This window comes from Pseudophryne corroboree, chromosome 6 (assembly GCF_028390025.1).
Source record: "Pseudophryne corroboree isolate aPseCor3 chromosome 6, aPseCor3.hap2, whole genome shotgun sequence".
Taxonomy (NCBI): Eukaryota; Metazoa; Chordata; class Amphibia; order Anura; family Myobatrachidae; genus Pseudophryne; species Pseudophryne corroboree.
In genome coordinates, this window is record NC_086449.1 from 780,368,622 (window position 1) to 780,512,800 (window position 144,179).

At 47.4% G+C, this 144,179-nt stretch overlaps 1 protein-coding gene across 4 annotated transcripts; it reads right to left on the reverse strand.

Annotated features, from left to right (window-relative positions):
- Nucleotides 1–1,420: 1,420 nt before the first annotated feature.
- C6H5orf24 (chromosome 6 C5orf24 homolog) lies at nucleotides 1,421–76,289 on the reverse strand. 4 transcript variants are annotated; one of them, XM_063928739.1, is made up of 4 exons: nucleotides 75,961–76,289; nucleotides 15,089–15,325; nucleotides 4,698–5,124; nucleotides 1,421–2,089 (listed from the first exon to the last, which is right to left on the reverse strand). In XM_063928739.1, the coding sequence occupies exons 2-4, from the start codon at nucleotides 15,185–15,187 to the stop codon at nucleotides 2,049–2,051; spliced, it is 567 nt and encodes a 188-aa protein (XP_063784809.1). In that variant the 5' UTR covers nucleotides 15,188–15,325; nucleotides 75,961–76,289; the 3' UTR covers nucleotides 1,421–2,048. The 4 variants fall into 4 exon arrangements, with proteins under 4 accessions (XP_063784809.1, XP_063784807.1, XP_063784808.1 ...); XM_063928737.1 differs by having other exon boundaries at nucleotides 4,550–5,124; XM_063928738.1 differs by lacking the exon at nucleotides 1,421–2,089 and having other exon boundaries at nucleotides 4,549–5,124; nucleotides 15,155–15,325.
- Between the last annotated feature and the right edge of the window lie 67,890 nt (nucleotides 76,290–144,179).

Here is a 144,179-nt window from a genome sequence, read left to right on the forward strand (position 1 = left end):
GTCGACATGATGATTTTTTTTTTTTTTTTGGTGTCGTTTTCTTCGTAGAGTGACCGGGATCCCAAATTAGTGCACCGCGTCCCCTCGCATGGCTCGCTTCACTCGCCATGCTTCGGGCATGGTGCCTTCGCTCCGCTACCGCTTCGCTCGGCACACTTTACCGTTCCAATCGTAGTCCACGTGGATCGTTAAGTATGAAAAAATTTAAAAAAAGAAAAAAAATGTGAAACACTCATGTCGACCTTTAGACCTGTCGACCTAGCACATGTCGACCTAGAAACCCTGTCTACCTTCCATCCATGTCGACCTAGTGACTGTCGACCTAAACATTGTCGATCTCTAGACCGGATCCCATTTTCTCTACACAGTGCTGACCTTGAACATGACCCAGGATCAAAATATTAAATATTTTCTAGACATTTAGAATTTGTAAAGACTATTTTGACGTATCCTGTAGCATTCCCAAGATTTAACTGTATAAACTACTATGGGGACATACATAAAGTACACTATACTGAGTACAGGCATTGAGAACACGCTCTTAACATTCTGTACAAAAGTTGCCTCCAGGTGGTCTATTTACTAAAGTGCCGGTTTTTAGAAGTGGGGATGTTGCCCATGGCAACCAGATTCTAGCTTTTATCTCCTAGAAGGTGCTAGATAAATGATAAATAGAATCTATTTGCTATGGGCAATATCCCCACTTGTAAAAACCTGCACTTTAGTGAATATACCCCCCTACAGTTGTGTTTCAACATTGCTCTGAGTGAAATCGGTATGTTTTACTGGCGGCCGGGATGCCCATATCCAGACAGCGGCATCCCACCCACCAGAATGGCAGCAACGGGACGAGCGCAAAGAGTCCCCTTGTGGGCTCGGTGGCACCCACAGGATCTATTCCCACTCAATGGGTGTCGTGGACACCCACGAGGGGGAATAGCCCTGCTGCAACGGGATTCTGGCGTCTGTATCCTGACCGCCGGCAAATTGATTGCATGACCTCTGAGCATAGTATAATGGAAGAGAGGGCCAGGGAGAATCCCGTATTGGAAATCCACAATTTTGTTTGGGTGACGAGATAGTGAAACCTTTGCTTTCTGATGGCTCAATGTACACAAAATTGTTTCATGCACAAAATTATAATATTGTATAAAACAACCTTCAGGCTAGGTGTATATGTTACAAAAATGCATTTCATGTTTAGACTTGGGTCCCATCTTCAAGATAACTCAGTAGGAAATGCAAATATTCCAAAATATGGAAAAATCCTAAACCCAAACTACTTTGAGTCCCAAGCATTTTGGACATGGGAGGTTCAACCTTTAGCAGGGTTTATACACAGATGATGTTATTGTTTCATCCACCTTTATTCACTTGATCTTCTTCGTTGCACATTGTGAACAAAACAATTGAGAAAATATAATTTTTCAGTTTTTTTTTCCCTTTATTGAGGACATCATAACTTAAGACCACATGTAAAATTGGAATGAAAAAGCGGAACGGTTATACGCCCAAATCTTGCAAATTTGGCCTTGCCTCATACATGAGTAAAATGTAAAGTTTTTTTTTGTTGTTTTTTTAAATATTTAATTGTAAAATACGACATTGCAATAAAATTATATTCACAGAAGTCACACGTTCATCATTCCAAATATGCGCTCCTTTGCCTCCCCACCCCCCCTGTTGTAACAGATTTCATTGTGAGTTAACATCAGGTCAAAAGCACTTGGCAGGTGTCATTTTACAAAACACAATCGGAGGTGCTATATTACAAAAGAAAACAACATGGAACCACAATTAAAATAGTAAAATAAACTGCAGACTTCTTTTTAGTGGAGGGAATACTCTGAAGGCAATGTAATATTGCAATGCTTTGACGCCAATCAGCTGCCAGAAGGTGACACAACATAGAAGACATCCAGATGAGGGAAATGACGGGATAGCATGACGGCATTGTGAGGTGGGTAATTACATTTCCTTGTGACGTGATTAAACAGTCCATAATGTACACATGTGCACCTCTTACTTTAAGTCCTCATCATTTTGTCCTATGCATCACCGGAACACATGAAGGCTTGCTGCTTTTTTCCTAATAAGAAAAGCACGAAACAGGATATCCGTTCTTAATCCAGAATGGTTTCCTTTTCATAAAAAAAAAACACCAAGTGACTGTCAACTCAACGCTAGAAGTCACAGTAACCCAATTAGGTAGGACCTTTTCTGAAAGAGGGCTTGGGACATATCCCAGCAAAATTGCAGAGTAGAAGGCTCACCTAGAACACACCCTGCATCCCTGAGAATCATGCCAAGCCTACACTGCATATTCTTCTGCACAACCCAAGGGGAAAATGTGCGATTTTGGTGCCAGTGAGGAGCCAGCGCTCCGGCCGTTTCTTATGGCCAACAGTCTAAATGGATTAACCCCACCAAAGTGAGGCACAGATTTCTTGGCATACAGCAGAAGTCAGCAACGCACACAATCGTCCAGACTCTTTTGCCGAAAGAGCAGGTTATGAATATGGTACAGCATGAACCGAAGAGCCATAAAGTCTAACACTGGTGACAAGTGGGCGTTTTACAACGCAACCCCTTTTCCAGGCAAGATAGAAGCTCTCACCATGACGAACAGCAGTTAATGAGAAACCGTTCTAGGACTAATGTCAGTGAGTTACACACTAGTTCTTTTAACCAAGGGCTTGACATAGAGGTGGACGCAGTGGCGATGTTTGCGCGGTGGAGCGATTGTTTTGTAATGCGCATGCATGCGATTGGTTAGAGAAAGCAGTGAGGATTTGGTCACAGAGTGAGTGTTTGGGGAAGTAAGGGGCCTACAAAAACGCAGACATCGCAACAATTTTCCAAGAGTGTCTGAATCTGCTAAAAATTGTACGCAGTTGTAAGAGCAACCATAGGTGCGTCTTTGTACGCAAGTCAAATCCCTACAGCAGCGTCAGTTTCGCCAAGTGCATAATCGCAGCAGAGACTGCATTCGAATCCATCTTTAAAGTTAGGCCCCACGTCCATTGGTTATAATGCCACTATACTGACCATCACTTTTCCCTCACCGTCTAGAAAACCCAAGCGGCTTATTTCCTCTCCTACGGAATCCTTTTGATCCCAGCATAGTACCATCCACACTGAAACGCATCATGGAACTTTCCTGGCATCAAAAGGGAAATGTGATACCAGCCACCGTGCGTCTAGGAGGGCTGACAAACATGGGAAACGATTACCCTGCATCCCAGACTACAGGAGCAGTGCTCAACACGCAGTAAATGCAGCTTAAACCGCGCCGGTGGAAAAGACGCTGGCACTCTATTCAAATATTCCTAGCGCCTGTCTCTGTATTCTATGCAGGCGTTCAGATCCGCGTACAATGAAAAAATCTCACGTAGAGCAGGCGTATAAGCCCATATCGTTGGATTACTGGCTGGGATTAAATACAAATATTTTGGGAGGGTCCCTGCTGGATTCCAGGAAAATGCGTAAACACATGTTGTGAAACGTTAAAAGAAGATGATCACTCTGGACCGATTATTTACACATCTCCCTTGCTGCTATAATGACAGTACAGTCCCCTCAGAAGGAAACATGAATCCCAACGCACCAAAGGTCAAGGCTTCGTTCCATTACATCCGAGCTCAATTAAACAGTTTCACACGCACAGTTTTTACTCTGGATTAAACACACACACTTGTAAAACTGTATTTTTAAATTCATGTATATATATATATTACATACTTGTATTTTGATATATTTACACTACCCATGATGCCGCTGAGAAAAGTTTTGGAACATAGGACAGAATTGGGTCTACTTATATGTACCCGTCTGTACGGTTGCTGCACTCTACAATGTGGCCGCACAGTTACGAAGACGCTTTCCTTTTTAATATTTGGTATTCTTTCAGGTTTGTTTGTTCTTGTATTATTTTAATGGGGGCTTTATTATTTCATAAGGTAAAAATGTCACAAAATATATGCTGCTACGAAGAGACTCCCCATTCTAAACTAACACTACATGCAAAGTTCTTTTCTAAAAAAACAAAAAAAAAAAAACAAAACACAGAATATAAAATATAAAACAAAACAAAAAAAAACTTTCCCCACAAGATAAGTTATACAATCCAGCACAAGGACATGTAATAAAAAATAAAATGAAAACAATTGTGTATACATCGCCATCTGGGCACACACCAACAAGGATATGCCAATGTGCTCACAAGCCTTCAGGGACTGTGTGACTGAAGCATGGACAGAATATCCCGCCTACGTAAATGTAAAGAAGACCATGTGATAATACAAACTATATATTTGTACACGGGGAGTTCAAAAAGTCCCTTCACCATACTTGACAAAAGTACTTTCAATTAAGTAAATTAGTACGTAAAAATGTATCTGTGTAAAATTTATCATGTAATTAAAGTGTTTAAAAACAAATTATGTGGTCATATTAGTTAGCACCCATTCTCTGCGGGGAAACTTGCTCAGCACACAGTCACTGCGGAGGAACTTCTTGAACTCCCCGTATAGTTATTACGCATACGTACATAAATTGTAACTTCTACTCAACGGGATGTTTAATGTTGGTATCCACAACAGAATGGAGTCCTCTGTTAAGTGCTGTGGGGTAAGGGAAAGCTGCATTGTTACTTGTGTAACCTAGATTTGCAAGCCGTGACAGAGCTTTTATGCTACCTGGAGGTCTCCCTGGGCTGACTTTGTATCCGGCAGCTTTGGTTGTGCCCAATGGTCTCCCAGGACTTGTCTTAAAGCCGGCAGCTTTGGTGGTCCCCAGAGGTCTGCCAGTGCTGGTTCTGTAACCTGCCAATTTGGTGGTCCCAGATGGCCTGCCGCGTTTGCCGGATCGGCCTAGCGTCTTCTTTTTCTTTAAATCACTTTTTGTGTCTGCGTCCCTGCCGGCTGTGGTCTGCAAGTGTGCCTCGTTTATGGTGTCTTGTGTCTGGCAGGAGATGGTCTTGTGGCTGACAGTATGGCTGTATTTGCTCTGGGTGGCATACAAGCCGAACGGCTCCACACTTCTCATGCTTTCTTGGCCGAGACAGGAAGATTTGCCGCCTGCACAGAAAGCCACGTTGCTGTTGGCAACCGGACGCATCATTTTCTAAAAAAAAAAAGGAAGAAAGCAAACAGTCCTTGAGACACATCAGTGATATCATCCCATGCAACATGCGACTGTCATTCTTTTTATTTTACATCTAGAAAGAAACATTTTTGACCATTAGGAAAAAAATTTATACGAATAGATCTGTTACTTCCTGTTTTTGGTACTTACAGAAGTCAAAATTATGCTAAGGTGACGTCACGGCACACAACACTGCACAGATGCACTGCATAAAGTGTAATCAACACAATAATCATCTAATAAAGAATCGGACACAATGCGGCCGCAATTCCAGATGCATGCAGCAATCGCAAGTCCTATGCAACTATACATCCGTGTTCGGGGTAGTCTGAGGCTTTTGCTAGCCCACCGCCCCAAGCCATGAGAGTAACCACTATTGCAAGTAACGTCACTTACCCCCAACCCCATACTAGCAGGAGATGCGTCTGAAAAGGTCATGTACTCAGCATAGAATACAGTTACACGCCCATGAGCCGCTCTTCTTATGTGTGAATGTGCCGTCACGCATCGCAGAGAAAAGACTGAGGTGAGTACGAGTCAGAATCGCTAGTAAAATACTATAAGATGCGTATGCGGCCCATGACACAAGCGCAGTTTGCTACATATTGCAAGATGGGGCTGTATTCGGACATCCACGGGGCCCTGTGCCTTCAATAAACCTCCATCAGGACAGTCTTACTCTGGCAGAGATACACCGAGCCCCAAAACACCCCGTAAATCACATTATTAGTGTCCTTTAAATAATAATAAAAAACACCATTAATGTTTCATTAACCTCATGTCAGCTCCAATTGTTTCACCATTGCCTTAACCAAACTAGTGTTCACACTTTTACCGTGTGTCCATTGCACAGGAATAAGTCCAGCATAATTAGGAGGGCCAGAATAAAGTCTGTACGTATGTACATATGTCTCTTTTCTGTGAAGATGCATTTTGTCATAATAGGACATCAGTTTAGATGGCAGTGACACCTAAGCTACTTTTCAAACATGTGAACATGCTGTAACACTAGGGGGCACTGTTGGGAAAGCTTGCTGTGGATAGCACAGTGAAACCCTGCTTGCTGATCACTAGAATTTTCACGTGGTATAGAAGCGTGGCACAAGCCACACATACTGTACCCAGCATTCAATATATAGAACAGCTTCTATATTGATACACCAAGGCGTGCGGATATCGGGGCACCCAAAAGTGGTAGATCAATTACATTGACATATCATATATGTAACATACACGCAGTACAATATGTGCCAACTGTAGGCTCCATAGAACGTGTGTGCATACAACATATATGGAACATAACATGAAAAAAGCCATAATAATTGCATTGCCGTGTTCTACTTGTAGTGCAATCCAACTGATGACAATTACATTTTTCAAAAACTAGGCTATAGCTCCTGCTGTTCATAACTTCAATCATGAGAATAGACGTTCTCTGTATAAAAATGACCCTCTAGGCTTTCCCTAGCGGTGGATGTGCAGCACTTAGCACAGCATGCGGTGTAACAGGTCAGTAGCATGCCGCACGTGAAGCACTATCCCATGCATAATAGCATATACTGCAAGTACGGATGTGTCCTCATACATCTTTGCTGCAGACACGCCAAACAGCCCCTCTTGGCACGCCAGGCCGTGTGAGAATCTTCTGGTGTCGGGTATATTTTTTTGCTATTTCTTACCAAAATTGTGCCTTGGTCGCAACGCAATGAAACTAGGACGCACAATGAGACTGTGTTGAGTAATCTGACACTTGTATATCTATGTGGGACTGAATCTGTACACAAAGTGCTATAAAGTAGCAGCTGCAAGTTTTTTCCAATACAAGGTCTGTTCGGCTCGGCATACAGACTCAGTCACACACAATGGCCCTCATTCAGAGTTAATCGCTTGCTACTTTTAGCAGCCGTGCAAACGCATAGTCGCCGCCCACGGGGGAGTGAATTTTCGCTTTGCAGGAGTGCGAACGCCTTTGCAGCAGAGCGGCTGCAAACACATTTTGTGCAAAACAAGACCAGCCCTGTAGCTACTTATCCTGTGCGAAGATTGCTGCGACGAATGACACGGTAATGACGTCAGATACCCGCCCGGCCACGCCTGCGTTTTTCCGTACGCTCCCAGAAAACGGTCAGTTGACACCCAGAAACGCCCACTTCCTGTCAATCTCCTTGCGTTCGCCAGTGCGACTTAAAAAGTCGCTAGAACCTGTGCAAAACCACAATGCTCTTTGTACCCGCACACCGTGCGTGCGCACTGCGGTGCATACGCAGATTTGCCATTTTTTTTAAATGACCGCTACGCAGCGAACAATGGCAGCTAGCGATCAACTCGGAATGAGGGCCTATATACAAAGGTCATATATCAGATTAGTCAGCACAGGCTCTTTGTACGTCCCAGTCCGCACTAGCAGAGCTGCACGGAACCTGGAGGCTCACTCACACTGCAGTTGAGGCTAGATGTGGGTGCATCTGTATGTTTCAAAAGGTCATAAAAAATAAGATTTTACTCACCGGTAAATCTATTTCTCGTAGTCCGTAGTGGATGCTGGGAACTCCGTAAGGACCATGGGGAATCGACGGGCTCCGCAGGAGACTGGGCACTCTAAAAGAAAGATTAGGTACTATCTGGTGTGCACTGGCTCCTCCCTCTATGCCCCTCCTCCAGACCTCAGTTAGGATACTGTGCCCGGAAGAGCTGACACAATAAGGAAGGATTTTGAATCCCGGGTAAGACTCATACCAGCCACACCGTATAACTCGTGATACTATACCCAGTTAACAGTATGAAATATAACTGAGCCTCTCAACAGATGGCTCAACAATAACCCTTTAGTTAGGCAATAACTATATACAAGTATTGCAGACAATCCGCACTTGGGATGGGCGCCCAGCATCCACTACGGACTACGAGAAATAGATTTACCGGTGAGTAAAATCTTATTTTCTCTGACGTCCTAGTGGATGCTGGGAACTCCGTAAGGACCATGGGGATTATACCAAAGCTCCCAAACGGGCGGGAGAGTGCGGATGACTCTGCAGCACCGAATGAGAGAACTCAAGGTCCTCCTCAGCCAGGGTATCAAATTTGTAGAATTTAGCAAACGTGTTTGCCCCTGACCAAGTTGCAGCTCGGCAAAGTTGTACAGCCGAGACCCCTCGGGCAGCCGCCCAAGATGAGCCCACTTTCCTCGTGGAATGGGCTGTTACTGATTTAGGATGCGGCAATCCAGCCGCAGAATGCTCCAGCTGAATTGTGCTACAAATTCAGCGAGCAATAGTCTGCTTAGAAGCAGGAGCACCTATTTTGTTGGGTGCCTACAGGATAAAAAACGAGTCAGTTTTCCTGACTCCAGCCGTCCTGGAAATATAAATTTTTAAGGCCCTGACTACGTCCAGTAACTTGGAATTTTCCAAGTCCCTAGTAGCCGCAGGCACTACAATAGGTTGGTTCAAGTGAAAAGCTGATACCACCTTAGGGAGAAACTGGGGACGAGTCCTCAATTCTGCCCTATCCATATGGAAGATCAGATAAGGGCTTTTACATGACAAAGCCGCCAATTCTGACACACGCCTGGCCGAAGCCAAGGCCAATAACATGACCACTTTCCACGTGAGATATTTCAAATCCACAGTTTTAAGTGGCTCAAACCAATGTGAATTTAAGAAACTCAACACCACGTTGAGATCCCAAGGTGCCACAGAAGGCACAAAAAAGGGGCTGAATATGTAGCACTCCCTTTACAAATGTCTGAACTCCAGGCAGTGAAGCCAGTTCTTTCTGGAAGAAAATCGACAGAGCCGAAATCTGGACCTTAATGGAACCCAAATTTAGGCCCATAGTCACTCCTGACTGTAGGAAGTGCAGAAAACGACCCAGCTGAAATTCCTCTGTTGGGGCCTTCCTGGCCTCACACCACGCAACATATTTTCGCCAAATACGGTGATAATGGTTTGCGGTTACTTCTTTCCTGGCTTTTATCAGCGTAGGAATGACTTCCTCCGGAATGCCCTTTTGCTTTAGGATCCGGAATTCAACCGCCATGCCGTCCAACGCAGCCGCGGTAAGTCTTGGAACAGACAGGGCCCCTGCTGTAGCAGATCCTGTCTGAGCGGTAGAGGCCATGGGTCCTCTGATATTATTTCTTGAAGTTCTGGGTACCAAGCTCTTCTTGACCCATCCGGAACCACGAGTATCGTTCTTACTCCTCGTTTTCTTATTATTCTCAGTACCTTTGGTATGAGAGGCAGAGGAGGGAATACATAAACCGACTGGTACACCCACGGTGTCACTAGAGCGTCCACAGCTATTGCCTGAGGATCCCTTGACCTGGCGCAATATCTAGTTTTTTGTTTAGGCGGGACGCCATCATGTCCACCTGTGGCCTTTCCCAACGGTTTACCAACAGTTGGAAGACTTCTGGATGAAGTCCCCACTCTCCCGGGTGTCGGTCGTGTCTGCTGAGGAAGTCTGCTTCCCAGTTGTCCACTCCCGGAATGAACACTGCTGACAGTGCTAAGACGTGATTTTCCGCCCATCGGAGAATCCTTGTGGCTTCTGCCATCGCCATCCTGCTTCTTGTGCCGCCCTGTCGGTTTACATGGGCGACTGCCGTGATGTTGTCTGATTGGATCAGTACCGGCTGGTTTTGAAGCAGAGGCCTTGCCAGACTTAGGGCATTGTAAATGGCCCTCAGTTCCAGAATATTTATGTGTAGGGACGACTCCTGACTTGACCAAAGTCCTTGGAAATTTCTTCCCTGTGTGACTGCCCCCCAGCCTCGAAGGCTGGCATCCGTGGTTACCAGGACCCAGTCCTGTATGCCGAATCTGCGGCCCTCTTGAAGATGAGCACTCTGCAGCCACCACAGTAGAGATACCCTGGTCCTTGGAGACAGGGTTATCAGCCGATGAATCTGAAGATGCGATTTCGACCACTTGTCCAGGAGGCCCCACTGAAAAGTTCTTGCATTGAACCTGCCGAATGGAATTTTGCTTCGTAAGAAGCTACCATTTTTTTCCAGGACTCGTGTGCAGTGATGCACCGATACCTGTTTTGGTTTCAGGAGGTCTCTGACTAGAGATGACAGCTCCTTGGCTTTCTCCTGCGGGAGAAGCACTTTTTTTTTTTTTTTTTTTTCTGTTCTGTGTCCAGAACCATCCCCAGGAACAGCAGGCGTGTGGTAGGAACCAGCTGTGACTTTGGAATGTATAGAATCCATCCGTGCTGTTGTAGCACTTCCCGAGATAGTGCTACTCCAACCAACAACTGCTCCATGGACCTCGCCTTTATAAGGAGATCGTCCAAGTACGGGATAATTAAAAACTCCCTTTTTTCGAAGGAGTATCATCATTTCTGCCATTACCTTGGTAAAGACCCTCGGTGCCGTGGACAGTCCAAACGGCAGTGTTTGGAATTGGTAATGGCAATCCTGTACCACAAATCTGAGGTACTCCTGGTGAGGATGGTAAATGGGGACATGTAGGTAAGCATCCTTGATGTCCAGGGATACCATGTAATCCCCCTCCTCCAGGCTTGCAATAACCGCCCTGAGCGATTCCATCTTGAACTTGAATTTTTTTATGTATGTGTTCAAGGACTTCAAATTTAAAATGGGTCTCACCGAACCGTCCGGTTTCGGTACCACAAACAGTGTGGAATAGTAACCCCGTCCTTGTTGAAGTAGGGGCACCTTGACTATCACCTGCTGGGAATACAGCTTGTGAATTGCCTCTAGCACAGCCTCCCTGCCTGAGGGAGTTGTCGGCAAGGCAGATTTGAGGAAACGGCGGGGGGGAGACGCCTCGAATTCCAGCCTGTACCCCTGAGATACTACTTGAAGGATCCAGGGATCCACCTGTGAGCGAGCCCACTGATCGCTGACATTTTTGAGGCGGCCCCCCACCGTACCTGGCTACGCCTGTGGAGCCCCCGCGTCATGCGGTGGACTCAGAGGAAGCGGGGGAAGAATTTTGATTCTGGGAACTGGCTGACTGGTGCAGCTTTTTCCCTCTTCCCTCGTCTCTGTGCAGAAAGGAAGCGCCTTTGACCCGCTTGCTTTTCTGAAGCCGAAAGGACTGTACCTGATAATACAGTGCTTCCTTAGGCTGTGAGGAAACCTGAGGTAAAAAATTTTCTTCCCAGCTGTTGCTGTGGATACGAGGTCCCAGAGACCATCCCCAAACAATTCCTCACCCTTATAAGGCTCTATGTGCCTTTTAAAGTCAGCATCACCTGTCCAGTGTCGGGTCTCTAATACCCTCCTGACAGAATGGACATTGCATTAATTCTGGATGCCAGTCGGCAAAATATCCCTCTGTGCATCCCTCATATATAAGACGACGTCTTATGTTCGCAAAATAGTATCCCTGTTTGACAGGGTTACAGACCACGCTGCAGCAGCACTATCTGCAGGTCTCAGTCTAGTACCTGAGTGTATAAATACAGACTTCAGGATAGCCTCCTGCTTTTTATCAGCAGGTACCTTCAAAGTGGCCGTATCCTAAGACGGCAATGCCACCTTTTTTGACAAACGTGTGAGCGCCTTATCCACCCTAGGGGATATCTCCCAGCGTAACTTATCCTCTGGCGGGAAAAGGTACGCCATCAGTAACTTTTTAGAAATTACCAGTTTCTTATCGGGGGAACCCACGCTTTTTCACACTTCATTCACTCATTTGATGGGGGAACAAAACACTGCCTGCTTTTTCTCCCCAAACATAAAACCCCTTTTTTAGTGGTACTTGGGTTAATGTCAGAAATGTGTAACACATTTTTTATTGCCGGGATCATGTAACGGATGTTCCTAGTGGATTGTGTATATGTCTCAACCTTGTCGACACTGGAGTCAGACTCCGTGTCGACATCTGTGTCTGCCATCTGAGGGAGCGGGCGTTTTTGAGCCCCTGATGGCCTTTGAGACGCCTGGGCAGGCGCGGGCTGAGAAGCCGGCTGTCCCATAGCTGTTACGTCATCCAGCCTTTTATGTAAGGAGTTGAAACTGTCGGTTAATACCTTCCACCTATCCATCCACTCTGGTGTCGGCCCCACAGGGGGCGACATCCCATTTATCGGCATCTGCTCCGCCTCCACATAAGCCTCCTCATCAAACATGTCGACACAGCCGTACCGACACACCGCACACACACAGGGAATGCTCTGACTGAGGACAGGACCCCACACAGCCCTTTGGGGAGACAGAGAGAGAGTATGCCAGCACACACCAGAGCGCTATATAATGTAGGGATAAACACTATCACTGAGTGAATTTTCCCCAATAGCTGCTTGTATAAACAATATTGCGCCTAAATTTAGTGCCCCCCCTCTCTTTTTAACCCTTTGAGCCTGAAAACTACAGGGGAGAGCCTGGGGAGCTGTCTTCCAGCTACACTGTGAAGAGAAAATGGCGCCAGTGTGCCGAGGGAGATAGCTCCGCCCCTTTTTCGCTGACTTTTCTCCCGCTTTTTTATGGATTCTGGCAGGGGTAATTATCACATATATAGCCTCTGGGGCTATATATTGTGATTATTTTGCCAGCCAAGGTGTTTTTATTGCTGCTCAGGGCGCCCCCCCCCCAGCGCCCTGCACCCTCAGTGACCGGAGTGTGAAGTGTGTATGAGGAGCAATGGCGCACAGCTGCAGTGCTGTGCGCTACCTTGGTGAAGACTGAAGTCTTCTGCCGCCGATTTTCAGGACCATCTTCATGCTTCTGGCTCTGTAAGGGGGACGGCGGCGCGGCTCCGGGAACGAACACCAAGGACGGGTCCTGCGGTCGATCCCTCTGGAGCTAATGGTGTCCAGTAGCCTAAGAAGCCCAAGCTAGCTGCAAGCAGGTAGGTTCGCTTCTTCTCCCCTTAGTCCCTCGTTGCAGTGAGCCTGTTGCCAGCAGGTCTCACTGTAAAATAAAAAACCTAACATATACTTTCTTTCTAGGAGTTCAGGAGAGCCCCTAGTGTGCATCCAGCTCGGCCGGGCACAGAAATCTAACTGAGGTCTGGAGGAGGGGCATAGAGGGAGGAGCCAGTGCACACCAGATAGTACCTAATCTTTCTTTTAGAGTGCCCAGTCTCCTGCGGAGCCCGTCTATTCCCCATGGTCCTTACGGAGTTCCCAGCATCCACTAGGACGTCAGAGAAATATGAGCCAGATTCAGAGTTGGGCGCAAATCCGATTTTGGGGGGCAATTGAGAAATTATCGTCTGACTGCAAATTTCATGCACAGCACATTTGCCGCAATGGTATTGTGATGGCGGTCGCAGAGAAGCTTTAATTGTAAGGTGAGTGACCGTCAGGGACTGTCTGGGGGCTGTTACAGGGAGTAGTAGCAAAACCGACGGTGTTTTGACCAATTTCGGAGCGTCTCAGCCTGCAACTGCGATCCCGTATGTAGGTGCAAAGGCTCCAGCGTCTCACTTCCTGCGCCCATGCTCTGCTATCATCCGTGTACTCAGAAAAATCATCTGATCCGCAACTGACCGACGCTGCATCTTTGTACGCAGTCGCTGGGGCTCACAGAGCCTTATTCTTTGCACATTTTTTCACAGCCACTGCAGCAACTGGAGTAGTACACATCTCTAAATCAGAGCCTCGATCTTTCCCAGATAGGAAAAATTCCCAGAGTGGGGCAGGACAGAGCAGCAGGCAAAGAGGGGGCGGGGAGATACAGACCAGGGGACAGAGCATTAGAGAGAGGGACAGGACAGAGTGGGGGGGGGGGATGCAGATCAGGGGACAGAGCAGTAGAGAGGGGGACAGGACAGAGCGGGGGGCAAAGCAGCAGGCAGAGGGGGGCGGTGATACAGATCAGGGGACAGAGCATTAGAGAGAGAGAGAGAGAGAGAGAGAGAGAGAGAGAGAGGGGGACAGGACAGAGCAGGGGGCGAAGCAGCAGGCAGAGGGGGGCGGTGATACAGATCAGGGGACAGAGCATTAGAGGGACAGGACAGAGCGGGGGGCAGAGCATTAGAGAGAGGGTCAGGGCAGTGCAGCAGGCAGAGGGGAAAGGGGAGGGGGGGAGATACAGATCAGGGTGACAGCATTAGAGAGGGACAGGACAGCGGACATGGGGGGGGGGTATACAGATCAGGGGACAGAGTATTGGAGAGGGTCAGGACAGAGTGGGGGGCAGAGCAGCAGGCGGAGCAAGGGGGGGGGGGGGGGGAGATAGAGATCAGGGGACAGAGCATATGAGAGAGAGAGAGAGGGGACAGGACAGAGCAGCAGGCAGAGAGGGGGGGTGGGGAGATACAGACCAGGGGACAGAGCATGAGAGAGGGGGACAGGACAGAGCAGCAGGCAGAGAGGGGGGGTGGGGAGATACAGACCAGGGGACAGAGTATTAGAGCGGGGGACAGGGCAGAGCGGCGGGCAGAGCAGCAGGCAGAAAGGTGGGCCGGGGAGATGGACCAGAGTGGGGGAGATAAAGTGGGGGTCTGGGCAAATCGGTGGCCACATGCTGAGGTGACCCAGCATATATCGTGTCCTTTTGCTGGTTATCTATAGATTATATGTGGGGGTGTTTTTTTACTATTTATTTTTGCTCACGGAATGACCACGTCAGTGACATCTACTTCTGTATGAGCATTACTTTATACTCATTTCTGATTGGGGGTGGGGAATAGGATGGGCATAGCTGTTTAAGCACAACCTTATTCCTGCCCACCCCATAAGGACAAGAGGCAAATACCATTACCCTTGGGCAAACAGTGTTTGATGGAGTGCGCCGCCCTCAAATCCAACAGAACGTAATGGAACCACCTTGTGTTCAGACACAGCAAGACATTCGGTCAGCCACTCTATCAGTAAGAGGTTCAACTATTATAATCTCATAAGCAGATGATCTCATTCCGTAGAATATCTTTGATGGAACTTTTGAATCAGTGTTAGTGCAGGACAAAGGTTAGATCTTGAATTACAACAGAAAGCTTGTAGTCTAACATTGGTAACCTGCCTTGATATTTTGCGCATCCAGAACAAACGGATCGGAAAGACCGGTGTGGGTAAATAATTCACGTACATGCATTCCGGGTATGTCCTGACGTCTGAACATGGCAGTGTTGGTGGGACTATACGCAGAGGATATTCACACTATTGCACTCAGCTAAATCTTCTAACCAGGCGCCGTCTTCAGATGGCCACATAAAATGCATAAGGGCCTTTTTTGGTGACTAACTGGAAGTTCTTCAACCTGGAAAAAAAAATACAAAAAATTTTATACATGTTCATTGTTTTGTATGGCAAAAATTTTTGGCGTGGATTTATTAACTTCCATCATGGCTGAAATGACAGTAAAAATGTCCCGTCTTTCACAACCTAACTGCAAAACCGTACTCCTCGCTATGACTGTAGGTGACAATGCTCGACTCGAAGACCAGACATGCGTATAGGTTGTTCCCTACATGCAATATTAAAGTTCTATTCTGTCTTGCTAAATGTTTCTTGGATATAAATTCCAGGGATTCAGGGAACACCGACGCGTTTCACCATAATTCATTTATAGGCTTAAAATACCAAGAGTGCACAGGAAGTATACACAGAGCGACTTACCCAAAATGCATATCCTAATATCAATATGTAGGGGGGAAGACATATCAAACCTTCTATAGAGGACACGTGGAGGTGTTGCACACAGCAACCAATCGGATTCCAGATGTCATTTTGTAGACTCTACTAGAAAATAATAGCTAAACACTGGTTAGCCAACCTGCTCTTTAGAAGGTTTCATAAATCTATAGCTATGTTCTAATGACCAGGTAGTAAATTCAGTAGCATGAAGAGTTGTGGGGTGGACCCTGGTGTAAGCGCTATCGCTGGATCCAGCTCTCTACCAGGCAAGAAACTCTCTAGATCCCTCTCCTAGCAGCATTTCATCTCAAAAGAGGCACAGGATATTTGTATTATGGACATCTCCTCTTATGAAATTCTATTACATTTCTTAATTTAGGGGGTTATTCAGGTCGCATCACAATGATTGCCGTGCTCAGCACCAGTGCGCACACTCAGGTCCCGCCTGCATGTACACAAACCAGCCGATGCATTTGCATGGCATTGGCTGCGAACGCGATTGACAGGTAGAGGCGTTCGCAGGACAAGTGGGGGGCGGATCGGTGCGGGGGGAACGGGGGCGGGGCGGCAGCATTTTTCCGGGTAGCTGCATGATGTCACACACAGCCGCTCTGATGGAAAAAATGGCGGTGGGCCGCCGTCATATGCAGCCTAGTTGCAGTGTCAGGTGGTTGTGCACAATTGTTTGAATTGCAGCGCAATCGGAATGCGACTGCAGCCGCGGGGCAGGAGTTAGCATGCTGGAGGCCTTGCCCTGCGTTGGGCGGCCCCAAGATACTACAGAAGGGATTTAACATTATGCTTTTTAGCAGAATCTGCAATCGGTGCTAAACAAGGTCCTTCATCCTTTATATTGAATGCGGTTTTCTCATTTCTAATCTGTGCTCTTTTACGTGTACCCAGTGTGACATTTTATATCAGAATACACAGTGACGCAAATAATCCCGTCCCCGTATATAAAATACAGCGCTGCTGCTGAAGTAGAAAAAATAAATAAATGAATGAATAAAGAAATAAATACAAGGAAGTTTAAATAGGGCTGTAAACAGCCCACTCCTTAAAAAAGTGCCTGTGCTGAAGACACCAAGGAAAAACTGGCTTCCCACGGGCAGGCGGGGTATAGGGAAGGAGGAGCCTCTGCTGCACTCTGCATAAGTTTTACTCCTTGGTACCCGCAGTGCTCCTACACCATATACCCCCACAGTCCCAGTGTCCCCCTAGGCTGACAGAAAAATACAGACACTCTACTCCTGAACTTAAAAAATAAGAATTTACTTACCGATAATTCTATTTCTCATAGTCCGTAGTGGATGCTGGGACTTCCGTAAGGACCATGGGGAATAGCGGCTCCGCAGGAGACTGGGCACAAAAAGTAAAAGCTTTAGACTAGCTGGTGTGCACTGGCTCCTCCCCCTATGACCCTCCTCCAAGCCTCAGTTAGGATACTGTGCCCGGACGAGCGTACATAATAAAAAAGGATTTTGAATCCCGGGTAAGACTCATACCAGCAACACCAATCACACTGTACAACCTGTGATCTGAACCCAGTTAACAGTATGATAAACGTAGGAGCCTCTGAAAAGATGGCTCACAACAATAAACAACCCGATTTTTTGTAACAATAACTATATACAAGTATTGCAGACAATCCGCACTTGGGATGGGCGCCCAGCATCCACTACGGACTATGAGAAATAGAATTATCGGTAAGTAAATTCTTATTTTCTCTGACGTCCTAGTGGATGCTGGGATTTCCGTAAGGACCATGGGGATTATACCAAAGCTCCCAAACGGGCGGGAGAGTGCGGATGACTCTGCAGCACCGAATGAGAGAACTCCAGGTCCTCCTCAGCCAGGGTATCGAATTTGTAAAATTTTGCAAACGTGTTTGCCCCTGACCAAGTAGCTGCTCGGCAAAGTTGTAAAGCCGAGACCCCTCGGGCAGCCGCCCAAGATGAGCCCACTTTTCTTGTGGAATGGGCTTTAACAGATTTTGGCTGTGGCAGTCCTGCCACAGAATGTGCAAGCTGAATTGTACTACAAATCCAACGAGCAATCGTCTGCTTAGAAGCAGGAGCACCCAGCTTGTTGGGTGCATACAGGATAAACAGCGAGTCAGATTTTCTGACTCCAGCCGTCCTGGAAACATATATTTTCAGGGCCCTGACTACGTCCAACAACTTGGAGTCCTCCAAGTCCCTAGTAGCCGCAGGCACCACAATAGGTTGGTTCATGTGAAACGCTGAAACCACCTTAGGGAGAAATTGAGGACGAGTCCTCAATTCTGCCCTGTCTGAATGAAAAATTAGGTAAGGGCTTTTATATGACAAAGCCGCCATTTCTGAGACACGCCTGGCTGACGCCAGAGCTAACAGCATGACCACCTTCCATGTGAGATATTTTAATTCCACAGTGGTGAGTGGTTCAAACCAATGTGATTTTAGGAACCCTAAAACTACATTGAGATCCCAAGGTGCCACTGGTGGCACAAAAGGAGGTTGTATATGCAGTACCCCCTTGACAAACGTCTGAACTTCAGGCAATGAAGCCAGTTCTTTCTGGAAGAAGATCGACAGGGCCGAAATTTGAACCTTAATGGATCCTAATTTTAGGCCCATAGACAGTCCTGCTTGCAGGAAATGCAGGAAACGACCCAGTTGAAATTCCTCTGTGGGGGCCTTCTTAGCCTCACACCAGGAAACATTTTCGCCAAATGCGGTGATAATGTTTCGCAGTTACATCCTTCCTGGCTTTGATCAGGGTAGGGATGACTTCATCCGGAATGCCTTTTTCCATCAGGATCCGGCGTTCAACCGCCATGCCGTCAAACGCAGCCGCGGTAAGTCTTGGAACAGGCAAGGTCCCTGCTGCAGCAGGTCCTTTCTTAGAGGTAGAGGCCACGGGTCCTCCGTGAGCATCTCTTGCAGTTCCGGGTACCAAGTTCTTCTTGGCCAATCCGGAGCCACGAGTATAGTCTTCACTCCTCTCCTTCTTATGATTCTCAGTACTTTTGGAATGAGAGGCAGAGGAGGGAACACATACACCGACTGGTACACCCACGGTGTTACCAGAGCGTCCACCGCTATTGCCTGAGGGTCCCTTGACCTAACGCAATATCTGTCCAGTTTTTTGTTGAGACGGGACGCCATCATGTCCACCTTTGGTTTTTCCCAACGGTTTACAATCACTTGAAAGACTTCTGGGTGAAGTCCCCACTCCCCCGGGTGGAGGTCGTGTCTGCTGAGGAAGTCTGCTTCCCAGTTGTCCACTCCCGGAATGAACACTGCTGACAGTGCCACCACATGATTTTCCGCCCAGCGAAGAATCCTTGCAGCTTCTGCCATTGCCCTCCTGCTTCTTGTGCCGCCCTGTCTGTTGACGTGGGCGACTGCCGTGATGTTGTCCGATTGGATCAATACCGACTGACCCTGAAGCAGAGGCCTTGCTTGACTTAGGGCATTGTAAATGGCCCTTAGTTCCAGGATATTTATGTGAAGAGACGTTTCCATGCTTGACCACAAGCCCTGGAAATTTCTTCCCTGTGTGACTGCTCCCCAGCCTCTCAGGCTGGCATCGGTGGTCACCAGCATCCAATCCTGAATGCCGAATCTGCGGCCCTCTAGAAGATGAGCACTCTGTAACCACCACAGGAGAGACACCCTTGGCCTTGGAGATAGTGTTATCCGCTGATGCATCTGAAGATGCGATCCGGACCATTTGTCCAGCAGATCCCACTGAAAAGTTCTTGCATGGAATCTTCCGAATGGAATCGCTTCGTAAGAAGCCACCATTTTTCCCAGGACTCTCGTGCATTGATGCACTGACACTTGGCCTGGTTTTAGGAGTTTCCTGACTAGCTCGGATAACTCCCTGGCCTTCTCCTCCGGGAGAAACACCTTTTTCTGGACTGTGTCCAGAATCATCCCTAGGAACAGTAGACGTGTTGTTGGAATCAGCTGTGATTTTGGGATATTTAGGATCCACCCGTGCTGACGTAGCACTACCTGAGATAGTGCTACTCCGACCTCTAACTGTTCCCTGGACCTTGCCCTTATCAGGAGATCGTCCAAGTAAGGGATAATTAAGACGCCTTTTCTTCGAAGAAGAATCATCATTTCGGCCATTACCTTGGTAAAGACCCGTGGTGCCGTGGACAATCCAAACGGCAGCGTCTGAAACTGATAATGACAGTTTTGTACCACAAACCTGAGGTACCCTTGGTGAGAAGGGTAGATTGGGACATGGAGATAAGCATCTTTGATGTCCAGAGACACCATATAGTCCCCTTCTTCCAGGTTCGCTATCACTGCTCTGAGTGACTCCATCTTGAATTTGAACCTTTTTATGTAAGTGTTCAAGGTTTTTAGATTTAAAATTGGTCTCACCGAGCCGTCCGGCTTCGGTACCACAAACAGCGTGGAATAATACCCCTTTCTCTGTTGTAGGAGGGGTACCTTGATTATCACCTGCTGGGAATACAGCTTGTGAATAGCTTCCACTACCGCCTCCCTGTCGGAGGGAGACGTTGGTAGAGCAGACTTCAGGAACCGGCGAGGGGGAGACGTCTCGAATTCCAATTTGTACCCCTGTGATACTACCTGCAGGATCCAGGGGTCCACTTGCGAGTGAGCCCACTGCGCGCTGAAATTCTTGAGACGGCCCCCCACCGTGCCTGAGTCCGCTTGTAAGGCCCCAGCGTCATGCTGAAGACTTGGCAGAAGCGGGGGAGGGCTTCTGCTCCTGGGAAGAGGCTGCCTGGTGCAGTCTTTTTCCCCTTCCTCTGCCCCGGGGCAGAAATGAGTGGCCTTTTGCCCGCTTGCCCTTATGGGAACGAAAGGACTGAGTTTGAAAAGACGGTGTCTTTTTCTGCTGAGAGGTGACCTGGGGTAAAAAGGTGGATTTTCCAGCCGTTGCTGTGGCCACCAGGTCCGATAGACCGACCCCAAATAACTCCTCCCCTTTATACGGCAATACTTCCATATGTCGTTTGGAATCCGCATCACCTGACCACTGTCGCGTCCATAACGCTCTTCTGGCAGAAATGGACATCGCGCTCACTCTAGATGCCAGGGTGCAAATATCCCTCTGTGCATCTCGCATATATAGTAATGCATCCTTTAAATGCTCTATAGTTAATAATATATTGTCCCTATCCAGGGTATCAATATTTTCAGTCAGGGAATCCGACCAAGCCACTCCAGCACTGCACATCCAGGCTGAGGCGATTGCTGGTCGCAGTATAACACCAGTATGTGTGTATATACCTTTTAGGATATTTTCCAGCCTTCTATCAGCTGGTTCCTTAAGGGCGGCCGTATCGGGAGACGGTAACGCCACTTGTTTTGATAAGCGTGTGAGCGCCTTATCTACCCTAGGGGGTGTTTCCCAACGCGCCCTAACCTCTGGCGGGAAAGGGTATAGTGCCAATAATTTATTAGAAATCAGCAGTTTTTTATCGGGGGAAAACCACGCTTTATCACACACCTCATTTAATTCATCTGATTCAGGAAAAAATAAGAATTTACTTACCGATAATTCTATTTCTCGGAGTCCGTAGTGGATGCTGGGGTTCCTGAAAGGACCATGGGGAATAGCGGCTCCGCAGGAGACAGGGCACAAAAAGTAAAGCTTTAGGATCAGGTGGTGTGCACTGGCTCCTCCCCCTATGACCCTCCTCCAAGCCTCAGTTAGGATACTGTGCCCGGACGAGCGTACACAATAAGGAAGGATTTTGAATCCCGGGTAAGACTCATACCAGCCACACCAATCACACTGTACAACCTGTGATCTGAACCCAGTTAACAGTATGATAACAGCGGAGCCTCTGAAAAGATGGCTCACAACAATAATAACCCGATTTTTGTAACTATGTACAAGTATTGCAGATAATCCGCACTTGGGATGGGCGCCCAGCATCCACTACGGACTCCGAGAAATAGAATTATCGGTAAGTAAATTCTTATTTTCTCTATCGTCCTAGTGGATGCTGGGGTTCCTGAAAGGACCATGGGGATTATACCAAAGCTCCCAAACGGGCGGGAGAGTGCGGATGACTCTGCAGCACCGAATGAGAGAACTCCAGGTCCTCCTCAGCCAGGGTATCAAATTTGTAGAATTTAGCAAACGTGTTTGCCCCTGACCAAGTAGCTGCTCGGCAAAGTTGTAAAGCCGAGACCCCTCGGGCAGCCGCCCAAGATGAGCCCACTTTCCTTGTGGAATGGGCTTTTACTGATTTTGGCTGTGGCAATCCTGCCACAGAATGTGCAAGCTGAATTGTACTACAAATCCAACGAGCAATCGTCTGCTTAGAAGCAGGAGCACCCAGCTTGTTGGGTGCATACAGGATAAACAGCGAGTCAGATTTTCTGACTCCAGCCGTCCTGGAAACATATATTTTCAAGGCCCTGACAACGTCAAGCAACTTAGAGTCCTCTAAGTCCCTGGTAGCCGCAGGTACCACAATAGGTTGGTTCATGTGAAATGCAGAAACCACCTTAGGTAGAAATTGAGGACGAGTCCTCAATTCCGCCCTGTCAGAATGAAAAATTAAGTAAGGGCTTTTATATGATAAAGCCGCCAATTCTGACACACGCCTGGCTGAAGCCAAAGCTAACAGCATCGACACCTTCCATGTGAGATATTTTAAGTCCACAGTGGAAAGTGGTTCAAACCAATGTGACTTTAGAAAACTCAACACCACATTGAGATCCCAAGGTGCCACTGGAGGCACAAAAGGAGGCTGTATGTGCAGGACCCCTTTTACAAATGTCTGAACTTCAGGTACTGAAGCCAGTTCTTTCTGGAAGAAAATCGACAGGGCCGAAATTTGAACCTTAATGGACCCTAATTTTAGGCCCATAGACAGTCCTGTTTGCAGGAAATGAAGGAAACGACCCAGTTGAAATTCCTCTGTAGGGGCCTTCTTGGCCTCACACCACGCAACATATTTACGCCAAATGCGGTGATAATGTTTTGCGGTTACGTCCTTCCTGGCTTTGACCAGAGTAGGGATGACTTCTTCTGGAATGCCTTTTTCCCTCAGGATCCGGCGTTCAACCGCCATGCCGTCAAACGCAGCCGCGGTAAGTCTTGGAACAGACAAGGCTCCTGCAGTAGCAGGTCGTTTCTTAGAGGTAGAGGCCACGGTTCGTCCGTGAGCATCTCTTGAAGTTCCGGGTACCAAGTCCGTCTTGGTCAATCCGGAACCACGAGTATAGTTCTTACTCCTCTCCTTCTTATGATTCTCAGTACTTTTGGTATGAGAGGCAGAGGAGGGAACACATACACTGACTGGTACACCCACGGCGTTACCAGAGCGTCCACTGCTATTGCCTGAGGGTCCCTTGACCTGGCGCAATATCTGTCCAGTTTTTTGTTGAGGCGGGACGCCATCATGTCCACCTTTGGTTTTTCCCAACGGTTTTCAATCAGGTGGAAGACTTCTGGGTGAAGTCCCCACTCTCCCGGGTGAAGGTCGTGTCTGCTGAGGAAGTCTGCTTCCCAGTTGTCCACTCCCGGAATGAATACTGCTGACAGTGCTATCACATGATTTTCCGCCCAGCGAAGAATCCTTGCAGCTTCTGCCATTGCCCTCCTGCTTCTCGTGCCGCCCTGTCTGTTTACGTGGGCGACTGACGTGATGTTATCCGATTGGATCAACACCGCCTGACCCTGAAGCAGAGGTTTTGCTTGACTTAGGGCATTGTAAATGGCCCTTAGTTCCAGAATGTTTATATGAAGAGACGTTTCCAGGCTTGACCACAGGCCCTGGAAATTCCTTCCCTGTGTGACTGCTCCCCAGCCTCTCAGGCTGGCATCCGTGGTTACCAGGATCCAATCCTGAATGCCAAATCTGCGGCCCTCTAGTAGATGAGCACTCTGCAGCCACCACAGGAGAGACACCCTTGTCCTTGGCGACAGGGTTATCCGCTGATGCATCTGCAGATGCGATCCGGACCATTTGTCCAGTAGATCCCACTGAAATGTTCTTGCATGGAATCTTCCGAATGGAATCGCTTCGTAAGAAGCCACCATTTTCCCCAGGACCCTCGTGCACTGATGCACTGAGACCTGTCCTGGTTTTAGGAGGTTCCTGACTAGCTCGGATAACTCCCTGGCCTTCTCCTCCGGGAGAAACACCTTCTTCTGGACTGTGTCCAGAATCATTCCTAGGAACAGTAGACGTGTCGTTGGAATCAGCTGCGATTTTGGAATATTTAGAATCCACCCGTGCTGACGTAACACTACCTGAGATAGTGCTACTCCGACTTCTAACTGTTCCCTGGATCTTGCCCTTATCAGGAGATCGTCCAAGTAAGGGATAATTAAAATGTCTTTTCTTCTTAGAAGAATCATCATTTCGGCCATTACCTTGGTAAAGACCCGAGGTGCCGTGGACAATCCAAACGGCAGCGTCTGAAACTGATAATGACAGTTTTGTACTACAAACCTGAGGTACCCTTGGTGAGAAGGGTATATCGGGACGTGGAGATAAGCATCCTTGATGTCCAGAGACACCATATAGTCCCCTTCTTCCAGGTTTGCTATCACTGCTCTGAGTGACTCCATCTTGAATTTGAACCTTTTTATGTAAGTGTTCAAGGATTTCAGATTTAAAATTGGTCTCACCGAGCCGTCCGGCTTCGGTACCACAAACAGCGTGGAATAATACCCCTTTCCTTGTTGCAGGAGGGGTAACTTGATTATCACCTGCTGGGAATACAGCTTGTGAATGGCTGCCAAAACTGCCTCCCTGTCAGAGGGAGACTTTGGTAAAGCAGACTTCAGGAAACGACGAAGGGGAAACGCCTCGAATTCCAGTTTGTACCCCTGCGATACTACCTGTAGAATCCAGGGATCCACTTGCGAGTGAGCCCACTGCGCGTTGAAATTCTTGAGACGGGCCCCCACCATATCTGAGTCTGCTTGTAAAGCCCCAGCGTCATGCTGAAGACTTGGCAGAAGCAGGGGAGGGCTTCTGCTCCTGTGAAGCGGCTGCATGGTGCAGTCTTTTTCCTCTTCCTCTGCCCCGGGGCAGAAAAGAGTGGCCTTTTGCTCACTTGTACTTATGGGAACGAAAGGACTGAGTTTGAAAAGACGGTGTCTTTTTCTGCTGATGTGGAGTGACCTGGGGTAAAAAGGTGGATTTTCCAGCCGTTGCCGTGGCCACCAGGTCCGATAGACCAGCCCCAAATAACTCCACCCCTTTATACGGCAATACTTCCATGTGCCGTTTGGAATCCGCATCCCCTGACCACTGTCGCGTCCATAACGCTCTTCTGGCAGAGATGGACATAGCACTTATTCTTGATGCCAGGGTGCAAATATCCCTCTGTGCATCACGCATATATAGTAGTGCATCCTTTAAATGTTCTATAGTTAACAAAATATTGTCCCTATCCAGGGTATCAATATTCTCGGTCAGGGAATCCGACCATGCGACTCCAGCACTGCACATCCAGGCTGAGGCGATTGCTGGTCGCAGTATAACACCAGTATGTGTGTATATACTTTTTAGGATATTTTCCAGCCTTCTATCAGCTGGTTCTTTGAGGGTAGCCGTATCAGGAGACGGTAACGCTACTTGTTTTGATAAACGTGTGAGCGCCTTATCTACCCTAGGGGGTGTTTCCCAACGCGCCCTAACCTCTGGCGGGAAAGGATATAATGCTAATAATTTTTTAGAAATTAGCTGTTTTTTATCGGGGGAAACCCACGCTTTTTCACACACCTCATTTATTTCCTCTGACTCAGGAAAAAATATTGGTAGTTTTTTCTCTCCCCACATAATACCCTTCTTTGTGGTACTTGTAGTGTCAGAAAGGTTCAATGCCTCTTTCATTGCCGTGATCATGTAACGTGTGGCCCTACTGGACATTACGTTTGTCTCGTCACCGTCGACACTAGACTCAGTATCTGTGTCAGGGTCTGTGTCGACCCACTGAGGTAACGGGCGTTTTAGCGCCCCTGACGGTGTCTGAGACGCCTGGACAGGCACTAATTGATTTGCCGGCTGTCTCATGTCGTCAACAGTTTTCTGCAAATTGCTGACATTATCACTTAATTGTTTAAATACAATCATCCAGTCAGGTGTCGACTCCCTAGGGGGTGACATCACCAACACAGGCAACTGCTCCGCCTCCACATAATTTTCCTCCTCATACATGTCGACACACGCGTACCGACACACAGTACACACACCGGGAATGCTCTGATAGAGGACAGGACCCCACTTAGCCCTTTGGAGAGACAGAGGGAGAGTCTGCAGGCACACACCCAGCGCTATATATATATATACAGGGATAACCTTATATAAGTGTTATTCCCTTATAGCTGCTGTTATTATCGTTATTTGCTGCCAAAAATGCCCCCCCTTCTCTTTTTTACCCTGATTCTGAAGCAGGACTGCAGGGGAGAGTCAGGGAGCCGTCCTTCCAGCGGAGCTGTGAGGGAAAATGGCGCTTGTGTGCTGAGGAGATAGGCTCCGCCCCTTCACGACGTCCTTATCTCCCGCTTTTCTGTGTAAAATGGCAGGGGATTAAAATACATCCATATAGCCCAGGAGCTATATGTGATGTATTCTGTTTTGCCACCTAAGGTATTCCGTTATATTGCGTCTCAGGGCGCTCCCCCCCCAGCGCCCTGCACCCTCAGTGACCGGAGTGTGAAGTGTGCTGAGAGCAATGGCGCACAGCTGCGGTGCTGTGCGCTACCTTAGTCTGAAGACAGGATGTCTTCTGCCGCCGATTTCACCGGACCTCTTCGTCTCTTCTGGCTCTGTAAGGGGGACGGCGGCGCGGCTCCGGTGACCCATCCAGGCTGAACCTGTGATCGTCCCTCTGGAGCTAGTGTCCAGTAGCCTAAGAAACCCGATCCACTCTGCACTCAGGTGAGTCCGTTTCTTCTCCCCTTAGTCCCACGATGCAGTGAGCCTGTTGCCAGCAGGACTCACTGAAAATAAAAAAACCTAACTAAACTTTTATTCTAAGCAGCTCAGGAGAGCCACCTAGATTGCACCCTTCTCGGCCGGGCACAAAAATCTAACTGAGGCTTGGAGGAGGGTCATAGGGGGAGGAGCCAGTGCACACCACCTGATCCTAAAGCTTTACTTTTTGTGCCCTGTCTCCTGCGGAGCCGCTATTCCCCATGGTCCTTTCAGGAACCCCAGCATCCACTAGGACGATAGAGAAACTACTGGTAGTTTTTTCACACCCCACATAATACCCTTTTTTGTGGTACTTGTAGTGTCAGAAATATTCAATGCCTCCTTCATTGCCGTGATCATGTAACGTGTGGCCCTACTGGACATTACGTTTGTCTCCTCACCGTCGACACTGGATTCAGTATCCGTGTCTGGGTCTGTGTCGACCATCTGAGGTAACGGGCGTTTTAGCGCCCCCGACGGTGTCTGAGACGCCTGAACAGGCACTAATTGATTTGCCGGCTGTCTCATGTCGTCAACAGTTTTTTGCAAAGTGCTGACACTGTCACGTGATTCTTTAAATACGACCATCCAGTCAGGTGTCGACTCCCTAGGGGGTGACATCACTAACACAGGCAATTGCTCTGCTTCCACATCATTTTCCTCCTCATACATGTCGACACAATCGTACCGACACCCAGCACACACACAGGGAATGCTCTGAAAGAGGACAGGACCCCACGAGCCCTTTGGGGAGACAGAGGGAGAGTTTGCCAGCACACACCAGAGCGCTATATATATACAGGGATAACCTTATGTAAGTGTTACTCCCTTTATAGCTGCTGTTTTATATTAGCTGCCAATAGTGCCCCCCCTCTCTTGTTTTACCCTGATTCTGTAGCAGGACTGCAGGGGAGTCTGGGAGCCTTCCTTCCAGCGGAACTGTGAGGGAAAATGGCGCTTGTGTGCTGAGGAGATAGGCTCCGCCCCCTTCACGGCGGCCTTTTCTCCCGCTTTTTTTAGGAAAACTGGCAGGGGTGAAATGCATCCATATAGCCCAGGAGCTATATGTGATGTATTTCTTTAGCCATATAAGGTTTAAACATGTTTTATTGCGTCTCAGGGCGCTCCCCCCCAGCGCCCTGCACCCTCAGTGACCGGAGTGTGAAGTGTGCTGAGAGCAATGGCGCACAGCTGCAGTGCTGTGCGCTACCTTATCTGAAGACGGGAACGTCTTCTGCCGCCGATTTCTCCGGACCTCTTCGCTCTTCTGGCTCTGTAAGGGGGCCGGCGGCGCGGCTCCGGGACCCATCCAGGCTGAACCTGTGATCGTCCCTCTGGAGCTAATGTCCAGTAGCCAAGAAGCCCAATCCACTCTGCACGCAGGTGAGTTCGCTTCTTCTCCCCTTAGTCCCACGATGCAGTGAGCCTGTTGCCAGCAGGACTCACTGAAAATAAAAAACCTATTTAAACTTTTACTTCTAAGCAGCTCAGGAGAGCCACCTAGCATGCACCCTTCTCGTTCGGGCACAAAAATCTAACTGAGGCTTGGAGGAGGGTCATAGGGGGAGGAGCCAGTGCACACCAGCTAGTCTAAAGCTTTTACTTTTTGTGCCCAGTCTCCTGCGGAGCCGCTATTCCCCATGGTCCTTACGGAAGTCCCAGCATCCACTAGGACGTCAGAGAAAAAATAATTTATTGTATTTAAAGTGGATATTGGGAATCTGTAATCAACTATGGGTATATAGGGCTTTAGAATGTATTGGTGCCCACTTCCCAAGTGAGTTTGAGGAAGCTTCATGGAATTAAACCCCCCCCCCCCCCCCATACACTAAGACAGGATCTGCAGGGGCCAGATTGTGTGAAACAATAATATCAGACAACAACAAATGTTTCACCAGAATGCACTGTGTGTGCCAAACACAGAACTCGTATTTTTAGCCACTTGTGGATTAAAAAAATTGGCACAATGAAGATGTTTACCGTTTGTATGGAATGGCACCCTCGGCCAGGAATTGTGACAAGTGATGGGCAATCCTGCGGGGAAAGTGACTGACGGCAAACTAAGAGTTACCTGTGCTGCAATGTGGTCATTGTACACCTAACTGGAGGCAAAATGCATTGTGTGGGCGTAGACAGACTTCAGATCCCAATGAACAGCTGACAGAGCGCTACCGGACTGGTAGGGGAGGACAGGTGTACTATAGCTCCGTCATATGTGGCCAAGTACTGTCTGTATATGACCAAATCCAAGAGTGGTTGGCAAAGCTTCAACTTCACTTCCATCCACACTGCAGCCTGTGATGGTGCCCAGGGGTGGTTTAAGGGAAGAGGATGCCCGTGTGCACACGGCGTGTCACCCCCCCCCCCCCCCCCCTCCTGTCACAGCAGATTCTGCAACGGTCTCAGAAAACATAACACCTGCCAACTTCTGAGTGATTCCTGCTGCAGTAGCAGTGCCGATACGGGACTCCGTAGAGGTAAGTAACCGAACATGGGTGCAGGGTGTGCGGTGTGGCCCCCTCTGGACCCAGGGGCTCATGTGCATCGCACACCCTGCACCCGTTACGGATACGCCTCTTATGGTGCCCGATGCACACAGGTATCCATAACAGCTCAGTGCTTGCACAATTTGGTCCTCGAGACACACTAGCAGGTCAGGTTATAAGGATATCCTTGCTTGAGCAGAGGTGACTTACCTAGTACCACAGCCATTTTAGTTTAACCGTCTGGCTATCCTTAAAACCTGGACTGCTCGTGTGTCTTGAAGTTTAAGTTTGCGAACACTGGAATAGATAAGAATTCCCTGTGGGTATGTAACATGTATTGTTCTTGCAACTGGTTTTCTCAGAGAATAAAGGGGGTCATACAGAGTTGATCGCTAGCTGAAAATGTTCGCTGCGCAGCGATGATGCAAAAAAAACAGCACTTCTGCGTATGCGGCGCAATGTGAACGCGCAATGTACTTTCACAACGGCCGATGTAGTTTCACGCAAGGTCTAGCGAAGCTTTTCTGTCGCACTGCTGACCGCAGAGTGATTGACAGGAAGTGGGTGTTTCTGGGTGGCAACTGACCGTTTTCAGGGAGTGTGTGAAAAAAAGCCAGGAAAAATGCAGGCGTGGCTGGGCGAATGCAGGGCGTGTTCGTGACGTCAAAACAGGAACTGAACAGTCTGAAGTGTTCGCAAGCGTTGAGTAGGTCTGGAGCTACTCTGAAACTGCACTAAAAAATTTTTGCAGCCGCTCTGCGATCCTTTTGTTCACACTTCTGCTAAGCTAAAATACACTCCCAGTGGGAGGTGACATAGCGATTGCATGACTGCTAAAAACTGCTAGCGAGCGATCAACTCGGAATGACCCCCAAAATGCACAGAATAAAGTGGTTGTGAATCCTATATTACAGTATGCATCTGTGTTTTACCTACATCACTGTATCGCCTCCTTCTACAATGGGCATACTACTGTATCTTTTATTTAGTTTTTCCTTTAAAAAAAAAATCATTAATAATGAAAGTGTACGATACTCAAAAAAAAAAAAAAAAATTAACACAAAAGAAAGGTGACCCGACCAATATAATGCATAGATGGAATTAGCATTATGTAACATAAGTAGCAAATACAGAGACAGAAATAACAGAGGGGCAGATGTATTAAGCCTGGAGAAGTGATAAAGCAGTGATAAGTGGAAGGTGATAACGCACCAGCCAATCAGCTCCTAACTGTCATTTTTCAAACCTGTAATGATTGGCTGCTGCGTTATCACCTTCTACTTATCACTTATCCAGGCTTAATACATCTGCCCAAGTGTGCTGCATTCTCGCTCTATGCCACCTGCAGCTTCGGGAGACCTACCCAAGACGTAGCGAGTCGCTTACTGCAGAACAGTAGTTACAAAGATTAAAGATAATGGCTGCTCGAGCGATTTGATGTTTCTCCGCTGCCCAGGCTGCACTAAAATGGGAGCCAGCTCCATGAAATATTAATGTACCAGCAAAGCACTTGCTATAGGGATGTAATAAGACAGGCTGCAAATGCAGCAACATCATCATCATCCCCTGTACCATACGCGCTCTCTAGTAATCATGCAACGACGCACATCTGATACTAAGCAACTGAAACATTCTTCAACATATATAAACAGGATTATTATTTTTAATCATAAGATTTTGCAGGGAAAAAAAAAAAAAAAAAAAGACAGAATTTCCTTCCTTTAAGTTCTTCCACATCAGACAAGTACATTAGTGAGGGCCTATCTGACATAGGAACGCAGCAACAGTATCTAGCGAGCGAGCTAGAGTGCTCCGTGCAGGCCACTAGGCGTCACTGGTCACTGCAGCGGAATGTAACAGTAGCGGGACATACAGGGGGCCGGAGCATCGCAGGTATACTGTGTGAGTGAGGCAGAGATCTACAAGGCTGGTATGGAAAGAAGGGCATGTGGTCATTTGCGTGATATCACTAAGATCCTCCCCCCATGCCAATAGATTAGTACTTGCCTATTCCGTTACAGGCAGCAGCTTTCACATCTTTGCATCAGGTGCCTTTACGCTGTGGTCCAGTAAAAACCTCACACCTGTAGGGAATCAGCTATGCTAAATCACTGGAACTGCGCAAGTTATAGCTGCCTGTCAGTCACACAATGCCTGCTCAGTAAGCGTGGCCAGAGGAGGGGGCATGGCTATGCCATCTTGATGTACAGATGGCCACGCCCCATGCCCCTTCATGCAGTATTTGAAAACTTAAAGTGGACCTTTAAGTTAAGGGCCCCTTACACTAGAACGGAAATGCCTGATTTCAGCCCAATTCGGGCCGATATATTGGATGAAATCGGGCATTTTCGTTGTGCTTTACACCCGATCCGATCCACGTTCTCGTGAGCATCGGATCGGATCACCCTAGAGCAGACATATCACGAGTGCTGCACTCGTGATATGTCGGACCCCGCAGGAATGGCTGGGATAGTTAAAGATACATTGTATGCAAAAGGTCCGCATACGATGTATCTTTTACTATCCTGCCGCCTGGGAGGCTGCCGGGGGGTTGAAGGGAAATCCTAGACGATATGACGAACCGTCATGTCGTCTAAGTGTATAGGGCCCTTAACACACAGCAGAAGATTGTATGGGCCTAATTCAGGTCTGATCGCAGCAGCAAATTTGTTAGCTAATGGACAAAACCATGTGCACTGCAGGTAGGGCAGATATAACATGTGCAGAGAGAGTTAGATTTGGGTGGGGTGTGTTCAAACTGAAATCTAAATTGCAGTGTAAAAATAAAGCAGCCTGTATTTACCCTGCACAGAAACAATATAACCCACCCAATCTAACTCTCTCTGCGCATGTTACATCTGCACCCCCCTGCAGTGCACATGGTTTTGCCCATTAGCCAACAAATTTGCTGCTGCGATCAGGTCTGAATTACCCCCTATGTTATGCCTGAGCCGCGGTATCTAGCCTATGAACCAGCAACACAGCAAAGGCACAGCCTGACTACAGTGTGTTCAAGTCTGAAGTGTATTCAAAATGCAAAGGGATGGTTTCATTTACAGGCACTTACAGCGCTAGAAAGGCAAGATAGGATAAATACACAAGATACCTAATTATTTCTTAACCTAAATATACTTTCTGAAAACGTTAAGACTGCATAATAAACATCCTATGTACAGCGCACACAGTATTTTTACAAGTGTTTTGATTTCCTGTGGGCTTCCCAGAAATTATTTTTGGGGAATTCAACTTTGGTTTTTATGTGCTTATTTCCTCTCTCAGGGTCTGAAGAACATTTTCTTGTTGCCTTCTTTTATTGCTGAAGCAGCAGTGTTGTATGTTTCACTATTCCCCCTCAACAAATGTACAAGCATTTCACAGGAAGGTGTGGGGGGGATGAAAGTATCAGTAACAGCAGACGCAGATCCATACATGGAAAATATTAAAAAGAGCCACAAAATTAGGAAACAGACCTCAAGGGCCACATACACTAGGACGATAATGCCTGATTTCATCCGATTTCGGCCATTCTGCCCAATATATCGGATGAAATCGGGCATTTTGGAGGCATTTCTGATCCGATCCGCGTTTCCATGAGCATCGGATCCTCCAGATTGAATGTGCTGCACATTCAATCTGGTCCGACCCCGCAGGCATGGCTGGGATCGGCCAAGATCCATTGTATGCAAAAGGACAGCATACGGTGTATCTTGGGCGATCCTGCCCCCTGGGAGGCTGCCGGGGGTGATCGCCTGCGACATGTCAGACGGACATGTTGCGGTAGTGTATGGGACCCTTAAGAGACTGGAGGGAGCAAGACTGTGGTCATGAACGTAAGACACCATTCGACTGTTCAAACGTACAATGTTTGAGTGTTTTGGACTAAAAAAACAACCATAGCTATAATTATTAGTGATCAGTGATCGCGCTGGCTGAAAAAAAAAAAAAAAAAGTGGGTCCCAGGGACCCCACGCTTTAAAAAATAAGAATTTACTTACCGATAATTCTATTTCTCGGAGTCCGTAGTGGATGCTGGGGTTCCTGAAAGGACCATGGGGAATAGCGGCTCCGCAGGAGACAGGGCACAAAAAAGTAAAGCTTTTACCAGATCAGGTGGTGTGCACTGGCTCCTCCCCCTATGACCCTCCTCCAGACTCCAGTTAGGTACTGTGCCCGGACGAGCGTACACAATAAGGGAGGCAATTTGAATCCCGGGTAAGACTCATACCAGCCACACCAATCACACCGTACAACTTGTGATCTAAACCCAGTTAACAGTATGATAACAGAAAGAGCCTCTTAAAGATGGCTCCTTAACAATATAACCCGAATTTGTTAACAATAACTATGTACAGTATTGCAGATAATCCGCACTTGGGATGGGCGCCCAGCATCCACTACGGACTCCGAGAAATAGAATTATCGGTAAGTAAATTCTTATTTTCTCTATCGTCCTAAGTGGATGCTGGGGTTCCTGAAAGGACCATGGGGATTATACCAAAGCTCCCAAACGGGCGGGAGAGTGCGGATGACTCTGCAGCACCGAATGAGAGAATTCCAAGTCCTCTTTTGCCAGGGTATCAAATTTGTAGAATTTTACAAACGTGTTTTCCCCCCGACCACGTAGCTGCTCGGCAGAATTGTAATGCCGAGACCCCTCGGGCAGCCGCCCAAGATGAGCCCACCTTCCTTGTGGAATGGGCCTTAACAGATTTAGGCTGTGGCAGGCCTGCCACAGAATGAGCAAGTTGAATTGTGTTACAAATCCAACGAGCAATCGTCTGCTTAGAAGCAGGGGCACCCAACTTGTTGGGTGCATATAGTATCAACAGCGAGTCAGATTTTCTGACTTCAGCCGTGCTTGAAATGTATATTTTTAAGGCTCTGACAACGTCCAACAACTTGGAGTCCTCCAAGTCGCCAGTGGCCGCAGGCACCACAATAGGTTGGTTCAGGTGAAACGCTGATACCACCTTAGGGAGAAAATGCGGACGAGTCCTCAGTTCTGCCCTATCCGAATGGAAGATTAGATAAGGGCTTTTATAAGATAAAGCCGCCAATTCAGATACTCTCCTGGCGGAAGCCAGGGCCAGTAACATAGTCACTTTCCATGTGAGATATTTAAAATCCACCTTTTTCAATGGTTCAAACCAATGGGATTTGAGGAAATCTAAAACGACATTTAGATCCCACGGTGCCACCGGAGGCACCACAGGAGGCTGTATATGCAGTACTCCTTTAACAAAAGTATGTACCTCAGGAACTGAGGCCAATTCTTTTTGGAAGAATATTGACAGGGCCGAAATTTGAACCTTAATAGATCTCAATTTGAGACCCATAGACAATCCTGATTGTAGGAAATGTAGGAAACGACCCAGTTGAAATTCCTCCGTCGGAACACTCCGATCCTCGCACCACGCGACATATTTTCGCCAAATGCGGTGATAATGTTTCGCGGTGACTTCCTTCCTTGCCTTAATCAAGGTAGGAATGACTTCTTCTGGAATGCCTTTCCCTTTTAGGATCTGGCGTTCAACCGCCATGCCGTCAAACGCAGCCGCGGTAAGTCTTGAAAGAGACAGGGACCCTGTTGTAGCAGGTCCCTTCTCAGAAGTAGAGGGCACGGGTCGTCCGTGACCAACTCTTGAAGTTCCGGGTACCAAGTCCTTCTTGGCTAATCCGGAGCCACTAGTATTGTTCTTACTCCTCCTCACCGTATAATCTTCAATACCTTTGGTATGAGAGGCAGAGGAGGAAACACATATACTGATTTGTACACCCAAGGTGTTACCAGTGCGTCCACAGCTATTGCCTGTGGATCTCTTGACCTGGCGCAATACTTGTCCTTGAGGCGAGACGCCATCATGTCTACCATTGGTCTTTCCCAACAGTTTATTAGCATGTGGAAGACTTCTGGATGAAGACCCCCCTCTCCCGGGTGAATATCGTGTCTGCTGAGGAAGTCTGCTTCCCAGTTGTCCACGCCCGGGAAGAACACTGCTGACAGTGCTATTACGTGATTCTCCGCCCAGCGAAGAATGTTGGCAGCTTCTGCCATTGCACTCCTGCTTCTTGTGCCGCCCTGTCTGTTTACATGGGCGACCGCCGTGATGTTGTCCGACTGAATCAACACCGGTTTTCCTTGCAGGAGTGGTTCCGCCTGGCTTAGAGCATTTTAGATTGCTCTTAGTACCAGAATGTTTATGTGAAGAGACTTTTCCAGGTTCGTCCATACCCCCTGGAAGTTTCTTCCTTGTGTGACTGCTCCCCAACCTCTCAGGCTGGCGTCCGTGGTCACCAGGATCAAATCCTGTATGCCGAATCTGCGGCCCTCCAATAGATGAGCCTTTTGCAACCACCACAGAAGATATACCCTTGTCCTTGGCGACAGGGTTATTCGCAGGTGCATCTGAGGATGCGACCCTGACCATTTGTCCAACAGATCCCTTTGGAAAATTCTTGCATGGAATCTGCCGAATGGAATTGCTTCGTAAAAAGCCACCATTTTTCCCAGGACTCTTGTGCATTGATGTACAGACACCTTTCCTGGTTTTAGGAGGTTCCTGACAGGTCGGATAACTCCTTGGCTTTTTCCTCGGGAAGAAAAATCTTTTTCTGAACCGTGTCCAGAATCATCCCTAGGAACAGCAGACGTATCGTCGGAAAACAGCTGCGATTCTTGGAATATTTAGAATCCAGTCGTGCCGTCGAAGAACTACTTTAGATAGTGCTCTTCCGACCTCCAACTGTTCTCTGGAACTTGCCCTTTTTAGGTCGTGCAAGTAAGGGATAATTTAGATGCCTTTTTTCTTTGAAGAAACATCTTTTCGGCCATTACCTTGGTAAAAAGGCCCGGGGTGCCGTGGATAATTCAAACGGCATCGTCTGAAACTGATATTGACAGTTCTGTACCACGAACCAGAGGTACCCTTGATGAGAAGGACAAAATTTGGACATGGAGGTAATCCTTGATGTCCAGGGACACCATATAGTCCCCTTTTTTCCGGTTCGCTATCACTGCTCTGAGTGACTTTATCTCGATTTGAACCTTTTATGTAAGTGTTCAAAACATTTTAGATTTAGACTATGTGTCACCAAGCCGTCTGGCTTCAGTACCACAATATAGTGTGGAAAAATAATACCCTTTTCCTTGTCGTAGGAGGGGTACTTTGATTATCACCTGCTGGATATACAGCTTGTGAATTGTTTCCAATGCTGCCTCCCTGTCGGAGGGAGCCGTTGGTAAAGCAGACTTCAGGAACCTGCGAGGAGAAGATGTCTCGACTCTCCAATCTTTACCCCTGGGATAATACTCGTACGATCTAGGGGTCAACTTGCGAGTGATCCCACTGCGCCCTGAGACTCTTGAGACTACCCCCCCACCTTGAGTCCGCTTGCACGGCCCCAGCGTCATGCTGAGGACTTGGCAGACGCGGTGGAGGGCTTCTTTTCCTGGGAAAGGGCTGCCTGCTGCAGTCTACTTCCCTTACCTCTATGTCTGGGCAGATATGACTGGCCTTTTGCCTGCATGCCCTCATGGGAAAGGAAAGATTGAGGCTGAAAAGACGGTGTCTTTTTTAGCTGAGATGTAACTTGGGGTAAAAAAGGTTGGATTTCCCAGCTGTTGCTGTGGTCCCCAGGTCCGATGGACCGACCCCCAAATAACTCCTTCCCTTTATACAGCAATACTTCCATCTGCCGTATGGGATCTGTATCACCTGACCACTGTCGTGTCCCTGACATCTTCTGGGAGATATGGACAACGCACTTATCTTGATGCCAGAGAGCAAATATCCCTCTGTGCATCTCACATACATATATATAGAATGCATCCTATTAAATGCTCTACATGAATAAAATATTTTCAGTCAGGGAATCCGACCAAGCCAACCCAGCACTGCATCTCCAGGCTGATGGCGATCGCTGGTCGCAGTATAACCACCGTATGTGTGTATATACTTTTTAGGATATTTTTCCAGCTTCCTATCAGCTGGCTCCTTGAGGGCGGCCGTATCTGGAGACGGTAACGCCACTTGATAAGCGTGTGAGCGCCTTATCACCCTAAGGGGTGTTTCCCAACGTACCCTAATTTCTGGCGGGAAAGGGTATAACGCCAATATTTGCTATCGGGGTAACCCTACGCATCATCACACACTTCATTTTATTTTATCTGATTCAGGAAAAACTACAGGTAGTTTTTTCACTCCCACATAATACCCTTTCTTGTGGTACTTGTAGTATCAGAAACACGTAACACCTCCTTCATTGCCCTTAACGTGTGGCCCTAATGAGAAATACGTTTGTTTATTCACCGTCGACACTGTATTCAGTGTCCGTGTCTGTGTCTGTGTCGACCGACTGAGGTAAATGGGCGTTTTTAAAACCCCTGACGGTGTTTCTGAGACGCCTGGACCGGTCCTAATAGATTGTCGGCCGTCTCATGTCGTCAACCGACCTTGCAGCGTGTTGACATTCTCACGTAATTCTCTAAATAAGCCATCCATTCCGGTGTCGACTCCCTAGGGAGTGACATCACCATTACAGGCAATTTCTCCGCCTCCTCACCAACATCGTCCTCATACATGTCGACACACACGTACCGACACACAGCACACACACCGGGAATGCTCTGACAGAGGACAGGACCCACTAGCCCTTTGGGGAGACAGAGGGAGAGTCTGCCAGCACACACCAAAAACGCTATAATTATATAGGGACAACCTTATATAAGTGTTTCTCCCTTATAGCATCTTTTATATATATACAATATCGCCAAAATCAGTGCCCCCCCTCTCTGTTTTAACCCTGTTTCTGTAGTGCAGTGCAGGGGAGAGCCTGGGAGCCTTCTCTCCAGCTTTTCTGTGAGAGAAAATGGCGCTGTGTGCTGAGGAGATAGGCCCCGCCCCTTTTTCGGCGGGCTCGTCTCCCGCTATTTTTGAAGTTAGGCAGGGGTTAAATATCTCCATATAGCCTCTGTGGGCTATATGTGAGGTATTTTTTGCCTCTAATAAGGTTTTTATTTGCCTCTCAGAGCGCCCCCCCCAGCGCTCTGCACCCTCAGTGACTGTTGTGTGAAGTGTGCTGAGAGGAAAATGGCGCACAGCTGCAGTGCTGTGCGCTACCTTTATGAAGACTCAGGAGTCTTCAGCCGCCGATTTTGGACCTCTTCTCTCTTCAGCGTCTGCAAGGGGGCCGGCGGCGCGGCTCCGGTGACCATCCAGGCTGTACCTGTGATCGTCCCTCTGGAGCTAGTGTCCAGTAGCCAAGCAGCAAATCCACTCTGCACGCAGGTGAGTTCACTACTTCTCCCCTAAGTCCCTCGTTGCAGTGATCCTGTTGCCAGCAGGACTCACTGTAAAGTAAAAAACCTAAGCTAAACTTTCTCTAAGCAGCTCTTTAGGAGAGCCACCTAGATTGCACCCTTCTCGTTCGGGCACAAAATCTAACTGGAGTCTGGAGGAGGGTCATAGGGGGAGGAGCCAGTGCACACCACCTGATCTGGTAAAAGCTTTACTTTTTTGTGCCCTGTCTCCTGCGGAGCCGCTATTCCCCATGGTCCTTTCAGGAACCCCAGCATCCACTTAGGACGATAGAGAAATTTGGGTTAGAGGGGTAGAGTTGAGGGTAGAGGCTGGGAGAAGTTGGGGTACAGATGTAGTAGAGTGGACTAAGGACAGGCAGTGTTTAGGGATAGCAAGGGGATAAGTGTAGATAGCAGCTTGGGCAGTACTGGGGGCAAGGAAGTGCTCTGGGTGGGGAGGAGATAAGTGTAGATAACTGGGGTGGCAATGAGGAGGTATGGGGCTGGCAGTGCTCTGGGTAGGGAGGAGGTAAGGGTAGATAACAGCTGGGGTGGCACTAGGGGGGCAGGGGACAATGAGGAAGTTAGGGGCAGGCAGTGCTCTGGGTAGGGAGGAGGTAAGGGTAGATAACAGCTGGGGTGGCACTGGGGGGGACAATGAGGAGGTATGGGGCTGGCAGTGCTCTGGGTAGGGAGGAGGTAAGGGTAGATAACAGCTGGGGTGGCACTGGAGGGGGACAATGAGGAGGTTAGGGGCTGGCAGTGCTCTGGGTAGGGAGGAGGTAAGGGTAGATAACAGCTGGAGTGGCACGGGGGGGGCAATGAGGAGGTTAGGGGCTGGCAGTGCTCTGGGTAGGGAGGAGGTAGGGGTAGATAACAGCTGGGGTGGCACTGGAGGGGGACAATGAGGAGGTATGGGGCTGGCAGTGCTCTGGGTAGGGAGGAGGTAGGGGTAGATAACAGCTGGGGTGACACTGGGGGGGTGGGGACAATGAGGAGGTTAGGGGCTGGCAGTGCTCTTGGTAGGGAGGAGGTAAGTGTAGATAACAGCTGTGGTGGCACTGGAGGGGACAATGAGGAGGTATGGGGCTGGCAGTGCTCTGGGTAGGGAGGAGGTAGGGGTAGATAACAGCTGGGGTGGCACTGGGGGGGACAATGAGGAGGCATGGGGCTGGCAGTGCTCTGGGTAGGGAGGAGGTAAGGGTAGATAACAGCTGGGGTGGCACAGGGGGGGGGGGGGGGGCAATGAGGAGGTTAGGGGCTGGCAGTGCTCTGGGTAGGGAAGAGGTAGGGGTAGATAACAGCTGGGGTGGCACTAGGGGGGGGGGGGGGGACAATGAGCAGGTTAGGGGCAGGCAGTAACATTAGCCATAGGACTGACACCTGTGAGTGGCAGGAAGCCGCCAGCACTTGCTGTGTACATAGTGTATACAGCCACAGCAAGGAACATTAGCTAGATTATCAGCCTGCACTACAATGTCTGACCAGCAGCAGGATTTAGGTAATAATAATATCGCCTATACATTAGGGTGAATCAGAGCTCCTGTCTCTAACATCCTATAAGAGCAGCCGGAGAGAAACACAGGACACCGGCTATAATACATGACGGGATTTGTTGCTCCATAAATGTACCTCAAAGCTCTGCACATTGGCCCACAACTCATCCCGGCACCGCGTAATACAGGTTCCTCAGCGGCCAGTCCGCACTTCCCAGCTCCGGTGAGAGTCAGATGGACCCGCCAAGGGCCCAACACAGGAGGACCAATAGGCAGATTGCATGAAGATGATTGGCTGCTAGCAGCACATAGGCCGACTCGGAATCACAAAATACACAGGGAAGGCCAAGGCACAGCACAGACAATGGGCCAGATGTATTAACCTGGAGAAGCCATAAGGAAGTGATAAACCAGTGATAAGTGCAAGGTGATAAACGCACCAGCCAATCAGCTCCAATATGTAAATTAACAGTTAGGAGCTAATTGGCTGGTGCGTTTATCACCTACCACTTATCACTGGTTTATCACTTCCTTATGCCGTCTCCAGGCTTAATACATCTGCCCCACAATTCCTATTGGCTGAACAGCGCATCCTGTGGCACCCACTCGTTTTTCAAAACGGGATCCCTCACTTCCTGTAGCGCGTAAAAAATATCAACATGCTATAGCGCGTATTTGGTGATCACTGGTGATAGTGAGCGTCTCCAGTAATAACTTACAAAGATCCCAACAAGAAACAGCTAAATGTATTTTTCAACGTAGAACTCCAGCTGTTGAAGAACTACAAATCCAAGCAGTTTTAACATGCCCTAACAGCAAAACTAAGCTGGGAGGTGTAGGTCAACTGCAGCTGTGGGGCCGCATGTTGGATAGCCGTGCACTAGGGGGTATATTTACAAAAGTGGCGGATTTAGTGGTGGAACTAAAATTAAATGCAAAGACCAGCATGCTCTTAATATAAGCTCCATTTAAAATTTTGGGGCAAAAGCAGTTACTTTGTAGAAATACCCTTAGGTGTAACTCTCTCTGCACATGTTATATCTGCCCCACCTGCAGTGCACATGGTTTTGCCCATTAGAGAAAGATTTTGATGCTGCAATCAGATCTGAATTAGGCCCTATGTTTTCTACAGATATGGATTTTGTAGTCCATGGGCAGTATTCAATTGAAGTCGGTACTGCCGTCTAGTCGGAAAGACTGCAGGTTTTTTTTTAGGATGAATCATGATTGGACCTATTCAATGAGGCTGTCGTTTTTACACGTGGATTGGCGGATTAGCCGCGGATCCATGTGTTTTGTCAGATTTGTGGCCAAATCAGACAGGTTTTAGTACCGTTTTCGACAATGTCAATCCGACAAATCGGAAAATAATACTACCTTGTATGGCTGCCAGGATACATGAAAACCAGCTACACAGTTGAGTTTTCTTTTTTACAAGGTCATACACATGCAGTTTGTGTCAGACTGTAATGGTGGATACACACTGACAGATATATCTGCCGATCAATTGATCTGCAGATATATCTATGGACGGACAGGGCAGTGTGCTGTGCATACACACTGCCCGATCCATCGGGGACTGACGTCATGAACTGGGCGGGCGTGTACACACGCCCGCCCAGTTCAGCTGTCAATCACCGCCGGCCGCCGCAGCATGTGTACGGGCGGGCGGCCGACCGCCGTACACACACAGCGACGCGCCAATATATCGCTAGATATATTGGCCATCGGCTGTGCTGCGGGCCGACACAATACGTCTGAATGACGGAGTTCACAGACGTATCGCCCATACACACTGGCCGACGGACCCGCGATACATCAGCCGTTCAATAGAACGGCCGATATATCGCCCACTGTGTACCCACCTTAAGTAGATAACTTGCCGATTTTGAAACATTGTGAAAGAAGAGCCCTTTGTGTCAGAATTGCAATGTAATATTTTGTAAATGAAACGGAACCTAAATAAATATACCTGGTTATTCATATAATGACCACATACTAAGCTGCAAGAACTCTCACTACTACAGATCACAGCATAAATCGAATTAAGAAGAATGTTGGTTTGTAACTGGAAAAATCAGTATTGAAATAGATACCGGCGAATGTTGTTACAGCGCCATTGGAATGTTGGCGACAGCACCCTAAATCCTACCAATTTTACCCAGTAGGAGTGCGAATTAAGGACCTAATTCAGACCTGACCGCCCGCTGTATGAAAACCCAGCCTAGCGATCAGGTCTAAACTGCGCATGTGTATGCAATGCGCAGGCGCGTTGCACGGGTACAAAGCGGATCGCCGCTCAGCAATGGGTTTGTGCGAAAAATCCATTTGCACGGGCGTTGGGCAAGGAGTTTTCTGGGAATCTTTGGAAAAACGCAGGCGTGTCCAAGGGTTTGCAGGGAGGGTTCCTAACGTCAATTCCGGTCCCAGACAGGCTGATGTGATCGCAGCGGCTGAATAAGTCCTGGGCTGCGCAGAGACTGCACAAGATCTGTTTGTACAGCTCTGCTACACATGCGTTCACACACTTGCACAGCTAAAATACACTCCCCTATGGGTGGAGACTATGCGAACACAGGACTACAATAAAACCCTAGCGAGCGAACAGGTCTGTATTAGGCAGTAAGTTAGGGGCTCCTGTATGTGCGGCACAGCACTAAATCGAGAACATCACCCCCTAAGGCACTTGCAAGGTATAATTGTGTATATACAGGTTGAGTATCCCTTATCCAAAATGCTTGGGACCAGAGGTATTTTGGATATCGGATTTTTCCGTATTTTGGAATAACTGCATACCATAATGAGATATCATGGTGATGGGACCTAAATCTAAGCACAGAATGCATTTATGTTACATATACACCTTATACACACAGCCTGAAGGTCATTTTAGTCAACATTTTTTGTAACTTTGTGCATTAAACAAAGTGTATGTACATTCACACAATTCATTTATGTTTTATATACACCTTATACACACAGCCTGAAGGTCATTTAATACAATATTTTTAATAACTTTGTGTATTAAACAAAGTTTGTGTACATTGAGCCATCAAAAAACAAAGGTTTCACTATCTCACTCTCACTCAAAAATGTCCGTATTTTGGAATATTCCGTATTTCGGAATATTTGGATATGGGATACTCAACCTGTATATTATTAGAGGCAATTTGGGTCACAGCAGCTGTATGCACCAATAAAGGACAGGATAATATACATTACATGGGATTATGAGGTGCCCGTGATTTGTTAAATGGGATGCACATTATATTTTTACAGAAATAAATAAAAGCTGCATTACAAGCTTCTCATTGCAACCATGCACCCCTGATTTGTGCGACAATAGAAAAAAACAACTGCAATTATCCTATATAATAAAAGGCTGACGCTGCTCCTCACCTCTATTGGGGGAATGCAAGTTTTTTGCACGCCGGTGGACACTGGATGGTGCAATTTAATTGTTGCACCGTTTGGGCGCGCACAGCTGCAGTTGATGACATTTACTGTTCAGTTGTTCTGTCATGTTGACGGCCTGGTAACTAGTATATGGAATATTGGAGCTAGCTGTGGCTACAAGTTGAAACGCCAGCAGCCATCTTGGACACACAAACTATGCTGCACCTCAACACTGTGGGGTTTGAATGTTCTCCCCATTGTTTGTGCAAGCTTCCTCCGGGTACTCTGGTTTCCCCCCACACTCTAAAAAACACATACTTGCAGGTTACCTGGCTTCTGATAAAAAAACATTAATAAATCCTACCGTGTGTGCGTGCATCTGATAGGTAATGTTTCAACCAGCGGCGAAATGACCGATCTCACTAGAGCCGGCAATAGCGATGTGCGGGACCGCGCATCGCTGTCGTCGGCACCCTACACACGGAGAGATCAGTGCTTAATTTCTAAGCAATCTAGTCAGATTGCTTAGAATTTAAGCATGGATAACCTCCGTGTGTACCCCCCTTAAGCTGAGACTTAGGGGTCTATTTACTAAGCCTTGGATGGAGATAAAGTACCAGCCAATCAGCTCCTAACTGCCATGTCACAGGCTGTGTTGAAAAAAATAAGATTTTACTTACCGATAAATCTATTTCTCGTAGTCCGTAGTGGATGCTGGGGACTCCGTCAGGACCATGGGAATTAGCGGCTCCGCAGGAGACAGGGCACAAAAATAAAGCTTTAGGATCAGGTGGTGTGCACTGGCTCCTCCCCCTATGACCCTCCTCCAAGCCTCAGTTAGGATACTGTGCCCGGACGAGCGTACACAATAAGGAAGGATTTTGAATCCCGGGTAAGACTCATACCAGCCACACCAATCACACCGTATAACTTGTGATCTGAACCCAGTTAACAGTATGACAACGTAGGAGCCTCTGAACAGACGGCTCACAACAAGAACAACCCGATTTTTTTGTAACAATAACTATGTACAAGTATTGCAGACAATCCGCACTTGGGATGGGCGCCCAGCATCCACTACGGACTACGAGAAATAGATTTAATCGGTAAGTAAAATCTTATTTTCTCTAACGTCCTAGTGGATGCTGGGGACTCCGTCAGGACCATGGGGATTATACCAAAGCTCCCAAACGGGCGGGAGAGTGCGGATGACTCTGCAGCACCGAATGAGAGAACTCCAGGTCCTCTTTAGCCAGGGTATCAAATTTGTAGAATTTTACAAACGTGTTCTCCCCCGACCACGTAGCTGCTCGGCAGAGTTGTAATGCCGAGACCCCTCGGGCAGCCGCCCAGGATGAGCCCACCTTCCTTGTGGAATGGGCCTTGACAGATTTAGGCTGTGGCAGGCCTGCCACAGAATGTGCAAGTTGAATTGTGCTACAAATCCAACGAGCAATCGTCTGCTTAGAAGCAGGAGCACCCAGCTTGTTGGGTGCATACAGTATAAACAGCGAGTCAGATTTTCTGACTCCAGCCGTCCTTGAAATATATATTTTCAATGCCCTGACAACGTCCAGCAACTTGGAATCCTCCAAATCGCTAGTAGCCGCAGGCACCACAATAGGCTGGTTCAGGTGAAACGCTGACACCACCTTAGGCAGAAAATGAGGACGCGTCCGCAGTTCTGCCCTGTCCGAATGGAAAATCAGATATGGGCTTTTATACGATAAAGCCGCCAATTCTGACACTCTCCTGGCTGAAGCCAGGGCCAGTAGCATGGTTACTTTCCATGTAAGATATTTCAAATCCGCCGATTTGAGTGGCTCAAACCAATGGGATTTGAGAAAATCCAAAACTACATTAAGGTCCCACGGAGCCACTGGGGGCACAACCGGGGGCTGTATATGTAGTACTCCTTTTACAAAAGTCTGGACTTCAGGAACTGAAGCCAATTCTTTCTGGAAGAAAATCGACAGGGCCGAAATTTGAACCTTAATGGACCCCAACTTGAGGCCCATAGACAATCCTGTTTGCAGGAAATGTAGGAATCGACCCAATTGAAATTCCTCCGTGGGGGCCTTCCTGGCCTCACACCACGCAACATATTTTCTCCAAATGCGGTGATAATGTTGTGCAGTCACCTCCTTCCTGGCTTTAACCAGTGTAGGAATGACCTCTTCTGGAATGCCTTTTTCCCTTAGAATTCGGCGTTCAACCGCCACGCCGTCAAACGCAGCCGCGGTAAGTCTTGGAATAGACACGGTCCCTGCTGAATCAGGTCCCGTCTTAGAGGTAGAGGCCACGGATTTTCCGTGAGCATCTCCTGAAGTTCCGGGTACCAAGTTCTTCTTGGCCAATCCGGAGCCACGAGTATCGTTCTTACTCCCCTTTGCCGTATAATTCTCAGTACTTTGGGTATGAGAGGCAGAGGAGGAAACACATACACTGACTGGAACACCCACGGTGTTACCAGAGCGTCCACAGCTATTGCCTGAGGGTCTCTTGACCTGGCGCAATACCTGTCCAGTTTTTTGTTGAGGCGAGACGCCATCATATCCACCTTTGGTTTTTCCCAACGGTTCACAATCATGTGGAAGACTTCTGGATGAAGTCCCCACTCTCCCGGGTGTAGATCGTGTCTGCTGAGGAAGTCTGCTTCCCAGTTGTCCACTCCCGGAATGAACACTGCTGACAGTGCTATCACATGATCTTCCGCCCAGCGAAGAATCCTTGCAGCTTCTGCCATTGCTCTCCTGCTTCTTGTGCCGCCCTGTCTGTTTACGTGGGCGACTGCCGTGATGTTGTCCGACTGGATCAACACCGGCTGACCCTGAAGCAGGGGTTTTGCCAGGCTTAGAGCATTGTAAATCGCTCTTAGCTCCAGTATATTTATGTGAAGAGACATCTCCAGGCTTGACCATACTCCCTGGAAGTTTCTTCCCTGTGTGACCGCTCCCCAGCCTCTCAGACTGGCATCCGTGGTCACCAGGACCCAGTCCTGTATGCCGAATCTGCGGCCTTCTAACAGATGAGCACTCTGCAACCACCACAGAAGAGACACCCTTGTCCGTGGCGATGAGGTTATCCGCTGATGCATCTGCAGATGCGATCCGGACCATTTGTCCAGCAGATCCCACTGAAAAGTTCGTGCGTGGAATCTGCCGAATGGGATTGCTTCGTAAGAAGCCACCATCTTTCCCAGGACTCTTGTGCATTGATGCACAGACACTTTTCCTGGTTTTAGGAGGTTCCTGACAAGTTCGGATAACTCCTTGGCTTTCTCCTCCGGAAGAAACACCTTTTTCTGAACCGTGTCCAGAATCATTCCCAGGAACAGCAGACGTGTTGTCGGGGTCAACTGAGATTTTGGAAAATTCAGAATCCACCCGTGTTGTTGCAGCACTACTTGGGTTAGTGCTACTCCGTCCTCCAGCTGTTCTCTGGACCTTGCCCTTATCAGGAGATCGTCCAAGTAAGGGATAATAAGAATTTACTTACCGATAATTCTATTTCTCGGAGTCCGTAGTGGATGCTGGGGTTCCTGAAAGGACCATGGGGAATAGCGGCTCCGCAGGAGACAGGGCACAAAAGTAAAGCTTTTACAGGTCAGGTGGTGTGTACTGGCTCCTCCCCCCATGACCCTCCTCCAGACTCCAGTTAGGTACTGTGCCCGGACGAGCGTACACAATAAGGGAGGATTTTGAATCCCGGGTAAGACTCATACCAGCCACACCAATCACACCGTACAACTTGTGATCTAAACCCAGTTAACAGTATGATAACAGAGGAGCCTCTGAAAGATGGCTTCCTAAACAATAACCCGAATTAGTTAACAATAACTATGTACAAGTATTGCAGATAATCCGCACTTGGGATGGGCGCCCAGCATCCACTACGGACTCCGAGAAATAGAATTATCGGTAAGTAAATTCTTATTTTCTCTATCGTCCTAAGTGGATGCTGGGGTTCCTGAAAGGACCATGGGGATTATACCAAAGCTCCCAAACGGGCGGGAGAGTGCGGATGACTCTGCAGCACCGAATGAGAGAACTCCAGGTCCTCCTTTGCCAGGGTATCAAATTTGTAAAAATTTACAAACGTGTTCTCCCCTGACCACGTAGCTGCTCGGCAGAGTTGTAATGCCGAGACCCCTCGGGCAGCCGCCCAAGATGAGCCCACCTTCCTTGCGGAATGGGCCTTAACAGATTTAGGCTGTGGCAGGCCTGCCACAGAATGTACAAGTTGAATTTTGTTACAAAACCAACGAGCAATCGACTGCTTAGAAGCAGGTGCACCCAACTTGTTGGGTGCATACAGTATAAACAGCGAGTCAGATTTTCTGACTCCAGCCGTCCTTTAAATGTATATTTTTAAGGCTCTGACAACGTCCAACAACTTGGAGTCCTTCAAGTCGTCTGTAGCCGCAGGCACTACAATAGGCTGGTTCAGGTGAAACGCTGATACCACCTTAGGGAGAAAATGCGGACGCGTCCGCAGCTCTGCCCTATGTCGAATGGAAAATTAAATAAGGGCTTTTATAAGACAAAGCCGCCAGTTCAGATACTCTCCCGGCCGAAGCCAGGGCCAGTAACATAGTCACTTTCCATGTGAGATATTTCAAATCCACATTCTTTAGTGGTTCAAACCAATTGGATTTGAGGAAATCTAAAACTACATTTAGATCCCACGGTGCCACCTTAGGCACCACAGGAGGCTGTATATGCAGTACTCCTTTGATAAAAATCTGGACCTCAGGGACTGAGGCCAATTCTTTGTGGAAGAATATTGATAGGGCCGAAATTTGAACCTTAATAGATCCCAATTTGAGACCCATAGACAATCCTGATTGCAGGAAATGTAGGAAAACGACCCAGTTGAAATTCCTCCATCGGAGCACTCCGCTGCTCGCACCACGCAACATTTTCGCCAAATACGGCGATAATGCTTCGCGGTGACTTCCTTCCTTGCCTTTATCAAGGTAGGAATGACTTCTTCTGGAATGCCTTTTCCTTTTAGGATCTGGCATTCAACGCCATGCCGTCAAACGCAGCCGCGGTAAGTCTTGAAAAAGACAAGGACCCTGCTGAAGCAGGTCCCTTCTCAGAAGTAGAGGCCACGGATCGTCCGTGACCATCTCTTGAAGTTCCGGGTACCAAGTCCTTCTTGGCCAATCCGGAGCCACTAGTCTTACTCCTCTTTGCCGTATAATCCTCAATACCTTTGGTATGAGAGGCAGAGGAGGAAACACATATACCGACTGGTACACCCAAGGTGTTACCAGCGCGTCCACAGCTATTGCCTGCGGATCTCTTGACCTGGCGCAATACCTGTCCAGTGTTTTGTTGAGGCGAGACGCCATCATGTCCACCATTGGTTTTACCCAACGGTTTAATAGCATGTGGAAAACTTCTGGATGAAGTCCCCACTCTCCCGGGTGAAGGTCGTGTCTGCTGAGGAAGTCTGCTTCCCAGTTGTCCACGCCCGGGATGAATACTGCTGACAGTGCTATCACGTGATTCTCCGCCCAGCGAAGGATCCTGGCAGCTTCTGCCATTGCCCTCCTGCTTCTTGTGCCGCCCTGTCTGTTTACATGGGCGACTGCCGTGATGTTGTCCGACTGGATCAACACCGGTCTTCCTTGAAGCAGAGGTTCCGCCTGGCTTAGAGCATTGTAGATTGCTCTTAGTTCCAGAATGCTTATGTGAAGAGACTTTTTCAGGCTCGACCACACTCCCTGGAAATTTCTTCCCTGTGTGACTGCTCCCCAGCCTCTCAGGCTGGCATCCGTGGTCACCAGGATCCAATCCTGCATGCCGAATCTGCGGCCCTCCAATAGATGAGCCTCCTGCAACCACCACAGAAGGGATACCCTTGTCCTCGGCGACAGGGTTATCCGCAGGTGCATCTGAAGATGCGACCCTGACCATTTGTCCAACAGATCCCTTTGCATGGAATCTGCCGAAAGGGATTGCTTCGTAAGAAGCTACCATTTTTTCCCAGGACTCTTGTGCATTGATGTACAGACACCTTTCCTGGTTTTAGGAGGTTCCTGACCAGGTCAGATAACTCCTTGGCTTTTTCTTCGGGAAGAAAAACCTTTTTCTGAACTGTGTCCAGAATCATCCCCAGGAACAGCAGACGAGTTGTCGGCATTAATTGGGATTTTGGAATATTCAGAATCCATCCGTGCTGCTTTAGCACCTCTTGAGATAGTGCTAAACCCATCTCTAGCTGTTCTCTGGACCTTGCCCTTATTAGGAGATCGTCCAAGTATGGGATAATTAATACGCCTTTTCTTCGAAGAAGAAATATTATCTCGGCCATTACCTTTGTAAAGACCCGAGGTGCCGTGGACAAACCAAACGGCAGCGTCTGAAACTGATAGTGACAATTTTGTACAACGAACCTGAGGTACCCCTGGTGTGAGGGGTAATTGGAACGTGGAGATACGCATCCTTGATGTCCAAGGATACCATAAAGTCCCCTTCTTCCAGGTTCGCTATCACTGCTCTGAGTGACTCCATCTTGAACTTGAACTTCTTTATGTATAGGTTCAAGGACTTCAGATTTAGAATAGGCCTTACCGAGCCATCCGGCTTCGGTACCACAAATAGAGTGGAATAATACCCCTTCCCTTGTTGTAGAAGAGGTATCTTGACTATCACCTGCTGAGAATACAGCTTGTGAATGGCTTCCAAAACCGTCTCCCTTTCTGAGGGGGACGTTGGTAAAGCAGACTTCAGGAAACGGCGAGGTGGCTCTGTCTCTAATTTCAACCTGTACCCCTGAGATATTATCTGCAGGATCCAGGGATTTACCTGCGAGTGAGCCCACTGCGCGCTGTAATTTTTGAGACGACCGCCTACCGCCCCCGAGTCCGCTTGCGAAGCCCCAGCGTCATGCTGAGGCTTTTGTAGAAGCCGGGGAGGGCTTCTGTTCCTGGGAAGGAGCTGCCTGTTGCTGTCTCTTCCCTCGTCCTCTGCCTCGTGGCAGATATGAATAGCCCTTTGCTCTCTTATTTTTAAAGGAACGAAAGGGCTGCGGTTGAAAGGTCGGTGCCTTTTTCTGTTGGGGAGTGACTTGAGGTAGAAAGGTGGATTTCCCGGCCGTAGCCGTGGCCACCAAATCCGATAGACCGACCTCAAATAACTCCTCTACGCATCGCCTGTCCACTGTCGTGTCCATAAAGCTCTTCTGGCCGAAATGGACATAGCACTTACCCGTGATGCCAGTGTGCAGATATCTCTCTGTGCATCACGCATATAAAGAAATGCATCCTTTATTTGTTCTAACGACAGTAAAATATTGTCCCTGTCCAGGGTATCAATATTTTCGATCAGGGACTCTGACCAAACTACCCCAGCACTGCACATCCAGGCAGTCGCAATAGCTGGTCGTAGTATAACACCTGCATGTGTGTATATACCTTTTTGGATATTTTCCATCCTCCTATCTGATGGATCTTTAAGTGCGTCCGTCTCAGGAGAGGGTAACGCCACTTGTTTTGATAAGCGTGTTAGCGCTTTGTCCACCCTAGGAGGTGTTTCCCAGCGCTCCCTAACCTCTGGCGGGAAAGGGTATAAAGCCAATAACTTCTTTGAAATTAGCAGTTTTTTATCGGGGCACCCCACGCTTCATCACACACGTCATTTAATTCTTCTGATTCGGTAAAAACTACTGGTAGTTTTTTCACACCCCACATAATACCCTGTTTAGTGGTACCTGTAGTATCAGCTAAATGTAACATCTCCTTTATTGCCAAAATCATATAACGTGTGGCCCTACTGGAAAATACGGTTGATTCGTCACCCTCACCACCGGAATCAGTGCCTGTGTCTGGGTCTGTGTCGACCGACTGAGGCAAGGGACGTTTTACAGCCCCTGACGGTGTTTGAGGCGCCTGGACAGACACTAATTGAGTGTCCGGCCGCCTCATGTCGGCAAACGACTGCTTAAGCGAGTTGACGCTATCCCGTAATTCCACAAATAAAGGCATCCATTCTGGTGTCGACCCCCTAGGAGGTGACATCCTCATATTTGGCAATTGCTCCGCCTCCACACCAATAACGTCCTCATACATGTCGACACACACGTACCGACACACAGCAGACACACAGGGAATGCTCTATACGAAGACAGGACCCACTAGCCCTTTGGGGAGACAGAGGGAGAGTCTGCCAGCACACACCAAAAAGCGCTATATATGACAGGGATAGCCTTATGATTAAGTGCTCCCTTATAGCTGCTTTTATATTAATATATTGCCATTTATTCTGCCCCCCCTCTCTGTTATACCCTGTTTCTGTAGTGCAGTGCAGGGGAGAGACCTGGGAGCCTTCCTGACCAGCGGAGCTGTGACAGAAAATGGCGCCGTGTGCTGAGGAGATAGGCCCCGCCCCTTTTTCGGCGGGCTCGTCTCCCGCTATTTAGTACATTTAGGCAGGGGTAAATATCTCCATATAGCCTCTGGGGCTATATGTGAGGTATTTTTAGCCTTTTTAAAGGTTTTCATTTGCCTCCCAGGGCGCCCCCCCCCAGCGCCCTGCACCCTCAGTGACTGCCGTGTGAAGTGTGCTGAGAGGAAAATGGCGCACAGCTGCAGTGCTGTGCGCTACCTTAAGAAGACTGCAGGAGTCTTCAGCCGCCGATTCTGGACCTCTTCTTGCTTCAGCATCTGTGAGGGGGCCGGCGGCGTGGCTCCGGTGACCATCCAGGCTGTACCTGTGATCGTCCCTCTGGAGCTTCATGTCCAGTAGCCAAGAAGCCAATCCATCCTGCACGCAGGTGAGTTCACTTCTTCTCCCCTCTGTCCCTCGTTGCAGTGATCCTGTTGCCAGCAGGAATCACTGTAAAATAAAAAACCTAAGCTAAACTCTCTAAGCAGCTCTTTATGAGAGCCACCTAGAATTGCACCCTTCTCGGCCGGGCACAAAAATCTAACTGGAGTCTGGAGGAGGGTCATGGGGGGAGGAGCCAGTACACACCACCTGACCTGTAAAAGCTTTACTTTTGTGCCCTGTCTCCTGCGGAGCCGCTATTCCCCATGGTCCTTTCAGGAACCCCAGCATCCACTTAGGACGATAGAGAAAATTAATACGCCTCTTCTTCGCAGAAGAATCATCATTTCGGCCATTACCTTGGTAAAGACCCGAGGTGCCGTGGACAATCCAAACGGCAGCGTCTGAAACTGATAATGACAGTTTTGCACCACGAACCTGAGGTACCCTTGATGTGAAGGGCAAATTGGGACATGCAGGTAAGCATCTTTTATGTCCAGGGACACCATAAAGTCCCCTTCTTCCAGATTCGCTATCACTGCTCTGAGTGATTCCATCTTGAACTTGAATTTTTGTATGTACAGGTTCTAAGATTTCAGATTTAGAATAGGTCTTACCGAGCCGTCCGGCTTCGGTACCACAATAGCGTGGAGTAATACCCCTTTTCCTGTTGTAGGAGGGGTACCTTGACTATCACCTGCTGAGAAAACAGCTTGTGAATGGCTTCCAATACAGTCGCCCTGTCTGAGGGAGACGTTGGCAAAGCAGACTTTAGGAACCGGCGAGGGGGAGACTTCTCGAATTCCAACCTGTAACCCTGAGATACTACCTGCAGGATCCAGGGGTCCACCTGTGAGCAAGCCCACTGCGCGCTGAAATTCTTGAGTCGACCCCCCACCGTTCCTGAGTCCGCTTGTAAAGCCCCAGCGTCATGCTGAGGGCTTTGCAGAACCCGCGGAGGGCTTCTGTTCCTGGGAAGGAGCTGCTTGCTGCCCTCTCTTACCCTTTCCTCTGCCTCGGGGCAGATATGACTGTCCTTTTGCCCGCTTCTTATAGGACCGAAAGGACTGCGGCTGAAAAGACGGTGTCTTTTTCTGTTGGGAGGGGGTCTGAGGTAAAAAATAAGATTTTACTTACCGATAAATCTATTTCTCATAGTCCGTAGTGGATGCTGGGGACTCCGTCAGGACCATGGGGAATAGCGGCTCCGCAGGAGACAGGGCACAAAAGCAAGCTTTTAGGATCACATGGTGTGTACTGGCTCCTCCCCCTATGACCCTCCTCCAAGCCTCAGTTAGGTACTGTGCCCGGACGAGCGTACACAATAAGGAAGGATCTTGAATCCCGGGTAAGACTCATACCAGCCACACCAATCACACCGTACAACTTGTGATTTGAACCCAGTTAACAGTATGATAACAATGAAGTAGCCTCTAAAAAAGATGGCTCACAACAATAATAACCCGATTTTTTTGTAACAATAACTATGTACAAGTAATGCAGACAATCCGCACTTGGGATGGGCGCCCAGCATCCACTACGGACTATGAGAAATAGATTTATCGGTAAGTAAAATCTTATTTTCTCTAACGTCCTAGTGGATGCTGGGGACTCCGTCAGGACCATGGGGATTATACCAAAGCTCCCAAACGGGCGGGAGAGTGCGGATGACTCTGCAGCACCGAATGAGAGAACTCCAGGTCCTCCTCAGCCAGGGTATCAAATTTGTAGAATTTAGCAAACGTGTTTGCCCCTGACCAAATAGCTGCTCGGCAATTTGTAAAGCCGAGACCCCTCGGGCAGCCGCCCAAGATGAGCCCACCTTCCTTGTGGAATGGGCATTTACAGATTTTGGCTGTGGCAGGCCTGCCACAGAATGTGCAAGCTGAATTGTACTACAAATCCAACGAGCAATAGTCTGCTTAGAAGCAGGAGCACCCAGCTTTTTGGGTGCCTACAATATAAACAGCAAGTCAGACTTTCTGACTCCAGCCGTCCTGGAATTATATATATATATATTTTCAGGGCCCTGACAACGTCTAGCAACTTGGAGTCCTCCAAGTCCCTAGTAGCCGCAGGCACCACAATAGGTTGTTTCAGGTGAAACGCTGACACCACCTTAGGAAGAAACTGGGGACGAGTCCGCAGTTCTGCCCTGTCCGAATGGAAAATCAAATATGGGCTTTTGTAAGACAAAGCCGCCAATTTTGACAATCGCCTGGCCGAGGCCAGGGCCAACAGCATGGTCACTTTCCATGCGAGATATTTCAAATCCACAGATTTGAGTGGTTCAAACCAATATGATTTGAGGAATCCCAACACTACGTTGAGATCCCACGGTGCCACTGGAGGCACACAAGGGCTGTATATGCAATACTCCCTTGACAAACGTCTGGACTTCAGGAACTGAAGCCAATTCTTTCTGGAAGAAAATCTATAGGGCCGAAACTTGAACCTTAATGGACCCCAATTTGAGGCTCATAGACACTCCTGTTTGCAGGAAGTGCAGAAATCGACCTAGTTGAAATTTTTTCGTGGGGCCTTCCTGGCCTCACCCACGCAACATATTTTTACCACATGTGGTGATAACGTTGTGCGGTCACCTCCTTCCTGGCTTTGACCAGGGTAGGTATGACCTCTTCCGGAATGCCTTTTCCCTTAGGATCCGGCGTTCAAACCGCCATGCCGTCAAACGCAGTCGCGGTAAGTCTTGGAACAGACAAGGTCCCTGCTGGAGCAGGTCCTTTCTTAAAGGCCGATGCCACGGTTCCTCTTGGAACAGACATGGTACTTGCTGAAAGCAAATCCCTTCTTAGCTCCCGAGGCCATTAGTCCTCTGTGAGCATCTCTTGAAGTTCCGGTTACCAAGTCCCTCTTGGCCAATCCGGAGCCACGAGTATAGTTCTTACTCCTCTATGTCTTATAATTCTCAATACCTTGGTTATGAGAAGCAGAGGAGGGAACACATACACCGACTGTTACACCCACGGTGTTACCAGGACGTCCACAGCTATCGCCTGAAGGTCTCGTGACCTGGCGCAATACCTGTCCCATTTTTTGTTCGGGCGGGACGCCATCATGTCCACCTTTGGTCTTTCCCAACGGTTCACAATCATGCGGAAAACTTCCCGATGAAGTTCCCACTCTCCCGGGTGGAGGTCGTGCCTGCTGAGGAAGTCTGCTTCCCAGTCGTCCACTCCCGGAATGAACACTGCTGACACTGCTATCACATGATTTTCCGCCTAGCGAAAAATCCTTGCAGTTTTGCCACTGCCCTCCTGCTTCTTGTGCCGCCCTTTCTGTTTACGTGGGCGACTGCCGTGATGTTATCCCACTGGATCAATACCGGCTGACCTTGAAGCAGAGGTCTTGCTAAGCTTAGAGCATTATAAATTTGCTCTTAGCTCCAGTATATTTATGTGGAGAGAATTCTCCAGACCTGATCACACTCCCTGGAAATTTTTTCCCTGTGTGACTGCTCCCCAGCCTCTCAGGCTGGCCTCCGTGGTCACCAGCATCCAATCCTGAATGCCGAATCTACGGCCCTCTAGAAGATGAGCACTCTGTAATCACCACAGGAGAGACACCCTTGTCCTTGGATATAGGGTTATCCGCTGATGCATCTGAAGATGCGATCCGGACCATTTGTCCAGCAGATCCCACTGAAGAGTTCTTGCGTGAAATCTGCCGAATGGAATCGCTTCGTAATAAGCCACCATTTTTACCAGGACTCTTGTGCAATGATGCACTGACACTTTTCCTGGTTTTAGGAGGATCCCGATTAGCTCGGATAACTCCCTGGCTTTCTCCTCTGGGAGAAACACCTTTTTCTGGACTGTGTCCAGAATCATCCCTAGGACCAGCAGACGTGTCGTCGGAACAACTGCGGTTTTGGAATATTTAGAATCCACCCGTGTTGTCGTAGAACTACTTGAGATAGTGCTACTCCGACCTCCAACTGTTCTCTGGACCTTGTTCTTATCAGGAGGTCGTCCATTTTCTTTGAAGACGAATCCTCATTTCGGTCATTACCTTGGTAAGGACCCGGGGTGCCTTGGACAATCCAATGGCATCGTCTGAAACTGATAGTGACAGTTCTGTACCACGAACCTGAGATACCCTTGGTGAGAAAGGCAAATTTTGGGACATGGAGGTAAGCATCCCTGATGTCCCGGGACACCATATAGTCCCCTTCTTCCCGGTTCGCTATCAATGCTCTGAGTGACTCCATCTGGATTTGAACCTTTGTAAGTGTTCAAATATTTCAGATTTAGAATAGGTCTCACCTAGCCTTCTGGCTTCAGTACCACAATATAGTGTGGAATAATACCCCTTTCCCTGTTGTAGGAGGGGTAATTTTATTATCACCTGCTGGGAATACAGCTTGTGAATTGTTTTCAATACTGCCTCCCTGTCGGAGGGAGACATTGGTACAGCAGACTACAGGAACCTGCGAGGGGGAAACGTCTCGACATTCCAATCTGTACCCCTTGGATACTACTTGTAGGATCCAGGGGTCCTGTACGGTCCTAGCGTCATGCTGAGAACTTGGTAGAAGCGGTGGAGGGCTTCTGTTCCTGGGAATGGGCTGCCTGCTGCAGTCTTCTTCCCTTTCCTCTATCCCTGGGCAGATATGACTCTTATAGGGACGAAAGGACTGAGGCTGAAAAGACGGTGTCTTTTTCTGCAGAGATGTGACTTAGGGTAAAAAACGGTGGATTTTCCAGCAGTTGCCGTGGCCACCAGGTCCCATGGACCGACCCCAAATAACTCCTCCCCTTTATACGGCAATACATCTTTGTGCCGTTTGGAATCTGCATCACCTGACCACTGTCGTGTCCATAAACATCTTCTTGCAGATATGGACATCGCATTTACTCTTGATGCCAGAGTGCAAATATCCCTCTGCGCATCTCGCATATATAGAAATGCATCCTTTAAATGCTCTATAGTCAATAAAATACTGTCCCTGTCAAGGGTATCAATATTTTTAGTCAGGGAATCCGACCAAGCCACCTCAGCTCTGCACATCCAGGCTGAGGCGATCGCTGGTCGCAGTATAACATCAGCATGTGTGTGTATACTTTTTAGGATATTTTTCAGCCTCCTATCAGCTGGCTCCTTAAGTACGGCCCTATCCGTAGATGGTACCGCTACTTGTTCTGATAAGCGTGTGAGCGCCTTATCCACCCTGAGGGGTGTTTCCCACCGCGCCTTAACTTCTGGCGGGAAAGGGTATACCGCCAATCATTTTCTATCGGGGGAAACCCACGCATCATCACACACTTCATTTAATTTATCTGATTCAGGAAAAACTACAGGTAGTTTTTTCACCTCACACATAATACCCTTTTTTGTGGTACTTGGAGTATCAGAAATATTTAACACCTCCTTCATTGCCCTTAACGTGTGGCCCTAAAAGAAAATACGTTTGTTTCTTCACCGTCGACACTGAAATCAGTGTCCGTGTCTGGGTCTGTGTCGACCGACTGAGGTAAATGGGCATTTTACAGCCCCTGACGGTGTTTGAGACGCCTGGACAGATACTAATTTGTTCGCCGGCCCTCTCATGTCGTCAACCGGCTTGCAGCGTGTTGACATTGTCACGTAATTTCCATAAATAAGCCATCCATTCCGGTGTCGACTCCCTAGAGAGTGACATCACCATTACAGGCAATTTGCTCCGCCTCCTCACCAATATTTTCCTCATACATGTCGACACACACGTACCGACATACAGCACACACATAGGGAATGCTCTGATAGAGGACAGGCCCCACTAGCCCTTTGGGGAGACAGAGGGAGAGTTTGCCAGCACACACCAAAACGCTATAATTATCCAGGGACAACCTTTATATAAGTGTTCCTCCCTTATAGCATTTTAATATATATACATATCGCCAAATCAGTGCCCCCCCTCTCTGTTTTAACCCTGTTTCTGTAGTGCAGTGCAGGGGAGAGCATGGGAGCCTTCCCACCAGCCTTTCTGTGAGGGAAAATGGCGCTGTGTGCTGAGGAGAATAGGCCCCGCCCCCTTTTCGGTGGGCTTCTTCTCCGGAGTTTTAGATATCTGGCAGGGGTTAAATACATCCATATAGCCTCAAGGGCTATATGTGATGTATTTTTCGCCATACAGGTATTATACATTGCTGCCCAGGGCGCCCCCCTCCAGCGCCCTGCACCCTCCGTGACCGCTGTGTGAAGTGTGCTGACAACAATGGCGCACAGCTGCAGTGCTGTGCGCTACCTGATGAAGACTGAGAGTCTTCTGCCGCCTGGTTCCGGACCTCTTCATCTTCAGCGTCTGCAAGGGGGGTCGGCGGCGCGGCTCCGGGACGAACCCCAGGGCGAGCCCTGTGTTCCGACTCCCTCTGGATCTATGTCCAGTAGCCTAAGAATCCAATCCATCCTGCACGCAGGTGAGTTGAAAATCTCTCCCCTAAGTCCCTCGATGCAGTGAGCCTGTTGCCAGCAGGACTCACTGAAAATAAAGAACCTAAAAACTTTTTCTAAGTAACTCTTTAAGAGAGCCACCTAGATTGCACCCGGCCGGGCACAAAAACCTAACTGAGGCTTGGAGGAGGGTCATAGGGGGAGGAGCCAGTACACACCATGTGATCCTAAAAGCTTGCTTTTGTGCCCTGTCTCCTGCGGAGCCGCTATTCCCCATGGTCCTGACGGAGTCCCCAGCATCCACTAGGACGTTAGAGAAAGGTGGATTTCCCGGCAGTTGCCGTGGCCACCAAATCCGATAGACCGACGCCAAATAATTCCTCCCCTTTATACGGCAATACTTCCATATGCCGTTTGGAATCCGCATCACCTGACCACTGTCGTGTCCATAAACTTCTTCTGGCAGATATGGACATCGCACTTACTCTCGATGCCAGAGTGCAAATATCCCTCTGAGCATCTCGCATATAAAGAAAAGCATCCTTTAATTGCTCTAAAGTCTGTAAAATACTGTCCCTATCCAGGGTATCAATATTTTCAGTCAGGGAATCCGACCAGACCACCCCAGCACTGCACATCCAGGCTGAGGCGATGGCTGGTCGCAGTATAACACCAGTATGTGTGTATATACTTTTTAGGGTAGTTTCCAGCCTCCTATCAGCTGGATCCTTGAGGGCGGCCGTATCAGGAGACGGTAACGCCACTTGTTTTGATAAGCGTGTGAGCGCCTTATCCACCTTAGGGGGTGTTTCCCAGCGCGCCCTAACCTCTGGCGGGAAAGGGTATAATGCCAATAACTTTTTTGAAATTAGCACTTTTCTATCTGGGTTAACCCACGCTTCATCACATACATCATTCAATTCCTCTGATTCAGGAAAAAATAAGAATTTACTTACCGATAATTCTATTTCTCGGAGTCCGTAGTGGATGCTGGGGTTCCTGAAAGGACCATGGGGAATAGCGGCTCCGCAGGAGACAGGGCACAAAAAGTAAAGCTTTAGGATCAGGTGGTGTGCACTGGCTCCTCCCCCTATGACCCTCCTCCAAGCCTCAGTTAGGATACTGTGCCCGGACGAGCGTACACAATAAGGAAGGATTTTGAATCCCGGGTAAGACTCATACCAGCCACACCAATCACACTGTACAACCTGTGATCTGAACCCAGTTAACAGTATGATAACAGCGGAGCCTCTGAAAAGATGGCTCACAACAATAATAACCCGATTTTTGTAACTATGTACAAGTATTGCAGATAATCCGCACTTGGGATGGGCGCCCAGCATCCACTACGGACTCCGAGAAATAGAATTATCGGTAAGTAAATTCTTATTTTCTCTATCGTCCTAGTGGATGCTGGGGTTCCTGAAAGGACCATGGGGATTATACCAAAGCTCCCAAACGGGCGGGAGAGTGCGGATGACTCTGCAGCACCGAATGAGAGAACTCCAGGTCCTCCTCAGCCAGGGTATCAAATTTGTAGAATTTAGCAAACGTGTTTGCCCCTGACCAAGTAGCTGCTCGGCAAAGTTGTAAAGCCGAGACCCCTCGGGCAGCCGCCCAAGATGAGCCCACTTTCCTTGTGGAATGGGCTTTTACTGATTTTGGCTGTGGCAATCCTGCCACAGAATGTGCAAGCTGAATTGTACTACAAATCCAACGAGCAATCGTCTGCTTAGAAGCAGGAGCACCCAGCTTGTTGGGTGCATACAGGATAAACAGCGAGTCAGATTTTCTGACTCCAGCCGTCCTGGAAACATATATTTTCAAGGCCCTGACAACGTCAAGCAACTTAGAGTCCTCTAAGTCCCTGGTAGCCGCAGGTACCACAATAGGTTGGTTCATGTGAAATGCAGAAACCACCTTAGGTAGAAATTGAGGACGAGTCCTCAATTCCGCCCTGTCAGAATGAAAAATTAAGTAAGGGCTTTTATATGATAAAGCCGCCAATTCTGACACACGCCTGGCTGAAGCCAAAGCTAACAGCATCGACACCTTCCATGTGAGATATTTTAAGTCCACAGTGGAAAGTGGTTCAAACCAATGTGACTTTAGAAAACTCAACACCACATTGAGATCCCAAGGTGCCACTGGAGGCACAAAAGGAGGCTGTATGTGCAGGACCCCTTTTACAAATGTCTGAACTTCAGGTACTGAAGCCAGTTCTTTCTGGAAGAAAATCGACAGGGCCGAAATTTGAACCTTAATGGACCCTAATTTTAGGCCCATAGACAGTCCTGTTTGCAGGAAATGAAGGAAACGACCCAGTTGAAATTCCTCTGTAGGGGCCTTCTTGGCCTCACACCACGCAACATATTTACGCCAAATGCGGTGATAATGTTTTGCGGTTACGTCCTTCCTGGCTTTGACCAGAGTAGGGATGACTTCTTCTGGAATGCCTTTTTCCCTCAGGATCCGGCGTTCAACCGCCATGCCGTCAAACGCAGCCGCGGTAAGTCTTGGAACAGACAAGGCTCCTGCAGTAGCAGGTCCTTTCTTAGAGGTAGAGGCCACGGTTCGTCCGTGAGCATCTCTTGAAGTTCCGGGTACCAAGTCCGTCTTGGTCAATCCGGAACCACGAGTATAGTTCTTACTCCTCTCCTTCTTATGATTCTCAGTACTTTTGGTATGAGAGGCAGAGGAGGGAACACATACACTGACTGGTACACCCACGGCGTTACCAGAGCGTCCACTGCTATTGCCTGAGGGTCCCTTGACCTGGCGCAATATCTGTCCAGTTTTTTGTTGAGGCGGGACGCCATCATGTCCACCTTTGGTTTTCCCCAACGGTTTACAATCAGGTGGAAGACTTCTGGGTGAAGTCCCCACTCTCCCGGGTGAAGGTCGTGTCTGCTGAGGAAGTCTGCTTCCCAGTTGTCCACTCCCGGAATGAATCAGGGTCTGTGTCGACCCACTGAGGTAACGGGCGTTTTAGCGCCCCTGACGGTGTCTGAGACGCCTGGACAGGCACTAATTGATTTGCCGGCTGTCTCATGTCGTCAACAGTTTTCTGCAAATTGCTGACATTATCACTTAATTGTTTAAATACAATCATCCAGTCAGGTGTCGACTCCCTAGGGGGTGACATCACCAACACAGGCAACTGCTCCGCCTCCACATAATTTTCCTCCTCATACAAGTCGACACACGCGTACCGACACACAGCACACACACCGGGAATGCTCTGATAGAGGACAGGACCCCACTTAGCCCTTTGGAGAGACAGAGGGAGAGTCTGCCAGCACACACCCAGCGCTATATATATATATATATATATATATATATATATATATATATACAGGGATAACCTTATATAAGTGTTATTCCCTTATAGCTGCTGTTATTATCGTTATTTGCTGCCAAAAATGCCCCCCCTGCTCTTTTTTACCCCGATTCTGAAGCAGGACTGCAGGGGAGAGTCAGGGAGCCGTCCTTCCGGCGCTTGTGTGCTGAGGAGATAGGCTCCGCCCCTTCACGACGTCCTTATCTCCCGCTTTTCTGTGTAAAATGGCAGGGGATTAAAATACATCCATATAGCCCAGGAGCTATATGTGATGTATTCTGTTTTGCCACCTAAGGTATTCCGTTATATTGCGTCTCAGGGCGCTCCCCCCCCCAGCGCCCTGCACCCTCAGTGACCGGAGTGTGAAGTGTGCTGAGAGCAATGGCGCACAGCTGCGGTGCTGTGCGCTACCTTAGTCTGAAGACAGGATGTCTTCTGCCGCCGATTTCACCGGACCTCTTCGTCTCTTCTGGCTCTGTAAGGGGGACGGCGGCGCGGCTCCGGTGACCCATCCAGGCTGAACCTGTGATCGTCCCTCTGGAGCTAGTGTCCAGTAGCCTAAGAAACCCGATCCACTCTGCACTCAGGTGAGTCCGTTTCTTCTCCCCTTAGTCCCACGATGCAGTGAGCCTGTTGCCAGCAGGACTCACTGAAAATAAAAAAACCTAACTAAACTTTTATTCTAAGCAGCTCAGGAGAGCCACCTAGATTGCACCCTTCTCGGCCGGGCACAAAAATCTAACTGAGGCTTGGAGGAGGGTCATAGGGGGAGGAGCCAGTGCACACCACCTGATCCTAAAGCTTTACTTTTTGTGCCCTGTCTCCTGCGGAGCCGCTATTCCCCATGGTCCTTTCAGGAACCCCAGCATCCACTAGGACGATAGAGAAACTACAGGTAGTTTTTTCACCCCCCACATAATACCCCTTTTTGTGGTACTTGTAGTATCAGAGATATGCAAAGCCTCCTTCATTGCCGTGATCATATAACGTGTGGCCCTACTGGAAAATACGTTTGTTTCTTCACCGTCGACACTAGATTCAGTGTCCGTGTCTGGGTCTGTGTCGACCGACTGAGGTAAAGGGCGTTTTACAGCCCCTGACGGTGTCTGAGACGCCTGGGCAGGTACTAACTGGTTTTCCGGCCGTCTCATGTCGTCAACTGATTTTTGTAATGTGCTGACATTATCACGTAATTCCATAAACAAAGCCATCCATTCCGGTGTCGACTCCCTGGGGAGTGACATCACCATTACCGGCAATTGCTCTGCCTCCACACCAACATCGTCCTCATACATGTCGACACACACGTACCGACACACAGCAGACACACAGGGAATGCTCTATTGAAGACAGGACCCCACTAGCCCTTTGGGGAGACAGAGGGAGAGTTTGCCAGCACACACCCAAGCGCTATAATATATATGGGAACAACCCTATATAAGTGTTGTATCCTTATAGCAGCTTAAATATAGTAATATCGCCAAAAAAAGTGCCCCCCCTCTCTGTTTTACCCTGTTTCTGTAGTGCAGTGCAGGGGAGAGTCCTGGGAGCCTTCCTCACAGCGGAGCTGAGCAGGAAAATGGCGCTGTGTGCTGAGGAGAATAAGCCCCGCCCCCTATTTCGGCGGGCTCTTCTCCGGAGTTTGTGAGATCTGGCAGGGGTTAAATACATCCATATAGCCTCAAGGGCTATATGTGATGTATTTTTTAGCCATAAAAAGGTATTATACATTGCTGCCCAGGGCGCCCCCCCAGCGCCCTGCACCCTCCGTGACCGCTGTGTGAAGTGTGCTGACAACAATGGCGCACAGCTGCAGTGCTGTGCGCTACCTCAGGAAGACTGAAAAGTCTTCTGCCGCCTGCTTCTGGACCTCATCCATCTTCGGCATCTGCAAGGGGGGTCGGCGGCGCGGCTCCGGGACCGGACTCCATGGCTGGGCCTGTGTTCGATCCCTCTGGAGCTAATGGTGTCCAGTAGCCTAAGAAGCAAATCCATCCTGCACGCAGGTGAGTTGACTTCTCTCCCCTAAGTCCCTCGATGCAGTGAGCCTGTTGCCAGCAGGACTCACTGAAAATAAAAAAACGAAAAACTTTTTCTAAGCAGCTCTTTAGGAGAGCCACCTAGATTGCACCCTGCTCGGACGGGCACAAAAACCTAACTGAGGCTTGGAGGAGGGTCATAGGGGGAGGAGCCAGTGCACACCACCTGATCCTAAAGCTTTATTTTTGTGCCCTGTCTCCTGCGGAGCCGCTAATCCCCATGGTCCTGACGGAGTCCCCAGCATCCACTAGGACGTTAGAGAAATAAGATTTTACTCACCGGTAAATCTATTTCTCGTAGTCCGTAGTGGATGCTGGGTAGTCCGTAAGGACCATGGGGAATAGACGGGCTCCGCAGGAGACTGGGCACTCTAAAGAAAGATTTAGTACTACCTGGTGTGCACTGGCTCCTCCCTCTATGCCCCTCCTCCAGACCTCAGTTAAGGAAACTGTGCCCGGAAGAGCTGACATTACTAGGAAAGGATTTTGGAATCCAGGGTAAGACTCATACCAGCCACACCGTATAACTCGTGATAAACTTACCCAGTTAACAGTATGAACAACAACAGAGCATCAAACAACGGATGCCAACATAACATAACCCTTTAATTAAACAATAACTATATACACGTATTGCAGAAAGTCCGCACTTGGGACGGGCGCCCAGCATCCACTACGGACTACGAGAAATAGATTTACCGGTGAGTAAAATCTTATTTTCTCTAACGTCCTAGTGGATGCTGGGGACTCCGTAAGGACCATGGGGATTATACCAAAGCTCCCAAACGGGCGGGAGAGTGCGGATGACTCTGCAGCACCGAATGGGCAAACACAAGGTCCTCCTCAGCCAGGGTATCAAACTTATAGAACTTTGCAAAGGTGTTTGAACCCGACCAAGTAGCTGCTCGGCAAAGTTGTAATGCCGAGACCCCTCGGGCAGCCGCCCAAGAAGAGCCCACTTTCCTTGTGGAATGGGCTTTCACTGATTTTGGATGCGGCAAAACAGCCGCAGAATGAGCCTGCTGAATCGTGTTACAGATCCAGCGAGCAATAGTCTGCTTTGAAGCAGGAGCACCCAGCTTGTTGGATGCATACAGGATAAACAGCGAGTCAGTTTTCCTGACTCCAGCCGTCCTGGCTACATAAATCTTCAAAGCCCTGACTACATCAAGCAACTTGGAGTCCTCCAAGTCACGAGTAGCCGCAGGCACCACAATAGGTTGGTTCAAATTAAAAGATGACACCACCTTCGGCAGAAATTGCGGACGAGTCCGTAATTCTGCCCTGGCCATATGGAAAACCAGATAGGGACTTTTACATGACAAAGCCGCCAATTCTGACACACGCCTAGCCGAAGCTAAGGCCAATAGCATGACCACTTTCCACGTGAGATACTTTAGCTCCACGGTCTTAAGTGGCTCAAACCAGTCAGATTTCAGGAAACTCAACACCACGTTAAGATCCCAAGGTGCCACTGGTGGCACAAAAGGGGGCTGAATATGCAGCACTCCCTTTACAAACGTCTGAACTTCAGGAAGCGAAGCCAGTTTCTTTTGAAAGAAAATGGATAGGGCCGAAATCTGGACCTTTATGGATCCTAATTTTAAGCTCATAGTCACTCCTGACTGTAGGAAGTGCAGGAACTGGCCCAGCTGGAATTCCTCTGTAGGAGCCTTCCTGGCCTCACACCAAGCACCATATTTTCGCCATAGACGGTGATAATGCTTTGCTGTCACGTCCTTCCTAGCCTTTATCAGCGTAGGAATAACTTCATCCGGAATGCCTTTTTCCGCTAGGATCCGGCGCTCAACCGCCATGCCGTCAAACGCAGCCGCGGTAAGTCTTGGAACAGACAGGGCCCTTGTTGCAACAGGTCCTGTCTGAGAGGCAGAGGCCATGGGTCCTCTGTGAGCATTTCTTGCAAATCCGGGTACCAAGTCCTTCTTGGCCAATCCAGAACAATGAGTATTGTTCTCACCCCTCTTTTTCTCACAATTCTCAGCACCTTTGGTATGAGAGGAAGAGGAGGAAACACATAGACCGACTGGAACACCCACGGTGTTACAAGTGCGTCCACAGCTATCACCTGAGGGTCTCTTGACCTGGCGCAATACCTTTTTAGCTTTTTGTTGAGACGGGACGCCATCATGTCCACCTGTGGCAGTTCCCATTGATTTGCAATCTGCGTGAAGACTTCTTGATGAAGTCCCAACTCTCCCGGGCGGAGGTCGTGCCTGCTGAGGAAGTCTGCTTCCCAGTTGTCCACTCCCGGAATGAACACTGCTGACAGTGCTAGTAAGTGATTCTCCGCCCAACGAAGAATCCTGGTGGCTTCTGCCATTGCCACCCTGCTTCTTGTGCCGCCCTGGCGGTTTACATGGGCCACTGCAGTGATGTTGTCTGACTGAATCAGCACTGGTTGGTTTCGAAGCAGAGGCTCCGCTTGACTCAGGGCGTTGTATACGGCCCTTAGTTCCAGGATATTGATGTGCAGACAAGTCTCCTGACTTGACCACAGCCCCTGGAAGTTTCTTCCCTGAGTGACTGCCCCCCATCCTCGGAGGCTTGCATCCGTGGTCACCAGGACCCAGTCCTGTATGCCGAACCTGCGGCCCTCGAGGAGGTGAGCACTTTGCAGCCACCACAGAAGAGACACCCTGGCCCTGGGGGACAGGGTGATCAGCCGATGCATCTGAAGATGCGATCCGGACCACTTGTCCAACAGATCCCACTGAAAGATCCTCGCATGGAACCTGCCGAAGGGAATGGCTTCGTATGACACCACCATCTTTCCCAGGACTCGCGTGCAGTGATGCACCGATACCCGTTTTGGTTTTAGGAGGTCTCTGACCAGAGTCACGAGCTCCTGAGCCTTTTCCTCCGGGAGAAACACCTTTTTCTGGCTTGTGTCCAGAATCATGCCCAGGAAGGGCAGACGCGTCGTAGGAATCAGCTGCGACTTTGGAATATTCAGAATCCAGCCGTGCTGTCGCAACACTTCCTGAGAGTGTGCTACGCTGATCAGCAACCGCTCCCTGGACCTCGCCTTTATGAGGAGATCGTCCAAGTATGGGATAATTGTAACCCCTTGCTTCCGAAGGAGCACCATCATTTCCGCCATCACCTTGGTAAATATTCTCGGTGCCGTGGACAGGCCAAACGGCAACGTCTGGAATTGGTAATGACAGTCCTGTACCACAAACCTGAGGTACTCCTGATGAGGTGGATAAATGGGGACATGCAAGTACGCATCCTTGATGTCCAGAGACACCATAAAATCCCCTTCCTCCAGACTTGCAATGACTGCTCTGAGCGATTCCATCTTGAACTTGAATTTCATCAGATAAATGTTCAGGGATTTTAAATTCAAAATGGGTCTGACCGAACCGTCCGGTTTCGGTACCACAAACATAGTGGAATAGTAACCCCTTCCCTGTTGAAGGAGGGGAACCTTCACTACCACCTGCTGGAGATATAGCTTGTGAATTGCTGCCAACACTACCTCCCTTTCCATGGGGGAAGCTGGCAAGGCCGATTTTAGGTAACGGTGAGGGGGCGTCACCTCGAATTCCAGCTTGTATCCCCGAGACACAATTTGTATAGCCCAAGGATCCACCCGTGAGCGAACCCACTGGTGGCTGAAATTTCGGAGACCCGCCCCCACCGCTCCTGGCTCCGGCTGTGGAGCCCCAGCGTCATGCGGTGGATTTAGTGGAAGCCGGGGAGGACTTTTGTTCCTGGGAACTAGCTGCATGGTGCAGTTTTTTTCCTCTACCCCTGCCTCTTGGCAAGAAAGGATGCACCTCTGACTTTCTTGCTTTTTTGTGAACGAAAGGACTGCATTTGGTAATACGGTGCTTTCTTTGGCTGTGAGGGAATATATGGCAAGAAATTTGACTTCCCAGCCGTAGCTGTGGAAACTAGGTCCGAGAGACCGTCCCCAAACAATTCCTCACCGTATGAAAAATTAGGTAAGGGCTTTTATAGGATAAAGCCGCCGATTCTGAGACACGCCTGGCAGAAGCCAGGGCTAACAGCATTACCACTTTCCATGTGAGATATTTTAAGTCCACAGTGGTGAGTGGTTCAAACCAATGTGATTTTAGGAATCCCAAAACTACATTGAGATCCCAAGGTGCCACTGGAGGCACAAAAGGAGGCTGTATATGCAGTACTCCCTTGACAAACGTCTGAACTTCAGGAACAGAAGCCAGTTCTTTTTGGAAGAATATTGACAGGGCCGAAATTTGAACCTTAATGGACCCCAATTTGAGGCCCATAGACAGTCCTGTTTGCAGGAAATGCAGGAAACGACCCAGTTGAAATTCCTCTGTAGGGGCCTTCCTGGCCTCGCACCACGCAACATATTTACGCCAAATACGGTGATAATGTTGTACGGTTACATCCTTCCTGGCTTTGATCAGGGTAGGGATGACTTCATCCGGAATGCCTTTTTCCTTCAGGATCCGGCGTTCAACCGCCATGCCGTCAAACGCAGCCGCGGTAAGTCTTGGAACAGACATGGTCCCTGCTGGAGCAGATCCTTTCTTAGAGGAAGAGGCCACGGGTCTTCCGTGAGCATCTCTTGAATTTCCGGGTACCAAGTCCTTCTTGGCCAATCCGGAGCCACGAGTATAGTCCTTACTCCTCTCCTTCTTATGATTCTCAGTACTTTTGGTATGAGAGGAAGAGGAGGGAACACATACACGGACTGGTACACCCACGGTGTTACCAGAGCGTCCACAGCTATTGCCTGAGGGTCCCTTGACCTGGCGCAATATCTGTCCAGTTTTTTGTTGAGGCGGGACGCCATCATGTCCACCTTTGGTTTTTCCCAACGGTTCACAATCATGTGGAAGACTTCTGGGTGAAGTCCCCACTCCCCCGGGTGAAGATCGTGTCTGCTGAGGAAGTCTGCTTCCCAGTTGTCCACTCCCGGAATGAACACTGCTGACAGTGCTATCACATGATTCTCCGCCCAGCGAAGAATCCTTGCCACTTCCATCATTGCCCTCCTGCTTCTTGTGCCGCCCTGTCTGTTTACGTGGGCGACTGCCGTGATGTTGTCCGACTGGATCAACACCGGCTGACCCTGAAGCAGAGGTCTTGCCTGACTTAGGGCATTGTAAATGGCCCTTAGTTCCAGGATATTTATGTGAAGTGACGTTTCCATGCTTGACCACAAGCCCTGGAAATTTCTTCCCTGTGTGACTGCTCCCCAGCCTCTCAGGCTGGCATCCGTGGTCACCAGGACCCAATCCTGAATGCCGAATCTGCGGCCCTCTAGGAGATGAGCACTCTGTAACCACCACAGGAGAGACACCCTTGTCCTTGGAGACAGGGTTATCCGCTGATGCATTTGAAGATGCGATCCGGACCATTTGTCCAGCAGATCCCACTGAAAAGTTCTTGCGTGGAATCTGCCGAATGGAATCGCTTCGTAAGAAGCCACCATCTTTCCCAGGACCCTTGTGCATTGATGTACTGACACTTGGCCTGGTCTTAGGAGGTTCCTGACTAGGTCGGATAACTCCTTGGCCTTCTCCTCCGGGAGAAACACCTTTTTCTGTACTGTGTCCAGAATCATCCCTAGGAACAGCAGACGTGTCGTCGGAATCAGCTGCGATTTTGGAATATTTAGAATCCACCCGTGCTGTCGTAGTACTACTTGAGATAGTGCTACTCCGACCTCTAACTGTTCTCTGGACCTTGCCCTTATCAGGAGATCGTCCAAGTAAGGGATAATTAAGACGCCTTTCCTTCGAAGAAGAATCATCATTTCGGCCATTACCTTGGTAAAGACCCGGGGTGCCGTGGACAATCCAAACGGCAGCGTCTGAAACTGATAGTGACAGTTCTGTACCACAAACCTGAGGTACCCTTGGTGAGAAGGGCAAATTGGGACATGGAGGTATGCATCCTTGATGTCCAGAGACACCATATAGTCCCCTTCTTCCAGGTTCGCTATCACTGCTCTGAGTGACTCCATCTTGAACTTGAACCTTTTTATGTAAGTGTTCAAGGATTTCAGATTTAAAATGGGTCTCACCGAGCCGTCCGGCTTCGGTACCACAAACAGCGTGGAATAATACCCCTTTTCCTGTTGTAGGAGGGGTACCTTGATTATCACCTGCTGGGAATACAGCTTGTGAATGGCTTCCAATACCGCCTCCCTGTCGGGGGGAGACGTTGGTAAAGCAGACTTCAGGAACCGGCGAGGGGGAGACGTCTCGAATTCCAATTTGTACCCCTGAGATACTACCTGCAGGATCCAGGGGTCCACTTGCGAGTGAGCCCACTGCGCGCTGAAATTCTTGAGACGGGCCCCCACCGTGCCTGAGTCCGCTTGTAAGGCCCCAGCGTCATGCTGAGGACTTGGCAGAAGCGGGGGAGGGCTTCTGTTCGTGGGAAGAGGCTGTCTGCTGCAGTCTTTTTCCCCTTCCTCTGCCCCGAGGCAGATATGAGTGGCCTTTTGCCCGCTTGCCCTTATGGGGACGAAAGGACTGAGCCTGAAAAGACGGTATCTTTTTCTGCTGCGAGGTGACTTGGGGTAAAAAGGTGGATTTTCCAGCCGTTGCCGTGGCCACCAGGTCCGATAGACCGACCCCAAATAACTCCTCCCCTTTATACGGCAATACTTCCATATGCCGTTTGGAATCCGCATCCCCTGACCACTGTCGCGTCCATAATCCTCTTCTGGCAGAAATGGACATCGCACTTACTCTTGATGCCAGAGTGCAAATATCCCTCTGTGCATCTCGCATATATAGAAATGCATCCTTTAAATGCTCTATAGTCAATAATATATTGTCCCTGTCCAGGGTATCAATATTTTCAGTCAGGGAATCCGACCAAGCCACCCCAGCACTGCACATCCAGGCTGAGGCGATTGCTGGTCGCAGTATAATACCAGTATGTGTGTATATACTTTTAAGGATATTTTCCAGCTTTCTATCAGCTGGTTCCTTGAGGGCGGCCGTATCAGGGGACGGTAACGCCACTTGTTTTGATAAGCGTGTGAGCGCCTTATCTACGCTAGGGGGTGTTTCCCAACGCGCCCTAACCTCTGGCGGGAAAGGGTATAATGCCAATAACTTTTTAGAAATTAGCAGTTTTTTATCGGGGGAAACCCACGCTTCATCACACACCTCATTTAATTCATCTGATTCGGGAAAAACTACGGGTAGTTTTTTCACACCCCACATAATACCCTTTTTTGTGGTACTTGTAGTATCAGAAATGTTCAAAACCTCCTTCATTGCCGTGATCATGTAACGTGTGGCCCTACTGGAAAATACGTTTGTTTCCTCACCGTCGACACTGGAGTCAGTGTCCGTGTCTGTATCGACCTGAGGTAACGGACGCTTTAGAGCCCCTGACGGTGTTTGAGACGCCTGTACAGGTATTAACTGATTTGCCGGCTGTCTCATGTCGTCAACAGTCTTTTGTAAAGTGCTGACACTATCACGTAATTCTTTCCATAAGACTATCCAGTCAGGTGTCGACACAGGCAATTGCTCCGCCTCCACACCATTTTCCTCCTCATACATGTCGACACAACGTACCGACACACAGCACACACACAGGGAATGCTCTGATAGAGGACAGGACCCCACTAGCCCTTTGGGGAGACAGAGGGAGAGTTTGCCAGCACACACCAGAGCGCTATATATATATACAGGGATAACCTTATATAAGTGTTTTTCCCTAATATAGCTGCTGTATATATTTATATGCCAATTTAGTGCCCCCCCTCTCTTGTTTTACCCTGTTTCTGTAGTGCAGGACTGCAGGGGAGAGTCAGGGAGCCTTCCTCCAACGGAGCTGTGAGGAAAAAATGGCGTCAGTGTGCTGAGGAGATAGGCTCCGCCCCTTTTTCGGCGGCCTTTCTCCCGCTTTTTTATGTAAAAATAGGCAGGGGTTAAATACATCCATATAGCCCAGGAGCTATATGTGATGTATTTTTTGCCAAAAAGGTGTTTTTATTGCGTCTCAGGGCGCCCCCCCCCCAGCGCCCTGCACCCTCAGTGACCGGAGTGTGAAGTGTGCTGAGAGCAATGGCGCACAGCTGCGGTGCTGTGCGCTACCTTAGTGAAGACAGGACGTCTTCTGCCGCCGATTTTCCGGACCTCTTCAGTCTTCTGGCTCTGTAAGGGGGACGGTGGCGCGGCTCCGGGACCCATCCATGGCTGGGCCTGTGATCGTCCCTCTGGAGCTAATGTCCAGTAGCCTAAGAAGCCCAATCCACTCTGCACGCAGGTGAGTTCGCTTCTTCTCCCCTTAGTCCCTCGATGCAGTGAGCCTGTTGCCAGCAGGTCTCACTGAAAATAAAAAAACCTATTTAAACTTTTACTCTAAGCAGCTCAGGAGAGCCACCTAGATTGCACCCTTCTCGTTCGGGCACAAAATCTTAACTGAGGCTTGGAGGAGGGTCATAGGGGGAGGAGCCAGTGCACACCAGGTAGTCATAAAGCTTTTTACTTTTGTGCCCAGTCTCCTGCGGAGCCGCTATTCCCCATGGTCCTTTCGGAGTCCCCAGCATCCACTAGGACGTTAGAGAAATAGCTATAATTAATGAGCTAGACTGTACCAACCCAACATACTGTACGTTTTCCCAATATGCAATAGACCCTTTTACATGAATGATGACCAGCATGTGTCTCCCCAAGCCTTGACATATAACCCCCCAACTCCTATCTGCTTTGTTGTATGTTTTATTTTGCTTTGTTGTAGGTGTTATATTAGTATGTTCAAATGACTGTTGATCTATTATAACAGATTTTTTTAATTAACTATATTGATTTATCATGTTACTAAGCTTAAGGATAATGAGGGGGGTAATCAGGTTTATTAGCAAACCAAAAAAGTTAGCAATTGGGCAAAACCATGTGCACTGCAGGTAGGGCAGATGTAACATGTGCAGAGAGATTCAGATTTGGGTGCATTATTTTGTTTCTGTGCAGAGTAAATACCTTCTGCTTTATTTTTACACTGCAATTTAGATTTCAGTTTGAACACACCCCACCCAAATATAAATCTCTCTGCACATGTTATATCTGCCCCACCTGCACTGCAACATGGTTTTGCCCAATTGCTAACTTTTTTGGTTGGCTAACAAACCTGAATAAGGTCCAATGTTCAACCCTTTTCAAGGTGGTATATCATCACTGGGTCGCACTGTATCTAGCTTGTAGCTCTGGATTATCAACATATAAAATAAAAAAATAGAAACCAAGCAGTCAGCGTGAATTCCTCGAGTCACAATGTTTCGCACAGGCCTCAGGAAACTAGTCACACAGCCTGTGACATGTACTGATCCATCAGCTTCTCTTGTGACTATTCAAGCTGCACCTCAGTGAGACTTTTTTTGCTGGTAAACAAGGGATCGATAAACAATAAAACGAAAAAGTCGCCAGACTGTTGCTAAGGTGACGGTCATATTGTATGGCCCACATGACTCGCGAGTCCAGTCTGACGCTAGGACAGTGTTTTCCAAACTCTGTCCCATAACAGTGCATCTTTTACAGACAACCTCTGGATCTTTAGAACAGTGGTTCTCAAACTCGGTCCTCAGGACCCCACACAGTGCATGTTTTGCAGGTAACCCAGCAGGTGCACAGGTGTATTAATTACTCACTGACACATTTTAAAAGGTCCACAGATGGAGCTAATTATTTCACTTGTGGTTCTGTGAGGAGACCTGCAAAACATGCACTGTGTGGGGTCCTGAGGACCGAGTTTGAGAACCTGTGCTGTAATCAATCTTTAGATGCACTGTTATCTGCCATCAGGGAAAGATACTGAAGCATGCCCTGTGCCCAGAATTCTGTTCAGGGTCAGATGACATTTCTGAACTGCAAATAAACTAGCGTACAACATTTCAGCTATCAATTCAATATAACTGTGTTAGACGATGATCGGGAGTTATGCAGTGAGCCGATCACCCGTACGTATTGTAACCCTAAGATCGGCCATTTTCCTTCACAGCCACAAGTTTACTGCAAAAGTTGGGGGTGTAGGTGACATTTTAGGCGTTCCAAAACCATATTCCTCGCACATTGCCCCTACTAAAGCTACACATGTACACTAGGCCACGTGTAAAGTGGAGATTTAGGGGTGCATGTACTAAGCAGTGATAAAAGTTAAGTGAGCCAGTGGAGAAATTTACCATGGCAACCAATCAGCTGCTCCATACAATTGTATAGTATGCAACTTAGAAATATTACATCAATGCTGGTTGGTTGCCATGGGCAACTTCTCCACTGGCTGACTTCTCCACTTTTATCACTCCTTAGTACATGTCCCCCTTAGTTACTTAATGATGCTTCTTCAGTTATTCCCATGCATGACAACAATGATCTCTATCTCAAGGTCTCAGATCTGTATAAACTTGCGCCCCTTCCAAACATACGACCTGGGAATTTTGCATGCTCAGTTCCGGGTTTTACACCTCTGACAAATCCCAGGTTTTTGATGGAGACCCCTTTTCACATGAAACCTAAGACCTGGGAAATTCCAGGGTCAACCCCGTTCAGACATAAGCCTGGTCGCTACTCATGTCCAATATACACACACACGTCACACTCAAATATACACAACCATGCCAAAATCATACACACGTGACACACCAGCCACCAGACCTCACCACAACAGGCACCCTCTCCGTTGTTTGGCTGCGCCGGATGCTTCTACTACTCATTGCAGCAGCCAATGTATGCCCCCTTCCATGCACCCCTGCCCCCTCCAAGCAGCCCCGCCCCTTCCAGGCAGTCCAACGCCAATCAGGAGGCATCATGTGCGACCTAGGAGTAAATTCCTGGGTCGCACCATTCAGACCTAAGCCGGGTTGTCTACCCGGGACTTAAGTGCCGAGAAAAACCCTGGTCAATTGCAGGGTCGGCAACCAGGGAACGTGTTTCTTGGGGCCTTTCAGACATGCCAAAATCCCGGGTTGATGCGCGTTCATGTGCAAAATCACGGGATTTAGGAAGATGTCTGAAAGGGGTATAAACGCACAGATGTTCAGTCACTGTACTCCATATCACATGAAGCCCGTTCACTTCCAGACAGTGCACTCAATGATGTTGCTGGGGATCCAGGCAGCAGGCCAACCCATGTAGGCCTATATGGTGTATACAGTCAGGTGGGCTCTGCAGATGCACAGTTAGGAGATACGCTTGGATAAGGGTTAGGCAGGTACAGCAAAGGAATGCTGAAATAATAAAACTGAAGTGGTTATGGAAATATAAAGGTCATCGCTCTACACCCTACAACTCCCAGCTTCCGTAACAGCAGCCTTCCAAGTCACACAACCAACTACAGGCCACAAGAGTCCCACCTTCAGCAAGCATCTGTTCTATGCCCTCTCATTGCCATCCTAACCCTCATCCTTGCAAACCTAAATTATGAAAACGTGCGTCATCCCTTTAACGACCCAGGAGAGTCATTCAGTGGTGACAATAAGGGACATCCCCGGCATGCACCAACAAGCCAACTTTTCCCACAACTCCGTCTCCAACTACCAATCCAAGCTGGGTGTTTGCTATCTGAATTTATGATTTGCCTGAAATAATTGAGCAGCACTTCCAAAGTCGCAAAGCATTAGATCTGCATAGTGCAGAATGGAGCAGCAGCTATGAAGTATCTGTCCATTAGTAGGGTCATCATTAACCCCCGCCGGAGACCCAGATATTACTGGTCCAACCTCCCAACCCAAGCTGCATCGCCTCCCACTGCCAGCTCCGGGCAGGGCATCTGCAGGATACAGGCAGGCACCAGAAATACCAGCATCCTATATAGAGGAGGAGGTGCATTAGATAGATATAGATAGATAGATAGATAGATAGATAGATAGATAGATAGATAGATAGATAGAATCTAAAAGAATAACAGCACATTAAATAGAAACAGACAGCACTTCCACTTTTATAATAAATGCATCATGTTAGTGTGCATGAAATTATATATATATATATATATATATATATACATACACACACACAGAGTGTGGACATGCAGGAAAGCACCGGCTCTCCCGCACAGGATCCCCCCATTGTCCCGGCAGGCAGAGAGGAAGGACAATGAGCCGTCGCACCGTGGCTCCGGTTACCTTGGTCTGACACTGACAGCTGCTCCCCGGCTTCTACTCGCCTTCGTCTACCGGCTGAGACCGGAGGGGTGGCCGGCGCCTTGTAGAGCGTACCTTCGGCTGCCAGGCCGTCGGAGAGGGAGGATGTAATGGAGGAGGAGGGGGCGGTGGGGATGTCAGAGCCCACCGAGAAGATGTCAGGGATTCGGCGCGGCGGCCATTTTGCGATCGCTGTGTGTCCGGAAGTGCCGAGAGGCGGAGCCCGGCTCCATGTTCTTCTCCTCAGTGTGCCAGCCAGGGCTGCTGTACCTGTGTGCCTGCCCTGTCACATCCTCCTGTGGGATCAGTGCAGTGGCTAGCCTCATCCCTCTATCTTATGTTCAGGAGGTAGGGGATTGTTATAGATACATACTAAGTAATATATATATATATATCCCTATCAGGTTTTTTTTAATAGTTTTCCTACACATAATGTCTCCAGTAGTGTCAGACACACAATGACCCCAGCAGTACAGTGCCACATCCACCCCCAGTAGTGCCAAATACACATTATCTGCCCCCAGCAGTGCCAGATACACATATGCCCCCAATAGTGCAGTGCCAGATACATATTATATGCCCCCACAGTGCCAGATACACATTATATGCCCCCACAGTGCAGGATACACATTATATTCCCCCACATTGTCAGATTCACATAATATGTCCCCACATAGGCAGATACACATTATATGCCCCCACATTGTCGGATACACATAATATGCCCACAGCAGTGCCAGATACACATTATATGCCCCCACATTGGCAGATACACATTATATGCCCCACATTGGCAGATACACATTATATGCCCCACATTGTCAGATGCACATTATATGCCCCCACATTGTCAGATGCACATTATATGCCCCCACATTGTCAGATGCACATAATATGCCCCACATAGTCAGATACACATAATATGCCCCCACATTGTCATATACACATGCCTCCCAGAGCCAGATATACATAATATGCCGGCACAGTGCCAGATACACATAATATGCCCCCACATTGTCTGATACACGTGTATTCACAGTGCAAGGTACACATACTATGTCCCCCACAATGCCAGATACACATGCTCCCCACAGTGCCAGATACACATGCCCCCCACACAGTGCCAAGTACACATGCCCCCACACAGTGCCAGATACATATGCCCCCACACAGTGCCAGATACATATGCCCCCCATACAGTGCCAGAAACATATGCCCCCCACACACAGTGCCAGATACATATGCCCCCACACAGTGCCAGAAACATATGCCCCCCATACAGTGCCAGATACATATGCCCCCACACAGTGCCAGATACATATGCCCCCACACAGTGCCAGATACATATGCCCCCACACAGTGCCAGATACATATGCCCCCCACACACAGTGCCAGATACATATGCCCATCACACAGTGCCAGATACATATGCCCCACAAACTGCCAGATACATATGCCCCACAAACTGCCAGATACATATGCCCATCACACAGTGCCAGATACATATGCCCCCACACAGTGCCAGATACATATGCCCCCACACAGTGCCAGATACATATGCCCCCCACACAGTGCCAGATACATATGCCCCCACACAGTGCCAGATACATATGCCCCCCACACAGTGCCAGATACATATGCCCCCCACACACAGTGCCAGATACATATGCCCCACAAACTGCCAGATACATATGCCCATCACACAGTGCCAGATACATATGCCCATCACACAGTGCCAGATACATATGCCCATCACACAGTGCCAGATACATATGCCCCCACACTTTTCCAGAAACATATGCCCAGCCCCTGTAGTGCTGCTCACCACCGCCGGCCTCGTCCTGCTGCTCCCGCACTGCTGCCGCTGCCTCTGCTCTCTGTGTGTGTGAGGGAGGGAGAGCGCAGCGTGTGCCTCTCCTTCCCCTCACTCCCATCTCCGGCTGTCCCCTGCCTGAAGCCGCCGGTCAGTCAGTCAAAGCTGGTGGTCCGGCAGCCGCTGCCGGTCCGAAGATCTAATTGGCTGATGGACCGGCGGCTGATATAAAATTGCGGCTGGCCACCGGCCGCCCTTAGGAGTCTGCGCCCTGCGCGGCCGCTCCTACGGGACGTGCCTGGAGCTGGCCCTGAAAGGGCCATACACACTGAACGATAATTATGACCGATATGGCCGATAACGATGATTGTGAAGGATATATCGTTCACATCGTCTAGAGTGTATGGTCATAGCAATCAACGATGCGAGCACCTGCGCTCGTTGATAGCAGGTTGGCGGTCAGGGGTGGTATTCATGTTACCGGCGGTCAGCTGACCGACAGTCACATGACCTACCCCACCATCCCGACGGCTCACTATCCCGATGGTCGGCATGCCGACCAACAGGGACTATTTCCACTCATGGGTGTCCACGACACCCATAGAGTGGGAATAGAACCCGTGGTGACCGCAGGTCGCCACCGAGGCCGCAGCGAGCCCGCAAGGGGCTTGCTGCACTCGCCCCTCCCCGCCGGGATGCCGGCGTCGGTAAGCTGACCGGCGGTCTCCTGACCTCCGGTCAGCCATACTACACCCGCGGTCAGAGGTGCTGCATGCTCAATGTGAGCAATGTCACTTGTGACATCGCTCATCACGGCATGTGTGTACGGAGCCGCAATGTGCACGATGAGACATTGCTCCTCCTCCCGGACCCTCCCCTGCAGCGGCACCATTCTAGCTAGATTGGAGCCGCTGACAGGAGCCGCGCGCTGCACAGCTCAGTCTCCTTACCGCTCACACCGCTCAGCCACCTGCTTCCTGCCTTCACCACTGCCCCACTAATGAACAGCCCACATTCACTGTACCACCAATGATTTTTCTCTAACGTCCTAGTGGATACAGGGGAACAGTAGTTACACATGGGGTATAGATCGGGTCCACTGGAGCCTGGCACTTTAAGAAACCTTTAGTGTGTGCTGGCTCCTCCCCTCTATGCCCCTCCTACCAGACTCCGTTTAGAAAAATGTGCCCAAGGGGCCGGGTACATTCCTCTGGAGCTCCAGAGAGTTTACTTCAAATCTTTATTTTAAAGACGCCGGTGCGGTGAGTGGTCACAACGGGGTCCCAGTTAGCGGGTACCCGGTGACATATGGCGGCATAAGGGAGCGGCGGTCACGGGCAGCGAACTGCGGTGCCTGCCGCAAACCACAGACTGGCACACATAAGGGGGTTATTAAACTTCCTTTACACGGTAAGAGGGGTTATTAAACTCTTTTTTATATAAATAATGCAAGTATAATCTTGTGAGGGACGTGTGCCATTGAATGGGTGGGGCTTCCCGGAGAGCGGGACTAGACACTGAAAGGCGCCATTTCCAGCGGCTGATGATCTCTAGGCTGCATGCAAGTGCTGCTCCTCCACAGACCCTGTTAAACACAGTTGTACTGATACAGCGGGGTTTTTACTGTAAGGGGGAAGCGTATAGTTTTATATACATTATGGTATGCCTTATAAGCTCAAAATTATATACAGCAGAGCATGGCGGGTATGGGTCGTTGGGTCGACTCAAGTTAGGGCGACAGTCATTAGGTCGACAATGGAAGGTCGACATGGTCATTAGATCGACATGTACTAGGTCGACAGGTCAAAAGGTCGACATGGGTTTTTGGACTTTTTTTGGTGTTGTTTTCTTCGTAAAGTGACCGGGAACCCCAATTAGTGCACCGTGTCCCCTTGCATGGCTCGCTTCGATCGCCATGCTTCGGGCAAGGTGCCTCACTGCGCTCGGCACAGGTTACCATTCCCAATTGTAGTCCACGTAGATTGTCAAGTATGAAAAAGTCCCCCCCCCAAAAAAACTCATGTCAACCTTTTGACCTGCCGACCTAGTACATGTCGATCTAATGACCACGTCGACCTACTGACCATGTTGACCTAATGCATGTCAACCTTCAGTGGTCGACCTAATGACTGTCGACCTAAGCTGTGTCGACCTGACGACCGTATCTCAGCATGGCTTCGATTTGGGTTGTGTGTTAGTCTCATTCCTCTCTGTCACTGCAGTCACTGGGGTTGCCTGTGTTAATTAACTGCACTGTGTGTAATTTTCCTGAAACAATGTCTGTCAATAAAGGCTGTGTGTACCTCACATGGGTGGTGTCGAAGTCAGAAAATATTACAACACACACATTACGTACAAACACCACATAGATGGCCTCCGTGTGCGTGCGTATTCGGCTGTGCGTGCACATATTCGCAAATTGCGTATGGTCACTCCCGTGGTCCTGCGCATTAGAGCGTGGTATGAGTAATTACAGTGGAATTTGTACTCGCATGGAAAAGCCACAAAGACATATTATAAATCTAATCTATACATTGCATAAATTCCACACTGTCTGCTTCCTCTTCTAAATAGCATGAAGATCGGTCACACATAAATTAAACTCCCAGAGACTAAAATACAATGGCCTTATTAACACTAAGCTTTGAAATTCTATGAAGAAGGCAAACACCTTTGTTTACTAGGGTAGCCGAGTTTCTATTGAAAGCAATAAGTACTGGATTGTCATTGTCTTACCTGAAGACAAAACAAATAAAGAGACAATACCCAGGAACCTAGGTTGAGAGAAACTCAATTAGCAATAGCTAACAAAAATACAAACCAGACATTTAGAAATCTGAGATATTAACATTCATAGTCTAAACTCTTGGAGAAGTATATGTTTATATATATATATATATATATATACATATATATATACATATATATATATATATATAAAATTCCTAACAAATTGTAATAGCAGGAGTATGTGTGTATATATTGTCAAAGTCGAAAAATATTATGCTACACACTGCCATATATTCACCACATGCGCTTGCCCGTTGCACGTGCACATTCTCTCCCGTGCGTGCGCATATTCGCAGTTGCGTAATGTAGTTTCTACGGCCGTGCGCATTAACGCGTGGTATGTGCATTTACGGTAGAGTTTGTGTGCGTCTAGCGGGCGACTCAAATGTTACATAGTAAATCCAAATAGTATGTTTTATAGGTAATGTTCCCCTTAATAATAACTGTAAGTTTGTTTATTGTAACTGGTCGCTGGACAGAGGAATTCCTCTTTGCATGATATGAAGGGTCAGACAGGGTTTGAGCAGTTGTGTTTGGTACCTAACTAAAGAACATTTTATTAGAAACAATCCGGTGCTGGTTAGGTAAAGATTAATCGCTCCTGCGTATAGTTATGTCTATTAGTAGTTTCTGGACATTTACTATATTTGCGGTTCATTATCCATGCGGCGGGAATTCTGAGATTCCCTCCCACCTGAGCAGTTTGATATAGTCACAGCCCACCTGTTCAAACTAACCTATGACCTTTTGTTATGGTGCGGGGAGACATTCCTGTGTCCAATGAACAATGAGATTATAGATCCCTTTGTAGTGTATTGTACGCAGTGTATAAAAGAACAGCCAGCCTGGCCAGCTCAGTCTCTCACTCCACAAACGGTTTTCATCTTGACTAACTCGGAGCTGGTACCAGGACTGCGCAGCGAATCATTCCCCAGTGTGTGTAAGTAATTCTCTGTAGCCAACTTGTTCCCTGTTTGTATTTGCCATATTCTCTCTCTCTGTTATTGTATAGGATTAAGACGCTATTGTATATTTATGTGTTGTTATTCTGCTTAGATATTGATGTTAGCCTGTAGTGTATGAACTGTTAACTGTTTACCCCTTTTTACATAGCTAGATATTGTTAGTAAAGGTGTTGGAACCTTAGCAAGGTATTGTGTGTTTATTACATTACTGAGGGTATTCGGAGCGTCTCAATCGCTCAAGCAGCTTTTGTATTAACAAGGTTGAGCAGCGTTATATCGCTACGGTATTTCAGTAGTAAGATTTACAGTACAAATTCAATCTTTCATTGTGTTGCATACAAGGTTTACTGGGTGTCATCCCGTGAGCGTCTGCGCCGCTCGTGTTACCCTCGTGGTCACGAGCATATGCTACGCTGTTTGCGTAGCATTACGGTAGTCGGCTGCCTATAGCGTGCTCGACACCAAGCGTTAAGCTGTGAGCGAGCTGTGAACGGCTAAGCATCTGCTACACTAAGTGCGTACCCTTACGGTACCCCATACGCCAATAGCGTACTGAGTCTCTTACCCACATATAGTGAATGTTATAAGATAAATATTTAGCTTTATCAATTGGCGGCTCGTCCGTCCTCCACATATCCGCACTAGCGAACGCAGACTTTATCTGTCAGCAAGGGCGGGAAGGCAGTATCCCTTCGTTTCCGTATTGGTGGTGAGGGATACAGTAGTGCTGACTAGATAAGCGTCTGCATCGCTACGCTGTAGGAGTGCTGGTGGAATCCGGAACCGGAAGGTAAGAACAAAACGCTATTGTCTTTTAAAACCGTTTATCTCTGTTTTGCGTACGCAACACACGCACACTCCTGCATTTCTTTTATTTGTGTATTTTCACGTCTCACCTTCCTGCTTGCCATTTATCATTGATAACGTGCTGAGAAAGATTTGTTGCTATTGGTAGTTAAAAGTAATATTAATACGTTATGGAGTCATTTGTAAAACACGCGCACGGCTTGCCTAAGATACAAGGAAGTTCTGTGTGGTGCTCGGTAGATGATTACAGTTAAAGATCATTTACATTGATATAAAAGTGTTAGTTGTATTTCTGTGGATATACCTGGCTTGCGTACATGTGTCTCTAACAAAGGGCGGGACTAGCGTACGCGACGGCCGACGCACGGAGCGTATATTACGCAACGGAGCGTATGGGTACGCCCACATAATACAAATCACACGATAGTATTGTTTTAGTAGGCGATACCGAGGCAACGCGATAATAGCGCAAATCAATCTCAGTGTCCTAAATTTTAAGCTAATAGATCCTTCTCTAGTTGCAACTCCTCGGGATTAGCCTGCGATACTGAATGAAAGGGATTTCTGCGCAGAAACGAAAGTAAAGAGTATATGAGGTGAAAGAGTGTGTATACATATATAAGTTTCTAATTTTTGGGTAGAACCACAGGAAATCATCGAGTTCTCGTGAGGTACATACGTGTAAGTGACGGCACGGCATCCCTTGTTAAACATATTAAAAGAAGAGCATTAGAGTATAGCAGACCAGGAGGTCTACTGCAGTACAGACCAGGAGGTCACGGACCAGGAGGTCCAGGTACAGCAGACTAGGAAGTCCGCTATATAAAAGTAAAGAAGCACAACACCAGGAAGGGTTGGTGCAGAACCCATATAGGCCATTAAGCTCCGGCTGAAGGAATTCGCAGCCACAATTTTCGATTCCACTGGTCGCTCCGCACATAAGATTAGTTGCTTATGTGCAGAACGATTGTACCGCACGTAATTGTGTGCATTAGTTAGTAACTTGACCCAGTACCATTTGCGTACGCTAGAGGGGTCATAAACGCTATTTGTACATTCTAACGTGATTTGTGTAATTTTTTTTATTTTAAGGGAGGTTCGCTGGTCACTCGGGAATTCTCTAACAACCAATAGTTACTGGAAAGGGTTAAGTGCTCTGCGGATCACACCCACATGTTCCAGTAAATAGAGGTTCAGGTCGCAGGGGCCCTAGGTTGAGTACGCCAGCGCTAAGGCAGTGTGTGGGCGTATTGGTCGACGTGGGCGAGTGAGTGGAGGTACTCGGTAAACTTCCGCCGCCGGCCTACCCCGGACATCTTGGTTTTTGTAAGGGTTCGCTGAAGACCCTGATTTGAAGGTCAGAGGTAGTGAAAGCAACACCTGCAAAGATGGGGGCCAGTTGTTCAGGTAGGGGGCGATCAACCTCGGTTCAGGTTGACTTAGTAAACCGACCAATCGGGTCGGCAAGGTATATCATGTGTGAGAAATACGGTTCACACACAGAGGTTTTGTGCGATGAATGGGAAAGAATGACTGTGCATGATGGGGAAAAGTTCCCACGGGTAGGCAGTTTTAGTCCTGAGGTGTTACAAAATCTAAGGAGAAGGATATGTCTCATTAAATCTGCAAAGAGACGGATCAAACATTATGATTATTTACAGTTATGGCAACAGGAAGGTGAAATACAGAGAGGATTGGCTCAAGCGGCTGGATCTAACCCTATCAGAAAACTGATAGCCACCGCTCCACCACCACCATACATAACGGGAGAGAAGGTGGTTACAGAGAATGGCACACTGGTGTATGATAAACATGCACTTAGTAACTGTATAAATGTTAAGAATAATGTAACTAAGATTGTTGATGCTAATACTAACTCGTGCAAGCTGTACCCTGTTTTAAACTTTCCCCAGGATTGTGACCAAGAGGATGAACCCACAACAATATCGGCACTCTCTCTAGCAGCCACCATAGCAGAAACAACAGTGGGCACATCCCAACCAGTAAGAGCAGTATCAAAGGCCCCTAGTGGAGGGACAGGTGAGGTCGTATCAACTGGTAAGTACGGCACTATACACTATGCTGAAACCATTGCACCACATGCTGTAGAATCTACTCAGAATGATGTTATTGAACTTAATCCCGTTAGGGTAATTGCAGTACCAAATGGGAAAACTGACACTTCAGGAGTCACTCCTGTCAGACACATCGCCATGCACTGCCCCTTTTCCCGAATGGAATTAAGATCAATGGTGTCTGAATTCCCTGATCCTAGGAAAGATCTAGTTGCAAGCCAGAAGTACATTAGAGATCTGGGAAATACTGTGGAGCCTAATAACAAAGACTGGCAGATATTGCTGAGGGCATGTTTACCCTCCAATATAGACTCAGCGAGATTTATAGCTGACTGTAAATTAGACGAAGAGGTACCCCTTACGGATGTGTACAACCAAGATAATGTAAAGAGAATAAATTTACAGTTAAGAGAGTATTTCCCAGCTGTTGCTAAATGGAACAAAATTTTCTCCATCAAACAAAAAGAGGGAGAAACAGCTGCTGAGTATTTTCATCGGGCACTACAGGAAATGGCTAAGTATACAGGAATAGAAGACATTAAGACAAATGTGAATCATAGAAAAGTAGCAGTATCTGTGTTAATGGATGGTTTAAAGGAAGTATTGAGGACGAGGGTACAGACCACCCAACCATGTTGGCGAGGTTTGTCGGTGGCTACTTTGAGAGAGGCCGCTATTGATCATGATCGAAACATCACCAGACACAGGGAGTCACAGAGTGATAAGTTAATGGCCGTAAGTTTACAGGCCCTGACCTCAAGGCCACCTCAGTATAAGTCCCCGACCCTTGTTGGTAAGTCAAATGTGGTAACTTGTTATTACTGTCATAAAGAGGGACATTTTGCACGAGACTGTAGAGCGAAAAATGCACAAAAATCATATCAACCCCCTAGACAACGACATGACACACGAAATTGGGATCAAGGACCGCAGAGACGGAGTTATGAGCCACATGCAGGGGAAACAAAAAGGTATCCCCCAAGAAGAGACTGGCAAGTCTCTGATAGTTCCCATTAACCCCTTCACAGGTAATAGCTGCCAGCGCAATGCAGGGAGGCCACCACACACAATAGGGGTGGGGCCACACCTGTAGTCTGCAGCCAGTGAAATTAATTGCGAGCCTTGGAAATGAACCCGAAGTCACAATTGATGTAGCTGGTAAATCTCTAAATTTCCTTGTAGATACGGGGGCGGCCAAGTCAGTGATAAATTTGACCGTGGGCATGAGAACCACTGGTAAAACAATTCCAGCCATGGGAGTAACAGGAGTAGTACAGCACTACCCTTTAAGCAAACCTGCAGAGATTACGATAGGGCCTTTGCATACCAAGCATTCTTTTCTGCTGGCTGCATCGGCTCCGACTAATCTCCTAGGGAGAGATTTACTGTGCAAAATGGGATGTGTCATATATTGTACTCCTGAAGGTGTGTTCTTGGACATACCCGAAAACCACGCTCAGGAAGTACAGGATATGCTAGACTCCCCAACAAGATTAATGTCCCACACTTGTTGTAAATAGGTGTCCGTCCAAGGTAGAGGAAATTATTTCCCAGATACCGGAATCGCTTTGGACCAAGGATGGACAAGACACTGGATTAATGGCAAACGTAGCCCCAGTAGTTGTACAAGTAAAAGATGGTAGGATAGCTCCAAAAATCCCACAATACCCTCTGAAGCCAGAGGTGGAGTTAGGAGTTTACCCTGTAATAGAGCGCTTGCTACAACAAGGCATTCTGGTAAGGACGTCTAGCACTGCCAATAGTCCCATCTTCCCTGTTAAAAAGAGTGGGGGGAGGGGTTACAGATTAGTGCAGGATCTAAGGGGGATCAACAAAATAGTTGAGAGCCAATTCCCTGTAGTGCCAAATCCAGCTGTCATCCTTATGCAAATCCCTCCCACTGCCAAATTTTTCACTGTGATTGACCTCTGCTCCGCCTTCTTCTCGGTACCTCTGCACCCTGACAGTCAATACTTATTCGCATTTACATACAGAGGAGTTCAGTACACCTGGACTCAATTACCACAAGGTTTCATAGATAGTCCAAGTATTTTCTCACAGGCCCTGCATGATTGTTTACAGTCTTTCCAACCAGAGAGTGGATCAATATTGATACAGTATGTAGATGATTTACTGCTGTGTTCAGATTCACTGGAAGCGTCCCTGAGAGATACGAAACAACTCCTGTTTCATCTCTCAGACACAGGACACAAGGTTTCCAAGGACAAGTTACAATTATGCCAGACCCGTGTGAAGTATTTGGGACACTGTCTAACACAAGGACTGAGACACCTTACCGCTGATAGAATTCAAGCAATTCGTGACATGACCCTGCCACAAACCCAGCAACAAATTAGAACATTTTTAGGAATGTGTGGGTATTGCCGTAACTGGATCCCAGGTTTTTCCATACTGGCCCTACCTTTACAGGAGATGGTCTCCTCAAGCAAACCTGATCGGATTTCGCACACAGACGAGTCTGAGATGGCATTTGAGAGACTTAAACAGTGCCTAACGCAGGCACCAGCATTAGGTATGCCAAATTATGGAAAACCCTTTGAACTGTACGGAACAGAGAGTGCTGGGTGCGCAGCAGGTGTCTTAACCCAGAAGCATGGTGATGCCAGCAGGCCGGTAGCCTACTATAGCGCTCAGCTAGATACGGTAGCGCGATCCCTCCCCACATGCTTGCGAAGTGTTGCAGCGATAGCATTGCTAGTAAGTAAAAGCGAAGATGTAGTGCTAGGACACAACCTCACAATTCATACACCACATGCAGTGTCAGCCTTACTGAATTCGGCCCAAACCAGACACGTCTCATCAGCGCGGTTTACAAGATGGGAATTGGCATTGATGGCCCCCGTAAACATCACCATAAGGAGATGCAGTGCATTAAATCCTGCAACGTATCTCCCAGGTGTGCCTGGACAGGCACAAAGGGTGGAGGATGAGAGTGATAGTGAAGGAGGATTTAATACAGTGGATGACACGCATGATTGTATGGAATATTTGGCCCAAAATTTTACGGCAAGGCCTGACATCAGTGACAACCCACTGGAAGATGTAGATTTTATTTTCTACACGGACGGTAGTTGTCACAGACAGACGGACTCGGGAGACTTGTGTACTGGATACGCAGTCGTAGATGACCAAGGTACCATAGAAGCGGAACCGCTAGGCCCACCACACTCAGCACAAGTTGCTGAATTGGTTGCCCTAACCAGAGCATGCGAATTGGCTAAGGGCAAGTCAGCCAATATCTACACAGATTCTAGGTACGCCTTCGGAGTAGTCCATGATTTCGGGGCCCTATGGCGCCTCAGAAATTTCATGACGGCAGCTGGCACACCCGTAGCGCATGCAGCCCACATCAAAAGACTTCTAACAGCGATACAGGAACCCGACAGAGTGGCTGTTATCAAGTGTAAAGCTCACACGTATAGCCAAGACCCGGTATCACTTGGTAACAGCCGAGCAGACGAAGCTGCTAAATCAGCAGCAAGTACCCCCATACAGACAGACACCACACAACTGATGGTATTTGATACTGTAAACACACAGAAATTGTGTGAAATGCAAAACTTGTGTTCCCCACAGGAAAAGGCAGTTTGGAGGTCAAAAGGATATGGCCAGGGGTCCTCAGGACTCTGGACAGATGGACAGGGTAAGCCAGTGGCACCCAGAGCATACCTTCCAAGTCTAGCGGAGGCGGCACATGGGCTGACTCATCTAGGCAAAGAAGGAATGTGTAAGTTGGTAAGAGCTTATTGGTGCGCCCCAGGATTTTCTTCCCATGCGGGTAAAAGAGCGATGACGTGTCTCACCTGCTTGAGGAAGAATATCGGAAAGGCAATACCGACAGAGCCATCCCATATCCCCCCGACAGATGGCCCTTTTCAGGTAATACAAATTGATTTCATACAATTGCCACCTTGTAGAAATTTAAAATATGTATTGGTTTGTATTGATGTATTCTCAAATTGGGTTGAAGCATTTCCCGCGGCCACAAAGACCGCTGTGTTTACTGCAAAGAAAATTGTGCAGGAATTTGTGTGTAGGTATGGTATCCCTAGAATCATTGAGAGTGATAGGGGTACCCATTTTACAGGTGAAGTTTTTCAAGCAATGTGTAAGTTGATCGGAATTAATAGTAAGCTGCACACTCCGTACCGCCCCCAGGCGAGTGCGAAGGTGGAAAGAGTAAACAGCACTATTAAAAATAAATTGAGCAAGGTAATGACTGAAACAGGATTGTTGTGGCCCGAAGCTTTGCCAATCGTATTATACAGCATCAGAACCACTCCCAGGTCCCCTCTTAATCTGTCTCCTTTTGAAATTCTGTTTGGTCGACAACCCCATGTTATGATAAACCCCCAGGATGATTTGAAGTGTAACAATGAAGTAACCGTAAAGTACTTGGTTAAGATGAGTAAGCAATTGAGGAATCAGAATGATAATCTAAAGTTGGTGATTCCTGATTTGCCAAACAGTAATTGTCATGACATTGAACCTGGGGATTATGTAATGATACGGAATTTTCTACGCTCAGGTTGCCTTATTGACAGATGGGAAGGACCATATCAAGTCTTATTGACCAGCACAACAGCATTGAAGGTTGCCGAGAGAGAGACTTGGGTCCATTCGTCTCATTGTAAAAAGGTCACTGACCCCGAGAGGTCCCGTGATAAAGAACAGACGGTAGAGGTTGTATCACTAGAGTGTCTGTTCCGGGAAGATTGAGACGACACCTGAGCGCTGAGAATAATAAGATCGGAGGCGTTTGTCGAGCCAGATTTCTTTTTCCCATTTGTTATTTTCTCCAGTTCCCATCTCCCTCCTATTTCCCTTCCCCCTTCTTATTTTTCTCCTTTTACTCCTCTAAGATGGACTTGCCCCAAGAGACTGTGATCCGGATTTTCCTGTTGACCATGATGTTGACCAGAGCAGTCTATTTCGGTGAGAGTACCATAGAGGTCGAGAAAGGATCGGGAATGGGTTCCGATGACCAGGACGGAGGCGTAGATTTCCAAGAGCAACACAATCACCGAGTAAAGGCGAGTATCAGAAAACGATCTGGTAGCATTGACAATAGAAGGAATTGTGAAGGATTGATAGCTGAAGAGAACTGCATCTGTAGGCATTGTGACAATATAGTTGAGGATGGGTGCATCAAGAAATGTCAGTCCAGTTTTAATGTCCACATGGACCGGCATCCATTGAGTGACTATCACTCCTTAGTGGGTAAAGTGTTAAATCAGACAGACTGTTGGGTATGCTCTCAAGTACCTCAAGGTCATAGCAAATCAGGACTAGTACCATTCCCTTTAACTGTAGGAGAGGTACTTGAGTTAAGTGGTGGGAGGCCGGTGGACAAGAGGTTTAATATCTCTAGTCCTCCTAGTTTGAAGCTCCACCAGTATCATGTGGATAGGTCTTTAGTATGCTTTAACATTTCCAATCCCCGAAAGCCGGGAAATTGGGAAGTGTCATGGAGTAATCAAACCATGACATTTTCATATAGAGCCGATAGAATGCCCATAGACACAGAACTTATACGCCAGATAGCCGACCATGGAAAATATTTCCGATATAGGTATACTCTAGGAAGTAGGACCATGCTAGTTGGAGAAGTATCACCAGGATACTGTGCACATATCGTACAACCTGATACGTGTACTAGACAGATGGGAGAGTTAGGATTAGGAGATTTCACATGGAAAATTTGTAACATGGTAATGTCATACTCCGTCCCATATGTTCTCCCCGATGATGCATATTTCATATGTGGGAGAAAGGCGTATAAGTGGCTTGCCCCAAACTCAGAGGGATTGTGTTACATTGGAAAAGTACTGCCTGAAGTAATGACTGTATCCCATAACAAAATGAAAGACATTCACCGCGGTGCCCAAGTTCCTTATACTCACACTCATTACGAGCACATCGTTAAAAGGCACCTGATAGAGAGGACAGAGCATCCGGCCTCTGATCTGATCCATGAATCCACCGGGATTCAATTCCTACTCGCGTTAGATATCACTCGTACCGCCAGAGGAGTGATAAATTATAAGTATATATCTGCGCTTGCAAATTTGTTAGACAATATCACCGAAATGTATGACGACACATTCAGGTATACTGGGAGAAAGTTACAAGCCTACAAAACAGAACTGGTTCAGCATAGGATGATTCTCAATTATCTCACAGCAGTGACAGGCGGGTATTGTGTTACCCTAGCAACTCAATATGGAATAAAGTGCTGCACGTACATTACAAACAGCACGGAGGACCCAGCCGAGGTCATAGACCAAAAGATGGATGACATTTTACAATTAAAGTGGGAGTTTCGAAGGAAACACAATCTCACACTCGCTGCTGTGGGTAATGAGCTGACCAGTTGGGTGTCATGGTTGAACCCACGAAATTGGTTCTCAGGCTTAGGAGAATGGGCCCAAGGTATTATTATGGATGTAGGGAAATTTCTCTTGTGTATTCTGGGAGTCGCCATATTGGTTGGCCTGATATTTAGATGCGTTCGGGTTTTAACGAAGTGTAAAGGTAGTACCAGAGTGATGAGTTTAAGGAGCGAAGACACTGTAATAACAACAACTAATTTGATGTCTGACCCAACGATAGAGACAATGTTGTGATGAAAATGTGATTCCACTGTCCGTTTCTTTCACCCGTTTCTCCTTTGTTTTCCTCCAAGGTACAAAGACATCCGCTTGGAAGAAGAATTTGACAACCTCTTTTATACAGACCATTGATGAACTATGCTACAAGCCCCAATATCCCTAGTGACTTTAATTTTTACGATAGCCCAATACTTTAGAGACTGTAACTTTATGGACAATGGAACAACTTTTGCTCGATATTTATAGCAAAAGCACCGAGAGACATCAGACAACATGTACATCAAGACAAGACATCAGACAAGACCTCAATCAGCGACTGTTTATTTAAACTCACATAGTTTACAACTGCATTTATAACGATTGTTTCTTATCTTCATCTCTACAACCTCCAGGTAATGACACACATAGTCGACAGGGAATATAGACACATATATCAGCATTCACATGTCCCCCCCTTCATGTATCATCAACTAAATGTGCTCCCCATTTGTTGCAACCAAAAGCCGAAAAGAGCTCGGTAGAGTTTGACAGCCCATCCACAGATCCCTGACACGGGATAAGAAGGATTCAAATGTATACTTCGCAATACCTCGAAGCTTGATTTAAAACACGTACGGCACGATGATACATGACCCCTCAAACATGGATTCATACACACATGCTTCTACTATCTCACTAGGTCATATCATTTTCCCACCTTCTCCTCTCCTCCCTTTACCCAATCATAAAAAGGTATTTACATGATGTCATATATTTTTCTTTTTTGAACTGTTTTAGGAAGTGGCAGTTATTGATGACTGCCAAAGGGTGGACTGTCAAAGTCGAAAAATATTATGCTACACACTGCCATATATTCACCCCATGCGCTTGCCCGTTGCACGTGCACATTCTCTCCCGTGCGTGCGCATATTCGCAGTTGCGTAATGTAGTTTCTGCGGCCGTGCGCATTAAGGCGTGGTATGTGCATTTACGGTAGAGTTTGTGTGCGTCTAGCGGGCGACTCAAATGTTACATAGTAAATCCAAATAGTATGTTTTATAGGTAATGTTCCCCTTAATAATAACTGTAAGTTTGTTTATTGTAACTGGTCGCTGGACAGAGGAATTCCTCTTTGCATGATACGAAGGGTCAGACAGGGTTTGAGTAGTTGTGTTTGGTACCTAACTAAAGAACATTTTATTAGAAACAATCCGGTGCTGGTTAGGTAAAGATTAATCGCTCCTGCGTATAGTTATGTCTATTAGTAGTTTCTGGACATTTACTATATTTGCGGTTCATTATCCATGCGGCGGGAATTCTGAGATTCCCTCCCACCTGAGCAGTTTGATATAGTCACAGCCCACCTGTTCAAACTAACCTATGACCTTTTGTTATGGTGCGGGGAGACATTCCTGTGTCCAATGAACAATGAGATTATAGGTCCCTTTGTAGTGTATTGTACGCAGTGTATAAAAGAACAGCCAGCCTGGCCAGCTCAGTCTCTCACTCCACAAACGGTTTTCATCTTGACTAACTCTGAGCTGGTACCAGGACTGCGCAGCGAATCATTCCCCAGTGTGTGTAAGTAATTCTCTGTAGCCAACTTGTTCCTTGTTTGTATTTGCCATATTCTCTCTCTCTGTTATTGTATAGGATTAAGACGCTATTGTATATTTATGTGTAGTTATTCTGCTTAGACATTGATGTTAGCCTGTAGTGTATGAACTGTTAACTGTTTACCCCTTTTTACATAGCTAGATATTGTTAGTAAAGGTGTTGGAACCTTAGCAAGGTATTGTGTGTTTATTACATTACTGAGGGTATTCGGAGCGTCTCAATCGCTCAAGCAGCTTTTGTATTAACAAGGTTGAGCAGCGTTATATCGCTACGGTATTTCAGTAGTAAGATTTACAGTACAAATTCAATCTTTCATTGTGTTGCATACAAGGTTTACTGAGTGTCATCCCGTGAGTGTCTGCGCCGCTCGTGTTCCCCTCGTGGTCACGAGCATATGCTACGCTGTTTGCGTAGCATTACGGTAGTCGGCTGCCTATAGCGTGCTCGACACCAAGCGTTAAGCTGTGAGCGAGCGTGCCGCATGTGCGTCTCGACCACGGCTAAGCGTCTGCTACACTAAGTGCGTACCCTTACGGTACCCCATACGCCAATAGCGTACTGAGTCTCTTACCCACATATAGTGAATGTTATAAGATAAATATTTAGCTTTATCAATATGCATATATATATATATATATATATATATCCATTAAGTCCACACTCACTGCTACAGTCCACAACATGGGCGGTGCTCCATAAAGGGCTCCAAAGAAGTCTAAAATATATCCAAAGAGAATACAGGCACTCACCACTTCCTTAATTGATGAAAAAATTTATCACCACTCACAGGTATGTCTCACATAGAGACGGTCAACAGCATGTCAGCAGATTATGTCAATATATATATATGAGTATATGGATATATGTATATCTTGAGGATGGAAATAGATAATCATATCATGTGTGGGATCATATTGTTCAGAGTCACGTAAACATTAATCTGGTGGGAATAAGAATATTATTATATATTACCACATTAAGTTATTAATAATACCAAATTTATGTATGAATAATGTGATGGATTTAACTGGTCAGGGGGCGGGAACTGAGATGCAAACAACAGCAATCACATCTCAAGTCTTAGCCATCACCCACTTCTTGAGCTGACCAATGATCCCCGGTGCACAGGATATGTCCCACCCCCGAACCAATGGAAGAAGAGCACACAGTGTCTATTGTATTATGTTCTGATCTACTGTATAAAGAGCCAGCTGCATGCCAGGTCACTATCACAGACTCTGAAGGTCATCACCCTTGATGACTGAGGACCGGACCGGGAAGCGCAGACGAAACCAAAAGTATGTACCATTGACTGTAGCCATTATTCTTTTGTATTGTATTGCTTTGTGATTGTAACCCCCTTTCAGTAATAATATGTTGTGGTGTCGGAACCCAGCAATTTAAATACAATCTGGTGTCGTGTTTTCCTTTCCCTGCTAAGGTTTAAAGTGTATTGCTATCGCATGCATAGCTGTTAAGGGTTCACGGTGTATCTTTGGGTGTGTACGCGCTGCGTGTACTTTGTACAGTCAGCGCGGTATTTGTACGCAAAGTCCGTACACTGTACGGGACTCTGTACGCTAATGGTGTAATAGGTACGTAGGTTGTGGATTAAGTATAGCGGCCGCAGCAGCTTCATTTAAAGTGTATGAAATGTCTTTTTAAAGTGTTGCTTTAGTCCTGTACGTAAACCAGCGTTTACAATTGGGGGCTCATCCGATTTCCACATACTCACAGCCTAACAGGTCATAGCAGACTTAATCTATCAGCAAAAGGGTGGACAGAAAGTATCCTACGTAACCTTTTTGTGGTCGATGGATACACTGAAAACCCTACTTTCTCTAACGTCCTAGTGGATGCTGGGGACTCCGTCAGGACCATGGGGAATAGCGGGCTCCGCAGGAGACAGGGCACATCTAAAAAGCTTTTTAGGTCACATGGTGTGTACTGGCTCCTCCCCCTATGACCCTCCTCCAAGCCTCAGTTAGGTTTTTGTGCCCGTCCGAGAAGGGTGCAAACTGGATGGCTCTCTTAAGGAGCTGTTTAGTAAAGTTTTTTTTTAGGTTTCTAATCAGTGATTCCTGCTGGCGACAGGATCACTGCAACGAGGGACTTAGGGGAGAGACTTGCAACTCACCTGCGTGCAGGAGGATTGAAGTTTTAGGCTACTGGACACTGAGCTCCAGAGGGAGTCGGAACACAGGTCAGCCTGGGGTTCGCCCCGGAGCCGCGCCGCCGATCCCCCTTACAGACGCTGAAGAAAGACGGCGGAACGGAGGTCCGGAAACAGGCGGCAGAAGACTTCACAGTCTTCAGAGAGGTAGCGCACAGCACTGCAGCTGTGCGCCATTGTTGCTACACGGCTCACTGACACGGTCATGGAGGGTGCAGGGCGCTGCTGGGGGCGCCCTGGGCAGCAATATAAATACCTATTTGGCAAATAAATACATCACATATAGCCATTAAGGCTATATGTATGTATTTAACCCAGGCCAGTTTTCCTAATAACCGGGAGAAAAGCCCGCCGTGAAAGGGGCGGAGCTTATTCTCCTCAGCACTCAGCGCCATTTTCCTGACCAGCTCCGCTGGTGAGGAAGGCTCCCACTCTCCCCTGCACTACAGAAACAGGGTTAAAGAGAAGGGGGGCATAAATTGGCGATATAATTATATATTAAGAGCCCATATATAGAAACAACACCTTCTAGGGTTGTTATATACATTATGGCGCTTTTGGTGTGTGCTGGCAAACTCTCCCTCTGTCTCCCCAAAGGGCTAGTGGGTCCTGTCCTCTATCAGAGCATTCCCTGTATGTGTGTGCTGTAGGTCGGTACGTGTGTGTCGACATGTATGAGGAAAATGTTGGTGAGGAGACAGAGAAAATTGCCTGTAATGGTGATGTCACTCTCTAGGGAGTCGACACCAGAATGGATGGCTTACTTATGGAATTACGTGATAATGTCAACACGCTGCAAGCCGGTTGACGACATGAGACAGCCGGCGGACAAATTAGTATCGGTCCAGGCGTCTCAGACACCGTCAGGGGCTTGTAAAAACGCCCATTTACCTCAGTCGGTCGACAGACACTGACACGGACACTGACCCCAGTGTCGACGGTGAAGAAACAAACGTATTTTTCCTTTAGGGCCACAAGTTACATGTTAAGGGCAATGAAGGAGGTGTTACGTATTTCTGATACCACAAGTACCACAAATAAGGGTATTTTGTAGGGTGGGAATAAACTACTTGTAGTTTTGCCTGAATCAGATAAATTAAATGAAGTGTGTGATGATACGTGGGGTTCCTCCGACAGAAAGTTATGGGCGGTATACCCTTTTTCCCGCCAGTAGTAAGGGCGAGTTGGAAAACACACCTTAGGGTGGACAAGGCGCTCACACGCTTATAAAAAAAAAATAAAAAAAAAAATGGCGTTACCGTTTCCAGATACGGCCGCCCTCAAGGAGCCAGCTGATAGGAAGCTGGAAAATATCATAACAGTATATACACACATACTGGTGTTATACTACGACCAGCAATCGCCTCAGCCTGGATGTGCAGCGCTGAGGGGGCTTGGTCGGATTTCCTGACTGAAAATTTTGATACCCTTGACAGGGACAGGATTTTATTGTCTATAGAGCATTTTAAGGATGCATTTCTATATATGTGTGATGCGCAGAGGCATATTTGCATTCTGGCATCAAGAGTAAATGTGATGTACATATCTGCCAGACGAAGACACGACAGTGGTCAGGTGAGGCAGATTCCAGACGGCATATGGAAGTATTGCCGTATAAAGGGGCGGTCCATTGGACCTGGTGGCCATGGCAACAGCTGAAAAATCCACCTTTTGTTACCCCGAGTCACATATTGGCAGAAAAGGACACAGTCTTTTCAGTCTCAGTCCTTTCGTCCCCATACGGGCAGGCGGGCGAAGGCCAGTCATATCTGCCCAGGGGGAGAGGAAAGGGAAGAAGACTGCAGCAAGCAGCTCATTCCCAGGAACAGAAGCTCCTCACGGCTTCTGCCAAGTCCGCAGCATAACGCTGGGGCCGTACAAGCGGACTCAGGTGCGGTAGGGGGTCATCTCAAGAGTTTCAGCAACACTCGCAAGGGAACTCCGGGATCCTACATGTAATATCCCAGGTGTACATTGGAAATTCGAGACGTCTCCCCCTCACACAATTCACAGGCTGTATTCCCAGCAGGTGATAATCAAAGTACCCTTCTTACAACAAGGAAGGGGGTAGTATTCCACACTATATTGTGGTACTGAAGCCAACCGGCTCGGTGAGATCTGAAATATTTGAACACTTACATACAAGCGTTCAAATCAAGATGGAGTCACTCGGAGCAGTGATAGCGAACCAGGAAGAAGGGGACGATATGATGTCACTGGATATCAGGGACGTTTACCTACAGGTCCAAATTTGCCCTTCTCACCAAGGGTACTTCAGGTTCCTGGTACAGAACTGTCACTATCAGTTCAGACGCTGCCGTTTGGATTGTCCACGGCGCCCCGGGTCTTTACCAAGGTAATGGCCGGAATGATGATTTTTCTTAAAAGAAACATGGACGCTTTCCTGATAAGGGCAAGGTCCAGAGAACAGTTGGAGGTCGGAGTAGCACTATCTTAAGTAGTTCTACGACAGCACGAGTGGATTCTAAATATTCCAAAATCGCAGCTTTTTCCGACGACACGTCTACTGTTCCTAGGGAAGATTCTGGACACAGTCCAGAAAAACGTGTTTCTCCCAGTGGAGAAAACCAGGGAGTTATCCGAGCTAATCGGGATCCTCCTAAAACCAGGAAAAGTGTCAGTGCATCATTGCACAAGAGTCCTGGTAAAAATGGTGGCTTATTACGAAGCAATTCCATTCGGCAGATTTCCCGCAAGAACTCTTCAGTGGGATCTGCTGGACAAATGGTCCGGATCGCATCCTCAGATGCATCAGCGGATAACCCTATATCCAAGGAAAAGGGTGTCTCTCCTGTGGTGATTACAGAGTGCTCATCTTCTAGAGGGCCGCAGATTCGGCATTCAGGATTGGATGCCGGTGACCACGGAGGCCAGCCTGAGAGGCTGGGGAACAGTCACACAGGGAAAAAATTTCCAGGGAAGTGTGATTAAGTCTGGAGAATTCTCTCCGCATAAATAAGCTTAGAGCAAATTTATAATGCTCTAAACTTAGCTAGACCTCTGCTTCAAGGTCAGCCGGTATTGATCCAGTGGGATAACATCACGGCAGTCGCCCACGTAAACAGAAGGGCGGCACAAGAAGCAGGAGGGCAGTGAAAACTGCAAGGATTTTTCGCTAGGCGGAAAATCATGTGATAGCACTGTCAGCAGTGTTCTTTCCGGGAGTGGACGACTGGGAAGCAGACTTCCTCAGCAGGCATGACCTCCACCCGGGAGAGTGGAAACTTCATAGGGAAGTTTTTCAACATGATTGTGGACCGTTGGCAAAGACCAAAGGTGGACATGATGGCGTCCCGCCCGAACAAAAAACGGGACAGGTATTCCGCCAGGTCATGAGACCTTCAGGCGATAGCTGTGGATGTTCTGGTAACACCGTGGGTGTACCAGTCTGTGTATGTGTTCCCTCCTCTGTTTCTCATAACCAGGGTATTGAGAATTATAAGACATAGAGGAGTATGAACTATACTAGTGGCTCCGGATTGGCCAAGAGGGACTTGGTACCCGGAACTTCAAGAAATGCTCACAGAGGACTAAGGGCCTGGGGAGCTAAGAAGGGACTTGATTCAGCAAGTACCATGTCTATTCCAAGACTTACCGCGGCTGCGTTTGACGGCATGGCGGTTGAATGCCGGATCCTGAGGGGAAAAGGCATTCCATAAGAGGTCATACCTACCCTGGTCAAAGCCAGGAAGGAGGTGACCGCACAACGTCATCACCACATGTGGTGAAAATATGTTGCGTGGGTGAGGCCAGGAAGGCTCCACGACGGAAATTCAACTAGGTCGATTTCTACACTTCCTGAAAACAGGAGTGTTTTGGACCTCAAATTGGGGTTCATTAACATTTAAATTTCGGCACTGTAGATTTTCTTCCAGAAAGAATTGACTTCAGTTCCTGAAGTCCAGATTGTAAAGGATGTATGGCATATACAGCTTTTTTGTGCCCCTAGGGGCACCGTGAGATCTCAACATAGTGTTGGGATTTCTTACAATCATATTGGTTTGAACCGCTCAAATCTGTGGATTTGAAATATCTCACATGGAAAGTGACCATGCTGTTGACAAATATCTCACATGGGAAGTGACCATGTTGTTAGCCCTGGCCTCGGCCAGGCGATTGTCAGAATGGGCGGCTTTGTCTTACAAAAGCCCATATTAAAATTTTCCATTTGAACAGGGCAGAACTGGGACTCGTCTCCAGTTTCTTCATAAAGGGGTGTCAGCGTTTTCACCTGAAACAACCTCTTGTGGTGCCTGCGGCTACTAGGGACTTGGAGGACTCCAAGTTACTAGACGTGGTCAGGGCCCTAAAAATATATATATATATATATATATATATATATATAGTTAGGACGGCGGGAGTCAGAAAGTCTGACTTGCTGTTTATACTGTATACACCCAACAAGCTGGGTGCTCATGCTTCTAAGCAGTCTATTGCACGCTGGATTTGTAGTACAATTCAGCTTGCACATTCTGTGGCAGGCCTGCCACAGACGAAATATGTAGATGCCCATTCCACAAGGAAGGTGGGCTCATCCTGGGCGGCTGCCCGAGGAGTCTCGGCATTACAACTTTGCCGAGCAGCTACGTGGTCAGGGGAGAACATGTTTGTAAAATTTTACAAATTTTGATACTCTGGCTAAGGAGGACCTGGAGTTCTCTCATTCGGTGCTGCAGAGTCATCCGCACTCTCCCGCCCGTTTGGGAGCTTTGGTATAATCCCCATGGTCCTGACGGAGTCCCCAGCATCCACTAGGACGTTAGAGAAAATAAGAATTTACTTACCGATAATTCTATTTCTCGTAGTCCGTAGTGGATGCTGGGCGCCCATCCCAAGTGCGGATTGTCTGCAATGCTTGTACATAGTTATTGTTACAAAAATCGGGTTATTACTATTGTTGTGAGCCATCTTTTCGGAGGCTACTTCGTTTTGTTATCATACTGTTAACTGGGTTCAGATCACAAGTTGTACGGTGTGATTGGTGTGGCTGGTATGAGTCTTACCCGGGATTCAAGATCCTTCCTTATTGTGTACGCTCGTCCGGGCACAGTACCTAACTGAGGCTTGGAGGAGGGTCATAGGGGGAGGAGCCAGTACACACCATGTGACCTAAAAAGCTTTTTAGATGTGCCCTGTCTCCTGCGGAGCCCGCTATTCCCCATGGTCCTGACGGAGTCCCCAGCATCCACTACGGACTACGAGAAATAGAATTATCGGTAAGTAAATTCTTATTTGTGTGCTGATTAGATGACGTCTGCTCTGTATGGTTTGCAGAGGTGCTGGTAGAACCAGTAAAACAACAGCAAAAAAGCTATTTAAAAATCTGTGAAATTTTTTTTTGGGTGCCAAAAAGCGTACACAAAAAAACACCCATACTTTGCATACCCTCTCACATTGTTGCCATAAGACTAAAACTTTTGTTTAAACTGTATTGCCTCTGGGGTAAAGCTGCCTATCTGAATGAATTAAAATTTTCTGTACAGAAAAACCAAAGTGTATTTGAGTGAGCGAACGTAGGAGTGAGTGGATTTGAACCCCGGAAATCTGGTCCCGTGGTACACCAAGTAAGTGGAGGCTTGGTGGCGTGAGGTGGCTGACTCACGTTAATATAGATTGAAATATGCAAATCGTGAGGAGATTTGCAGAGGAGCGTAATAGGGAATTGTGCATTGTGTAGTATTGAAGTAAAAAGGTTTTTTGTTACGTTCCGAGCTGAGGGTCGCAGTTTGTACATCGACCCGTGGTTGTACGGCAGATAGGTAACAAGTACTTATACGCTATGCGATTGGACCGCACGTTTGTGGGTGCGATACATAGCGCAACTTGACACCCTTTTTACGAGCTTTTGCGTAAAATCGCGGTATCATTAGCGCTGTGTAGAGCATACGCAAGAGTGATTTGTGTATAAGTGTATAGGGAGTTTTCGCTGGTCTCTCTCAGGAAAATCTCCAGCGGCAGATATTTACTGGAAAAGGTAAGTCACTCCTAACACTTCCAGTAAATAGAAACCAATAGGGCCTCACTGGGTACGCGGTATTCACTATTGGAGTGAGTCGTGGTACTCAGCGGAGCAAGAGCGAGTGAAAGCGCTAGGTGTCTTTCACCGTCTATCTGCGGTGTGCATTGGGGATTGCGTTTATTGGCAAAAAGTCTGCGATGGGATCCAATTGCACAAGCAGTGTGCGTTTGGTAGCTAGGGTTCAGGCTGAAGAAGTGGGACCGAAAAGGTCAGAATTGCGACCAAGAGGGTCAGCAAGGTTTATTATGTGTGAAAAGTATGGTTCACACACGGAGGCTTTTTGCAATTAATGGTTACGTATGACTGACAAAGATAGAGTACTATTCCCTAAGGTGGGCAGCTTTGAACCCGAGGTACTGCAGAATGTAAGATTGTTTAAATTTATGGCAGCAAGAGGGGGAGATGCAAAGGGAACAAACTCGTAAAGCAGGTTCCAAACCTAGCAGGAATGGAGACACGAAATCACCATTACCGACACAGGTCGAAGGGAATAAGATGACTACAATCAATGGTACATCTGTAAATGATAGTAGTATGCAAGAGCAATCTATTAACCCTAACCTTTGCAAGTTGTATCCTGTTTTGAAGTCTTTTCAAGGTCATAGGTCACAGGAAGATGAAGGATCCAGCCAAATCACAGCTCTCATTCAGGCAGTCGCTTTGCAGGAAACTCAGGTGGGGCCTGTCCACCCAGTTAGAGCAGTACCAGTGTTCCCCACTGAAAGAACTGGTGAGGTCACAGCTACCGGTAAGTGTGAGACGGGTCATTGCACAGAGACAACAACACCCTACAGTAAACAGATTAGAAACGGAATCAGAATCAGAATCAGCTTTATTGGCTAGGTGTACTCACGTACACTAGGAATTATTTGTGGTACAATGCATCGCATTACATCCTGTCTTGAAAATAGTAACTCCCAATGGGGGAACCGAGAGTCAGGGAGTAATCCTCACCAGGAATAATGCAATATATTGCTCGTGGCCCAGAGATGAGCTGCGGTCAATCATTTCAGAATTCCCCGATCCCCGGGAGTATTTAGCCAGATGTCAAAAGTTTATCAGAGATCTGGGTAATGCTTATGAACCAGCTAATAAAGATTGGCGGATACTTTTAAAAGCATGCCTACCCCCTAATATTGACACCCAAAAATTTATCACTGATTGTAGGTTAGAGTCGGATAGTCCTATGACTGACGGAAACAATCAGGAAAATATAGAACGAATTAATAGGCAACTAGAGTTGTGTTTCCCCATTACTGTTAAGTGGAGAAGAATTTTCTCCATAAAACAGAGGGAAAATGAAATGGAATCTGAATATTTCCATCGGGCCCTTCAAAAAATGGATAGATACATTGGGGTATCAGATACAGGGAACGATGCGAATTACAGGGAGATGGCTATCTCTGTGCTAATGGACGGACTCAATAAGGCAGTTAGGGACAGGGTACAAGCATCTTTGCCTAATTGGAGAGGGGCCACAGTAGCTTGTCTAAGAGCGTGCGCAATTGAACATCATAAGAATATTACTAGGCGTAGAAAACAACAGGAGGAGAAGCTGATGACAATAAGTCTACAGGCTCTTGCAGCAAAGTCTCATCAACCTAAACCCCAAAACCCGGATAGTAAGAAAAGATCTAGGATATGTTACACTTGTAGGAAGGAAGGGCATTTTGCCAGAGATTGTAGATATAGTAGAACACATAGTCAATATAGACCCCTAGACAGAGAAAACAAGCCACAGTATTAAACACATAGACGGGATCAAGGGACATATAGTAAGGAATCACGAGCCATATAGAAAACACAGATTCGGTTAATGGGAAGAACAGAATAAATGCAACTTTACCCTTTTGACAGAACTTGCTGGGGTTAAGAGGAGGCCTCTAAACTTTTGCTTCTTTCTCTAGCAGAAATGGCCCCTGATTAACATAACAGGAGTTTTGTTAGAGATGATATACATATACTGTGCTCCCGCCCAGGAAGCACAAAGTATGTTGGATACCCACGAAGACTAATGTTGCATTTCACTGTTCTAGATGCATGTCCATGACAGGTAGAGAAAATTAACTCACAGATACCGGGTTCCATATGAATTTAGGATGGACAGGACACTGGATTGATGGCTGGGATAGTCCCAGTAGAGATAAGACACACAGATTTCTCTATCGTCCTAAGTGGATGCTGGGGTTCCTGAAAGGACCATGGGGAATAGCGGCTCCGCAGGAGACAGGGCACAAAAAAGTAAAGCTTTTACCAGATCAGGTGGTGTGCACTGGCTCCTCCCCCTATGACCCTCCTCCAGACTCCAGTTAGATTTTGTGCCCGAACGAGAAGGGTGCAATCTAGGTGGCTCTCCTAAAGAGCTGCTTAGAGAAAGTTTAGCTTAGGTTTTTTACTTTACAGTGAGTCCTGCTGGCAACAGGATCACTGCAACGAGGGACTTAGGGGAGAAGTAGTGAACTCACCTGCGTGCAGAGTGGATTTGCTGCTTGGCTACTGGACACTAGCTCCAGAGGGACGATCACAGGTACAGCCTGGATGGTCACCGGAGCCGCGCCGCCGGCCCCCTTGCAGACGCTGAAGAGAGAAGAGGTCCAAAATCGGCGGCTGAAGACTCCTGAGTCTTCATAAAGGTAGCGCACAGCACTGCAGCTGTGCGCCATTTTCCTCTCAGCACACTTCACACAACAGTCACTGAGGGTGCAGAGCGCTGGGGGGGGCGCTCTGAGAGGCAAATAAAAACCTTATTAGAGGCAAAAAATACCTCACATATAGCCCACAGAGGCTATATGGAGATATTTAACCCCTGCCTAACTTCAAAAATAGCGGGAGACGAGCCCGCCGTAAAAGGGGCGGGGCCTATCTCCTCAGCACACAGCGCCATTTTCTCTCACAGAAAAGCTGGAGAGAAGGCTCCCAGGCTCTCCCCTGCACTGCACTACAGATACAGGGTTAAAACAGAGAGGGGGGGCACTGATTTTGGCGATATTGTATATATATAAAAGATGCTATAAGGGAGAAACACTTATATAAGGTTGTCCCTATATAATTATAGCGTTTTTGGTGTGTGCTGGCAGACTCTCCCTCTGTCTCCCCAAAGGGCTAGTGGGTCCTGTCCTCTGTCAGAGCATTCCCGGTGTGTGTGCTGTGTGTCGGTACGTGTGTGTCGACATGTATGAGGACGATGTTGGTGAGGAGGCGGAGAAATTGCCTGTAATGGTGATGTCACTCTCTAGGGAGTCGACACCGGAATGGATGGCTTATTTAGAGAATTACGTGAGAATGTCAACACGCTGCAAGGTCGGTTGACGACATGAGACGGCCGACAATCTATTAGGACCGGTCCAGGCGTCTCAGAAACACCGTCAGGGGTTTTAAAAACGCCCATTTACCTCAGTCGGTCGACACAGACACAGACACGGACACTGAATACAGTGTCGACGGTGAATAAACAAACGTATTTCTCATTAGGGCCACACGTTAAGGGCAATGAAGGAGGTGTTACGTGTTTCTGATACTACAAGTACCACAAGAAAGGGTATTATGTGGGAGTGAAAAAACTACCTGTAGTTTTTCCTGAATCAGATAAAATAAAATGAAGTGTGTGATGATGCGTAGGGTTACCCCGATAGCAAATATTGGCGTTATACCCTTTCCCGCCAGAAATTAGGGTACGTTGGGAAACACCCCTTAGGGTGATAAGGCGCTCACACGCTTATCAAGTGGCGTTACCGTCTCCAGATACGGCCGCCCTCAAGGAGCCAGCTGATAGGAAGCTGGAAAAATATCCTAAAAAGTATATACACACATACGGTGGTTATACTGCGACCAGCGATCGCCATCAGCCTGGAGATGCAGTGCTGGGTTGGCTTGGTCGGTTTCCCTGACTGAAAATATTTTGTTCATGTAGAGCATTTAATAGGATGCATTCTATATATATGTATGTGAGATGCACAGAGGGAAATTTGCTCTCTGGCATCAAGATAAGTGCGTTGTCCATATCTCCCAGAAGATGTCAGGGACACGACAGTGGTCAGGTGATACAGATCCCATACGGCAGATGGAAGTATTGCTGTATAAAGGGAAGGAGTTATTTGGGGGTCGGTCCATCGGACCTGGGGACCACAGCAACAGCTGGGAAATCCAACCTTTTTTACCCCAAGTTACATCTCAGCTAAAAAAGACACCGTCTTTTCAGCCTCAATCTTTCCTTTCCCATGAGGGCATGCAGGCAAAAGGCCAGTCATATCTGCCCAGACATAGAGGTAAGGGAAGTAGACTGCAGCAGGCAGCCCTTTCCCAGGGAAAGAAGCCCTCCACCGCGTCTGCCAAGTCCTCAGCATGACGCTGGGGCCGTGCAAGCGGACTCAAGGTGGGGGGGTAGTCTCAAGAGTCTCAGGGCGCAGTGGGATCACTCGCAAGTTGACCCCTAGATCGTACGAGTATTATCCCAGGGGTAAAGATTGGAGAGTCGAGACATCTTCTCCTCGCAGATTCCTGAAGTCTGCTTTACCAACGGCTCCCTCCGACAGGGAGGCAGCATTGGAAACAATTCACAAGCTGTATATCCAGCAGGTGATAATCAAAGTACTCCTCCTACGACAAGGAAAAGGGTATTATTTTTCCACACTATATTGTGGTACTGAAGCCAGACGGCTTGGTGACACATAGTCTAAATCTAATATGTTTTGAACACTTACATAAAAGGTTCAAATCGAGATAAAGTCACTCAGAGCAGTGATAGCGAACCGGAAAAAAGGGGACTATATGGTGTCCCTGGACATCAAGGATTACCTCCATGTCCAAATTTTGTCCTTCTCATCAAGGGTACCTCTGGTTCGTGGTACAGAACTGTCAATATCAGTTTCAGACGATGCCGTTTGAATTATCCACGGCACCCCGGGCCTTTTTACCAAGGTAATGGCCGAAAAGATGTTTCTTCAAAGAAAAAAGGCATCTAAATTATCCCTTACTTGCACGACCTAAAAAGGGCAAGTTCCAGAGAACAGTTGGAGGTCGGAAGAGCACTATCTAAAGTAGTTCTTCGACGGCACGACTGGATTCTAAATATTCCAAGAATCGCAGCTGTTTTCCGACGATACGTCTGCTGTTCCTAGGGATGATTCTGGACACGGTTCAGAAAAAGGTTTTTCTTCCCGAGAAAAAAGCCAAGGAGTTATCCGACCTGTCAGGAACCTCCTAAAACCAGGAAAGGTGTCTGTACATCAATGCACAAGAGTCCTGGGAAAAATGGTGGCTTTTTGCGAAGCAATTCCATTCGGCAGATTCCATGCAACAATTTTCCAAAGGGATCTGTTGGACAAATGGTCAGGGTCGCATCCTCAGATGCACCTGCGAATAACCCTGTCGCCAAGGACAAGGGTATATCTTCTGTGGTGGTTGCAAAAGGCTCATCTATTGGAGGGCCGCAGATTCGGCATACAGGATTTGATCCTGGTGACCACGGACGCCAGCCTGAGAGGTTGGGGAGCAGTCACACAAGGAAGAAACTTCCAGGGGGTATGGACGAACCTGGAAAAGTCTCTTCACATAAACATTCTGGTACTAAGAGCAATCTAAAATGCTCTAAGCCAGGCGGAACCACTCCTGCAAGGAAAACCGGTGTTGATTCAGTCGGACAACATCACGGCGGTCGCCCATGTAAACAGACAGGGCGGCACAAGAAGCAGGAGTGCAATGGCAGAAGCTGCCAAGATTCTTCGCTGGGCGGAGAATCACGTAATAGCACTGTCAGCAGTGTTCTTCCCGGGCGTGGACAACTGGGAAGCAGACTTCCTCAGCAGACACGATATTCACCCGGGAGAGGGGGGTCTTCATCCAGAAGTCTTCCACATGCTAATAAACTGTTGGGAAAGACCAATGGTAGACATGATGGCGTCTCGCCTCAACAAGAAACTGGACAAGTATTGCGCCAGGTCAAGAGATCCACAGGCAATAGCTGTGGACGCACTGGTAACACCTTGGGTGTACAAATCAGTATATGTGTTTCCTCCTCTGCCTCTCATACCAAAGGTATTGAAGATTATACGGTGAAGAGGAGTAAGAACAATACTAGTGGCTCCGGATTGGCCAAGAAGGACTTGGTACCCGGAACTTCAAGAGTTGGTCACGGACGACCCGTGCCCTCTACTTCTGAGAAGGGACCTGCTACAACAGGGTCCCTGTCTCTTTCAAGACTTACCGCGGCTGCGTTTGACGGCATGGCGGTTGAACGCCAGATCCTAAAAGGGAAAGGCATTCCAGAAGAAGTCATTCCTACCTTGATTAAGGCAAGGAAGGAAGTCACCGCGAAACATTATCACCGCATTTGGCGAAAATATGTCGCGTGGTGCGAGGATCGGAGTGTTCCGACGGAGGAATTTCAACTGGGTCGTTTCCTACATTTCCTACAATCAGGATTGTCTATGGGTCTCAAATTGAGATCTATTAAGGTTCAAATTTCGGCCCTGTCAATATTCTTCCAAAAAGAATTGGCCTCAGTTCCTGAGGTACAGACTTTTGTTAAAGGAGTACTGCATATACAGCCTCCTGTGGTGCCTCCGGTGGCACCGTGGGATCTAAATGTAGTTTTAGATTTCCTCAAATCCCATTGGTTTGAACCATTGAAAAAGGTGGATTTTAAATATCTCACATGGAAAGTGACTATGTTACTGGCCCTGGCTTCCGCCAGGAAAGTATCTGAATTGGCGGCTTTATCTTATAAAAGCCCTTATCTAATCTTCCATTCGGATAGGGCAGAACTGAGGACTCGTCCGCATTTTCTCCCTAAGGTGGTATCAGCGTTTCACCTGAACCAACCTATTGTGGTGCCTGCGGCCACTGGCGACTTGGAGGACTCCAAGTTGTTGGACGTTGTCAGAGCCTTAAAAATATACATTTCAAGGACGGCTGAAGTCAGAAAATCTGACTCGCTGTTGATACTATATGCACACAACAAGTTGGGTGCCCCTGCTTCTAAGCAGACGATTGCTCGTTGGATTTGTAACACAATTCAACTTGCTCATTCTGTGGCAGGCCTGCCACAGCCTAAATCTGTTAAGGCCCATTCCACAAGGAAGGTGGGCTCATCTTGGGCGGCTGCCCGAGGGGTCTCGGCATTACAATTCTGCCGAGCAGCTACGTGGTCGGGGGAAAACACGTTTGTAAAATTCTACAAATTTGATACCCTGGCAAAAGAGGACTTGGAATTCTCTCATTCGGTGCTGCAGAGTCATCCGCACTCTCCCGCCCGTTTGGGAGCTTTGGTATAATCCCCATGGTCCTTTCAGGAACCCCAGCATCCACTTAGGACGATAGAGAAAATAAGAATTTACTTACCGATAATTCTATTTCTCGGAGTCCGTAGTGGATGCTGGGCGCCCATCCCAAGTGCGGATTATCTGCAATACTGTACATAGTTATTGTTAACAAATTCGGGTTATATTGTTAAGGAGCCATCTTTAAGAGGCTCTTTCTGTTATCATACTGTTAACTGGGTTTAGATCACAAGTTGTACGGTGTGATTGGTGTGGCTGGTATGAGTCTTACCCGGGATTCAAATTGCCTCCCTTATTGTGTACGCTCGTCCGGGCACAGTACCTAACTGGAGTCTGGAGGAGGGTCATAGGGGGAGGAGCCAGTGCACACCACCTGATCTGGTAAAAGCTTTACTTTTTTGTGCCCTGTCTCCTGCGGAGCCGCTATTCCCCATGGTCCTTTCAGGAACCCCAGCATCCACTACGGACTCCGAGAAATAGAATTATCGGTAAGTAAATTCTTATTTTTTTTTTTAGGGCTATAGACAGTAGAGAATCACTTCCCCATAGTGCACAATTCAGTCCTTCAGAGCTCTGCCCAAATCCAGTATATCTCACCCGCATAAGGACATAAGGACACCAGTATTAATGCAGTGTGCCTGGTCATGCACAAAGGGTGGAGAATGAGAATACTGGTGAAGGGAGACCAGGGACGTGCAGTCAGGGGAGGCAGTGCCTCCCCTGTCATAATGATTAAAATAATAAAAAGAAGATATTTATAACACAGTCTGTTATAAATATTTTTTTTTATTATTTTAATAATTCTCCCCCCCTGTGGCTGCGTGTGAGGGACAGCTGGGAGGCAGCGGGAGAGGTGCCTCCCGCTGCTAACACTAAAAGTCCGGGCAGCGGGGGGCGGGCAGGGGACGGGGCGCAGCAATGGGCTGTGAAAGCCCATTGAAAATTAATGGGGAAGCGGCACCTATACTGGTGCCGCAATGACGGGGCATGCATTCAGCCCCGATGAATGCACGCCCCTGTCAGTGCCCCAGATGTGATTGGCCCAGCGGATCCAGTGCTGAATGCGCTGTCCAATCACTAGCGAGCCCCCTTCCCGGCTGCAGCAGGCGCCGTGGGCTGTGTGGGCGCCCGCTGCAGCCAGCGCCGCTGACTGACACCAGAGGTCATAATTGACCCCTAGTGTCTGAGCGGCGCTACTATGGGAGAGATGTCATGAGTCATGACGTCTCTCCCATAGTACAGCAGAGACGAGCTGGCGGACGGAGACGGAGGCAGCGCTGCAGGAGCGGTAAATATGTGTGTGTGTGGTTTTTTTTATGTGTTTGTGTTGGGGGCAGAGCAACAGGAGCACAGCAACTGGGGGGGCACAACAACAAGGGGCACAGCAACAGGGGCACAACTATAAGGGGCACAGCAACAGGGGCACAACTATAAGGGGCACAGCAAAAGGGGCACAGCTATAAGGGGCACAGCAACTGGGGGGCACAACAACAAGGGGCACAGCAACAGGGGCACAACTATAAGGGGCACAGCAACTGGGGGGGCACAACAAGGGGCACAGCAAAAGGGGCACAACTACAAGGGGCACAATATAAGGGGCACAGCAACTGGGGGGCACAACAACAAGGGGCACAGCAACAGGGGCACAACTATAAGAGGCACAGCAAAAGGGGCACAACTACAAGGGGCACAGCAACTGGGGGGCACAACTACAAGGGGCACAGCAACTGGGGGCACAGCAACTGGGGGGCACAACTACAAGGGACACAGCAACTGGGGGGCACAACTACAAGGGGCACAGCAACTGGGGGGCGCAACTACAAGGGGCACAGCAACTGGGGAGCACAACTACAAGGGGCACAGCAACTGGGGCACAATTACAGGGGTCACAGCTACTGGGGTCACAGCTACTGGGGGCAAAGCTACAGGGTGCACAGCGACTGGGGTCACAGCTACTGGGGGCAAAGCTACAGGGGGCACAGCGACGGGGCACAACTACTCGGGGCACAGCTAGGGGGCACAGCTATTGGGGGCAAAGCTACAAGGGGCACAGCGACTGGGGGCACAGCTACTGGGGGCAAAGCTACAGGGTGCACAGCGACTGGGTCACAGCTACTGGGGGCAAAGCGAAAGGGGGCACAACTACTCGGGGCACAGCTAGGGGGCACAGCTATTGGGGGCAAAGCTACAAGGGGCACAGCGACTGGGGTCACAACTACTGGGGGCACAGCGACTGGGGGCAAAGCTACAAGGGGCACAGCGACTGGGGGCACAACTACTCGGGGCACTGCTACTGGGGGCACAACTACAGGGGTCACAACTACTCAGGGCACTGCTACTGGGATCACTGCTACTGGGGGCAAAGCTACTAGGGGTACAGCTACTAGGCTCACAACTATCGGGGGCGCCTGCTCCATCATCCCAGCCAGTAGCAGCACTCTCCCCTGTCTGTGCTAACGTCCTCCCGCATCAGCGAGTGTATAATATTCATTCATTTCTCTCTCTCCTCCTGTGGATTACTTTGTTTGTAAGTATAATTTTCATTTTTACAGGTACCGGCCCTGTTGGATTCTACTGGACAAGTGGACGTGACCGGCGTGGGATATAGGTAAGTAATCTCTCTCTCATTTTTACAGGAACCACCTATTGGATTCTACATGGACAAGTGGACGTGACCGGCGTGGGATGTGGGTAAGTATGTGTGAGTGTGTGTGTTTTAATAAATTTTTACTTTCACGGTGTGTGTGTTGTGTTTTTATTTGGGTATTTTTGTTGTTGTAGAACTACAGGTACCAGCGGGCCCGTTATTTCCCCGCATGCTGGTACTTGAGGTTCTCCAAGTACCAGCAAGGGGGGAGGCTTGCTGGGCCTTGTAGTTCCACAACAAAAAACAATATTCTTTTTTTATACACACTTATGGCTATCAGCCCGGCACCCACCGCCCAGGGGTGCTGGGGACTGCCTCGGGCTTCACCCCTGGCCCTTTGGTGCCTGGAGGGGGGGGACCTCTTGATTTAAGGGTCCCCACTCCTCCAGGGAACCCTGGCCAGGGGTGACTAGTTGGGGGGATAATGCCACGGCCGCAGGGACCTACATAAATGTGTCCCCCGGCTGTGGCATTATGTCCCTGGCTAGTGGAGCCCGGTGCTAGTTTTAAAAATACGGGGGACCCCCACATCTTTTGTCCCCCGTATTTTTGGAACCAGGACCGGTCTAAGAGCCCTGTGCTAGTTGTCTAAATACAGGGAACCCCTGGCCAATTTTTTCCCAGTATTTAAACAACCAGGACCGGCTCAAAGAGCCCGAGGCTGGTAATACTTAGGAAGGGGGACCTCACGCATTTTTTTTACATTTTCTCTAACGTCCTAGTGGATGCTGGGGACTCCGTCAGGACCATGGGGAATAGCGGCTCCGCAGGAGACAGGGCACAAAAAGTAAGCTTTTAGGATCACATGGTGTGTACTGGCTCCTCCCCCTATGACCCTCCTCCAAGCCTCAGTTAGGTTTTTGTGCCCGTCCGAGCAGGGTGCAATCTAGGTGGCTCTCATAAAGAGCTGCTTAGAAAAAGTTTTTTAGGTTTCTTATTTTCAGTGAGTCCTGCTGGCAACAGGCTCACTGCTACGAGGGACTTAGGGGAGAGAAGTGAACTCACCTGCGTGCAGGATGGATTTGCTTCTTAGGCTACTGGACACCATTAGCTCCAGAGGGATCGAACACAGGCCCAGCCATGGAGTCCGGTCCCGGAGCCGTGCCGCCGACCCCCCTTGCAGATGCCGAAGTTGAAGAGGTCCAGAGGTCCGGAAACAGGCGGCAGAAGACTTTCAGTCTTCATAAGGTAGCGCACAGCACTGCAGCTGTGCGCCATTGTTGTCGGCACACTTCACACCAGCGGTCACTGAGGGTGCAGGGCGCTGGGGGGGGGCGCCCTGGGCAGCAATGTATAATACCTTTTTCTATGGCTAAAATACATCACATATAGCCCTTGAGGCTATATGGATGTATTTAACCCCTGCCATATATCGCAAACTCCGGGAGAAGAGCCCGCCGTTTTAGGGGGCGGGGCCTATTCTCCTCAGCACACAGCGCCATTTTCCTGCTCAGCTCCGCTGTGAGGAAGGCTCCCAGGACTCTCCCCTGCACTGCACTACAGAAACAGGGTAAAACAGAGAAGGGGGGCATATTTTGGCGATATTTTTATATATTAAGCGCATATAACAGAAACAACACCTTTTAGGGTTGTTTATATACATTTTTATAGCGCTTTGGTGTGTGCTGGCAAACTCTCCCTCTGTCTCCCCAAAGGGCTAGTGGGGTCCTGTCTTCGATAAGAGCATTCCCTGTGTGTCGGTACGTGTGTGTCGACATGTATGAGGACGATGTTGGTGTGGAGGCGGAGCAATTGCCGGTAATGGTGATGTCACCCCCTAGGGAGTCGACACCGGAATGGATGGCTTTAATTATGGAATTACGTGATAATGTTAGCACGCTGCAAAAGTCAGTTGACGACATGAGACGGCCGGAAAACCAGTTAGTACCTGTCCAGGCGTCTCAGGCACCGTCAGGGGCTGTAAAACGTCCCTTACCTCAGTCAGTCGACACAGGTACCGACACAGATGAATCTAGTGTCGACGGTGAAGAAAGAAACGTATTTTCCAATAGGGCCACACGTTATATGATCACGGCAATGAAGGAGGCTTTGCATATCTCTGATACTGCAGGTACCTCAAAGGGGGGTATTATGTGGGGTGTGAAAAAACTACCTGTAGCTTTTCCAGAATCAGAGGAATTGAATGACGTGTGTGATGAAGCGTGGGTTAACCCCGATAGAAAACTGCTAATTTCAAAGAAGTTATTGGCATTATACCCTTTCCCACCAGAGGTTAGGGCGCGCTGGGAAACACCCCCTAGGGTGGATAAGGCGCTCACACGCTTATCAAAACAAGTGGCGTTACCGTCTCCTGATACGGCCGCCCTCAAGGATCCAGCTGATAGGAGGCTGGAAACTACCCTGAAGAGTATATACACACATACTGGTGTTATACTGCGACCAGCAATAGCCTCAGCCTGGATGTGCAGTGCTGGGGTGGTGTGGTCGGATTCCCTGACTGAAAATATTGATACCTTGGATAGGGACAGTATTTTATTGACTATAGAGAAATTAAAGGATGCTTTTCTTTATATGCGAGATGCTCAGAGGGATATTTGCACTCTGGCATCGAGAGTAAGTGCGATGTCCATATCTGCCAGAAGAAGTTTATGGACGCGACAGTGGTCAGGTGATGCGGATTCCAAACGGCATATGGAAGTATTGCCGTATAAAGGAGAGGAATTATTTGGGGTCGGTCTATCGGATCTGGTGGCCACGGCAACAGCCGGAAAATCCACTTTTTTACCTCAGGTCACCTCCCAACAGAAAAAGACACCGTCTTTTCAGCCGCAGTCCTTTCGTTCCTATAAGAACAAGCGGGCAAAAGGACAGTCATATTTGCCCAGAGGCAAAGGAAGGGGTAAGAGGGTGCAGCAAGCAACTACTTCCCACGAACAGAAGCCCTCCCCGGCTTCTACAAAGCCCTCAGCATGACGCTGGGGCTGTGCAAGCGGACTCAGGGGCGGTGGGGGGTCGACTAAAGATTTTCAGCACACAGTGGGCGCGCTCACAGGTGGACCCTTGGATCCTGCAGGTAGTATCTCAGGGTTACAAGTTGGAATTCGAAAAGTCTCCCCCTCGCCGGTTCCTAAAGTCTGCTTTACCAACGTCTCCCTCAGAAAGGGCGACGGTATTGGAAGCCATTCACAAGCTGTATTCTCAGCAGGTGATAGTCAAGGTACCCCTCCTACAACAAGGAAAGGGGTATTATTCCACACTATTTGTGGTACCGAAGCCGGACGGTTCGGTAAGACCTATTCTAAATCTGAAATCCTTGAACCTGTACATACAGAAATTCAAGTTCAAGATGGAGTCACTCAGAGCAGTGATAGCGAATCTGGAAGAAGGGGACTTCATGGTGTCCCTGGACATAAAAGATGCTTATCTGCATGTCCCAATTTACCCTTCACACCAAGGGTATCTCAGGTTCGTGATACAAAACTGTCATTATCAGTTTCAAACGCTGCCGTTTGGTTTGTCCACGGCACCTCGGGTCTTTACTAAGGTAATGGCCGAAATGATGGTTCTTCTACGAAGAAAAGGCGTATTAATTATCCCTTACTTGGACGATCTCCTGATAAGGGCAAGGTCCAGAGAACAGCTGGAAGTCGGAGTAGCACTAACCCAAGTAGTGCTTCAACAACACGGGTGGATTCTGAATCTTCCAAAATCTCAATTGACCCCGACGACACGTCTGCTGTTCCTGGGAATGATTCTGGACACTGTTCAGAAAAAGGTGTTTCTCCCGGAGGAGAAAGCAAGGGAGTTATCCGAACTTGTCAGGAACCTCCTAAAACCAGGAAATGTGTCAGTACATCAATGCACAAGAGTCCTGGGAAAGATGGTGGCTTCTTACGAAGCAATTCCATTCGGCAGATTCCACGCACGAATATTTCAGTGGGATCTGCTGGACAAATGGTCCGCATCGCATCTGCACATGCATCAGCGGATAACACTGTCACCAAGAACAAGGGTGTCTCTTCTGTGGTGGTTGCAGAGTGCCCATCTGTTAGAGGGCCGCAGATTCGGCATACAGGACTGGGTCCTGGTGACTACGGATGCCAGCCTACGAGGCTGGGGAGCAGTCACACAGGGAAGAAACTTCCAGGGCGTGTGGTCGAACCTGGAGACGTCTCTTCACATAAATATACTGGAGCTAAGAGCGATTTACAATGCTCTAAGCCTGGCAAAACCGCTGCTTCAGGGTCAGCCGGTGTTGATCCAGTCGGACAACATCACGGCAGTCGCCCACGTAAACAGACAGGGCGGCACGAGAAGCAGAAGAGCAATGACAGAAGCTGCAAGGATTCTTCGCTGGGCGGAAAATCATGTCATAGCACTGTCAGCAGTGTTCATTCCGGGAGTGGACAACTGGGAAGCAGACTTCCTCAGCAGACACGACCTCCACCCGGGAGAGTGGGGACTTCATCCAGAAGTCTTCCACATGATTGTGAACCGTTGGGAAAAACCAAAGGTGGACATGATGGCGTCCCGCCTCAACAAGAAACTGGACAGATATTGCGCCAGGTCAAGAGACCCTCAGGCAATAGCTGTGGACGCTCTGGTAACACCGTGGGTGTACCAGTCCGTGTATGTGTTTCCTCCTCTGCCTCTCATACCAAAGGTACTGAGAATTATACGGCTACGGGGAGTAAGAACAATACTCGTGGCTCCGGATTGGCCGAGAAGGACTTGGTACCCGGAACTTCAAGAGATGCTCACGGAAGAGCCGTGGCCTCTACCGTTAAGAAGGGATCTGCTTCAGCAGGGACCTTGTATGTTCCAAGACTTACCGCGACTGCGTTTGACGGCATGGCGGTTGAACGCCGGATTCTAAAAGAAAAGGGCATTCCAGAGGAAGTTATTCCTACCTTGATTAAAGCCAGGAAGGAAGTGACCGCACAACATTATCACCGCATTTGGAGAAAATATGTTGCGTGGTGTGAGGCCAAGAAGGCCCCAACGGAGGAATTTCAATTGGGTCGATTCCTACATTTCCTGCAGGCAGGATTGTCTATGGGCCTCAAATTGGGGTCTATTAAGGTTCAAATTTCGGCCTTATCGATTTTCTTCCAGAAAGAATTGGCTTCAGTGCCTGAAGTACAAACCTTTGTCAAAGGTAAAGACCAAAAACCTGGCGCTGTGATTTATAAAATGTTGTACAGCTGCTCTCTAAGGGGCTATTGGTATAAACGCCCCTAGTATAAAGAACAATAAAAGAAAACCAAGAGAGCGCTAGTTCACATTTGATGTGGATTTTTTATTTATATTAAATGAAAAAACAATGTCTAAAACAATTGTACTTATTGCCGGCCGACAAAAACACTCTTATCACATAAAAAAACAATAATTCTAAAACAGGATAACTCCCCTATTTTTTTAAAAAACAATATGCATGAATCTATGAGTAGACTATCTATGTTCCAATGAGTGAATACTTCACAATTTATCCATGGACTATAAATGTATTCGATTGAACATGGATACAATATAGGTTATATATTTTGAGCAAAAAGATCTCTCCAGATAGATGAAGCCTATACTATATAACTCTTTAAATTCTTAGTTATATTGTAACAGTCCATGTATCAGAATGTGAACAGATGATAATGGTATTCCTGTATATACTTATACGGACAATAAGTCTCCTATATGTTGGCTTTCAAATGAGCTGTAATGATTGGTAACAATTGTTCTGACTATCAATCATCCGCTCCCAATTAATTGCGACTGTTGCGCCCGTTCTCTTCACCACATGTTTAAAGTCAGTGATCTGTGGCATATAATGAGTAGTATGGATTGAACATTTAGTATATCATGCAAATGTCTGAGAATAATCACAATGCATGTGATGGTGCTCCCGGCTGATTAACTCACCGATCACCCGTTATAAATGGAACTTGTATTTCTCACGGAAAAGATGATTCGTCCTCCCGGCCCTTAGCGGTACTCGCTTGTACTTGCAGCCTTATCCGGAGTCCGTGAATCTAAACCGATTGTATGGTTCCCTTCTCAGGTGTCGGTTCACACCGTCAGCTGGTGTGAATGCTTCCGCTCTGGTGTGCGGGCAGTGAAAGACAAGACAGACGCGTTTCTCCGCCTACTCCTCAGTATCGGCGGCTTCCTCAGTGTCATGACACTGAGGAAGCCGCCGATACTGAGGAGTAGGCGGAGAAACGCGTCTGTCTTGTCTTTCACTGCCCGCACACCAGAGCGGAAGCATTCACACCAGCTGACGGTGTGAACCGACACCTGAGAAGGGAACCATACAATCGGTTTAGATTCACGGACTCCGGATAAGGCTGCAAGTACAAGCGAGTACCGCTAAGGGCCGGGAGGACGAATCATCTTTTCCGTGAGAAATACAAGTTCCATTTATAACGGGTGATCGGTGAGTTAATCAGCCGGGAGCACCATCACATGCATTGTGATTATTCTCAGACATTTGCATGATATACTAAATGTTCAATCCATACTACTCATTATATGCCACAGATCACTGACTTTAAACATGTGGTGAAGAGAACGGGCGCAACAGTCGCAATTAATTGGGAGCGGATGATTGATAGTCAGAACAATTGTTACCAATCATTACAGCTCATTTGAAAGCCAACATATAGGAGACTTATTGTCCGTATAAGTATATACAGGAATACCATTATCATCTGTTCACATTCTGATACATGGACTGTTACAATATAACTAAGAATTTAAAGAGTTATATAGTATAGGCTTCATCTATCTGGAGAGATCTTTTTGCTCAAAATATATAACCTATATTGTATCCATGTTCAATCGAATACATTTATAGTCCATGGATAAATTGTGAAGTATTCACTCATTGGAACATAGATAGTCTACTCATAGATTCATGCATATTGTTTTTTAAAAAAATAGGGGAGTTATCCTGTTTTAGAATTATTGTTTTTTTATGTGATAAGAGTGTTTTTGTCGGCCGGCAATAAGTACAATTGTTTTAGACATTGTTTTTTCATTTAATATAAATAAAAAATCCACATCAAATGTGAACTAGCGCTCTCTTGGTTTTCTTTTATTGTTCTTTGTCAAAGGTGTACTACATATACAGCCCCCGATTGTGCCTCCAGTGGCACCGTGGGATCTCAACGTAGTTTTGGATTTTCTCAAATCCCATTGGTTTGAGCCGCTCAAATCGGTAGATTTGAAGTATCTTACATGGAAAGTAACTATGCTACTGGCCCTGGCTTCAGCCAGGAGAGTATCAGAGTTGGCGGCTTTATCGTACAAAAGCCCATATCTGATTTTCCATTCGGACAGGGCAGAACTGCGGACGCGTCCTCAGTTTCTGCCTAAGGTGGTTTCGGCTTTTCACTTGAACCAGCCTATTGTGGTGCCTGCGGCTACTAGCGACTTGGAGGACTCCAGGTTGCTGGACGTTGTCAGAGCATTGAAAATATATATTTCAAGGACGGCTGGAGTCAGAAAATCTGACTCGCTGTTTATCCTGTATGCACCCAACAAGATGGGTGCTCCTGCGTCTAAGCAGACGATTGTTCGTTGGATCTGTAGCACAATCCAACTTGCACATTCTGTGGCAGGCCTGCCACAGCCTAAATCTGTAAATGCCCACTCCACAAGGAAGGTGGGCTCATCTTGGGCGGCTGCCCGAGGGGTCTCGGCATTACAACTTTGCCGAGCAGCTACGTGGTCAGGGGAGAACACGTTTGTAAAATTTTACAAATTTGATACTCTGGCTAAGGAGGACCTGGAGTTCTCTCATTCGGTGCTGCAGAGTCATCCGCACTCTCCCGCCCGTTTGGGAGCTTTGGTATAATCCCCATGGTCCTGACGGAGTCCCCAGCATCCACTAGGACGTTAGAGAAAATAAGAATTTACTTACCGATAATTCTATTTCTCGTAGTCCGTAGTGGATGCTGGGCGCCCATCCCAAGTGCGGATTGTCTGCAATACTTGTACATAGTTATTGTTACAAAAATAGGGTTATTATTGTTGTGAGCCATCTTTTCAGAGGCTTCTTCGTTGTTATCATACTGTTAACTGGGTTCAATCACAAGTTGTACGGTGTGATTGGTGTGGCTGGTATGAGTCTTACCCGGGATTCAAGATCCTTCCTTATTGTGTACGCTCGTCCGGGCACAGTACCTAACTGAGGCTTGGAGGAGGGTCAAAGGGGGAGGAGCCAGTACACATCATGTGATCCTAAAAGCTTACTTTTTGTGCCCTGTCTCCTGCGGAGCCGCTATTCCCCATGGTCCTGACGGAGTCCCCAGCATCCACTACGGACTATGAGAAATAGAATTATCGGTAAGTAAATTCTTATTTTTTAACCCATTCAGACCCTTCTCCATTAAGTTAATGGAAGCCCTGGACAACAAAATTGCATTCATGTCCTTCTCCCACTCCCTTCCCAGTCCCAAACACTAATGTTTATTTTTTTTCTATAAAAATGTACAATATATCACAAGTATGATGAGCAGGCAGGCAGCGGGCATTGGCGGCATTGGATTGAGATGCAAATTAGTGGCGGAGGGATGGGTCAGTTGATGGTGGGCAAGTTTGTAAGCCATTGGCGGTGGCAGCAGGCATCGGCTTAGAGGCAGTAGCGGGCATTGGCTCGGCGGTGGTAGGGGTCATCGGCAGGATTCGGCGTACATTATGGCTGTAGTGCCTCACCAGCCTCTGACCTCACCGCACGCCACTGAGGGAGACTGTGTACAGACACCGATATGCGTGATGGTGTGACAGCCTGTTGGTGAATGCCAAACCTGACATTTCCAAACCTGACATTTTATTTTTTTATTTACTATTTTTTTCCTCTCTCTTCTCTCATCCAGAGACGGTTTACTTCACACAACTGATTACACACGATAGTAAATTAAAATGAAAAAATTTGTGTTCTCTACAGGAAGAGGCAGTCTGGAGGACAAAGGGGTATGGCCAGGAGTCCTCAGGACTGTGGACAGGTGGACACGGTAAGCCAGTAGCCCCCAGAGCATATCTTCCAAGTCTAGCTGAGGTGGCACATGGTCTGACTCATCTAGGCAAAGAGGGTATGTGCAGGCTGATGAGAGCCTACTGGTGTGCGCCAGGATTCTCTTCTCATGCAGGTAAGAGAGCAATGACATGTTTTACTTACTTGAGGAAGAATATTGGAAAGACAATACCAACAGAGCCATCCCATATCCCTCCTACAGACGGACCTTTTCAGGTAATACAAATCGACTTCATACAGTTACCACCCTGTAGGAATTTGAAATATGTGTTAGTTTGTATTGATGTATTTTCCAACTGGGTAGAAGCGTTCACTGCTGCCACAAATACTGCTACGTTCACTGCAAAGAAAATTGTGCAAGAATTTGTGTGTAGATATGGTATCCCTAGAATAATTGAAAGTGACAGGGGTACCCATTTTACAGGTGAAGTCTTTCAGGTCATGTGCAAACTCATGGGAATTAATAGCAAGCTGCATACTCCGTACCGTCCACAGGCAAGTGCAAAGGTAGAGAGAGTGAACAGCACTATTAAGAACAAGCTGGGCAAATTAATGGCTGAGACTGGATTGTCGTGGCCAGAAGCTTTGCCACTAGTGTTGTACAGCATCAGAACCACTCCCAGGTCTCCCCTTAACTTATCACCCTTTGAAATTCTTTTTGGTCGACAACCTCATGTAATGATAGACCCCCAGGATGATTTGAAATGTAATAATGAAGTGACTGTGAAATATTTGGTTGGGATGAGCCAGCAGCTGAGAAATCAACAAAGATATTTAAAGCTGGTGATCCCTGACCTACCGAACAGTAATTGTCATGACATTGAACCTGGGGATTATGTGATGATTCGAAATTTCTTACGCTCAGGTTGTCTCATAGACAGGTGGGAAGGACCATACCAAGTCTTGTTAACCAGCACGACAGCAATGAAGGTTGCCGAAAGAGAGACTTGGGTCCACTCGTCCCACTGCAAGAAGGTCGCTGACCCGGAGAGAACTCGTGACAAAGAGCATAGAGAATCTCGTATCACTGGAGTGTTTGTTCCGGGAAAGTTGAGAGGCAGGACTGTTGAAGGGCATCTGAGCACAGAGAGTAACAAGATCTAGAACGGTAGTCGCACCATTTTCTTTTTTCACCTCCCCCTGCATTTTCCTTTCTTTTCTCCTTCTTATTTTCCTCCTTTCCCCTAATGAAATGGATCGATCACAAGAGACTGCGTTTCGGGTTCCTTTAGTAATTCTGGTTTTGATCAGGACAGTTTGTTTTGGTGAGGGTCCCAGAGAGATCGAGCAGGGATCTGGAATGGGTTCTGATGGCGAGTATGAATTTGTAGGATCTCAGGAGCAGCACATCACTTTAGTAAAGGCTGGCACCAGTAAGCGCTCTGGTAGTCAGGGAGCTCGGAGGCACTGTGAGGGGTTATTGTCTGATGAATATTGTATTTGTAGGAATTGTGAGAATATAGTAGAGGATGGGTGCATCCAGAGATGTCAGCCCAACCTTAATATCGACATGGACCGCCATCCGTTGAGTGATTACCACTCACTAGTGGGTAAGGTCTTAAACCAGACAGAATGCTGGGTGTGCTCACAAGTACCTCAAGGTCAGAGTAAGTCAGGATTAGTACCATACTCTTTAGCAATAGATGAGGTACTCGAATTGCGGGGTGGGAGACCGGTGGACAAGAAATTCAATATCTCTAGGCCCCCTAGTTTGAAGCTTCACCAGTATCATATAGACAGGTCCTTATTGTGTTTTAGTATTTCCAGTTACCGAAAACCGGGAATTTGTGAAGTGACGTGGAATAACCAGACAATGACCTTTTCATACAGAGCTGTTAGGATACCCATAGACTCTGAACTTGTACGCCAAATAGCCAACAGTGGGAGGTATTTCCGGTATAGGTATACTCGTGGAAGCAAGACCATGTGGGTTGGAAAAGTATTGTCAGGGTATTGTGCTCATATCATCCAGCCCGATACTTGTACTGAGCAGATGGGAGAACTAGGGATTGGTTTCTTTACTTGGAAAATTTGTAATATGGTGATGTTATATTTTGTCCCCTATGTTCTCCCAGATGATGCCTATTTCATATGTGGGAGGAAGGCGTACAAGTGGCTTGCCCCGAGCTCAGAGGGATTGTGTTATATTGGGAGAGTACTACCAGAGGTCATGACCATAACCCATGATAAAATGAAAGACGTTCACCGGAGTGCTCAGGCTCCTTATACTCATACTCACTATGAACTAGAGATGAGCGGGTTCGGTTTTACTCGGTTTTACTCGGATTTACTCGGTTCTCAAAACGGCACCTTATTGGCTCACGGATGTCATGTGTTTTGGATAGCCAATAAGAAAAATCCGGATAAAACCGAACTGGCGTTAATTCTGGCGTTAAATCCGAACCCGCTCATCTCTACTATGAACACATCATCAAAAGACACCTCATAGATAGGACAGAGCACGCAGCCTCTGATTTGATCCACGAATCCACCAGGATTCAGTTCTTTCTCGCATTAGACATTACCCGTACTGCCAGAGGAACTATAAATTATAGGTATATCCATGAGCTAGCGAACTTGATAGATAATATCACTGAGATGTATGACGACACCTTCAGGTATACGGGAAGGGAGTTACAAGCTTACAAGAAGGAACTGATTCAGCACAGAATGGTCCTTAATTATATCACAGCCGTGACAGGTGGGTACTGTGTTACCCTGGCAACTCAATATGGTGTGATGTGCTGTACTTATATTACAAACAGCACTGACGACCCAACAGAGATTGACGATATCTTGCAGTTGAAGTGGGAGTTCAGGAGGAAGCACAACCTTACCTTAGCGATTGTGAGTAATGAACTGACTGGCTGGGTCTCCTGGTTGAACCCACGCAAATGGTTCTGAGGTTTATGAGAGTGGGCTCAGAATGTCATTATGAGTGTGGGGAAGTTTCTCCTTTGTATCCTGGGAGTCGTCATAATTATTGGTTCGATATTTAGGTGTGTTCAAATTCTAATGCGGTGCAAGCACGGCACAAATTTGATGAGTCTAAGGAGCGAGGGCGCTGTTATAGCAGCAGATTTAATTTATAACCCATTCATAGAGACAGTGTTATGATAAGGATTGCAAATGAATTTCATGGCCTGTTTCTTTCACCCGTTTTTCTTTGTCTCCCCCTCTGCCGAGATACATCCAACTGGAAAAGACGTCAGCCCTACCCAAAATGTTTATGTGATTGTATTTTTATATATGTGTCTTATCTTCATCTCTGCAACCTCCAGCTAATGGCACACATAGTCGACAGGTGATATCCACATATACTAGCACTCACATATGTTTCCCCCTCCATGTATCATCAACTAAATGTGCACCCCATTTGTTGGAACAAGAAGCCGAAAAGAGCTCGGTAGTGTTTGTTGGCCCATTTACAGATTCTTTATACGGGATGAGAAGGATTTAATGCATACTTCGCAATACCTCGAAGCTTATCTAGAACATATACGGCACGAAGATACATGCCCCTCAGACATGGATTCATACATACATGCTTTTTACTATCCCACTAGGTCATACATTTCCCACCTACAACTCTTCCCCGATCATCCAAGCTTTTGTATATATTGTATAGGTAATATTTTTTTCCTGTTTATTGATTAGTTAGTGGTAGTTATTGATGACTGCCAAAGGGTGGACTGTCGAAGTCAGAAAATATTACAACACACACATTACGTACAAACACCACATAGATGGCCTCCGTGTGCGTGCGTATTCGGCTGTGCGTGCACATATTCGCAAATTGCGTATGGTCACTCCCGCGGTCCTGCGCATTAGAGCATGGTATGAGTAATTACAGTGGAATTTGTACTCGCATGGAAAAGCCACAAAGACATATCATAAATCTAATCTATACATTGCATAAATCCCACACTGTCTGCTTCCTCTTCTAAATAGCATGAAGATCGGTCACACATAAATTAAACTCCCAGAGACAGATTTCAAATTCAGCCTCCATAAACAATATTTCCTTAAAGAATTATTCTTTTAGGTTTTTGCTCAGTGAGGATTATTTGTTTCTTTGTCCACGTTATTGCGTGAAGTGCTTGGACACTGCACGGTACTAACATGGCCAAAGATAACAGTGAAGGTTTACATCAACGTATAATATTGGATCCTGGTGCGGTTTTTAGTTTCTCTGACTCAGAGGCAGAGGCAATTTTGTACGCTGATGAATTCAAAGACAAGTTAACCGTGTCATCTACCAATGATTTATTTAATGAGCTGCTACATCTTAAAAAGAAAGAGACGGATTTCTTATACCATGGGATCACTCTATCTAATTATTATAAGGATAAACGTATCCCACGTGGGTTTAGGATTAAAAACTCACCCACGATTGGGAGATTTAATGTAGAATTTTGCAAAAAATGGACAGCTATTTTAAATAAATGTTCTTTTGATTTAATATTATTAGTTATTGAAGAATCCAAACGTGAAGTATCTTGCATCAAGGACAAGATTGTTACTTTTGAATCTAATCATTTGGCTACATTGTCTACTGACAAACAAACTGATTGGATTACAAAACTGAGTTCTCAGCTTGAGGTCTATAAAAATGAACTTGGTAAATTTAAAGCTGATAAAAGGAGGAAGGTTGACATGGATTATACCCAACAGCGTGTGTATCCTTGGTTAACTGGGGCTTACCCCAGTAATGATAGACGTCCTTTGTTTAGGCGGACTTGGAATAAAGAAAGGGGTGATAGGTCAGACGACACTGGTACAACTGAGAGTGACAATGACAGTAGCAGAGTAGAGGTAGGGGTGTCAAGAATCCAGCATCTGGGCCACGTACTAGGGCCCGTTTTTTAGATCAAAGTCCAGGTACACCCGTAAAGGTGGGCAAAACAAAAGGCAAAACAAACAGCAAAAAAACCCCAAAGGCGAGGAAGACCTAGTCTATAATTTATCTGATAGAAGTTTGACAGAGAATGAGCTTAGTGTTTTGCGCAAAGGTCTTTCATTTGTCCCGACCGTACCCTTTGATCCTATACGTTGGAAAATTGAGTCATACCAGCTTAATCGTAGCTTAAAGATCAAGGAGTTTTTTGGTAATAAACCTCCTAGTCCCACCACATTACCCCCACAATTGCGCAATATACAGGCTTGTTCTAAATTTGATCCAGTCAGTAACAACGCCTCTATTAAAACATTTACTAGGCTATTAGATAAGGAGGTGTGTGAGTCCCCCCTGGCAAAGAAACCACTATTTTGGAATTTGTCCAGGGAGGAACGTATGGCATTGAGCAATTTGTGCACATATGACGATATTGTCTTTCGACAGGCAGATAAGGGTGGGGCATTGGTGGTGGAAAATCTGAGTGATTATAAACTGGAAGTTGAGCGTCAATTAAAGGATACATCTACGTATCGACTGTTAGATGCTGATCCTACGGTCACATTTAAGAATGAACTTGACAGTTTGTTGAGTGAAGCTCATACACAAGGGTGGATCTCCAGTGAGATTAAGAGTGCTTTAGTGGTTCAATACCCTATTGTACCACTTCTATACATGATTCCTAAGATTCATAAAAATCTTCATCAACCTCCAGGGCGACCTATCATCGCTGCCAGGGGGTCCTTGTATCAGCCTATCTCCACATATCTTGACGCCATTCTACAACCATGTGTACAGGCAAGACCAACGTATTTGAAGGACACCAATACGTTGCTATTGTCTTTACAAAGGTTACCTGAGCTACCTGATTCATGGCCCTCATTCCGAGTTGTTCGCTCAGTATAAATCTTCGCATCGCAGCGATTTTCCGCTTAATGCGCATGCACAATGTCCGCACTGTGACTGCGCCAAGTAAATTTGCTATGCACTTAGTAATTTTACTCACGGCTTTTTCATCGTTCTGGCGATCGTAATGTGATTGACAGGAAATGGGTGTTACTGGGCGGAAACAGGCCGTTTTATGGGCGTGTGGGAAAAAACGCTACCGTTTCCGGAAAAAACGCAGGAGTGGCTGAAGAAACGGAGGAGTGTCTGGGCGAACGCTGGGAGTGTTTGTGACGTCAAACCAGGAACGACAAGCACTGAACTGATCGCAGATGCCGAGTAAGTCTGAAGCTACTCAGAAACTGCTACGAGGTGTGTAATCGCAATATTGCGATTACTTCGTTCGCAATTTTAAGATGCTAAGATTCACTCCCAGTAGGCGGCGGCTTAGCGTGAGCAACTCTGCTAAAATCGCCTTGCGAACGAACAACTCGGAATGAGGGCCCATGTTTGTTGTGTTCTGTAGATGTAAGTAGCCTGTATACTTGCATCCCACATGGTGCGGGATTACAGGCTACACGAGAGTTGATTACAGATAATGCACTGTTTCAGGGTCCTCCTGTGGATTTCTTCATGAGACTTTTGGAATTGGTACTGACAAGAAATTATTTCTTTTACGATAGTAAGACATACCTACAAACATCGGGGTGTGCGATGGGGTCCAATGTGGCCCCATCGTACGCCAACACCTATATGTTCCGTATTGAAAAAGATCTATTCTTTTCTGATGTCCGTGTTTCTGATAAAATCTTAGCATTTTATAGATACATAGATGATTTGTTGATCATATGGGGAGGTACAGCTGACGAGTTTACAACACTTATAGATACCTACAATGCCAGTGACAGCCCAGTAAAGTTTACCTACACATTGGATGCTAATTGTGTAAATTTTCTTGATGTAGCTTTAACCAAATGTGAAGGCAGGCTATGCCCGGCGTTGTATACTAAACCGACAGACAGAAATAACTTGTTATTAGCCTCTAGTGCCCACCCTGAGCCCTTGAAGCATGCCCTCCCCTATTCACAATTTTTAAGAGCATTACGCATTTCCACCAATAGGGAGATGGGAGAAAGACAATTAGATTCCATGTTTGAGAAATTTTTAAAGAGAGGCTATGGAATTAATGATTTGATTAAGGCAAAAACCAAGGCCATGGCAGTATCCCCTGATTTACTATTGGTGTCTAAGAAAAAGGATAACTGTTCCAATCGTCATATGTGGAGTAATCGTTACACACATATGAGTTCTGTGATCAATAAAAAAGCGAAAGCTTTATGGCCAATAGTTGAATCTGACAAAAACCTTCCGGCTCTCCAACATAAATCATTAATGGTATGCTATAAAAGAGGCAAGAATCTCAGGGATTACCTGGTACGTAATGATATATCAGGTATGAATAAACCCGCACATGGGAGTTTCTTGGGCAAACCTAGAAATGGTTGTTTCAGGTGCCCGAATTGCACCACTTGTGGTTTTTTACAGACGGGCCCGAGTTATCACCATCCATTCACAGGTCGGAAATTTGACATTAGACACCGGCTCACATGTACTAGCCGGTTTGTTGTCTATGCCATCACATGTCCATGTGCGAAGGTGTATATAGGCAAAACTGAAGTTACTTTTCGTGAACGCATGGCACAACATCGTGCTGCCATACGTGCAGCTTTGAATTCAGGGTCGAGTGTACAACCTGTCGCACGTCATTTCGCTGAGGCGAAACATAATTTGTCTACTTTGAGATATCGGATTATAGACCATGTGCCGCCACTTACTAGAGGTGGAGACAGGTCTGTAAAATTGTTACAACGTGAGTGTGAATGGATCATGCGTCTCGATACATTGGTTCCCCGTGGCCTAAATGAGACATTGGGCTTACAGGTCTTTATTTGATTGAGATTAGCAGTGTTCTTTATAATGTAGCATTTATAGCTTTTAGTGTAAGTCACGACATGAAATATCTTGATACATTTGTTGCTCCTTTAATGTTGTTACTTCTATTGATATTATGCTATTAAATTTTCTACAGCTAAAGATATTGAATAAATAATAGTTTGATAATGCTGGTGTTTAGATGTAACTGTTTGTGGTTCTCATATACAGCCTGTTGTTTTTAATCATTGTTTGTCTTTTTAATTATATGTATGTATATCTATTTGTATTCATGCATTACACAGTTGTGGTGATTTGTTAGGTTACTATGGTAACAGCCCTGCAACCTGAGCAGGTCTGTAGGGTGACCTGGATACGGAAGTGGGCGGAGCCTATATGCATGGTGGTGGGAGCACTTAAATACCGGTATGTGTTAATCACATTTGTAACTGGCTTGATAAAAGCGCTGAACGGCGCTGAAACGTTGCCTAAACAGCCGACTTGTGTCATTTTTTCTTGAACCCTGGAGTGCCGCCATTGGAGGGCTATATTACGTGGAGCCGTGCAGGTTTACATGAGGAAGGCACCGGGTGCAGTATGAGATTTATGTCAGCGGAGTGCCGGAGTTGGAGAAATATATATATATATATATATATATATTAGTGATGAGCGGGTTCGGTTCGTCGGAATCCGAACCCCCCTGAACTTCACCCTTTTTACACGGGTCCGGGGCAGACTCGGATCCTCCCGCCTTGCTCGGTTAACCCGAGCGCGCCCGAACGTCATCATCCCGCAGTCGGATTCTCGCGAGATTCGTATTCTATATAAGGAGCCGCGTGTCGCCACATTTTTTCACTCGTGCATTGGAAATGATAGTGAGAGGACGTGGCTGGCGTCCTCTCAGTTTTATTCAGGTGGCTGCAAATATCTGTGCTCACTGCTTTATTGTGGGGACTGGGGACCAGCAGTATTATATAGGAGGAGTACAGTGCAGAGTTTTGCTGACCAGTGACCACCAGTATTATACGTTCTCTGCCTGAAAAACGCTCCATATCTGTGCTCAGTGTGCTGCATATATCTGTGCTCACACTGCTTTATTTTGGGGACTGGGGACCACCAGTATTATATAGGAGGAGTACAGTGCAGAGTTTTGCTGACCAGTGACCACCAGTATTATACGTTCTCTGCCTGAAAAACGCTCCATATCTGTGCTCAGTGTGCTGCATATATCTGTGCTCACACTGCTTTATTGTGGGGACTGGGGACCACCAGTATTATATAGGAGGAGTACAGTGCAGAGTTTTGCTGACCAGTGACCACCAGTATTATACGTTCTCTGCCTGAAAAACGCTCCATATCTGTACTCAGTGTGCTGCATATATCTGTGCTCACACTGCTTTATTGTGGGGACTGGGGACCACCAGTATTATATAGGAGGAGTACAGTGCAGAGTTTTGCTGACCAGTGACCACCAGTATTATACGTTCTCTGCCTGAAAAACGCTCCATATCTGTGCTCAGTGTGCTGCATATATCTGTGCTCACACTGCTTTATTGTGGAGACTGGGGACCACCAGTATTATATAGGAGGAGTACAGTGCAGAGTTTTGCTGACCAGTGACCACCAGTATTATACGTTCTCTGCCTGAAAAATGCTCCATATCTGTGCTCAGTGTGCTGCATATATCTGTGCTCACACTGCTTTATTGTGGGGACTGGGGACCACCAGTATTATATAGGAGGAGTACAGTGCAGAGTTTTGCTGACCAGTGATTACCAGTATTATACGTTCTCTGCCTGAAAAACGCTCCATATCTGTGCTCAGTGTGCTGCATATAGCTGTGCTCACACTGCTTTATTGTGGGGACTGGGGACCACCAGTATTATATAGGAGGAGTATAGTGCAGAGTTTTGCTGACCAGTGACCACCAGTATTATACGTTCTCTGCCTGAAAAATGCTCCATATCTGTGCTCAGTGTGCTGCATATATCTGTGCTCACACTGCTTTATTGTGGGGACTGGGGACCACCAGTATTATATAGGAGGAGTACAGTGCAGAGTTTTGCTGACCAGTGACCACCAGTATTATACGTTCTCTGCCTGAAAAACGATCCATATCTGTGCTCAGTGTGCTGCATATATCTGTGCTCACACTACTTTATTGTGGGGACTGGGGACCACCAGTATTATATAGGAGGAGTACAGAGTTTTGCTGACCAGTGACCACCAGTATTATACGTTTTCTGCCTGAAAAACGCTCCATATCTGTGCTGCGTTGTAGTATATAGTAGGAGTGCAGTGCATCATTTTGCTGACCACCAGTATATAATATATAGCAGTACGGTACAGAAGGCCACTGCTCTACCTACCTCTGTGTCGTCAATTATACTATCCATCCATACCTGTGGTGCATTTCAGTTTTGCACAGTTTGCTGACCACCAGTATATAATATATAGCAGTACGGTACAGTAGGCCACTGCTCTACCTACCTCTGTGTCGTCAAGTATACTATCCATCCATACCTGTGGTGCATTTCAGTTTTGCACAGTTTGCTGACCACCAGTATATAATATATAGCAGTCAGGTACAGTAGGCCACTGCTCTACCTACCTCTGTGTCGTCAAGTATACTATCCATCCATACCTGTGGTGCATTTCAGTTTTGCACCGTTTGCTGACCACCAGTATATAATATATAGCAGTACAGTACAGTAGGCAACTACTCTACCTACCTCTGTGTCGTCAAGTATACTATCCATCCATACCTGTGGTGAATTTCAGTTTTGCACAGTTTGCTGACCACCAGTATATAATATATAGCAGTACGGTACAGAAGGCCACTGCTCTACCTACCTCTGTGTCGTCAAGTATACTTTCCATCCATACCTGTGGTGCATTTCAGTTGTGCGCAGTATATATAGTAGTAGGCCATTGCTATTGATACTGGCATATAATTCCACATATTAAAAAATGGAGAACAAAAATGTGGAGGGTAAAATAGGGAAAGATCAAGATCCACTTCCACCTCGTGCTGAAGCTGCTGCTACTAGTCATGGCCGAGACGATGAAATGCCATCAACGTCGTCTGCCAAGGCCGATGCCCAATGTCATAGTAGAGAGCATGTAAAATCCAAAAAAATAAAGCTTAGTAAAATTACCCAAAAATCTAAATCAAAATCATCTGAGGAGAAGCGTAAACTTGCCAATGTGCTATTTACGACACGGAGTGGCAAGGAACGGCGGAGGCCTGGCCTATGTTCAAGGCTAGTGGTTCAGCTTCACCTGAGGATGGAAGCACTCATCCTCCTGCTAGAAAACTTAAAAGACTTAAGATGGCAAAAGCACAGCAAAGAACTGTGCGTTCTTCTAAATCACAAATCCCCAAGGAGAGTCCAATTGTGTCGGTTGCGATGCCTGACCTTCCCAACACTGGACGGGAAGAGGTGGCGCCTTCCACCATTTGCACGCCCCCTGCAAGTGCTGGAAGGAGCACCCGCAGTCCAGTTCCTGATAGTCAAATTGAAGATGTCACTGTTGAAGTACACCAGGATGAGGATATGGGTGTTGCTGGCGCTGGGGAGGAAATTGACAAGGCGGATTCTGATGGTGAGGTGGTTTGTTTAAGTCAGGCACCCGGGTAGACACCTGTTGTCCGTGGGACGAATATGGCCATTGACATGCCTGGTCAAAATACAAAAAAAAAATCACCTCTTCGGTGTGGAATTATTTCAACAGAAATGCGGACAACTGGTGTCAAGCCGTGTGTTGCCTTTGTCAAGCTGTAATAAGTAGGGGTAAGGACGTTAACCACCTAGGAACATCCTCCCATATACGTCACCTGGACCGCATTAATCAGAAGTCAGTGACAAGTTCAAAAACTTTGGATGAGGACTTCCGGGGGCGGAGCCAGCTAGCATGGCCGCTTTTTAATGCAGCTCCTCTGACCCGCACAGTGCATCCCTAACAATCCTCCTTTTTTGCGGGACCCATTGCCGAAAATCCCACACCACATTGCTGCTGAGGTTCTCCTGCTTCTAGAGATACCTGTGGTGTGGAGGAGGACCGTGTATCACCCCGGAGTCAGGCCCTCAGACGAGATGGCCATCATGACCGCCAGCATGGCGCTGGCGCGAATTTCCCCTTGCCTGTAATCCCTGAGGTGAGCTGCCGGCGCTGGACGAGTGCTGCCTGTGAATCACCGCTCCCAGACCCTATACCCGTCCCTTTACTGTGAAGCAGGGACCTGCTTCTGATACGGAGTGCAGGGCTGCAGCAGGAGAAGACGCGCTGTGACGGCCGGGACGCTTGCCGGGACGGAGCCGCATCTTCAGAGGCGCTGTACGGACAACGATCAGCGGCAGCTTGCAAGCCTGTGCTGGTAACCGGGGACGGTGACTTGACTGCGGGACAACGCTGCGCGATTCTTCAGTGGGGGCTGATGGACCTCTGACCCTGTGGATTGCCATCTGGGGAGCAGCTGAAGCAAGGAATCATCCCTTTTTCAGCCCGTGGCATACTCGAAACCGCAGTGATACTCCGACAAGGCTCACATACACCTGATTGAGATAGCGCACTCTCTCCCCCCCAGGTACTAACACTGTATGTCTGCCCCCTATCTCTTTTACTAACAATCTTTGACAATTACTCTCTCCCTATACTTTAACCCATTCCCTCCTGGTGTGTTTCCCTCCCCCCCCCATCGCCCTCTCTCCCTGCCCTTTTCATTATCCCCCTCTCTACCTCACTGCTATTTTTTATTTTTACGTGGGTTTGATTGACTGTACCACTACTGTGCATTGGGGTGCACATACCTGCACTTAACTCATTGCCCAGACGGCTGATCTGAACTTGGCTGCATAAACCATACTTGTATCGTCCTTGTTGTGTTGGAGGGGAACTGCAGAGTCGCCACCATTGGGCTGCTCACTACCTGCTCATATACGGACTCTGATTTTCTCCCCATTTCTCTGCCCAAGCACGCTTATTACACAATCTGGTCACCCAGACTGAGGGACAGCTACTGAACCTTCTTTACCCGGCAGACTTTTTCTGCATATATATTAGAGAAGATTGTTTGGACATTTACCTCACATTACTACATGCTAATTGTATTTTATTTATTTTTTGGATGGGGGTACTCCAATTAGGGAAACGAGTATACCTTTTTACAAGTTGGGGATACTTCCACTACCTTATTTGATTGTGTTACAATATATAATTGCTCACCCATACCGCCTCACCGGGAATAGGGTGGAGTGCTTCTATACCTATTACTCAGAATATTAGATAACTGCCCTCGCACTCTTAATGTTTTCTTGCGCTTAGGATCATTCTTATTTTAGTATTTGCTGTTTGACCTCTAGGATGTGATCTCATTGACCCCCTGGAGAGCGGTCTCTTTTCTATTTGTTATATCAATTTCGGGTTGGAACTGCTTTATCCCTTGATACTCTGGAGTTTAGGTTATTGGTCCCTTAACCTGGTGTATGGACAAGTTCCTTAACAGACCCTTGTCCTCACTCACGACCAGAACTACTCGCACTATGGTTAATCCCAAAAAAACACCAGCAAAACCTGGCCCCTCCCCGCCTTCACCACATGGTGGCTCCTCCCCCGCACATTCCGCCGGGGAGAGAGGAGGACATCATGCTCCACCTCCGGATGTGGCATCGGCACTACTTGATGTGTTAATGCCGAAAATCGAGGAGAAATTTGAACTACTCATGCCTATGATTGATGAGAAACTTCAAAATTTTCTCCCCAGATTTGAGGTGAAATTTGACCAATTAATGCCTAAAATTGACAAACGGTTAGACAAATTACAAACATCTTTAGATTCAGCTTTGACCTCTTTGTCTGACCATTCTAATAGGCTGGGTACACTGGAACAAAGGGTTAGTGACGTTGAGGATGATTTACATACCATACAGTCGTCCAACGCTTCTACTATGGCCTCCTATCAAGCGCTGGTCGACAAGGTGGACGACTTAGAAAATCGTCACAGGCCGAGTAATCTCCGCTTTGTGGGTATCCCCGAACAGGTTAGGGGATCGGCCCTGGTAGATTTTATAGGTGTACAACTGGTCGAGGTGCTCAACCTCCATAGTGACATGGGTGTCCCACGTATTGAGCGGGCTCATAGGTTGGGCCCGGAACGTGATGGTCCTGATAGGAGGCCCCGCCCAGTAATTGCGAAATTTCTGGACTACCGTGACAAGGAGAGGATTTTGACTGCTTTTAAATGGAACCGTGACCTGGTTGTTGAGGATCATCGTATTCTCATTTTCCAGGACTTCTCCGTCGCGGTGGCCCAGAAACGCAAGGAGTTCTCCCCGCTTTGTAAATTCCTGGTTGATCACAACAAGCGCTTTGCATTGTTGTACCCGGCTAAACTAAAAATCGCCGAAAATGGGCAGACATTTATTTTTGACAATCCGACTGAGGCCGGGCCCACTTACAGCCGACTCGTCAATCGGGGGGCTCACCTGCCCGATCACATGAATAAGCCTTTATGGATTTCTGGAAAATGAGACAATACGCTCTCCTGAATTTGTGTTAATTGATACATTTGGTCATACCACTTGTATGCTATTTTTGCAACTGTTATGTTTATTTTCTATGTTTGGTTCTGTTCGCATTTATGCTTGCCACCCCCTGAAATGAGCTTCAGGGACTGGCGCTATGTTTGTTTGGAAAGGAAAAAATTAGAAAATTTTCTTTTGAAACTGACTTTCTTATGGTTATACCCATTGTATACGGGTTTCCTTTATGTAATGGGTCCGGATCCATGCCTGTTCTGCACCCTTGGGGATTGCCCTGCTTGCTGGGACAGGGTTGACCCCGCGCTTGCTAGATATACCCGCACTTGCACGCATCCACCGACAGGTATAGGATGACGACTTCATGTCCTAGATCACACGGCTCTCTCCAACGACTGCCCTGTTCCATCAAAATCACCTCATGGAATGTGGGGGGTCTAAACACCCCAATAAAACGCAAAAAAGTGACTGCAGCCCTTAAAAAGCTTAAGCTTGATATTATGTATGTTCAAGAGACGCATTGGAAGAGGGGGGACGACTCTGCACTGCGCGATGGGTGGATAGGTGATTGCTTTTCTGCGCCTTACCGCACCAAGTCGCGCGGAGTAGCGATAGTGTTTGCCCGACACCTTCCCTACACTATTTTGAATACGGACCTAGACCCGGAGGGTCGTTAAATTCTTCTGGACGTTCAGGTATACGATACTAAGTTCACTCTGCTCAACCTGTATGCTCCTAATATTGAACAGCCGGCTTTTTACCAACGTATCTCGCAACTTCATAGTAGAAGCAATCACAAACTCATAATAGGCGGCGATTTCAATTCAGTCTCGGACCCCTCGGTTGACAAATACCCGACCCCGATAAACCGAACGGCCCCCCAATGGTGTCAGATTTCTCGACTACTAGCGGATCATTCTTTAGTTGATCCATGGAGGTTGTTTAATCCCACTGATAGGTCATACACATTTCATTCGGCGGTCCACGGGTCCTTCTCCCGCATTGATCACATACTATTGTCCACGCCTTTGCTCTCGGACACTACGGATGCCCAGGTGGGGGACATTGCTGTCTCTGACCATGCACCGGTGTCTGTTACGCTCAGTGCCCGCTCTATGGGATCGCGCCCGCTCTTCTGGCGATTCCCCTCATACCTTTTTCACTCAGAACAGTTCAAAAGGTTTCTCAAATTGAAATGGGCGGAGTTCTCGGACGATAATCTGGAGCACTGGGACAACCCGGTCTTGTTTTGGGAAACGTCCAAAGTGGTGATGAGGGGGCACATTATGTCATATATAGCGAATAGAAACCGGGTGAATAAGGCGCAACATGATGACCTGTTACACACGATGCAGACACGCTTGACAGAGTATATCTCCAACCCTAACTCCCTCACTCACAACGCCTACGTTGAAGCCCGCCGCCTGTATGAGTTTTCTAGTTGCACAAGCTCAGCAGAAACTGGACTACACTACTCAAAAATATTTTCACTGGGGAAACAAAACGGGGACCTTGCTGGCAAACATGACCAAAAGCTTTAAGCGACGGGGACACATTCCCATGGTTCGTGACAATCGCACTGATGTCCTACATACTAACACGGCGGACATCGTGCGGACGTTCCAGGACTATTTTCGCCAACTTTACACACCGACCCCACATGATCTGGCTCTATTGACTAAACTGCTAGATGAGGCAAATCTTCCTTGTATAACACCCCTGCAGCGGGAAGACCTAGAGAGGGCAATCACAGAAGAGGAGATTGCTAAGGCCATCTCCTCTATGCATTTAAACAAAGCGCCAGGACCGGATGGCTATTCCGTGGAATACTATAAGCTCCTGCATCACGATGCTATCCCAGCATTACACGCTTTATACAGACACATTCAATCGGAGTCTCCTCTATACCCCACTTTCAATCAGGCTTTCACAACCCTCATACCAAAACCCAACAAAGATCACTCCCTACCATCCTCTTACCGACCAATTACACTCTTAAACGTTGACTTCAAACTCTTGGCTAAGATAATGGCAGACAGACTCCAATCCTTCTTAGCGTCTATGCTTACGGACCATCAACTGGGCTTCACCAAGGGCAGACATTTGGTGAAGGGGATTCGCACTGCCATAGCTGCGGTTATGGAGGCGAGTCTGTAGACTGATACTCCAAATATGCTTTTGAGCCTAGATGCGACTAAAGCATTTGATATGGTCTCTTGGCCCTATCTATATGAAATATTAGAGAGGAGGGGTTTTGGACGGACATTCCAATCCTTAATACAGTTTTTCTATACCCGACCATACACTTCATTGCTGATTAATGGGACTAAGGGGGATAACATTGAGCTTACCCGAGGGACGAGACAGGGTTGCCCCCTCTCGCCCTTGCTCTTCAACTTGGCATTGGATCCCATGTTGCGGGTGCTACAAAATTGGTCCCAATTCAGAGGCATTAGCATTGGCGTGGAAGAGGTAAAGATATCGGCATTTGCCGATGACGTCCTCTTATTTTTGTCGGAACCAAGGAGGGCTTTGGGGCCGCTGATGGAACGTGTCAGAGAATTTGGGCAGGTGTCAGGGTTCGAGGCCAACTTTGAAAAGTCCACGGCCCTATATTTAAAACCAGGCTACGCACGCCCGGCTTGGTTTCGGGAGACCCCAGTCAGTTGGACATCTAAAGCAATTACTTACCTAGGGGTGCAGATCCCGAAAAATTTGAACAATTTGTACAGTCTCAATTTGAAGCAAATCGTGCGCAGTATGAGGGAGGACACGAAAAGTTGGAGACATCTTAAAATTTCGTATTTGGGCAGAGTGAACTTGGTGAAAATGATTCTATTTCCTAGACTTCTATACCCACTGCAATCCCTCCCCATTTTATTGTCTAGAAATACTGTGACAGAAATTAATAAAATAATGCGTACTTTCATTTGGAACGGTGGGCGGGCACGAATTAGTTTGATGAAACTGCAGCAGCGTAGACATAACGGAGGTGTGAATCTCCCTAATGTATTGGAATATAGTTATGCCTCCCACTTACGTTATTTGAGAGATTGGCTACACGGTGGAAATATGTACTGCAACACGACCCTGGAGACTGCCTTCTTAGGTGGTGGTGGTATTATCTCTTTCCTACATCTACATGAAGAAGAAATATCCCCTTCGGTCCGCGCGAATCCACTGCTGATGTCCACCCGGAGAGTTTGGCACACCTTACGGTGTAAATGCTCCTTAAACCCCCATGTGTCCCTTTTCCTTCCCCTAGTCCGCAATATCCATTTTCAGGACGGAAACGCGAGCTATCCTTTCAGTCTCTGGGAGAGGCATGGTATCACCTCCATACGTCAAATTACAAATGGCGAATTACGAAAACCACTCACGTTTGTGCAGGCGGTGGCACTTTTTCCAATATTGAATAGATTTCCCTTAGCGTACCTACAGGCTCAGCATTACGTGGCTGTTGCTTCTAGGTTGTTAACCCCGCAAGACTATGACAATCCGTTAGATAAATTATTATTAGATGGAAACCCCTCTTCCAGGGCAATCTCTACCCATTATTCATTCTTGCACACCCCCTTACAATATGATGACATGGCGACAGGAATAGCACAGTGGAGAGTTTATTTTCCGTCTCTTACTATGACAAAATTGTTGAAGTCCTTTGAGCTATCCACTAAATTAATACCTGCTGCGTCCTATGTCGAACTCTTTTTAAATATCTGGCATAGAACATACTTGTCACCACACCGTAGACACCTAATGGGTTTGTTAGAAGACTCTTCATGCCCTAGATGCGGTACACAACGGGTTGAGCTGTTTCACTGCCTATGGGAGTGCCCCATAATCCGGAGATTTTGGGTTCAGATATGGAGATATGCTACTCAACACTTAGTCAACTATTTACCGCTTACCCCTGAATGGGCAATATTTGGTATAATGCCGGAGGGTACTAGGGTGGCACAGGGTGTTAAAAAGTTAGCAATGATAATTTCTGCAGCAGCCAAAAAATGTATCTTACAGATGTGGATACAACCCTCGGCCCCGCCAATGTCACTTTTTTTAGGGAAGATCTTTTATATTTTCAGAATGGCATGGCTGGAGGCATCCTTACAAAAGGAAAGGTTTACCATGAAATTTTTCGAGATTTGGGAAAGCTATATAGAAACTCTGTCCCGCCCATTAAAGGAACAGGTGTGGAGATGCTTTAACAACACTTTATGGTACGAAACTAGAGTTTATGGACAGGACCCCCCAATTTCATTTGATGCTGATTAAGGTTTTTTTTTTTTTTTTTTTTACCAAGTTTATTTAGGGGGGAGTATAATGCTCTACTTTGAGAGAGAGTGGACGTAGATGTTGGTGTAGGCATGGATCCGGACTCAAACTGTTTGTCTTTAATACCTGAAAGGACCTTTATTGTGACTCTAATATATATCTTGGTTCCTATATTGGTTTACACTGCTGCTTTATTCTTAATACGTGATAGACGGATATATATGTTATAACTTTTATTGATCGTATACTTTGATGTGCTTTATTGTGACATTATTATTATGCTTCAACTGAAATAAAAAAGTATTTTGGAAAAAAAAAACTTTGGATGACAGCGGAAGCAGTCCACTGACCACTAAATCCCTTCCTCTTGTAACCAAGTTCCTGCAAACCACACCACCAACTCCCTCAGTGTCAATTTCCTCCTTACACAGGAAAGCCAATAGTCCTGCAGGCCATGTCACTGGCAAGTCTGACGAGTCCTCTCCTGCCTGGGATTCCTCCGATGCATCCTTGAGTGTAACGCCTACTGCTGCTGGAGCTGCTGTTGTTGCTGCTGGGAGTCGATCGTCATCCCAGAGGGGAAGTCGGAAGACCACTTGTACTACTTCCAGTAAGCAATTGACTGTCCAACAGTCCTTTGCGAGGAAGATTACCAAGGAAAGGGAAAGAGAATAGCGCTCATGGGCTCATAGTGAGACTTTGCAAAATCTATTAATAAATTAAGATAAAATCAGAGCCGGTAAATAAATTAAAATATTTTAATCAGTATTCTACTAAAAATAACATCAGTATATAATAGCCAATGAGTACTTAATACATCCTATATAGGCAAACTGAGAGGTTACTTGCTGGCCAGCAGTGTTTAATAGCAAATATATCGTTATTAAAAAATTCTCTTCTGAGCAATCAGTGCATTGGATAAAATGTGCCGTGTTCAGACAGCATGAAGCAACTAAGTATCAGTCAGTGAATAAACTGTAGCACACTTTAGTGGAGATGTAACGGTTTTAGATGCTCGTTACAAGTGTCCATTTACCTCCTGTTAAAGACAGCGGTGTGGTCCTACCCCCAGTACCGAGCATCCTCTGGTTTTTTTTGTCCACGGGGGTTTGCCTTTTCCGTCACCAGCTGTACAGACCGCGTTGCTCCACGGAGGAAGTATGGAGGACACTTGATGCTGACGTTTTCTCGAGCATCAGTGGGCAGATTACGGCAGGATGGATGGATCGCAAAGTCCAATAGAAATCCCGCTCGGCTGAACCGTGTATCTCCATCTGAGCCACTAACACTGCTGCAGCTACGGTAGGATGGGCGGAGACTGACGCGTTTCGTCACGAAGCCACGTGACTTTCTCAAAGTAAAACCTGTGGTTTTGTTCTAAAGAGGATTTAAGAACTTTCTTACATAGTTCAGATTCATATATATTTTTCATTCCTTAATAGTCATTCGCTGTAAACGGACACAGGCGCTTCATTTGTTTGTTCTTTGCGAGGAAGATGAAATATCACAGCAGTCATCCTGCTGCAAAGCGGATAACACAGGCCTTGGCAGCCTGGGTGGTGAGAAACGTGTTTCCGGTATCCACCGTTGATTCACAGGCAACTAGAGACTTGATTGAGGTACTGTGTCCCCGGTACCAAATACCATCTAGGTTCCATTTCTCTAGGCAGGCGATACCGCAAATGTACACAGATGTTAGAAAAAGAGTCACCAGTGTCCTAAAAAATGCAGTTGTACCCAATGTCCACTTAACCACGGACATGTGGACAAGTGGAGCAGGGAAGACTCAGGACTATATGACTGTGACAGCCCACTGGGTAGATGTATTGCCTCCCGCAGCAAGAACAGCAGCGGCGGCACCAGTAGCAGCATCTCGCAAACGCCAACTCGTTCCTAGGCAGGCTACGCTTTGTATCACCGCTTTCCATAAGAGGCACACAGCTGACAACCTCTTACGGAAACTGAGGAACATCATCGCAGAATGGCTTACCCCAATTGGACTCTCCTGGGGATTTGTGACATCGGACAACGCCACTAATATTGTGCGTGCATTACATCTGGGCAAATTCCAGCACGTCCCATGTTTTGCACATACATTGAATTTGGTGGTGCAGAATTATTTAAAAAACGACAGGGGCGTGCAAGAGATGCTGTCGGTGGCCCGAAGAATTGCGGGCCACTTTCGGCATTCAGCCACTGCGTGCCGAAGACTGGAGCACCAGCAAACAGTCCTGAACCTGCCCTGCCATCATCTGAAGCAAGAGGTGGTAACGAGGTGGAATTCAACCCTCTATATGCTTCAGAGGATGGAGTAGCAGCAAAAGGCCATTCAAGCCTATACATCTGCCTACGATATAGGCAAAGGAGGGGGAATGCACCTGACTCAAGCGCAGTGGAGAATGATTTCAACGTTGTGCAAGGTTCTGCAACCCTTTGAACTTGCCACACATGAAGTCAGTTCAGACACTGCCAGCCTGAATCAGGTCATTCCCCTCATCAGGCTTTTGCAGAAGAAGCTGGAGACATTGAAGGAGGAGCTAAAACAGAGCAATTCCGCTAGGCATGTGGGACTTGTGGATGGAGCCCTTAATTCGCTTAACCAGGATTCACGGGTGGTCAATCTGTTGAAATCAGAGCACTACATTTTGGCCACCGTGCTCGATCCTAGATTTAAAACCTACGTTGTATCTCTCTTTCCGGCAGACACAAGTCTACAGAGGTTCAAAGACCTGCTGGTGAGAAAATTGTCAAGTCAAGCGGAACGTGACCCGTCAACAGCTCCTCCTTCACATTCTCCCGCAACTGGGGCTGCGGGAAAAAGGCTAAGAATTCCGAGCCCACCCGCTGGCGGTGATGCAGGGCAGTCTGGAGCTAGTGCTGACATCTGGTCCGGACTGAAGGACCTGCCAACGATTACTGACATGTCGTCTACTGTCACTGCATATGATTCTGTCACCATTGAAAGAATGGTGGAGGATTATATGAGTGACCGCATCCAAGTAGGCACGTCAGACAGTCCGTACGTATACTGGCAGGAAAAAGAGGCAATTTGGAGGCCCTTGCAGAAACTGGCTTTATTTTACCTAAGTTGCCCCCCCTCCAGTGTTTACTCCGAAAGAGTGTTTAGTGCAGCCGCTCACCTTGTCAGCAATCGGCATACGAGGTTACTTCCAGAAAATGTGGAGAAGATGATGTTCATCAAAATGAATTATAATCAATTCCTCCGTGGAGACATTCACCAGCAGCAATTGCCTCCAGAAAGTACACAGGGACCTGAGATTCCAGTGGGGACGAATTAATAATCTGTGAGGAGGGGGATGTACACAGTGAAAGGGGTGAGGAATCGGACGATGAGGAGGAGGAGCCAGTAGAGCCAGTTTGTGCAAGGAGAGATTGATTGCTTCTTTTTTGGTGGGGGCCCAAACCAACCAGTCATTTCAGTCACAGTCGTGTGGCAGACCCTGTCGCTGAAATGATGGGTTCGTTAAAGTGTGCATGTCCTTTTTATACAACATAAGGGTGGGTGGTAGGGCCCAAGGACAATTCCATCTTGCACCTCTTTTTTCTTTCATTTTTCTTTGCATCATATGCTGTTTGGGGACTATTTTTTTTTGAAGTGCCATCCTGCCTGACCCTGCAGTGCCACTCCTAGATGGGCCAGGTGTTTGTGCCGGCCACTTGGGTCGCTTAGCTTAGCCATCCAGCGACCTTGGTGCACCTCTTTTTTTCTTTGCATCATGTGCTGTTTGGGGACTATTTTTTAAATCTGCCATCCTGTCTGACACTGCAGTGCCACTCCTAGATGGGCCAGGTGTTTGTGTCGGCCACTTGGGTCGCTTAGCTTAGTCACACAGCTTCCTCATTGTGCCTCTTTTTTTCTTTGCATCATGTGCTGTTTGGGGATAATTTATTTAATCTGCCATCCTGTCTGACACTGCAGTACCACTCCTAGATGGGCCAGGTGTTTGTGTCGGCCACTTGGGTCGCTTAGCTTAGTCATTCAGTGACCTCGGTGCAAATTTTAGGACTAAAAATAATATTGTGAGGTGTGAGGTGTTCAGAATAGACTGGAAATGAGTGTAAATTATGATTATTGAGGTTAATAATACTATGGGATCAAAATGACCCCCAAATTCTATGATTTAAGCTCTTTTTGAGGGGTTTTTGTAAAAAAACACCCGAATCCAAAACACACCCGAATCCGACAAAAAATTTTCAGGGAGGTTTTGCCAAAACGCGTCCGAATCCAAAACACGGCCGCGGAACCGAATCCAAAAGCAAAACACAAAACCCGAAAAATGTCCGGTGCACATCACTAATATATATATATATATATATATAATTCCTAACAAATTGTAATAGCAGGAGCATGTGTATGTATATATATATATATATATATATATATATATGAGTATATGGATATATGTGGATATATGTATATCTTGAGGATGGAAATAGATAATCATATCATGTGTGGGATCATATTGTTCAGAGTCACGTAAACATTAATCTGGTGGGAATAAGAATATTATTATATATTACCACATTAAGTTATTAATAATACCAGATTTATGTATGATCAATGTGATGGGTTTAACTGGTCAAGGGGCGGGAACTGAGATGCAAACAACAGAAATCACATCTCAAGTCTTAGCCATCGCCCACTTCTTGAGCTGACCAATGATCCCTGGTGCACAGGATATGTCCCACCCCCGAACCAATGAAAGAAGAGCACACAGTGTCTATTGTATTATGTTCTGATCTACTGTATAAAGAGCCAGCTGCATGCAAGGTCACTATCACAGACTCTAAAGGTCATCACCCTTGATGACTGAGGACCGGACCGGGAAGCGCAGGCGAAACCAAAAGTATGTACCATTGACTGTAGCCATTATTCTTTTGTATTGTATTGCTTTGTGATTGTAACCCCCTTTCAGTAATAATATGTTGTGGTGTCGGAACCCAGCAATTTAAATACAATCTGGTGTCGTGTTTTCCTTTCCCTGCTAAGGTTTAAAGTGTATTACTATCGCATGCATAGCTGTTAAGGGTTCACGGTGTATCTTTGGGTGTGTACGCACTGCGTGTACTTTGTACAGTCAGTGCGGCGTTTGTACGCAAAGTCCGTACATGGTACGGGACTCTGTACGCTAATGGTGTAATAGGTACGTAGGTTGTGGATTAAGTATAGCGACCGCAGCGACTTCATTTAAAGTGTATGAAATGTCTTTTTAAAGTGTTGCTTTAGTCCTGTACGTAAACCAGCGTTTACAGTGGTCATTCCGAGTTGATCGCATCCAGCAACTTTTTGCTGGTGCGATCAACTAGTCCACGCCTATGGGGGAGTGTATTTTAGCTTAGCAGGGCTGCGATCGCTTGTGCAGCCCTGCTAAGCTAAAAAAATTTCAAGCAGAAGAAGACCAGCTCTGGACATACTTACCCTGTGCAACGATCCCTGCGATGCTGGAGCCGGCTTTGACGTCAGACATCCGCCCTCCATTCTGCTGGACACGCCTGCGTTTTCCTTACCACTCCCCGAAAACGGTCTCCAACGCTCCGGATCCGCCCAGGTACACCTTATTTCTCTTAATGTCCTAAGTGGATGCTGGGGACTCCGTAAGGACCATGGGGATTAGCGGCTCCGCAGGAGACTGGGCACAACTAAAGATGCTTTAGGACTACCTGGTGTGCACTGGCTCCTCCCACCAAGACCCTCCTCCAGACCTCAGTTAGATTCTTGTGCCCGGCTGAGCTGGATGCACACTAGGGGCTCTCCTGAGCTCCTAGAAAGAAAGTATATTTAGGTTTTTTATTTTACAGTGAGATCTGCTGGCAACAGACTCACTGCAGCGAGGGACTAAGGGGAGAA

Bases quoted from the DNA above. Each gene is read 5' to 3' on its own strand.
- C6H5orf24 (XM_063928737.1), bottom strand. From the start codon at position 15,187: ATGTTCAGACGTCAGGACATACCCGGAATGCATGTACGTGAATTATTT. The intron at 5,125-15,088 runs GCAGGTTACCAA...TTTTTTTTTTAG, and splicing joins TGGATGCGCAAAATATCAAG to AAAATGATGCGTCCGGTTGC.